Consider the following 138,177-nt stretch of genomic DNA (forward strand, 5'->3'; position numbering starts at 1 on the left):
TCGGATCCCCTGTACGCAGCTCCTACGGATGAGGAAGAGCGCCTCGCGAAGGAGGCTAAGCAGGCACGTCGAAACGCAAGTGCCAAAAAAAAAGAGAGACACTGCAGTTTCTGATGAGGCGAAGGTTGCCCCGGTTGAAAGTGAAGAAGGGAATGAAGGCCGTGCAAACGTGTTGAAAGCTACACCAGCGCAGCCCAAGACTGGAACCCGAAGCCGAAAGCGCGCAAAGAAAGATAATTAGGTCAATTCGTGAGTGGAATGTTAGCAATACATCAGAATGATCCTTCCATCCTATACCCAAATACCCCAAAAAATAAAAATGATGTACCCAAAAATTCAAAATATACCCTTCAAAATTGAGATCTCCAACTTCAAACACATATTTAAAAAGGAAGTAATGCAAACTAGATACTGGGACCAGGTGCAATCGATTCAGTAAGAAAAATTGATTCCAGGGGTCTACGAACAATTTTTCAAGGAGACATGTTTTTCTGAGGATCGTCGCTCAGTGAGTTTTGTACTTTTTGTAGATCTGAATGCACCAATCAAAAGAGGAGATCATCCTCTTTCCAATGATGTGCCTAAATCGCGATTCGTACTTAGGTTTGTAAGCACCTTTTCGTTTGACGCCGTCATTATTTCAATGTCAGCTTTCCCCATCTCCGTTTTAAATCTGATTTTAGCCAATCATGGCCGACCAGTGTCATAAACCAAAGCGCAATACATCGTATTTGATTTTAATTTCTAAAATATATTGTGGTCCGAAATCCATGTAAAGGGCCGGGGTTGGTGTTTTCCAACCCCCTTTTTTACATCTGCCTCCTTGTAGCTCCACAGTCCAACAGCATATGCCGAGTGGACAAAGTCCGACCGCTCACGTTGATCTCTCCTGTTACTGAGAACAACGGGTGTGACTTGTAAACTAAATGTTTTTTACGCAGAACGTTAAGGGTGATATTCTCGATTTCAGCTGCTCTGGTTACGCTCTTGGCCACGTCAGGATCCTCTTTTACTGATGTGGCTGCTCGTTTCCCTGTGTACCTTGCTTTTTCTTCCAGGCAAAAAAGCTGACCTTGACGTGGCCAGCCTTCTTACCAAAATTGCAGGTATGGCTATCGGGAGGTTTGGCGTCGGACTTTGTCTTAACCCCCCCCCCCGTTACTAAGGCTTGATAAGGAAGCTTGTCTCAAAAACCCACATGCTTGATATCAATCATGTGGGAAATGTGGGAAAAGGTCCATTTGTATTTTTTACGACATTGTTGCACAGGGTTTGGTTAGATTTCGTCAAATAGAAAGTTCTGTGGATACACTGCTTTGAGACATGCCTGGTCCAAACGACTTCGTGTTGTGGCTGCCATCCACTCATTCTCGGACTCGCCGCTGTCATACGCAAGCCACTAAGCCGCAACGAAAATGGCTTCACCGCGTCGCGTTACGCGCCGCGACGCAGAGGATTTCATGCACCGCCTGAGCGGCTACGACGGCGAGGAGAGGGATCGCCTAGTGCGTGAACACCGCGAGTACATCGCGGGAACACGAGACCGAGATGCAGACTTCGGGAACGTCGACGGAGCCACGTTACCAGCACCGCCGCCGCCCCCTACAGCCGGTAGACGCCTACGCATGACTGTCTCAATCAAGCCAAAGGTTCCGCCCGAGAAGCAGAAGAAAGGTGCGCTTGTTAATTTCTAACTTGCTTTAGCTAAATATCCGCGACTACAGGGGAAGGCACCTGCAGCTGCTTTCTATGCGGAGGAGCTGGCAGAGAAAGCCGCCGAAGCAGAAGAAGAGAGTGGCCAGGAAGATGACGAAGATTATGTAGCTGAAGAAGAGGTGATCGATGCAGAGGAGGTACTGCTGCCGCCAAACAAGTCGGCTCGAGGTTAACGGAAGACTGGTGTACGAAAACGTTCAGGGAAGCGTGCGCCAAAAAAGAAGAGAAGGTTACCAGTGCAGTCACCAGTGCAGTCACCAGTGTAGTCACCACTGCAGTCACCACTGCAGTCACCACTGCAGACACCACCGCCAACACCAGCGCAGACGCCGACACGAAACCAGAGCCCACATGTTGTTCTTTCACGTGCTGAAAGCAGGTAATGCTGGCATTTGTATTTTGTTTCATTTGTTTGTGGTTTGACTTGGTTTTGACTTATGTATGCAGCAGTGAAGAAGATTCCGGACACGATTTTGAACATGCTGGTTCATCTCCACCGTGTGCTCAGCCAGCGCCTACATGTACTCCACTTCGAAGCAATGCTTCCAGGTTGGTCGCTTTATTGATACTGCTGTATATCAAACATGTGATCTCTGCGTAATCTTCTGACATACTGTATATGCTTCGTGTGGTGTAGGAGCCTGAGTATGCTATCAAGTCCAGAATATACGTCGGTCAGAACCAACCCAGCCACCTGTGATGACGACGTATCTGACGACGATGACGATGAAGACGGTGGTCTAAATTCAGACTATGAAGGCTCGGATTGTGGATCTGCTGAGTGGTTTGAGGATGAGTGCGATGTGCCGGTAACGGAAACGTTCACCGACAGCGACAGCGAATCCAGTGAAGAAGTCGAGTGTACACCGGTGGCAAAAGGAAAGAGGAAAAGCAAAAACGGTGGTGATCGATCAGAGCAAGAGCGGTGGCGTGATATCATTGATAATTGGAGAGTCATTGAAGGCAGCGATTTGAACAAGCTTGCCCATGACGCGGACGCACTGAATCGTATGCGAACCGAAGGCTGGGAGACGGGTATGTTTTCGCTCATTTACTGTGTGGTCTCTATGCTGATTTCTCTATGCTATTTTCTGTATTTCATTTGTGTCTAGATCCTAATGCATTCCCAGATACTGAAGACTTTCCTGGATTGTATGATGGGGAGTATGGACCGTCAGCCGAAGCACTAGCTTGTGCTGAATCTCCACTCGAGTTATTTATGTTTTTTTTGCCTAGGGAATTTTGGGTGAGTGTGGCTAAGGCGACTAACCGCTACTACAAACAGAAGCAACCAGAACGAATTCAGAAAAAATTCGAGTCGCAGACTGGGCTGAACAAGATTACGCTGGAGCAAATTTACGCAAATGAGAGGAGCGTGCATTCCGAAATTAGCGCTCACGAGATCCTTCAGTGTATCGGATTGTTGTTGGGGCGAATGATGTGCACGCACAGGCGCAGAGTATCGGATCACTGGGCCACTACATCAGTTGGTGTTGTGCCAGCAGGAACATTTGGCAGATACATGAAGCGGGAGCGCTTCGAGCGCATTCTGAGGTTCCTCCACTTTTCAGATAACATGGCGGATGAAGCGGCGTCCGACCCCGGATGGAAGATTCGCCCCATATCGGACATGTTGCAGAGAACGTTCCTGGCCGGTTACATTCCGTCACCTTTTATCGCTTTCGACGATGCTATCCTGCCATCCCAGAGTCGATACAACCCCACACGTCAATTCATGAAGGACAAACCGCACAGGTGGGGGACCAAGTTGTTCATGACATGCTGTGGTGAATCCGCCTATTGTTTACGGTACGTTTATCCTAACACGCTCATGCTGCCTAACCGGCTACGTGTGTCGAGCGGCCACGTAGACCTTCTACTAGACCATGTCTGCCTACCGGCGGACATGGTTTTTTTTTGGTTTCACAAGTCTCACATACTTGATATCCAGCTTGATGGGTGATTTGACATACTTGATTTCTAACCTGTGGCGTATGTTGTGGACATTCAGACTCGAGCTGTACTGCAGAAAGAAAACGAAAGGCAAGAAGAACAACGGTGACGCACCTGCAGATTCCAGCTCTGGTCCTGCCGCAACACTGCGCAACCTGAATGCGGTTCTACCAGCCAAGCGCGATGGTGTTTTCTACGTGGTCGTAACCGACCGGTTCTACACTTCCATCCAGATTTCGCTGCAGCTTCTTGAGCGGAACGTCTAGTCTGTTGGCACCATACAGACTAACAAGAAGGGCTTCCCAGCAATGCTCAAGCAACCACAGAAGCATCGCCCCAAGTCAGTGCCTCGGGGCTCCACACAAATAATTGTCTTCAAGTCGGTCCCGCAGCTCAGCGCTTTGGTCTGGTTCGACAACACGATAGTCTACATGCTGGCTTGCGGGGCCAGCACCTCGATGCCAACTTGCGGTACGTATTGTATATTGTAATAGTGTGTGTATTTATCTAACCTTGTTTTGTGTCGTTTATGATAGAGCGTCGGATTTCTCGCAGCCAAGGTCAGAAAGAATCGGTCCCCTGCCCGTCCAGCATGAAGGTATATCATTGCTGGATGGGTGGGGTGGACGTGCACGACCAGTTGCGGCTGCAACGCTACTCACTGCAGCTCTCCTTGCGCTTCCGCAAGTACTACAAAAGTCTGGCATTTGGCCTATTTGATATCGCTATTGTGAATAGCTTTATCGTATTTCGTGAAGCAAGGAAAATGAGAGGTGAACCCGCCGTTGACCACGCAGGCTTCATATTCCAGCTCCACGCGCAGTTACTGGACATGGGCCCAACGGAATTTGCGAACACGGTACGGCTGCCAAAGCATTTATTTTTTGTTCATTCTAATTTCCTGCTGTTTGGTCTATTGAATGTACTCACCGGGGCCAGTGACTCCAAGTCGAGGTGACGCCACAAGCTTCGAAGGCCACAGCTTGGCCATGGACGAGGAGTGGGTGGAGGTGAACGGTATTCGGAAGCGCCGCCAACGACAGTGTAAGGTGTGTACAATTCGCAAGACAGTGAGCAGCAAGCGCCAGGTCACGCGGTTCTTTTGTCCAGGGTGCAGTAAGGGGAACAAGAGATAAGCCTAGAAATGCATTGATTCTTCATCACTTACTAATAGCTATTGCAGGTTGTACTTGTGCGATAAAGTGCGCCATGGTCATTACCCGGGCAACACGCGGACATGCTACGCGATCTGGCACTACCTCTGGTGGAATGGTCGCGACCGCCCTAAGCCTCGCTGCGGTCGCGGCATTCAAATGAGGCCACCGGGGAAGAAGGCAGGTAGCGCTGGTGATGAAGGTGGCGCTGCGAGTGAAGGTGAGATCGCTGGAGATGATGAAGGCAGTAGCGATGGTGGCACCACTGCTGAGTAGGCACATGATGTGCAATCAGCTGCTAGTGTTTGTTTTGCATTACTTTTGCACTTCAGTACAAGACGTTCGCAGTATTCTTTGCACTCGATTTAGCTAAAGAAAGACTCTCCTTGTAAAAAGGCCAAATCGTTTTGCTCTTTATCTAGCATGCAGCTATAGACCACGTCAGAACAAGCTCGATAGGAAGCGTGTGGTCACATGGACAGTGATAAAATGTGGCTTTGTACTGAGAGGCGGATATGGTTCATTTTTCACCACATACAAACTCCTTGTTATCACTAGTCTTTAACATGCTTGATATCAAGCATGAGGTTAGGGGGGGCACTTACGATTTGCTCTCGTAACGGGGGGGTTAAACCGGAATGACGTTTTTTTTGCAGGTCTGTCTTGACCGGACGGCTGGCTACCAGAATTGGTTTCTTGTCTTCGAGCGATGGACGCTCGCGCATATCGTCGACAAAGTGGGTGACCTCGTACTTGACCGCTAGGTCCAAGGCGTCCCTCAGTTTTTCCGGGTTCTTCAACTTGACGTAGCTGCGTGTACAAAGTTTGAGCCCGTTAGCGTAGCAAAGAACCTGGTCGAGCATGCTCATGCCTTCAAAGCAGAAGGTAAGAGCGGAATACTGGTCGTTGTAGAATTCGATGTCCGCTGTCTACTTGAGCCGTTGGAACTTCTCACGCAATACAGCTTGGTGATTCGATGCTTCGAAGCGTTGAAGCACCTACCCACGTCAAATCTCTCTCGTGTGCTCCTCGCTTCGAGTCGTCGATGTCCGATGTAGGAACCATCCCGAGGCCGGCTTCCCCACCGCCGATCTGGCGATTCCTCGATAGGGATATTGTTGATGCGATAGACGCTCTCGATCTGGAACAGCTATTCACGTACGTCCCCTCCCCTCTTGCCGAAAACTTGGGCAGATCGTTCGACACGCGCGTGCGGTCTGCTATCACATGATTGAGCCGGTCGATCTCGGCTTGCAGCTGAGCGTATATCGGCATGGGCGCTTTTGGTTGAGCTACTGGGACCAACAAGTGCCACCGGTATAATAAAAAGTAGCGTAGCTTGGTGGAGGGAGGGCGAAACACAAAGTGCTGACCCCACCGTTCAGGCAGATGGAAGCTTCTAAAAGGGTTCACAGCAGTCCGACATCTGTTGTGTCCTATATAATATAGACTTACTATATAGTACTATATCCGAGTCAATTCTCGACTACTTCCTACTACCTCCGTTCGAAAAAAGATAACCATTTCAAATTATATTACAGCCTACCCAACAAAATACCCCCTCTATGCCGATCACTTTTGGATTTCGAATTTCCCGCGCTTTCCCGACCAGACTGGCTCCCGCGCCCAGCTTTCATTTTGAAAGCTGGCACATGGGGGAGATCACAGACAGTGAGCGCCAGGCCGTCTGGGAGACCTTACCGTGGGAGGAGTGCTCAAACATGGGGAGATCGTTCGGATTGCAGCGTACTTCCGTGTGGGCCGCCAAGTTGTCAAATGAATTTGGAGGCGTGGAATCAATTCGATGGGAGATCGAGTAGCAGCCGTGGTCAAGTTAAGGAAGAGGCAGGGTCCTCGGATGGCTGGAACATCGCGCTGCGGAACCAGCCTACACAAAGTCCTGATTTCAACTGCCTGGACCTGGGCTTTTTTGCCAGCATTCAATCGCTGCAGTCGCAGACAATACCACGAACAACCCAAGACCTCATCAGGGAAGTGGAGAAAGCTTTTGGAGAAACTACAGCGGACACGCTTACCAAAACGTTCTTGACTCTGCAACACGTCATGGAGCAGGTTATGAACTGCAAAGGTGGTAATCATTACCGTCTCGGACACTTGCACAAGGACAAGCAAGTATGAGCTGGCACTCTCCCTACGTCACTGCCTTGTGACGCTATCTCACTCGCCAATGCTAACGCGTACATGCTGCTTCTTGCAGCGAGCAGCCCCCCCACCGCCTACCGCTGAAGTTCCAGAAGCCCCACTGAGCGCCTTTTCAGAATGTAACGATGTAGTTGCCGTCTTAGATCCGTTTTTGTATCTGTAGTTACACGGCGGAGCATGAACGCCTGTGCCCTGCTTAGTTTCTCACTGTCAGCTCTCGGTCATAAAGCTAGCTAGCCAGCCTCTCACAAATTAATAAACGCTTAAATGAACGAGGCGGAGCGCTGCACAAAAAAAAATGGTTATTATTTTCCGAGCGGAGGTAGTATTAGCTATAATATTAGCCACTCAGATTCTTGATACACCTCACCTTACTCATACTTCCTATTTCGGAGGCGTTCAGCACATCCAGACAACAAGTTCGACAACAAGAACATCCGCGTCAACCTCGGAGACAACCAGGTCATCGAGACGGAGCGGAAGGTCCTTCCTCCTGACGTCACGGTGTCTGGCATACATGAAGCATACAAGTGTGTCGCTGTCGTGTATGCGAACCCCGACGAATTCGACTGCATCCTTGGAATCGCGTTCTTCGAGGATATGCAGCCGCATACCAATATCGATTTGAGAGGTCGGCAAATCGAAGGAGTGGAATCAAGACCTTACGCCGGGAGCGAGCAGGTGAAGCCTACGGGTCGATTGGCGAAGGCGGCCGCGCTGGAAACGAATGGACGTCCGTGGTCGAGCCTGCTTATATGACCAAGCACAGGAAGCCCCCCCCCATGCGTTGTTTGCGAACGACGAAAACCCGTGCCAGCCTGCAAGGGTTTGGCAGCAAAAGATGGCGAGAAACCATCGGGTTCGAGGGTACAAGCAAAGAAACTAAGGAAAGCAAGAGTCTTCGTGGGAAGAACAGCGTCGTTGATACGATGTTTACGATGGTTGTCGTAGACGTAAGTTATTTGCAGACGACGTACATCACCCGCAAGAAACTTCGAAAGGTCCTCAGAATTAGGATCAAGCGGCAAAGAAACCAGACTTCGTGCTGGTGCCGACGAATGAGACCATCAAGCAAGTAGGGCCTTTTTGCAACGACATGACCACCCGACAACGTCGGCAGAGTGAAAGCACAGTGATATCTTGATATATACAGAGAAACGTTTCGGGACAACCCAGCTTTCAACCTCCTCCTGCACAGTGATATCTTGAGACAGCCTGAGAAACGTTTCGGGACAATCCAGCTTTTGATCGCCTCTCGTGGTAAAAGGATACCGTGTTCCGGCACGAACACCCGGAGGGACTATTAGAGAAACTTGATATCGAACGCAGAATCGATGTGAAGGACACACACATCACGATGTATCGACAGAAATGACGCCAGTCGTCAGAGCAGCAGCGTGAAATCGTGCGCTGGATTAAGGACATGGTGAAGAGGAAGCTGATTCGTCCCGCGGAAACTGGTTGGCTGGCAAATCATGCACGACTACCGGTATTTGAGCTCGAACGCAGTTCGCCAAAGTATCCAGATAAACCGAAAAGAGGACATCTTGGATGCTATGTCGGAAGCGTACTGGTTATTTCAAATCGTACAAAGAACGCCCACGTCTCGGGTGGCCGAATGATACTATTCTCGCGGATGCGACGGTGCGAATTCCTTGTGGAGTGGATGGGCGAAGAGAAGCCTACATGGGTGTCCATCGCGAATCTTGGGCAGGTACCAGCCTTGATCGCGCGTTTTAAAGCGCAGCGCCGATCCAAACGTCGACAAAGAAAACAGAACCAATGAAGAGGGATCCAGGTAAACATGTATTGACTACATGATCTAGCTAATTGCGGCTGCGCTTCGCCTTCTTGCTTGTCTGCTTCTTCGGCTTGTGTGAGCGCTTGGAAGGCAGCCGACGCAGTACATTGCGTACACCTTCGTGATCTAGCCCAGTATGGTCAGCGGCTCCAAGATAACTGGCGGGTCGTCCTCTTCACGATGTCTATCGTAAAATTTGGCTGTCTCACTTGGACCGCGGACAATCAAGGTGAAGCAGAGCTCTACAAGGTCATCAGCCGCGTAGACGATGATGTAACCAGGTGGAAGTTTTCAAACCGATTTTTTCATGAGATCAGCCGACGGCATCGATCTTTTTTAGTGCACCTTGTACAGCACCACGTAATCGAGAGGAATCTTTTCAGCACAAAAACAAAAGCGTCGATGGCTCGGACCAGGACATCGTCGTCAAAACGCCTGCCTTGCTGTTGGCAGAAGCGCTCCCATAGATCGATGCTGACCTATTCGGGAAGCCCAAGGCCGTAACAATCCCCTTGGAATGCGTGCAAGAATCGGCGATTGTCGTCCGACGCCCCTGCACCGCGGAAGTTGTTCCCGTAAGACATGGTTGAAGGAGAGGTCCGTATGAGCAGCCTTCCTCTCGTTCACTTGATTCATGCAATAGTACATGTGCTTCAAGTTCTCAGGCCGCTCCCCAGCTCAGCTGACAAGGCCTACGGCTCCACTCGACGTGATCGGCAACGTGTGGCGGCTCACATTGACGTTCGATTAGGTTTCGAACAGTGTACAATGCCTCCGTATCAACATGTGCCTCCGGGTCGCTGCGATTCCACAAGCGATCCGAAGGATGACGCTCCGGCGTCGTTGGTAAAGGAGAACGCTTGGAGAATGTCATCGAAACACATATTAAATCGCTGGAGATATACGGATCCGTATTGTCGTCCTTATCCCTGTGTCATCTGCGGCGACAGCGTCTAAGGGCTTCGCTGCGTGTGAAACTGTACGAGGAGACGTCACTGGACATGGGGAAGAAGGTGATGGCTACAAAGTCAGAAGCGGCATGGGTGGAGCTGGGGCAGCAGGCCAGCAGATCATCTAGCTTGCAGTACATCGGTGCACATTTGCTTTAGTGTGCAGGCCACTGGTCTGTTTGTCGTGCGATTTTGCTGTGTGAATGCACTCAGTGCAATTTATACAAATCTATCCAATCGTATTGCGCCCTTGAATCGTCGCAGAAAGGCTCTTAAGCTTTCTCAAGTCAAAATCCTTAAAAAAAATTGATTCTCAAATTTCAAAGCTGCTTGCAAAGCGCGACTTTGTTATAAACATGCATGGTTATTTTTAAAGACCGTTGTTGCAGGCACTGAATGGAGTGTACATAATCGGGGCGTCGTGTTACCCACTGAGCGGCACCATAGGCACCAGCGTGCCTTAAGGCACTTTATTTGGTGCAAGAGGTACCGATTTCAGAAAAGGGGAGTAATATAAAAGAATACATTTCAATAAATTTCTCAAATTTAGAGATTGCGATGAGTGGTGGTGGTGGATTGAAATAAAAGGTGTTACCCGAAGGTTGCACAGTTTATAAAACACATTGTGAATGTTGATCGAATGTACAGATAACTTAGTGATTTTTTTGACATTGGCTTCCAAACCATTTTACGGGGCGCCTATGAGGGAGATTTTAGGCCGCTTGTATAAGAGCTTCGAGCGTCACTTGTACTATGGATTTTCCAATTTGAAGAAATGCCACCGATGAATAACAGTGCTCCTACTTATCTCAAAGAGCAAACGGCTACCCTGATGAGCTGTCATTAACTCGTCTTACCAGTTTATTCCTGTAAATGATACTGGACACGTGAGATATCAACGAATTGTGTTTTGTACTGAAAGGTAAACATAGTGCTATCATCTGCAAGAGCGCTACGGTATACACTTCAGTAGATAGCGCAGCCGCATAAAGCGCAACATTGCGGGGCCTGGCTTGTTGGGCATAGAAATACCACGAATGTAGCACTCAAAGAAGAGGTGTACCATGACGCCGCAATTGGCTCCATCTGGCTGGCGTGGCTTAATTTCCTTCTTGAGCCTCATGTTGCCACGCAATTCTCCGAATAGATCCTTTAGTAAATCATCGCACATGCCGTAATAATTGGTCTTCGTAGCTTGCAATGGGACGAATATCGTGACTGATCTGGTTTCAGGGCGAAAATCAAACACAATCCCACACCAGTGATTGTTATCCACGTGTAACCCCATCAATACCAGCTGATTGGCGGAATCAAAAGGAGTACCACTGCGTATAACGCGTAGTTTATCTTCTCGGTCGTGAAACCGATGAAATATCGGATCGATAATTCCCACTTTGGTGTTTTCCTTTTGAAGTAGTACCAGCCCTTGAGCCATGCATGCATCATCTAACCATTTACTTCCACGTAACGTGAGTAGCGAGAGTGACGATAGAAAACCAAACGGTGTACGCGGTCCTCCGCGCAATAATAATGTCTTGATTTTCTGCTCACGCATACCGATGTCTTCACTCACGCCGTCCAAAAGTTCATCTGGCAATGACAACCGTTTGTTGCTGGTATTGACAGCCCAAATCACAGTATCTTCCACGTCCGTAATGCACTGGTGCCAGCGATCCATCGCGTTGATATCCCTTAGTTGATAGATACCAAAGCGAGGTACTCGTACTCCTACGCCATCTTCGCCACAGACCACAGGTACTGCTTTCCGAAACTGCTGAATAGCACTCTGTGCTTTCGTCACAAACCACTGCGGGAAAATGTAGCGAATGTCCTTTTCGCTCTCCTCGGATGTGAAAATTCCAGCAATAGCCTTCTTAGATTGTGGGACCGATCGTTCCGAGAGCGACTGCGTCGACGACTTGATATCAATGTAGCTGTAGTCTCTATCCAGAAGTTTGACGAGATTATTTAGGCTCGGCACAGGCACCAATGTTCCTTAAACTAATTTTGTCGCCTTTTCCTTTCCACGAGTCATGCGCTACTTCTTCCCGGACACTTTCTGCTGTTTTCGCACTTTAGGGCGCCCACGGCTCTTCGCACTTTTACTGATCTTGAATGTCGCCGATGTAGATGTGTCAGAGTTCTCGCTAGCCAAGCTTGTGGGTTGTCGCTTCGACAGGATGCTTGATGGCGCCGTTTCTACATCCTTTGCGCGATTGGTATCCTCAGTCACCGTAGGTACAGATGAACCCTTCTGAGAGCCTGTAGGCACTCCATCAGTACCTGTAGCCACTGCAGCTTCTCCTGTGGTACCTGCAGCCACTCCGCTGGTACCTGAAGCCACTGGAGGTGTTCCTGTGGTACTTGTAGCCACTCCAGTTATATTTGACGTCACGGTATTAATACTCCCTGGCACAGCATCTGTAGTTGTAGTCTCAGTATCCATAAAGGCGCACAGGTGTGGGTGTGTTTGCGGCACGTCATCAGAATAGTCACATTCAGGACTTTGTTCAAGAATTATGGGGGAAACAGGATCCAATTCTTGATCGGATGTTGCGGTGCCGCTTGCATCGACAGCAGAGGGTAGGTCGTACGAAGAAATCGATAACTGAGAAAGTGGGTCAATCCATTGACCTTCACGACCCACGAACGGTGCAACCCCGTCCTTGATGATCTCCTCAAACTTGTCCAACGCTGCCAGCATCTCATTGAAGACTGCTGTACCATTACGGCTCATAATGTCAGCGATCTGAGTACCGCGTCGACAAGCCGTACTGAATTTGGTGGTGCCATTGAGAACCTTGTGTTTGCTCGACACCATCATCGACTCACGGATTTGAAAGGACTTGCGTGCGATCTGATCTTGGGGGGCGTCTTCCTCTTCAGCAGGTTGATTCAGCTTACACGACAATCTCCATCGCTGGGCAATGTGCCGAATCGGAATTACATTCTTACCATTGCTCAGTCTCCAGTACATGACGTGACGACAAGAAAGAAGCGTGGTACGCATGAAAACGCAAGAGCAGCGATATACCTATCATTCGTACCAATACAAAGACAATTAGGCAATAATTAAGATAAATATTGCTAGCATCAACTATAAAACTTACCGACGTATCGACATGATAGGCGTTATTGTCGCTGCCGCACGATACGGTGAACATGTTGGGCGTCACTTCGGTGACCTCGTAGTGGGTAGCTCGGTCCTTTGCAATCCAGTACTGTTGCTCAATCTGACGGTAGGCGTGTGGGCTCACCTCCTGTGAAAGTCGCTCCAGCTCTTTATCCGCGCCCTGATATCGCATGTAACCCACCGCTGTCATATTTTTACTGTATATCATCTCTGCAACTGCCTGCAGAAATATCAGTGTATCCACACATTCGTCAAGAGGCATCTCAGGTTTCAGGATTCCCTTAAGATGCCCCCACGATGCCTCCAAGCTATCGCATAACACACAAACGTTAGCGTCAAATTAAATGCAGAAGCCTTAACTCCATAACTTCTTACCGGATATTTGTGTGATTTCTAAGATGCGGTACGTCTGAACGGGCGTAGAGAGCCCAACGCTCCTTCTGTTGGTCCCAATTCCTCATAAAATAACGGAGAAACGGGTGCTTTAGGTCTGGGATCGCGTCCGTAGAGCGTAACTGAACGTTATCCAAGAGGAAATACAGGTACTTGAGATACCTTGTGTAATCTTCACTTGTGGTTGCTGTTCTCATCATCTCCACTGCGTCTTCTACTTGATCCATGTCGAAGCTGCTTGGCCCTCCGTACTTCCTCTTTGACATCTCCGACCGGATGTATTTCTTGAGATGGAAGTGACAGAGAATCACTTTAACGTTTGGAAAGTGCGCCTCCAAAAGGCTCAGCTCACCCATATCTTTGTCGATCACGATGACACGAATCTCCTCCCACGACGGATTTGAAAACTTGAAAGATTCGATCGCATCGGTAAGACACTCCGCACTCTCATTTTCCATTAGGCTGTGCTGCACATACTGACCCTAGGCACGCAAACAGTAACATTAGTACCTTTCGGTACTTACAGGTACATCTGAGGGTAACTCTTGTACATTACGTGTCTATAGTCACCAACAGGTACCTCTAGACACGTAGACTTACATGGCCGTACACATCATGTATCATGAACGAGAATAGCTTGTACCTCGAGTCGTTCGTGCTGTGCGTCGCGTCGATCAACAGCACCTCCGGAAAAGCCTTGAACCAGCGACGCATCTGGCGCGTCTGCAGCGTATTTGTCTGCGCCAAAGATTCGTCATCAACAAACACAGAAGCTCGATTACCCCGCCGTCCACAAAATTCCCGCATTAGAGATTCAAGTCGCTGCTCTACGGTTCTGGAACCGCGCCGCTTCTCTCTCATTCTGGCAACCATGTTGTGGACGTCACGGAGCGTCACGTTCTGACCTATAAACGGATTCATCAGAAATAGAAGCTAAAGCAAGACGAAAGTCATGTATACGTACCCGTCTTCTCGCGCAGAAACTGCATGATCCGCTTGGGTTTCGAACCCGACGCTTGCAGCACGTCCACGAACGCAAGTAGCATTGGATCCTCGACACGCCGCACCGACGAATGGTTCTCGTACACAGGTTGCACCTTCTCCGACAGACGGAATATAAAAAACTTCAGAATCCAGGTGTGAGGAGCGTAGCCAAGGCGACGCAGGGCCGCTCGGTATTTACGTAGGCGGGCCCAGCGACGAGCTCACCTGGGAACGGACCCGTTGCACTCTACTATACATGATTTTCTAATGTGGGGGCCTGGGGTGCAACCCCCCGTATGCTTTTCTTCGAAGGTTGTCGATAAATACCGTGCTCTGTGGATTTTTTAAGCGCACTTCTTTTGTGCTAGTCGTTGCATCTCCACCGATTTGATTCTAAAACCAAATGCAATCGTACGACTTGACGGTTTAGTGTCGAGACTATGCGTCGGAATCAGATGGAGCGGCACGCCGGCGCTATTAATAAGCAAGAGGACTTTGGTTTGTATTGCCTCAAGAATTCGTGTGCTATCACTACGTATGGATATCTACTTTTATTTACGTCTACACGATTTGGCCACAGCAAAGCCGCTGCTGGTTGCGAAGAATTTGAAGCCCCCCCCCACCAGACCACTCTAGTACAGGGACTGTTGTTCCGGACAAGCAGTCAATCACTATACTTACAATGATAAGTTCATGCATACTTGGCACTACTATCCATATCACCTGGACATGAAATATTTTCATGCGGAATAGGAGTGGAATTTGAGACGCTGCAAGTACGAACAGTGAGCAGACACTTCAATATCCACTCCCTACGCTGTTACCTGCTTGTATTGTCAGCCTCACGGTGCGAGTAGCGTTAAAGAGAAAATAGCTAGAGTCTTAAAGTTTAAGGAATAAGCGTGAATGTTCTTTACGCTGGTGGGGTCATGGTAATTTCAAACAGGTAAGCTTTAGTATCCCAATCTACTTAAAACATTCAATCTCCTCTACACATGACGGAAATACACGCTGATATACCGCTTCATATGGAAGCCATTTGGCTAGCCGCATGACTTAATGTGGTGTTTTCGCTTCTTCGATTCTATAGGTTTCGCAACTGTTGGCAATTTGATCATGTATATTTATTAGTGATTGTTACGGTAAATATTAGGTTTGCTGCTAAGGCGACATTGGAATCGTGACAGTATCGTACTTTTCAAAGGCTATCATATACAAACTTTTTAATGAATCCTATTTTATGGTAGTGCAAAAAAAAATGAGGTGCATCGATGCGTGAGCTAAAGTCTTCACCCTTTTGAGGTTCCTCCAGCGTTGTGCACTTAGACCTCTGTGTGATGTACTGACGTACGCCCCCTTCGCCCCAACCATTTGGTTTTGCTCCTGGCGAGCTGATATCAGCTACCGGCTGCTGGCATGCTGGTCCAGCATGCCTCAATGATTTCAAAAGGTGATCCACCTGCGACCCCCACACAACGCAACGTCCAAAAGTAGCCCACCAACAGCAAGTATGCCAACTCCCCGTGACTCATCCGTGTCCTGACTCAAGCTGGCAGCAGACACCACCAGTAGGGTGCACCTCACACTCAAGGCCACTTCACTCGCTATTCATTGTCGATTTTGCCTCGCACAGCACAAGTCCCAACATCCTGTACAAAAGCATCATGCAGATCTTCCGCGTTGTCATTGTCGCTATCGCCGCGTTCGCCATGCAAGGCTCCCATGCTCTCTCCACCGGTATAGCCCCAGGTCTCGCTGCCGGTACCACAGGAGGAGGCAACGCCAATCCCGTGTACCCTACCTCGCTCGCCGAGCTTAAGAACTACCTCAAGGACTCGCAGCCGCGGGTCATCGTGCTCAGGACAACCTTCGATTTCCGCGGCACAGAGGGCACCACGACCGAAAACGGTTGTCGTCCCAAGAGCAACCGCGACTGCCTTGCCAAGAACAACGGCCACAAGGGCCAGGATGTCATTCTGCAGAGCGGTGGCATGGCCAACACCGGAGGTCATAGGTGACCTTTAACGGAGGTGCCCTCGCTGTGTCGAGGCACCTCCGTTAAGTCACTTATATGACCTCGCGCGCATACCAAGAACCCCGCTTGTGGTCACCGAGCAACAAGACCCCTCCGAGGCCTCGGCACCAGTGGTGTGATCAAAGGCAAGGGTATCTGGATCCAGGGCCGACAATGTCATCATCCAGAATGTTCACATCACACAGCTGAACCCGCACCTTATCTGGGGCGGTGACGCCATCTACATCCAGGGCCTCAACAGCGGCAAGACAGCCATGCAGCGCGTGTGGATCGACCACGTCAAGATCTCCAACATCGGTCGCCAGATGGTCGCCACCAACACGGCCAGCGTCAAGGGCCTGATCATCAGCAACTGCGAGTTCGATGGCCAGACTCAGTACTCGGCCACGTGCGATGGCAACCATTACTGGACCTTCCTCTTCCTTGGCACGCAGACGCAGGCCAGTCTTGTCAACAATTTCGTGCACCACACCTCGGGCCGCTCGCCCAAGGTCGGTGGCAGCTCCGTCGTCCACGCTGCTAACAACTACTGGTACAGCAACTCAGGCTTCTCGTACGACGTCGTCGAGAACGGCAATGTGTTGCTGGAGGGTAACTACTTCGAGTCCACCACGACGCTGAGACGGTCGGTGCTATCATCGTGCCGTCGTCGTCCACGCAGTCGACGTGCAAGTCCACACTGGGTCGCAACTGCGTTGAGAACAAGTTGGTGAAGTGCAGCACGCTGTCTGGTAGCCGCGACTCGGCGGCGTTGACCAACACGAAGAAGACAGCCAGCTACTACCACCCGACGTCGCCCCAGAAGCTCAGCACCAACAGCCAGAACTACGGAGTAGGCATTCTGTCCTCAAAGTAAATCGCCAATATGCGATTATTGTCGTGATGGTGGCTAACGCTCTTGATTGCCGATGGGATGGCAGCTAAGATGTCCATCCACCTGAATCAAAACGTGGCTGGACAGTCAAGTAGATAGCTGCCGATAGAACATATTTGATGTGAAGTAGTGTAGATATATGTGCAGATATTTGGCTTTGTTTTTAGAAAAGTTGATAGTAAAACACCGAGTTCAAAGATGATGCTGAGATTTCGGGGCCCAGGAAAAGTTATTAGAAATTACCAGTATAATCACCACTCTCCTTTTCAAATTTCCGGTTTTAGGCAAACTGTGGTTTTCATCAATTTTGCCGCCCGGGGCCCGATTTAAATAAATTGGGCAGAATGTAGGGTAATAGGGCTCGAATTAGCTATATGTGACCCTAACGTAATTTGCCAGTTGAGTGCGTGATGCCAATTGCGTGCACGATGCAGAATTTCTGCCAGTTGTTATGCTTAAAATCAAAAATGTGCAATTGGATTGGTTGATCTCATTTCAGTCACATCAGTGCACGCTTTTCCACAACCAACTGAATATAATCCACATTATTCCGACTCATCATTTTTAAAAGGGTATTCGATTCTGACCAACCGCAGCCCATTCATTCACAAGCCACGAAGCCATGGGAGCAGACGACGAAGACTTGGAGTCTACAACGCTGCGCAGAGGGGGAACCTACACGCTTGAAGACCTCCTCATAGCTCTCAAAAGAGTTACTAAAGGGGGGGAAATATGCTGTTGTGTCGCGCATGACCAACATCCCGTTGAGAACGTTGTTCAAGAAAGCGAAAGAGCAGAGAGAAGGGAAGGATCTGACGATACGTGTCATAGAAAACTGTATGGTCAGTAACTGGAAACGAAACGATAATATGCTTAAACGAAAGTTTATCAATATGATATTGCTAAGTATGGCAGGATTGTTATGAAATTCATAGTCAAGTTATAGAAGACAACCCGTTTGTCGTTCCTCGTGTGAAAACTTGTAGCGTTATCGCTTAAGCAAAATCAATCTCCTGGCGACAGGTACCAACGTATATTGCTGATTTGGGGATCTGGATGCGAGGGCACCACTTGTTTGTGTCGGATGAAGCAACCGGGCAAGAATCGCAGTAGCTACAAGTTATAGACTGGTAGTACTGCGAGAAATTTCCCCGTCAAATTGACGTGCAGGGCGTCTTGTATATTGACCGCACACCACGAGAAGAAGTGCACTCGCACGACGTGTACTGGCACAAATCTACTAGCGGCTGTAAGACGCTAAGAATCGTGCGTGGCGGCTGACACTGCAGCTGATTCTCTCGAAATGTCAACGTAGGGCTACACGTCCATCTGTGTGAAGTATCTTCACAATCCATACTTTATTATAAAACGGTCTATGCTTCCAATCCAGGGAAACGAACGAACGGCGTAACCGCAACCATCCAACGACAACACAACAAGAAATAGTGCAACCATATCTCCTAAAGCAACCTCAAAACATATGTTTGTCCTGGTATTTTATTATTTGTTGCACTACCACGTCGCCATCGTCATCAATTCAGCGGTAAATTACGAGGCATAACATGCTCTAAGTAGATATGTACACAACACTACATGCGAGTACACCACTCATTTCTCACACTTCGATATGCAGGCTTCACGACGATGGATAGAAGATCGCTTTTCAGCGAACTGATACGCGCACGGCGAGAAGAGCTCACGGACACAAAGCGCAAGCTGGAGGAGATCGGGGAGATACTGGAGCAAATACTGAGAGTACAGATGGAGTTAATGGCTCGAAATGAAGAGAACGAGGAAGGTCTATACGCTTTGCATTATGATTTGGACGGTGTGGGCATCGGTCAAGACGGAGTTATGTCTTTTGGAGTGCTGCTAGAGATGGCAAATAATCGGTTAAGAAATTAGTCAACGATATGTAGCTGTATTAATTGTGAATACAAATTCACATGGCTATTTTAGCTCATCCTGAAGTCTCTGATGAATTTTTGCTGCCGTGTCCGCATCTGCCTTCGACATTCGTCGCTTGCGGGATTGTACAAGCAGTAACCACAGCATCCTCAAGCGCATTACGTCGACATCTGACTTGCTAATCTTGTAGCAATGCAGGTCTGCATTCCCTGCAATAACGCTGTGTGCATGTGCAATTACCAAGGCACCACATCTGGCGTTATCAGGCTGTTGCGGGGCGTCCACCCACGAAGCTGGGTGGATCTTCATAACACAGCCAGGATTGGAGGACTCGTTCCAGCGCTCAATAAATCCTCGCAGCCCTTCCTTGTTGTTACTCTTACTTCTCTCCCAAACTGTCTGCATTTCACCGTGATAGCAATTATTAATGAGAGGTTCGTATATGTGAGGTCGTGCGTGGATCTGGCCGTCTGAAACCCCAAGGTTAACAATTATAATGCCCAATGGCTAGCGCTCAAATTGACGGGATGTACGACAAACTTTATGTCGCGAAGCTGAACCCGCGGTGTCGCGGGTTCCAACCACGTCTTCGAAGCAAATGGTGACCTTGCCACACTTGGTGGCATACTCGCTGCGAAGACGGCAGTCTGAAAACTTTGAAATTACTTCGTTGGCGAGGACTTGACGTCGATTTCGAACGGCCTCTCGTGCTACACCCCAAGTTTTTGTTTCCTTTGCGAAAAGGTCAACATCCGAGTCCACCTTAATCCAATTTCTCTCCAGCCACTTTCGATCTTCGACCCAAGACTTGACCTTGGCCTTCACTCTGTAGAAAACACTTTGTGCATTTACATATCGACTGTAATCGAAGTAGCAACTCTGTATCGCAGACATAAAGATAAAGCAACTCTGTATAGCAACCATAACGATAAAGCAACCGTACCTGCAGAACTTCTAGAGCTTTGGGTCGATTGTTGCAACAATATCGAGAACAACACCTTTCTGTGACACAGTTGAGTCGAGTTTGTCGGGTTCGCGCTGCTCCTTCCGTGCAGTACATATTGCAGCCTCCATTGACCGTGTAAGATCCACGGGAATTACAAAAGGGTGCATGTTGTCCTCAGACCTCATAGCTTTTCAATGGCACTCAATCACTCGCGATCGTAGATAGGCATCCGTCAGTTGCACTGGGTATTTTTGCATGATAGCCAGTATGTTCTTCATGTTTGGTGTATAGCGGGACCACGTCACAAATTCGTGCAGCTTCACTGTTAGCCCGCTGGGATAATTGTGTACAGCTAGCCGCGATACACCTGGGGAAATCTTTGTTTGGCGTAGCTGTGTCGGCGTGGTACGCGACAGATTTCGGCGCATCGGTTTTGGAACATTGATAACGTCTACTTGACGAGATATCTCTCCTTCGTCTCGAACATCACCCGTCTCGTTCTTTTTGGAGCCAGAAGTCGGCTCACTAAAGCTAGTGGCACGAGGTGGAGTTGGTGACTTCACCATTTGATCGTTTGCGAGTTGTGTTGGAGGGACGTCATCACCACTGTTGATACTATCCATGGCGCCATCCTGGTTGTCGAATTTGCAGATCTTCCATCAGTTTGACAGTTGCCATTGCGTCTGCTGGATCTAGAATAGAGCTCAAATCATCATCGAGATCTTCGACTTCTTAAACTTCTTAATTTTCGTGATCGACAAACACAGCACTTTTTTTCGTACGTGATTTGCCAAGGCGCAGTCCTTCTTCTAATGTGTTTTTTCACGCCTGTAATTCGTCATAAAAGTTTGCGCTGCTCAAGTCGGCTAGATGTTCCAGCAGACGCTCAGCCATTGCCTTAGCAAGCGAATACTTCTCGCCTGAAGAAAGAACAACCTTGTTGGCACGCTCCCGTCGTCGCAGGCGAACATACACAACTTGTTTCGGTGACGTGTTCGGCGCTGACGAGGTAGGAAGCTCAACACAAGGTTCATCCGGCAATCTTAACTTTGGCAACCTTAACTTCGACATCCGCACGATTGAACAGAGAGTATCAGCAGCAGCCGTAAATGCTTCTGTAGATTTCAACGCTGTCATTGTACTCCACCGTTCGCAAATTGTCATAACAGGAAGCATCTCGAATCCATGTCCTTTGTGCGCTACGTGCATGAGATGCCGACACGGCAAGTGGTGGGTAGTTGAAAACAGACAGGTGCACTTCCAGTCCACGTCATCGCACTCAAATCCTTGGTTGTGACAGTATACGTTCCATTTTGAAACCGATAATGTCTGTACACATGTTATTTCCTCCATCAGATTCACAAATTGCTCCCATTCCCGCCTAATTGTCTCCAAAACATACGCTGATATTCTGCTCCCAACTGCTCTCAAAAACGTCGGCACCGACTTAGGCCTCCGTGTACTCGAGTGCAGCTGCCCGATCTCCGAGACAATCTGCTGCGTGATAGTCATCTGGTGCTGCAGCAATCCAGCGATGGTCTGGTCAATTCTTGTTTTACGCCCGAGCAGCATCTTGAGCTGGATCCAATTAGATTCGATCCTGTTGGTAGTTGTATTGCCAGCAGTAAAATGTTTACCACGTGCAAAGCTGGACCACATGCCATTGCATGTGCTCCAGTTCTTGTCAAAATACGCAAAGAAAGCGAGTTTCTTGTTGCTTTGGCAGTACGATTGAAGGTTCTTGTAGTAAGTGTCGTATGCATCCTGCGTTGAGCTAAGATAACAATTAGTTAAGAAAGTAAGACAAGATATGTGCTTCGAAAGAACCGTGGCGACATATCTGAAAAGCAGTTTCACCATCAAGGCAAGTAGCTCTTCACTCTGCGCAATCTTAATTCCGTAGACAGACCTCTTCATCATCTTCTTCCAGTAAGAGATTGCGTGGAACTGGCAAAGGAGAATTTTCGCGTTGGAGAAGGACTCTTCAAGTACCTTTCATTCAGTGAAGTCTTTATCAATGACCACGCTCACGACTTTAATCCCAACGCGAATACTCCAAAATTGTGGAGATCGTCTTTGCTTGCTCATTGAGGCAAATGAAATCAACCACAGGGAAGCCACGACCCGTGCATGTGGTGACAACCAAACTCCCTACAAGCAAGGAAATACATGATGATCAGCAAGGTTGCGATAGCGGGTAAGGTTGCCACAACGGTTACTGTATCAATTAGGGTTGCTACAGGGGATTGCTACATCAAGTAAGGTTGCTGTGTCAAATGTACCCAGATGATAGCCCAGGTTATTCGTTTCATGCGTAAAGTCCATTGCCAGCGTTTCCCTCCACCGCTCAAACATCATCTTTTGATTTTTTGTCTGCATAACAACTCCGCACGTGACGTCAAACTGGTCTTGAATGACGAGCACATCGCTGCCATCAAGCTGCCGAAGAGCGTGAAGCATATTCTTAAGACGGTCTTCACCGGAATCCTTCCCCATGATGCTACGGATAAGATTACGCGTCTGCTGTGGCGTCAATTTACAGTCTAAGAAGAAGTTGACATAGTGTAAGCAAAAAAATAAAGAAGTTACATCACGTAAATAGCTACATCACGTGCCAAGGCGATCATTTAAAAAGAGGGTGATGTGGGAGGACGACACACGGGCGTCAGCCAAGGTCTGAACATCCCTGCGATCGCGGTCGTCGAGCGGTAGAGTCTTGGTCGTGAGGTAGGAAGAGACCTCCGTGCCTGTAGTTAGGTGTGAGTGCGTGTGGTTCTACAAAGTCAAACAAAAGTTAGAAAGTCAAACAGATAATGAGCACGCTTTCGTCACATACCTCGTTCCGAACAACAATCTTATAGGTATTGTCCACACAGCGAAAGACAACGGCCGTTAATCTTGCCTTGCAGCTACAGTAACGTGTCGACCGGTTGCGGTGGCCTTTAGATCTAGAGGCCTGAGATACTCCGTGCGTGCAGCGGTAAATCCTCTGGAACCACTCGAACTCGGTAGGTATATGATCTTCATGGGTGCTACAGATACAATAACCACCTTTTAGTCTGGATATACAGCCAAAGCTAACAGCAAAACTTACTTGTTGTAAAGAGCCGTCTTTTCTGAGCTCCGCACCCGAAACTTGAGCTTGTACTTCTTCTTGTATGCATCGAAGATCTTCTCAAATTCCTCCCAAGAATTAATCATCTTGGCCGGCCCAAACGCTGGAACTGTATTCACGATCTTATTTTCACCTGAGTTCATTGATTGTAGCTCTGTGAGGTGCTTGCTCACGCGTTTTCTTAACAAATATTCACCACTTGATTGCACTGATGTTTCCTGCCTTTTCTTCTTAGCCCGAGAAGACTGCATTGGCATATCAGGTGAAGTGCGCTTCAGCAATGTTTTAGTAGCCTTCGAATCTAGCAACAAGCAAAAATGTGAGCTTGTAAGATGCTAAATAAAGCAACCCTTACGCATATAGCAACCATACCTGGTTTCACGTTGCCCTGTATCGTTTTGCTCTTGTTACTCTGAGCGCTTGGCTTTCCTAGATGCATGTACACCCCACACAACAGCTCAGCAAAACACGTAGTAACGTAAAATGCAGCAAACAGCCTTACCGGCAGCTGTTGTGCTTCCCTCGTTTAATTTGCCAGAGGAAAGGTCCTCATCTTCTTCCTCATCCTCCGAAATGGCCTCCAACACGTAGTCTTCGTCGCTGGCGTCGTCATTCTCGATCCCGAGCGCATTATACGTGATTTTCTGTTGTCCGTTGACATTTCGCGTTCTTCGGGCTTCTGTTCGCACACAAACACATACAAGTGGTAAGAACTACAAATACAGCTCTAAAGCCCGACTCATGTAGTCTATTAGTCATCGTCCTATCCTTCGCACGCTGTTCTCGTACTCGCAACGCCAACTAGCGCGGCGAGAATTTACCGCGTGGCCGTCGCAGAGCTGCCCAGTTTCAAATACCGGTATGAGCTGAGCGGCTCAGAGCAATCGTACTTAATAATATGATCTTACTTAACCGAGTATATTCGTACTTACATGTAGGTGCTAATACGGTATTTTAAAGTGGGTGTAAATACTTTCTTAAAATATAATTTATCTTTCGCTAAGAGTTTTTTGAAATTCTGGTATAGCAACCATAACTGAGTTATAGCAACCATAAATGTCGCATATTATGGTTGCGGTAACGACTCCGGAAACGAACGAAATGCACTGTACATGTAATGTGCACCCAATAGCGCTTCCGCTTCTCGCTTGCGGGGTCAAACATAGATTCTGTTTTGTGTCGTGCTGTCAGAGGTCTAGTGCATGCTTACACTGTAGCAGGTATGAAGTCGTTTTGCGCCAGCAGGAATAACGGTTGAATTAAACTGTATATCTACACTTTTGTAGTATCGCGAAGCTTTCTCGATTGCCTCATGAGTTGCCAAAAACAAAAATTCGCCAGTGATTCCACCCCTGTGTCGCTTTGTAACAAGGCTCCGTGGCTCTTTGTAATAACTTTATCATCGGTCAAGAAAGTGCTAAATGGGACACATCTTCATCGACGCTTTCGTAGTACGAAATTCGTACTACGAATTGTAGCAACGAACAACGAACATGCAAATTCGCTAATGCCAGTGCAAGAATTCACAGCTGGGCTTCATAACGTGAGCTTGTGCAACCAAGCAAAAAAAAGTCATTACATAACAAGTCCTTCGAAGTACAGTTACCTTTGAAGTACCACACGAGCATGTAATGATCTGGATACAGCTGCAGGCTATTGCGTGGGGCACGCGAAGGAAAGGCATTTGCTAAAGCGAAACAAACGAAGCTGATTTCATCCTGCTTGAAAGTGAGCTGGACTGTGAGTTTCTGTAAAGAGCTATAACTTCGCACACATATATTTTAGCTTCAAATCTGATGAAATATGTCGACTACCGCATTTTGCGTTGGGGTAGCTTGCAAATCACTGACGTACATGTAATTACGTACTCCGACTAGAAAAATCTTGAACATCCATGCAGTTTACACTGAGTTGCTTTTATTGTTGCCCTTCAGAAAGCATCAAATACAAAATACCAGATACCGACACGTTGATGTAGCGAGTTCGTCCCCACAGAAGTTAACACTCGAGTCCAAACCACGAGCGTTCAAGTTTTAAAGGGGCGTAGTGCATGTGTTACATCATTAAATAGCGGCTAGCTATTTAATATTAATATCTTTGTTCTGTAATAGCAACGTTGCAACTTCGAAGTCTGGTGTTCTAGTATCCCCCAATTGAGTCAGTGACCTATTTTCAAATTTACCACGCTGCTACCCCTACTGGCGTGATAAAATTGAAGTAGCGTAATGGTTCCTAGCGACCATTTGGTTGGCTTCGCTGATCGTTTTTGGTCAACAGGGTTACCAGCAGCTCTCTCTAGCAGCTATCCCGTCGCATAACGTCAACGTATTCGTCCCTTGGCTGGCTCACCGCTGTCAATGACCTTGATGAAATGAGTCGGGGCACTGGCAGTGCCCCTGCTCATTGTTCATTGTCGATTTTTCTTCTCCCTGCACAAGTCCCCAGCTCAGCCATGCAGATTCTCCGTTTTGTCGTCGTTGCCATCGCTGCACTCGCCATGCAGGGCACACAGGCGCTTCCCATGGGCTCAGGCAACACCGTGCAGCAATCTCAAGTCGATCAGACTCAGCAACAATCGTCTACAAAGCAAGGCAAGACATCGTCGTCCTCCAAGATCTCCACAGGCAAAGCACCGGGTCTCGCAGCGGGCACCACAGGTGGTGGCAACGCTACCCCCGTGTATCCCAACTCGCTTGCCGATCTCAAAAACTACCTGCAGGACTCGCAGCCGCGCGTCATCGTACTCACTAAGACGTTCGATTTCCGCGGCACGGAAGGCACGAGAACTGAGACTGGTTGTCGCCCGAAGAGCAACCGTGACTGCCTTGCTAAGAACAACGGCTACAAGGGTCAAGATGTCATCCTACAGAGTGGTGGCATGCAAAATACCGGCGGCTGTGTGCAGGGCACCGCCATCAAGGTTACGTACGACCTTGCCGGTACCAAGAACCCTCTTTTGGTGACGGACAACAAGACTCTCCGTGGAGTGGGCGCCAGCGGGGTCATCAAGGGCAAAGGTCTCTGGATCCGTGGCAACAATGTTATTATCCAAAATATTCACATCACGGAGCTGAACCCGCACCTCATCTGGGGTGGTGATGTCATCTACATTCAAGGTCTCAACGGTGGCAAGACCCCAATGGAGCGCGTTTGGCTTGATCACGTCAAGATCTCTAACCTTGGCCGCCCGATGATTGCTACCGGTTCGGCCAGTGTCAAATCAGCAACTGTGAGTTCGACGGCCGCGCTCAATACTCGGCTACGTGCGATGGCAACCACTACTGGACCTTCCTTTTCCTTGGCACGCAGACGCAAGTTACTCTCGTTAACAATTACGTACACAACACTTCGGGCCGCTCCCCCAAGGTCGGTGGCAGCTCCGTTATCCACGCCGCCAACAACTACTGGTATAGTAACTCTGGCTTCTCATACGACGTCGTCGAGAACGGCAACGTGCTACTGGAAGGCAACTACTTCGAATCCACTGCCGTTCCCAGCAAGAATGACACTGAGACTGTCGGTGCTATCATTGTACCGTCCAGCTCAACCCAGACGAAGTGCAAGTCTACCCTGGGTCGCAACTGCGTTGAGAACACAGTGGTGAAGTGCGGCTCGCTGTCGGGCAGCCGTGAGTCAGCTGTCCTGACCAACTCGAAGAAGGTGGCTCCCTATTACCAGCCGATCGCTGCGAAGCGATTCTCCTCGACTAGCCAGAACTTTGGTGTGGGCCCGATCTAAATTGATAGAGGACGACAATTTTTCGAGCTACTGACGAGAAGGTAGAGAAAATGTCCTTACAAAGCGAACACAGTGCGGTGTTAGCTTGTATTGCGTGCAAGTTGTTGATAGAAAGGTGGCTGAGTAGAATAATACCGGCAAACCATAATTCATGTTGCGTTTCAATATAGACTTGTGTGGAAGCAGACCTAAATTCACTTTGTTACCTTTCTACTATGGTATTAGTATGTGTAGTTTTCTAACGAGTAGCAGTACTACTAAAAAGACATGATCTTCAATTTCTTTCAATATTTTCAAAACTTTTAAAGAATATACATGTAGTTTGACTCCTTAAACAGTATATCTAGTATAGTTTTTATTAAAGCCGATTAGCAGCAATGGTCTCGAAGCCAAGCCGGGATCAGGAAAATTTTTGAAACCAATTATTACAGTATTGGTTCTTTAAAATAACTAATTATTGCAATTTGCAATGATTATTATTGTCCGTCGATGACGTCTTGTTTTATAAAACTTAAAATTTTAGCTCAAATACAGGCAGTAATGCAGTTTGCCATTGACGGTCGGTTTTTATATTCTATACTCTTCGCAAAGCGATGGTATTGAGAATTCCGACCAAATTTGCCGTTTTGGTCCTGTAAAATGAATCAGTCGCTTTCAATTTTTTTGTTATTTTGAACCGTACGTACAGGTAAGCAACTATTCAACCCAAGTATAACAGATTTGTGCATTACAATGTTATGTACTTTTACTCGGAATCACTATACAGAGCTGTACGTGCATGCCATGTACCCTTGTATAAGTAAAGCTCTGGATAGTGATAGTGACACAAAGTGGCTACCCGATCGTATCACTACAAAGAGGATTGTTTGTACACGTAGTTACTACTTATATTGTAGTACTGTACCGCTCTTTAGCTAGGTATATCTCAGGCTCTTCAATACTGTATACTTTCATTCTCAGTTATTTATCTTACCGTTACCAATCCATTACTTATTTGATGTAAGGAAGATAAGTGCGATTATATTGCATTTACGGAACCCCTGGTGGTGAGCATTCTGTAAAAAGCTGCATGTACCGCTGGACACGAGTCCATTATGATGCTTGTTTTACGTTGCATCGGTCAGAGCACGCTGAAGAGGAAGAGGAAACGACTATAGATAGTTCTCCTCAACACCGACAGGAGTCTTTCGCAATTTATTTCTCAGACTCGACTATGTGTTACTGTTTCGATAATTACCGCTGTTATTGAACATAAACTATTAAAGTCGTAAGAGGATGATACTTGTGGCGAGGTTTTTACGGTGTATTTCTTAGCTGTTGGACGGTTTGGCATCTGGAGTTCGATTGTAGTTCATAGCGCAATCGCTTCGGCCTTTTACCGCCCTCCATCACCACCACAACTGTCGTCATTTTATTGCCCAGTGACACTTTGAATTTACGTTTAGACACATTGAACTACCCATTTGCCATTTTGAAGTTGAAAAGTATGTATTTTTACCCATATATAACATTTTTTCTAGCAATCTTAATTCACTGTCCGTTATTGATATCACTGATGCTGAAAAAAACAATTGCTTATGTTAATTGCTATGCTGTCAGGGTGACAGTGATGCATCAGTTGTGAGATGTGGCGTCGAGAAACAGCTTAGTGTAGGTCACCCGGTGTTCGCCACAACGAGCATCGCAAACAATGCGTGATGTGTGAATTTTGACACATTAAACTAGGTCGTCTCTTCGACTTACTGTATTCCTTATGTGATTGGCGACGCTCGGTCATCAGCGACAAATCCAGCAGCCAATCAAATTGATTTAAATTTCGTGTCGTCGCGCTTTATGTGCTTGGCGACCAATACTGTATCATTTTGAGCATGTATTTTAGTTTTTCGATGCAGGTATCTTTTATGCTGGCAGAAAGGCTGGACGAAACAAATTTGAAGTAAGCTGATTTTGTGGAAAAGTGGCTGGATGAAGTGGTCGCCGTGGAACGATGCCCCTTCGTACTTCTCGAAGATGTGCTTGAAGATCTCGTACGAAGTTGTGAGGCTCTTGACGAGTCCGAGGTGTTTTCCATAATCTTCATAAGAAACGCCTTCGTCTTCACTTCTTGTCGACGATTAGTAGGTATTGTGCCTTTCTGCCAAAAGCCCTCAGTTTTATGGTCCTACGTAGGAGGATGGCCCTTACGAAAGACCTCCTATCTGATCGGGTGCTTCCGACTAAAATTTACCCTATCCTTTTGACGAAAAAAAGACTATGCCAATCAAAGACATATTTCACCAGTTTTGACACAATTTCATTAAACTATTAGTATGCATTCCGGGCAACTGGTGTGTATGCGCCTGATTAGCCCGTCAGCTAGCAGGTGACATGGGTTAAATTCTCATGTCTGTAGGGAATTGCTTGAGCTAAGTGTCGTGTGCAAGTCCTTCTTCGGATCGGAGACATAACCAAGTGTCTGCTTCGGGTATGAGTCTCATATGGATCAGTCGGGATAGAATTTCCGAGAATAATTGCACCACGTGGAGATTCTGTCCAATCGGCGCTCAGCGGACGGCAGATGGGATAATTCCCTGGGCACAAACGTTTTCGATTGGCTAAAGACTCTACTTTATTGCAAATATACAGATCATGGTTTTAATACAAATTTAAAGATTGATTAACAAAACCGAAACAGATTGTATCCTTATCTTATGACATTTGGCAAAATTCCATCCCGTTTCGACATGATCTCCTAAATTTTGTCGATCTCTACCGTGCGTATTCTCCCACACCCTGATATCCTTTGGCTTAAAGGTTCACTTTTAGTTTACAATGTCGCTGCCACTATCAGCGAGCAAATTGCTGCACTTCAATCGGCCATTTAGATGACCGCTCATTCTTTGGGGTGTCGTCGACATTTCCTGCTCTCTTGAAGAGATGGTACCATCTCCGAAGGCTTTTGGCCGAGACGCCCAGTACACCGGCAGCCACGCTGACCTCAATATTGTAGACATACTGCAAGACAATGCCTCGCCAGCGAATGTCTGATGAGTTGCCCATATTTGATTTAAAATCAATCTGTTGTGGGTACCTTACGTTACGGTAAATGGCCGGCAAATACTGGCCATTCAGCCCTTAATTTGTTCAAAGGTACCCTTTAGACCAAATCGGAGCCCTTACGTAGGACCCCCACAATTAAGTATTATTCGATCATAGTCAGCAAAATCAAACAGTGTTATTGGTCATATATCATTTTATTTAGTGGCCTGGCTTAGCAATTTAACTCCAGTTCGTCCTCAAATCCCACCTTTAGCCCTACCCACCCTTGCTTAGGACCAGCCTTTAAAGATCAGATTGGCCAAAACTTTGGAAGGCACAATAGGTCCTTACGTTTGACTGAGGAGTCAGAGCTGGTGTCCGATCTTTCTTCAGAGTCGGATGGAGGCTTGTGTAATGGGTTCTCCCCAATTACATAAGTAGGTATGTTCTTTTACAAAAGTAGATAGAAGAAGCACGCGGTTAGCGTGTGCTGCATTGTCGCTCTCTGATTGGCTAATAAGGAAAACGCTATAGCCAGTTTAGGAGTCGACCTGCATTTGAGTGGTTCTCAGAGGTCTAGGGCTCCCGCCCTGTACTTAAATTAAATCAGAGTCTATTTTACTAAGAGGTAAGCCTATCTTACTTGTGATCTTCCTCATCGCTACGCGTAGCTAGTGACGGTAAAAACATAACCTGTTACACCTGGTAGTACCTCGAAGTCCTTCCAACGATCAAGACCTAGATGCAGCACGGCTTGACATCCGGTTCCACCGGAACAACTATGGAGCACGCCAACTTCCCCCACCTCACCCGCGCTGAATGGGAGGCTCTACACCGCCTTGCGGCGGTGTCTGGACAAGTGGTGGTGGTATCGCAGCTCAGCGCGGCGTCCCCCGAACAGCAACGTCAAGACTCTCAAGAATTCATGGAACGAGAGCTTGCTGAAGCCAAACAGCGAGGACAGACTTCCTCACGCTCCAGGAATGACGCCATTAAGATGGAAACGTCAACGTTCTCAGGCACCGGTCCAGACCGGCTGCCGCTGAATCGGTGGTTTTGGGAAAGAGACATCGCCATCGCCTCGAGATTGATCGAGGCGCCGTCGGCAAAGGTGAAGTTTCTCCTCTCCCGGTTATCCGAGAAAGCCAAGGAATGGGCCCTCGGCAAATTTGTCGTAGATGCGCAAGCGCTCCCCACTCTGGAAGCTCTCCATAGTGACCTACGTCTGGCCTTCGAACCCCCGCAAGATGAATCCCGTGCCCAGCCCAATTCTTCTCCCTCAATCAGGGTAAGTTGTCGATGCGGGACTATGCTCAGAAGACTCAACACCTCGCTTCGTGCATCACCACAAGCCCCATCGACATGGCTTCACAGATTCATGTCTTTGTGTTCGGGATGCGAGAATGTATGACGCGCTATAGCCTCACTCGTGCGGATCCCGATACCCTGAAGAAGGCATTCGCCCTCGCATTTTGCGTGGACTCCGTGGTGACGTCGTCATATGCCCGCACGACGACTATCGAGCATCGGTTCCCACCGCGCAAGGAAATGGTGGTCGATCATGGGGATCCCACCACAGTAAGTGTCTGCGGTCGAGCATGCGTCGCTCCCGCTTCCAGATGTCGTACACGTTCGCGCGGTTCGCCCGCGCGCTGTCAGTGCTGATGGGCATGGCCTCTTACACCTGGAGGTGGGTGATTCATCGTCTGAAGCATCGTCCAGCGATAGCTCCATACCCTCCGCGCCCACGCGCGGTGAGCGCAAGACGAAGAAGTCTAAATATCGCCGTCGTCTAAAAGCACGACGCCCGATTCTAGACGCACCATTCACCACGGAGTCATTATCCGTGGTGGAATACGTAGATGGTGCCCCTCATCGACACTCGAAGTCGCTAACCCACCGTGCGAAGCCTCTTCAATTACGCGTCTCCCAGGCCTCTCCTGGAGCTTCCTCCGCGACCTCAAACGTGGCGAGGTCGAGAAAGTTTGTCTCATCACCACACGTGACGAGGAGTTTCACTCAGTCAGCGACCACGAAGAGCTATCGCGTCCCAAACACGACGAACCGAAGTCGGCGCGCGAGGAACGCTTCACCGCGCATCTTGGGAGTCAGTGAAGGTTTTGTCGAATCCCATGTACAACTTCGCACGCAAACGCGAGGACGTATTCCCCCACAAGATCCCCGCAGAACTGCTTGCTGACCGCGGAGTACGACACGAGATTGACCTCACGCTGGGAACAAAGTACTGCGTGGCGCGGCAGTGGCAGCTACCGCGAGATCAGGTCAAGGCCATCGACGACTTCTTCGAGAGTCGTCGTCAAGCCGGACACGTGCGAGGAAGCATCTCTCCTCACTCAAGCCCACCTTCTGTGTCAAGAAGGCGGCCAACGGCTGACGCATCGTCCACGCCTTCAACAAGCTGAATGACGCCACCATCCCATCGCAGACTCCGATCCCGCGCAAGGATACTCCACGTCTGGAAGCGTTATCTACAGCGCTATTGATTTGACGGACGGCCTCTATCATATCTTGATGAGGCCGGATGATGTTCCCCTCACGGCTGTAAGTACTCCAAGCGGAATGCTCTAAGAATAACTGGTAATGCCACTTTCATTCGTATGGTTTCCCACGTGCTACGGCCTCTGCGCGACTTCGCGCCGAGCTACTTCGACGATATATTCGAGCACAGTTGCGCTAGGGCGACCTTAGCGCCGTGGAAGTCCACGGTCGACACCTGAAGCAAGTGTTTTAGGTGATGCGGGAGGCGAAGTTGTACGCAAACTTGAAGAAATGCGTCTTCTGCGCACCGGCGATACCGGTGCTTGGCTGTTTCAATGGCGTCCGGGCTGCCCCGGGGAAGATCTCGTCCATCTGCGCGTGGTCGATTCCTTCAAATCCCTCAAAGCTGCGGCAATGGCTGGGCCTTGCGAGCTATCTCCACAAGTACAGCAAGAACTAGGTCGGGCTGATCCAGCCGCTCTCGTCGCTACTGAAGAAAGACGCCGCGTGGTCGTGGCACCCGAGCACCAGGAAGATATCGACCTGGTGAAGAAGAGCTTGGCAGCCGCGCCAATTCTGATGCTGCCCAACGAGCCCAAGCCGTTCCATGTCGTATGCGATGCCAGTGACTTCGCGATTGGATGCGCTTTTATGCAGCTTGACGACAATGGTCGGGAGCGCGTTGTCAGCTATCAATCGCGACAGATGCAGTCCGCAGAACGGAGCTATCCCGTTCACGACACGGAACTTGTGGCAATATGATACGCCCTGATTAAGTTCATGGTGTACTTGTTGGGGGGAACAGATGTTCGTCGTTTACACGGACCACGCTACAAACAGCGATGAAGAGTCCGCAATTGTCTCAATGCATGGCGCGTTAACTGTCGTTCTTCTCGGAGTATCACTGCGTAGTCCACTACAAGCCCGGCAAAAACAATATCCTCGCCGACGCTCTGTCGCGTCGCCCCGATTGCAATCATCGGGGCGCGCTGCCGTCTAAAGATGCTGTCGACATTGAAGAGCCGTGTGCCACGTGCGTAACGTTGGGCCTGATCCTGACGAGCGTCGCTCCAGTGCTGTCGCTCTGGGACGAGGTCACCGCTGCCTATGAATATGATCCTATCTACTCGAAGATAAGCAGCACCTTCAATCTCCCAGCGATGTCACACGGCAAGCCTTGCCACATTCATCTCGCAATCAGATTCATCGATACCAACTCGATGACGAGCTGCTGACGTACAGCATCAACCAGTGTGATTTTCACCGAATAGTAACCCCCAATGACCCCGACTTGCGCTCACGGATCGTCCACGAGTTCTACGCCCCCATCAGCGGCCACCTCGGCCGTGTCCCGCGATTTCTACTGGCCCCACTTGTGCAAATGGGTACGCAAATGGGGACCCAGCGAGATTTGTCAGCGTGTCCAGCCTTTCCCGTCGTCGTAGGCGCCATTACGCCCGCTCCCAGTTGCCACGGAGCCGTTAACATCAGTCTCAATGGACTTTGTCCTCGCTCTGCCGCCTGACCCCGAAGGCCGGACGGGCGCCCTCAGCTTCGTCGATCGATTTAGCAAAATGGCTCACTTCGTGCCCGTTCATCTTGCGATCACCGCGGAGGAATTCGCGGCGCACTTCGTCGATCATGTATTCCGTCACCACGGACTTCCCGAATCCATCGTCTCCGTCCGTGATCCTCGCTTCACGGTCGCCTTCTGGGCCAAACTCTTCGCGCTACTAGGCACGAAGCTGATTATGTCTACTGCTGCGCACTCGGAGACAGACGAACAGGCTAAGCGGGTGAACCGGGGTTTCGAAGACGTAATTCGAAGCTACGCCACATAATTTGCCAACTGGAGCCATTTCCTCCCATTGGCTGAGTTTGCACTGAATAGTGCCGAACACGCGTCCACTGGACTAACTCCCTTCTTCGTCTACACCGCGCGGCACCCACGCGCTCTGGATCCTTTCGCCGTGGGTCATCCATCCCACGGCGCTGCGTAGCTTCACTCTGGTGGGGGAGGAAATCAAAAAGCCGAGTGCAGCTCCCAAGTCAACAGCGCTCAGCACGATCACACGCGCGCAAGCAAAGATGCCTCTTACGACGCCGCCCAACACGGCGTCGGATGAACTACACGCTCGCTGATTACCCCGGGAGCTAGTCTGACGCCCGCTGCTAGCAGCGAGCTACGCGCCGAAGCAGTCGGCGCGACCCATCGATGAGTCCAAGGTGTCCAAGTTCGTCCTACTTGCAAAGGCCTGGCGCGATTCGTTCGTGGCGCCCATCAGTCCGCCGTCGATCAGCAGAAAGAGAGCGCCGACAACCGCTGCAGGAGGAACACCGCCTCCTTCGCGACAGGAAAGCAAGTCCTCCTGTCGACAGACGGCGTAAGGAGCTCTGCGACTACTAACCTCGGCGCGAATAAACTCGCTCCGCGCCTTATTGGCCCATGCAAGATTTCGAAGGGCTGCGTGACGCCTATACGCTCGATATTTCAACGATACAGCTGACATTTTACGTCGGGCGGCTCAAGAAATACCATCCCGCTACGGCCCCTGAGACGGCTCAGCCGGTGCCGCTACGAACGTCAAACGTCCCTCCCGCCGCGCGCGGATGCGCTCCAACACCCGGACGCGCAGCAGCTCCCGATTCCACTACCGGCGAGCAGTCACAGTCTGTACAGCTTCCGTCGACTGCTGAATCGCAGCGTCCACCTCGCGCAGCGTTTCCTAATAGTGTTTCTCCCCCGCGTCGTCGCTCGGTCCAACCGGAACCCAAGCGCTATCGGCGCGACGGTCTGCCTCCCATTGCTGACGCTGCTGGGGATTGACGGTGGGTTGTGGATCGCATCGTGAGACACGAGGACCCTCCTCGCGCGCAGGGCCGCCTCATGCCAGTCAGACGATCCCGGCCGTTCGTCAATATCAGGTCCGCTGGTTTGGGTTGGGAGCACCGCGCCAGTCTCCTCCGCGACGTTCTAGACCTGGTCCACGAGAATGAGTCGCTTGTTGACTCCGAGGATCCGCTCAGGTCGTCCGTGACCCCGATCGTGAGCGGCGATCACGGGCCGGCGAAGCAGGACGGCGTCTCGAACGGCCGCGCGAGCGTGACCGAGAGCGAGATCTAGAGCGAGACCGAGCCGTGTGACCATCGCCCGCCCTGGCAGCTGTCAGCGGAGATCGGCTCCGCTGTGAATGCCGTCGGGTTGCCTCGGCGGTGCTAGTCGTTCGAGATGCCTCGGAGAGAGCTCGCCTGTAGCGCTGAATCCAATCATTCTCAGCAGACCCGAGTGGACGCTCGGCGACGTGCTGCTTCCAGTCCTCCTTTGTCGGGCGTGACCCGGTGCACGTTTCGCAGCCTTCGGCTACGCGCACGTAACACATGCGGTCACAGTCGAGAAAAGTGAGCCGCAGACCTTGCTTCGCAGCTCGCTGAGTGAGTGCTCAGCGACGATGCCTTCTCGGCGCTCCAGCTAAGAGACAAGGCTCTCACTCGTCTGGGTTATCAGGTTCCAGCGTTTGATGAAGGCACATCACGACTCCTGCTGCGCTCCGTACTCGACGCCCTCGATGCCCTCCCGCCGCAGTCCACGAAATCGACCAAAACGATTATTCATGGCGTCCAGGCTGTCCGGGTTGTTTGCCTCGAACAAGTCATACAAGTCCCACGCTCGGATCTCGCCATCCATGACGCGCGGACGGCGCAACAAGTCCCTCACCGGCGCCGGCGACGTCACCGTGAAGCGGTGAGGAAGCTCACAAATAAGATAGACTTAACTCTTAGTAAAACAGACTCTGATTTAATTTAGGAGCAGGACAAGAGCCCTAGACCTATGAGAACCACTCATAGGCAGGTCGACTTATGACTGGCTATATAATTTTCCGCTTTTAGCTAATCAGAGAGCGACAATGCAGCACACGCTAACCGTGTGCTTCTTCTACCTACTTTTGTAAAAGAATCTACCTACTTATGTAATTGGGGAGGGTCCATTACATCACCCGCCATTCTAAGTTACGCTTACGCAACGTAAGGTCGATAATCTTATTCTGCCAACCGTGGAGATGATCAATGGTGAGAGCGTCGAGGCCCCCTGATAAGCGCAGGGGGGAGGGGGGGGCACAGCTCAACAAGCGCCGAGCAGACCAGAGCACAACAACAGACAGCGACGATAGATTCGCAGGCACGCACGGACACTTCGCACACGGACTCTTTGGTGTGCGCTAGTAACGGTAAAAACATAGTCCGTTACTGCTTGAGTCCATCGTCGCTCTCCTCGTAGTCTACAGTATCCGAGTCGACTTCAGAACTCTACTCCGACTTGCTCTGAGAGTTGTCGTCCACATCAGACATGTCGCTTCCGACGTCATCCTCTTCATCAGAGATGCCGTCGTAGTCGGGCTTCATCACGAAGTCGAGACGATGCATCGAGCGATGCGCATATGCGGGCCTTCCACACGTCGAAGTTCTCGGCACCAACGAGGCGTGAAAAGTCGTCACTTGAGGCTTAGCTTTGGCTCATAACCTATGGCGAGGCTAGCGGGGAGCATCGTGAAGGAGGTAGACTTGAGTTGTAAGTGTCAAAGGACGAAGTGAGACTCATTAGAATTAATAAGTGCTTAAGAGCTACACACCATCCATTGAAGAGGATGAGGTCCATTATAAGCATAGTGAGAGATATCGGCTTAAGGAGGCCCTTCTACCTGTATATATTCTCTTAAAGAGTTTCTGCTGTGAGTAACCATAATGTTTAGAGGCTACTTCAACACCATCTCGATCGGTTTCGTGTCACAGTGAAATACTAGATCAAATACTCATCAGTTTTGAAGTCTGCCATCACTACTGCTGTTTTAGAACCTGACCGAAAGGGTTCTTTGGTGGGCCCTGTGCAGGTAAGGTGTCAGGAAACGTACTTAAGTGGGAAATATTTTAAAAAAAAAAACATCTAATATTTTCATCTCTGAGCTTATATTAGAAACCCATGTTAGCTTTTAATATTTTGAGCAACTTTTCATATTCAATTTTAAAAATAGTAAGATTGATATTAGATATTTTATTTGATATTTGTTTCATTCGTCTACAATCTCTTTATTAAAGAGATGATTGCATTACATGTATTTAGCTTTTGTGGTACCGGTAATACCGGCTGATAATTAGTCTGCAAGGGCCCCAGTATTTGGTCAGCACAAATTGCCTGTAATCTTTTGGTCACAAATCGGACCTCGAATTGTGCGGCTCCCAACGAAGCGCAACGACGACACCAAGACAGATATGAGCTGGCGCGCGCAGATCTCCCGCAGCATCCAGGAGCTTCGCTTCGTAGCATGTGACACCTCGCAGAGCAGCGCGGGATTGCGGTCCGTGTCGTACTCTCCAATTTGCCCACCTTGCTCTGTTACCTTCGCTTAAAATCTGACGTTCCGGTGGTTTTGTGTCACATGCAGCACCTTCTTCCGCAAAAACTACGCGGAGCTCAAGATGCTGAACCCGTGTACGCCCTTCGTGTACCGTGAGGCAGAAGAGATGGAGCCGTTTGTGTACGCACGGTTCGGTTGGGGCGTGGAGAAGAAGATACCGGTGCCTGGCAAGAGCGACAAGGAGATCCTGACTGTGCTCAAGGGCCTCGTAGACCACGGTCTTGCGCTTCCCAAGTCGCCTGAGAGCGACATTCTCGTGGCTGCTCCCATCATCGAGGCTTCCAAGGGCGAGAACGCCTATGAGCCTATCAACCTCACGTGGGACGGCAAAACGATCCGTCGCAACCCGGACTTTGACATCCCGCTGGAGGAGGCACTCAAGCCTTAAGAAGTGACTACAGAGAAGGACAGGGACGTCATCGCGTATAGTTTTCTGAATAATTGCAGATGCAGGTGACGCCCACCTTGATGTGGAAAATGAAAAACAACAGGATGAAACAGTAGGATGTATACTGTATACGCTTTCAGATGGGGGCACCCGTGGGTTCTTTTAGCGCATCACAAATTATCTACGATGGCATTAGTCCCGTGACCATACAGAACAGGCAGCTAAGACGATGGAGGCACAGAGCCCACCACTGCGGGGCCTGGGGCAGAGTGCAATTGCTGCTCAATCAACTGCGCTTCAAGCTGGGGAGGCAGCTCCTCGCCCTCCTGAATGTTTGTCCTTCGGTCTCCGCGAATGGCACGCATCACACGCTCTTGCTCGTCGTAGTGGTGCTCGAGATCATCAAGGTGGAGACTGTACGTCTCGATCAGACCCTGACGAATTCGAAAAGGCAGGAAACTTGCGATGGGCTCAGTCAACAGCATCGCATCCAGCTCGAGAGGCACACTCTCCTGTTGGCGATAGAACGATGCATACACACGAGTTAGTCAGGGTTGAATGCAGTGCAAACCTCAACACGTTTGTACCAGGAAGGAGGCAACAGCCGTCAGCCAAATGGCCAACCCCCACGCCGCATGGGAAATCGTTCCAAAGACGCTTGCCCAGGACAGCTCCATGACATGGCGGAAGCGGAAAATGTAATAAATATACTTTGCCGTGCCCACGCCAATGTATCCGAAGCCCAACAGCAGCAGACCTAAGCCCATCAAAGTAAGTATTTTGCCAATACGAAGGAATTATGGTGTCATTAACGCACCTGCCCCACTCAGCTGAGCTCCGCGGTGATGCTCCTGCGCGTACATTGCAACTCCGACGGCCGAGGACAGCACTCCATTTCTCGCCCAGTTCAGATATGAATTCTCGTTACTGAAGCGCAGCGTCTGTCACCGCAACACGCATAAGTCGCGCATGAAAACCATCACAGTACCGTCGTGAATACGATGCAGCACATCATTAAAGCCCACAGCATCCAGTCATTCAGGCCTCACCAGCGAGTTACGTAGTCGGTGAATGGCGTCCGCTTCTGCTGCTGCAGCGGCCTCCTTCACCGCTTCTTCCGCCGCTCTCTTTGCCGCCTTCACAGCTGCATTTAGGGGCTTTTATTTTTAGTCAATCATCGAATCGGCAATCCACCAGTTCGTCTATTCAAACATACATACCATTGTTTTGCTTGATTTTCAGCAACCTGTCTACCTGGTACCTTCCCAGCAGCAAATAGGCGCCAGATCGAGGCTTCGAAATACGGCCGCGCTTGCTCTTGAAAGCCGTCGTCGCTATCGTCGATCCAGATGTGGGCGCGTGGGTCGCGGGTGTCACCGCCGCGTTTTTGGCCACATTGACAGCACTTGGGGGTTGCACACCTGTCTTGTAGCGCAGCCCCATTGCACCACGAGGTACTGCGTTAATGGGGGTGCTCAATGTAGCACGCAACCCCCGCGAGGCGATGCGGCTCCAGCACATCATGCTTGATGTGCTGCCTAAGTCGAGTGAGCTCTGAAGTATCATTTGCAAAGCCTGATTTTCATTGGTCGAAACAGGTTCATTTTGATTTAAAATTTCAGTTAAATCCGATTAATCTAGTCCAGACCAAATTTCAAATTTCGTTTCGCAAGTCAAAGTGCAAGGGGAAAGATGGCGCCGCGGGCAAGCTTCGCTACCGAATTCCTGTTGCGTGAGCTGCTCTCTGCTCTCGGTGCACCCCTCACCGTCGACTCTGCACCCGCGGACAGCTTCTCTGAGAGTCTTAGTGAAGATACTGAGCCGCAATCCGCTGCCGATGGTGTCCAGTCTCGTGTCATGCTCGTACGCCGCACCAACAGCTCCCGACACACCGCAACGCTCGTAGACCGTGAGTATGACGTCGAGGCGTTCATTCCAAGTCACGTGACCGCTATATTGCAGAAAGAACGCGGCTATCAGACACTCGGACGGCTACGAGGCAGCGTCATACGCATCACCAAGTACCACTTCGCTACAATGACGCGCTGTCTGTCCGCAGACAAGCAGAACCGAGCGACGTCAGTATCTGCACCCAATGTAAGCACAGGAGACGCTCGCGTTTATCTGTGGGTGGACGCACTAGCTATCGTGGAGGACAATGAACTGGCCGTCCAGCCACACCCTGGCGTGTACAGTCATCCTTTAGTGGAAGAGCGACTAAAGTCATTAAGTGACTCGGAGTTGGAGAAACAGCTGATGATTAATCAAGGACTCTATCCTCTTAAAACCACTACAAGCGACAGATTCGATGACGACCGACCGCTTTTGGACGAGGATTGTGTCATCCCGGAGGACCAGGAGCAGGAACTGGAAGAGCAGGACGAATGGGGACCACCAACCGCTTTGGAACGACAGCCAACCGACTCGGAACTAATTGAGGAAAATGGTACTGTGCCGATACCCGAGTCGCAGGTTGTTCGTGGCCCTGTGTCGACGCAGGACTCGACGGTGTCGTCGAGGAATCTGTCAGTGACGCTGTCGGGGAACCCGTCGGTCTCGTTGAGTGGCGAGTCCTCACTAGACGGCCAGAGGTTCCACTTTCAGCAGGAGAATATCCTAGAGACATTTGTACCTGGCAGCGATGTGGAAAGCAGCGATACAAAAGATCTAGACGATGAATTGGAAGAAGCAGAGACTAGCACGCCGAAGTCTGGGAGAAAAGCTCGATCCAATACAAAACATTCGCCTGCGGATTTTAGCCCAGCGCCGACGCAAGCGATAGCTGACCTGACTGAGAACTCTACTCGAAAGCCTCCTCAATCGACAACTGCTACTAGAAGAAATGGGGTCAGAAACAAGAAGGAGGAAGCTACTACTGATGTCGATGGTTCAGAAGAAGCTGCTACTGATCCGCATAATTCTTCGCACACATTGTCGAAGACACATCACCCAACAAAGAAGCAACCAACACCCAAACGATGGCCTGAAATTTTTAAAGTGCTGAACCCGCTGAACATTTTTACCTCTAAATCCACCGAAGATGGCGGCGCCAGCCTCTCTGATGGAGAAGAAGGAGAATCGCTTGGAAATGACGAGCAAGTAACGCAAATTCTGGATCAACAGGACAAGGTGGAGGACGAGGAAGAGCTTAATGACACTGAGGGCAAGCTGGCTCCAGAGGAGTTCATGTCGTCTCAAGCGACTGTTGTGTTGCAGTATGCTGTGGATAATGACGAAGATGCCAACGCTTTCGAGTACGAGGGTATGACGTCTCCCAGGTCAGTGATTATCGAGCACGACGAGGAGGAAGCGCAATCAGCAGAGCGAGAGCAAACAGACTGGGCCGACGATCTGACGTTGACTGAAGAGGGAGCTGAAGTGGCAGTCACCCCGCAGAAAAAGTCCGAGTCGCAGAGCGATGCTGCCGACTTCAAAACCCCTTCGCCGTCCGGGCATGTCTCGACGCCAGGCACAGAAAAGAGAGCGGGGGGGACGTCAACGATATCGACAGCAGCTCTAAAGACTCCGACTGATAATAACGACCTTCCTACTTCCCCTCCAAGCTCCAAAGAGCCTGTTCTACCGACCGATCCGTCAGGACAACTATCTCCAGGTAAAAGCCCATCGACGCTCGTAATATCGGTTGGCTCTGCTGGGTGTAGCTCGAACCGGATTAACCGTACTGGTTTCTCCACTACCATGCCTCGAGGTTCTAAGCGTCGTCTTCAGCAAACTACCTCCGATGGCCCATCGCCTGTAACTACGTCTGAAAAAGACAATGCGTCAGAATCGAATGCACACAAGGAAGCTCATTCACGCACTAAACAGAAGCGTCGTCGACGCGATTTCCTCTCTGAAGGATCCCAATCTCCTCAATTCGAGCAACCAACAGCGCCTTTGCTTCCACAACGGAACCTTCCACCTGATCGCCGGACTGTCGTCACGGATAGTTATTCACTCGATGCGGTGTGTCGGTCACTGGGCTCTAATGCACGACATCAACATAATGAAGAGACTCACGCGCGTTCATCACAACCACGTCGTGCTTGGAAACGATACGAGAGTCTCTTCCCGCCACTGAATATGAATCGATTAAAGCAGATGATGGCGGAAGGCAAACGCAACAAATAGGGGGCTAGGAATCACACCACCAACGTATTTTCTTTTAAGTCAAGTTCCAATACACATAATACGAATGGCTACTACAGTAGCTACGGTATTTAGTCTCACTCATACTAATTTATGTGAGGTGCTGCAGACTCTGCTCACCTAAGTTAGTATGAGTGTGGTTAATTATGCACTCTGACTATTTAAGGTGTGGTAGAATTAGTCACACTTAGACTAATTAATGTCTCACCCTAATTAGTCACACTAGTTTACGATTGTTGAGAAGCTGGTCTGGTTATTCTTTTGTTTTTTTGTGTGTTTGTTTGCCATATCCAATGGAACCGCTTGTCCAGCAAATTGATCTGGGAACTTCTTGATGATTACTTGAAGGTGGCTGAATAGCTGTTCAGTTCTCCATACACCATCAACATCCAGCGAGAGTCCGCATCGAATCATGGCTTTCCGAGCGTAGTTCACATTATTCTTGTCCCTTTGAGAGTTGACTTGGCGTACTGCTTTAGCAGCCAGGGACAGAAAAAAATGCTTTCCTGGATTCTTAAGTTTTCCTGACCAGGTTCCATCGGACCTCTTTTTGTTTTGCCATGCCTCCTCCTCAATCAACTCGATCTTTTTCTCATTCCACATTCGACGCCACTCGTCCTTTATCTTTGCGATAACGAATGAGTCCGCCGGCTGACAGAGATCCGTTGCGTTTGCTGGAAAGAAGGCTAAAGAAGCGTTTAACCTCTGAAGCTCTTCAGTACACTCGTCTTCCTCGAGGTGACTTGAGCAGTTATCTAGGAATATAGTCTTCTTGCGACCTAAACGATCCGTTTTGAGCTCGAGGCTCTTTCAGATACTCGCGAAAGAGACGTTTGTCCATCCAGCCCTTCGGCCCCGTACGATAACACACTCCTTCCACGTCATCCTTAACTCCACGAATTGGATAACTACGGTCTGCGTTCGTAAAAATCATCATCGGGGGCAAGATACGTGCACTTGGCCCACGCTGATTCGCACGACCATTGTCATTCCATCCCCTCCGGATACAACATCCGCATATTTGACCTGGTTTTCGCCTCCAAAACCGAGAGTCTTGCCGTTGTCAAAATCTACAACGAAATGAGTTTCATCGATGTTTTCAATCGCATTCTCGTCATACAAACCGCTCTTAAACCCACGCTTCAACTTGCCAAGGTGATAGGCCACTTGCTTCTCAATATCTTCAACCTTCTGAGGGCTCACCAGTCGTTTACCTGTTGCAGCACGAAGTACTATGTTGTTGTTCTCCATAAAGGTTTGCACCCAGCGTGAAGTGATCTTTGTCAACAGCTCAGCCCCGTTCTCATCAGCCTTTGGAGCTTGAGGATCCTGGAGGATACGCTTAGCTACTTGACGTAGCAAGGATGCGTCGAACTTCAACCCCAATTTACGTAATCGATCAAACACGCTTAGCAACAAAGGATATATCCAGAGCACCCACTTGCTCCGAGGACGACCTCGGCCGGACAAAGCCTTAGAGTTCACTCGTTTTCTTCTATCTGATCGTAAACTCGACAGTGACACAGAACCCCGGAGTGGCGCTTGAAGTTGCTCTCGATTCTTCCACCAGGCCATCGCTTTGCTAAGGTTAGCATTGCGAGTAGACGAGTTAAAAATATCAGGAAATTGATCTACAGCTCTCGCGAACATGTTCTTCGCTCCCTTTGCTTTTTCATATTCTTCCATCCAGGAGATGACACGACGGCGATGCTGGATGGTGGTAACCTGTTGTGACGCTCGAGATGATGTTGACGTTGGCAACTCAGTCACGACCACATTGGAAATAGAGATTATGTCGTCTTCAGAGCTCTCTTCTGAGTCGTCATCGTTGGCATCATCCTTCGAAGAGATCGAATCTTTTGCTCCCTGTAGCGCGAAAGCTTTTATGATAGGAGGAGCTGATATAGCTTGAGGTTTGCCTGAATCACAGTCTGGACAGAGAACATGCTGTCCAAAGCCCTCTTGTCCGACAGGCTTCCCACAAAATGGGTGCATATGAACAGAGCAGATTGGGCAGACGTGAATAGGACCAACGAGGTCACCACAGCTACCACACGGGGAAAGTTGAGCTGAGTTGGAGCTCATTAAAAGACAGTTCTTAGAGGGAGAAGAGGCGTTGGTGTGTTGGAAGAATTTCTGGAATGAGAATAGACCACATTAGCCTCCAAAAGGCGTTGGTGTGTTGGAAGAATTTCTGGAATGAGAATAGACCACATTAGCCTCCAAGAGACGCTGTCACATAAAAATAACATTTCCAATTATAAAATATCAAATACTCTTCAAATAAGCTTAAGGAAACTGCATAGCTATTATTCTATTAAAAGTATAATTCATATCCTTAAAAACATACCCGCTGCTTCGTAGTGTGCCGCGTTGAGGGTAAGTGGGAAACCCACTTTTATTAAATGACCTGTTATTGTATCACCAGTAAAACGCGAGCACCGTCCGTTGCTGCGGAGGGACTCGAACTCACGCCAGGAGCGTAAACCGGGCCAGTCTTTTCCACTGCGCCAATTCGAATGCCCAAAATAAGGTGATACTAATTATGAACTCAAACTAATTTTGAACACGACATTTTCTTGCTCACTGACTAATTTCGAACTGTGACTATTTATTCACACAGACTAATTACCGTAGGCACTGTACCGGTAAACCAGGTTAACAGCTCCCACTTTAACCCCTTAGTTCCCGGCCTCAAATATGAGGGTATATTTTGACCTCGTCCCATATACAGATATAAAGGAATTTGTATGGGGTTTCGGATATCTTGGCGCGGGTTCGGGGTGGTAACAACGACTTGCCAGTGTGTATAGTACGGATTCTCCAACATAAAGGAGGGTTTATGTAGTACATTGAGACGATCATATACAACTATGCTGTATAAATAAACATAAGATATGTACTGTTTATTGATTAGCCTATCTTTGTGCTGTTGCATACGTCCAGCAGCGGTGAGTTCATTTATTATAGCCAATAACAAGAAATATCAAGTGCCGTATCAATTGATTGCTCCTTGCATAGACATGTACGACCAGACGGCGCAGCCACTACGCCTCCTCCTCCACCGCTTCATCATCTTCTTCGCTCGACTCCCCAGCACCAGCACCATCGCTTGCTCCGCTCTCGCCTACCTGCTGTCTGCGTCTCCGCTTCTTGCCTGGCCGCGACGCTGGCGGTCGTTCACGTGTCCTGTGCTCTTGCAGTAGGTCGCGCGGGATGTCGTTGCCGTTGTTCCAATCAGCATGCCAAATGCTGAAGCACGTACTGACCCTGCCTTCACGCGGAACGTTGCATAGGTATTTACCAAATCAAAACGAGTTAGCCAAAGCTTACGGTAAGGGTACCAAGCGAGCTACGCACCGTTTGTTCCCGTTCGAGCACTCCGGGCAGAAGTATTTCGTAAACTTGCGAGGCTTGACCTTGTAGATGGCATAGACTTTGCATGATCGGTGGCGTCGCTTCACACCCTGCTCGCAATCGACAGTATCTGGGTTTTCTTCTAAACAATGTCCGTCGATAGCTGACGATGCGCTTCCTTGTAGCTGTGTTGAATCTGCTCTTGCCGGCGAAGGGGCAGTTCTATCTTGCGCAGATGTCGCTTGCTGTTCCAATACAGTCAAGCCCACCATAAGTTAGTTGTTATGTTGGAAGGCTGCTGAAGCAGATGAGGTTATGTTGACTTGTCAACATTTGACTTACCTCAATCTCGTCAAACGCTTCGATTGAATCTACTGCCAGTAGCTGCTCCATCAGTTCCTCAAAAAACGAGAAGTGTTTTGGCGGGCGCCTGTTGTTTACCTTTCGATAGTGTCGATGAACGATAAACGCGTTCACGAGCGCCATATCCAGAAGCCCCAGAAACAGAGTCTTGTAGTACTTACGTGTTTTGTAGCAAAGTTGCACGCTGTAACGTTGCAACCGGAGTTGATCATGGACGTCGACTCCACCCATCCAGCGGTGGTAGTCGCGAACAAGCTCTGGAGCCGGCACTGGCGTCATTTCTCCGTGGATGCGTCTCACTAGAATACAAATACAATTAGTGCTAACACCCAAATGGGAACCCAATGCATGTAGTACGTACTCACGGTGCCGGTTTGGCGGCTGCCCCCACTTGAGAGCAGGTGCACCGGGCTACGGTCCATCCACATGGCAGCAGTTAGTTGCGGAAACATCTTGTTTTGAGCCAGCTTGATGATACCTTGCGGAGGCACCAGTACCTCGCGCCTGTTCACCTTTTTTTTCTTTTTCGTAGTGATCACTCCAGCAGCGTAACCTGATCTATCCGTCGGTATCGTCCCCGTTAGATACATCCGATAATGAAGCAGCTCCAGCGCCAGCTTGACCGACGTGTAGAAACGGTCGGTGACGACTAATCTCCATGGAGACGTCGGTGACGGAGATAAGAGAGCTTTCATGTTTCGAAGTACAGCCGCTTCTCCAGTGTTGTTATCCTTTGGAACAATACGTAGATGTGGCTTCGCCCCGCAATAAATCTCAATTCTAGCAGGCAAACACATCAACAGAGACGATTATGTTAATATTATGTTGTATCAATAGATGGCGCAGGATTCTTATGTTGGACAAGTCAACATAAGTACTTGGGCCAAAAAAAAAGGCAAGCCGAAGCTTGCCTCAAGTTACCTCATGCAGTACGCGGTCTTGGCACACGCAGCAACAAACACCTTCGTCCCCCACTTGTGGGGCTTGTCCTTGTTGAAGATCCTCATGGGATTGTATCGCGAGCGCGAAGGCAGTGCTGCTTCATCGAAGCTGATGACTGGGGGAGCTCTGTATCCACGAGCGAATGTTCGCTGTAGCACATCGAGCACCGGTCAAATCTTCCACGCTCGGTCCGTACGGGCTTGTGGCGACTTGTTGCTCGAAAAGTGTAGATATCCCATGATATGAAAAAAACGATTCTTTCCCATCACGAGACTGAAGCGGTTTGACGGTAGAACTCCAACTTTCTTCATTGACCAATGCGCTTCAATGCCTTTCCGGATGGGGACCAACATACGTGCAATCAGCAATGCCATAACTTGAAGGACCTCGTAAGTTTGTATTTCTTCAACTGCTGACAACCGCCGTCTGATCTCAGCAAGATCTTCTGCTTCGCCACCACTACGCTGTTGCTGTCTGCGAATTGAGCGGGCCCTCGTAGGGATTGACTGAGTATGATAGCGGTTGCTTTCGACAGCAATTTGGGACCAAATCTTCGGCGGCAGGAAAAAGAAGAGCAATGCCAGCGGATCGTCCCCAAGGCGTAGCACGCTGTCACTTGGTCCGTATGGCCCATCATACAACCCAGCATACGTTGGGTCAGGTCCAAATTTAGTCGCGTCTAGATACAACACACAAGGACAAAAACTATGTTAGCCTTTATGTTAACTCAGAAACAAAATGAAAGGATTATGTTGGATTCGGCCAACATAACGTACCATACTCCCAGCCATCGGTACGCATTGCAGTGATCAGTGGTGCGTTCTTCGCTGCGGATAACCACGCCGTGTTTGGAAGCTCCTCGATGTCGTGGTCCGAATCTTCATCTGTCAGCTCTCCAATGTCCCAGTCACCGTCCCAACTATCGTCATCAGCATCGTCTTCGTCTTCAGGTTCCTCACGAAGCTCTGGGTCCTCGTCGGAGTTGAGCCCGGTGCATTCGTCAGCTCCTTCGTCCATAAAGTTAGGGTCTGTGTCAATAACACACGCAGGTACACTGTGCACAACGTCTGCTTCGTTAACACTCTCGTCTTCGTCACCTTGCATTCTCTGTTCACCATACATCACGTACGTTGGATATTATGTTAGACATGTTGTCAGCCACAATCCTTCTAGGTTGGATAAACGAACAAAACGCACCGTGTCATCGTCGCCATCGCTGTCTTCTTGTAGGAGAGCGCGGCGATGCTCTCTTGTCGGCACTTGAGTACTACGCTTTCGTTTTTCAGCACTGGAATCAGTAGTAGCTAACGCGATACCAGACTGTTGGGCAGGCAGCGCAGTCTCAACGCTCAAAACCATGTCCGCGACGACTTCTGTCACCTCCGTCTCGTGGTCTGCTTCCACCTCCATCGCATCCGCTATCGCGGTTGTCTCTATCGTCTCCTTCGCTTCAGCAATCGTCTGGTTTCGCGACCCCTCTTTTTCGCCCGCCGTGTCTGCAACCTGAGCACTTGCTGAAGGAATATACAGACCTTTATACTGCGCCACCTCCATATCTGCCGTTTTGCGCTTGGCAGCCTTCTTCTTTGTCGCCTTCTTCGCCTTCGTCTGCCATGCTCCATCGCTGCCGCTCTTCTGCTCTGTCCGTCGAATGCGGCGCTCGTGACGCTCACTTAGCAGAGCCTCGCAACAGAGGCGCCTTTCTTGCTCGGTGAGGTGGTGACGCGGTGTCTTGGGTGTCGGCGCAACCATGTTGCTATCGGCCGTCGTTTTGAAGAGTGAGGAGGTTGGTGGCTGGTGGCCACTCGCTCGATAGTGGGTGTGTACCTCCCTTTTCTAACTCATTCAACCAAACTAAACCTAAGCCTGTGCATATGACCGTTTTACACTCATATCAATGACTTCATTTCACTATAGCGGGGAAAGGGGGGATATGGACCGTTGCCCCATACAAAATTCAGGTATAAGATTTGCTTATGTTGGACCTCCAACATAAAATAAAAGGTGCAACAGAAGTGAATTAGGGTATACACCCCTTATGTTGGAAGATCCAACATAAAGGAACTAAGGGGTTAAGGCTCATATCCAGTTGTCGGCTCGGCCATCGAGAGCAGCTCGGGTCGGTGAATCCGGTGGTATGAAAAGCGCGAAACGTTTCGTGGTGAGCACGTTGGAACTGCTCGTAGACGTCGTCATCGATGCACACAAAGACAATTTGGGCGTTCCAGTGTGGACGCAGTCGAATCAAATCTCGAATGGCACTGAGCGCAGTATCAGCAGCATGAGGCACAGGAAAGCGATAGAGACCCGTCGAGACGGAAGCCACAGCAGCACACTGGACGTCGTTGTTATCCAGTGCTAGAAACGCGCTCACATACGTCTTGTACAGCAGTTTTTCCGAGTTAGAAGTGCCTCCAGTTGGCCCCACGCAATGTACCAGCAGTCGCATCCCAGAGTCGCAACCCACAGTGCACATGACGTCGCCAACCTTCGGATGGTTTCGCATATTGAGATTCATTACAGCTTGATCGAGGGCGGGGCCTGCACGCTCGTGCACGCGACCATCAACACCTCTTCCTGGGTTTCGAAACGAAGACGACGAAGGGAACACCAGACAATCAATTTGCTGCTCTCCAACTGTAGTGATGGTCCCCAGATCACCCTTTACTACGCTGACGCATCGCTCAAAGCACTCGAGCTGGCTGCGCAGACTTAGGTAGTCGGTCAGTTCAACGCATCCCCTAACTTGAGTGACGCTGCGATGCACCTTGGCGACCTCCAGACCAACGTGGCAGTGAGCTTGCTGCAACTTGCGCCACCAGTTCATGTCCAGCAGGACGAAGTTAGTGCTACTCACTTTTTTGCATAGCTTTGCACAGAGACACTAGAGACCCGGCGTCCAAGCACAGCACGAAGTCATGGAGCAGCTCTATTAGAGCTACTTTGGCTGGAACGCTACTACTGCACAATGTTAGGAGCTGATGCAGTAGAAGCCGAGGCAAACCGGCCGGTCTTCGCTGAGCGATGTCGACTTGATACTCTGCGGCTTCGACGTGTTCCCGACATTCAAATTTCGATGACTATTGCCTAGTGGACCTAACGGTCTGATCGATCTCGATTATACAGAACAACGTCAACATGTTACCAAGTTTTTATTTTATTGGAAAGATTCGATGATGCAGTTATATGTTTTTGCGTTAACCTGCTCCTCTCATGATGGAGATTCAGAATGTTTCCCAGCTGCTGGTGGAGGCTGAGTTGGAGAACCCCAAGAGATTCGCGTCGCCGCTTGAAGCACTGCTGCTCGTCTTCTTGGGCGAGCTTGTAGACTCGAACGGGTCCATATCGTCGTCCTCCTCCCCTTTCGCTGCGTCTTTCTTCTTGGTGTTGAGCTTGATTCGAATCGTCTGACCTTCCTTTAGCGAGTAGTCAACAGGAGGAGCGGCCGTGGTGCTCTCTTGCTGCGTCTTTTCACGCTTCAATTCTCTGTAGAAAGAAAACACATTTCACATCTACGTTAGCCTGGAAGTGTTGTTTCTGATAAGCTCGAGTTGATAATAACGCACTTGTTGAAATCGTCGATTGCAACATTGAAGTCGAATGCATCGCTGCGATTATTAAAAGCGATTCCAATAAATGCGTGACGACCTGGCAAAGCGAGCTTGCAGTGTAAGGAACTTAAGGAGCGTCGATATGTGATGACTAAACGCACCAGATACGCGATCAACAGCACGCAGAACGAAGTACCGACTGCTGTCAACCACTGTAATACTTTATCAGTTATCGTCAAAAAGCAACTAGTCGTAACGTTAGCAGATTTACCTTTCTGAATGGCAGATGGTCCTCCAGCCTTAATCGGACACGCTGCGAACAAGGCACCCGTGTTGGGGTCCTTCAGCTCAATGACCGCATCTTCACCGACAGATGAAACCTGCAGACGACCAGTCCACGCGGGTGTACTAGGCCACGAATCCGCCCTAGACAATCACCGCAGCGTCATTGAGAGCCGAGTCGCAGGCAATACCATGTGTAAAGCTATCTACCTGTGGCCGGCAGCCGATGTCTGCGGTGGGATCTGGAACACGAAGACCCCGTTGATTGTCGCGAGGATGCGCTGCACTCCTATCTCGACGGATGAGAGCACCACCGAATCAATAAGAACAAGCACCGAAACCCACCATTACGGATACAACTGCGGCAACACACATACCAACTTCTGCCATGATGAGGGTGTTTCAAGAGAGCGATGCGTGGAAGGGTCCTGCCTTACAACGATCTCTGAGTGTAAATGATCTTAGGAAACAAGAGTTGAGGTCCGTTACGCGTCCCTTGACGCTAAATGTAGCACCGCAAGTGTACGGTTCCCTTTTCATACATTCCGATGACTGCTTCAGTGCAGCCAAGTGCTGGCATGCTGAATCCCAACGTCATTGCTTGCCAAGTTGAAGCTAAAGGTGACGCTAAGCAAAAGTATCTTTTCTACCAATCTCATCTTTTGCACAAGGTATCCGCCAATCAGCGGAGGGACTTAATATCTCATCTCGGATCATGGCGTTCCTCGTCGCGCTGGTGCTACTAGCGCTGTCTGTGTGCACCAAAGCCTCCACGTTCCCCTCGCACGCCAAACACGGTCGTCTGTGGCAGCTCGTGCAAGCAGAAAGTCAACTGTTGTTTAAAACAGAGGCACAACAACTTTGGTTCAACCAAACGGTAGACCACTTCGCTTCGGACAGCAACGCCACGTTCCAACAGCGTTATTACGAGGTCAATAAGTTCTGGAGCAAACCTGATGGCCCTGTAATTCTCTATATCGGAGGAGAAGGCGCAATGGAGAAAGCCCCGGCCGGGTTTGTGCACGTCATCGCTCAGAAGTTCGACGCCAAGGTAAGTTCCAAGAGAGGGAGGCTGGCCGCTCTCAATTTAAAGCGCTTAAACTATTTCTTGCTATTCTGCCATTAGATTCTCGCTCTAGAACACCGATTCTACGGCAGAAGTATCCCGAATGGAGATCTCTCGACCGAGAATTATCGCTATTTGACGGTGCAGCAGGCTCTGGCAGATCTCAAGCACTTCAAGGAGAGTTATCAAAGCCAGCTTGGAGCAAAGGACGCCAATCAGTGGATTGCAATCGGAGGGTCGTACCCTGGAGCTCTATCGGCGTGGTTCCGCATCGCTTACCCAGACGCGACAGTCGCGTCTTTGTCATCGTCGGGAGTGGTGCAACCAGTATACAAGTTCCACCAGTTCGATGAACAAGTGGCACTGGCAGCAGGTCCGTCGTGTGCAGACGTCCTGCGACTCACCACTGAAGTCTTTGAGAAAGAGGTAGCCAGTGCTAATGCCACCGCTGTGAAGAAACTATTCGGTGCCCAGGATCTGGCAGACGCAGACTTCTTCTACATGATCGCAGATGCTGCTGCGATGGCTGTCCAGTATGGTCACAAAGACATCGTGTGCAACAGTATGGTCGGCGCTTTCGAGCGCAACAACTCGCTCGTCGACTCCTTCGCCAGCTTCACGATAGATATGTATGGATCTTCCTTTGGCAGTGAATGTTTCTACGATACAAAGTGTCTAGCTGATGACCGTTCTCGATGGGGGGACGGACGCTCGTGGCGTTGGCAGAAATGCTCCCAACTCGCATACTTCCAAGTTGCTCCTAAAGAGAAAAGCCTGCGCTCAGCAATGTTGGATCTCGATTACCACTTAAAACAATGCCAAACAGTATTCGGTGACGTCGTGCACCCATCCGAGGGTGTAGACGAGATCACAAAGCTGTATGGAGGAGACCACCCGAATGGCCACAAGATTTTCTTCTCGAACGGTGGAGATGATCCGTGGCAACGCGCGTCGGTGCTTGATAAACTATCGGATGATCAGATCGCCAATCTGGCCAAGTGCCAGTTATGTGGCCACTGTGGTGACTTGAGCGCCAACCCAAATGTACCGGAACCACTGAAGAAACAACGCGAGCAAATCCTCGAGTATCTGACCAAGTGGCTTGGTGAGTCCGAAGTTGAAGTCGTCGAGAACACGGTACAGGAATCCGTCGCTCTTCCTCAAGAGGAGGACTATAACGAGCAGGAGATGGCAGGACTGCAACTTGCGGGACTGCATCGATCATCCCCATTGGTCCTTATCCCTATTGTCGTCGCGTTCCTTGCACTGGTGGGAGTCTTGCATGCTGACGTTGTCCGTGACGCCCCAGGAGGGATGGAGATGCTTCGATACAGACTCGCACACACGCACGAATTCTAAACATTGAGGCAGATAGAATACGAGACCTGGGAGGTAGTACGAGGACCAGATGATCGCAGCTTTTGTGTTTCTTGATCTTGTTTTTCATTTTGTTAAGAACGAACATCCAGAGTTCAATCCAAACCTGTTAGTCTATCATACGCGTCCATATTGAGGTGTCTCTTTCACTAATGCTGTTGATCTGGCAATGATTGAGACATAATCAAGCTTTCTGCGTTTGCACCTTCGTCTTCTTAGCTGGTGCGGGGAGTGTGGACTGGCCCATCGTTTCTTTTGTCGAGATGTAGGCGTACGTTGCGCCACCGATTGATACAACAACGATACCGATGGCCTTTTGTACTGTAATGACGTCGTGGTTGATGAGGATGGACATGACGATTACGACGACCTGCTTCATGTTGCCACAAACGCACAATGTTACGGGAGACGTAACTTTGTTGGCCATGAAACTCGTAACATTCAGCATGAAGCTGATAATACCGGTGAGAATGAACCAGAAACTGGCTGAAGGCACCACTTCCCAGTTGTCCATGATCGTGTCCACTTCACCAGTCAAAAACATGGTGATAAGACACCAGCACGCGGACAGAGGAGCCTGATGCATGATCAAGTCCACGGGGTGAAGCTTCAGGTCTCCGCTCAGGAACTTATTGGAGAGAACTGCCTTCAAACCAGCGAATATAATGGCCACGACTGTGATGATGAAGCCCAATACAGTACATGAATTGTCTCCAGTGCATGCCAAGTACACGCCGAAAGCAACAGGAACGAGCGAAAGTTTGCGTTTGAGCGAGTATGTTTTGCCCAGGATCAGCATACTGAGCACGACGACGACTGCTGGAACCAGCGCACGCATGACCTGGTTGAAGGAGATTGACACGAGTCCCAGACTCCAGTTGCCTGTGATGATATTGCTCACGAAGATGAGCGAGAAGTAGACCATGAGCTGCTTCTGTCCAGGCTTGAGCTGCTTTCGTTCGATGCCCTTGAACACGTGGATATACAGGAAGGCGCCCAGTGTGTTGCATGTCATGTGAACGAATGTCAGTGTCACGGGTAGACGCAGAGCACCCAGAGCTTTCTTGTTCCAGAAGGTCACGCCGATATTCTGCGTGAACCACATACTGAGCCAGAAGACCACGACGGACGGGGCCACGTACGACGTTTTGGCCGCTGCAGTCGCTGCCTTCTCTTTCTTCTTGAGCTCCTGGTCATCAGCCGTCTCCAAATCGAGTTGTGTCTGTTTAGTTTTGCTCTTCTTATTGTTATCGTTTTCGTCTTCCAGAAGCTGCGTCGTCTCGGTTGTGGTGTCGTCGTTGTCGCCTTCAGGACACACTTCCACGGACACGTGGCCGCCCTTACTGGACTGGATGAGACCGGCACCACCCGATTGGGTACGCGATCGCGCGCTGAGCGTCTCCAGAGCCATGAAGTCAGCTGCTACTTGCGTTCTACGAGGGGAATCTGGCTGTGAGGCAATGTGAGTACCGTGGTATGTTGGCGATTTTCGAGACGTCGTAAAAAAGGGATAGTGCAGGAGTAGGGTTTCAAACAACAAAACGTTGATTTGGCTATGTGATTTGAGAATATTCTACCTCTTTGAGTGTTCTTATAGTATTAATTTGTAAGTATTGACTAAATCGGGGTGTCAACATCAGCGACAGTTGTTTGCTTCAGATTTGGATCAGTGACGGCCGTTGAGTAACGACGACAATAAAGCATCGTCAATGCGATGCTGCGCCATCGAAACCGAGGAGGCGGGCGCTGCCGCTGCGAGGTTAAATTTTCAGCGTTGCTTTCCGAGCAGATTCTACTGGCATGGCTGAGTGCACATCGATGTAGTGGATCTTACAGGGGCGTACTCTCTCGGAGGCTGTCCAGAAAATGAGTAACCAGGTTCAGTGGCTTCAGTGCATCAGCTATGATTAGTTTCCGTCTTCATAAGTATGACGTGGATGCTTGTTGTCGCCCGCAGCCGCTTGATCGCGAGCTCCAACATGCGCTTGAGCCCAGCACCTGGCATTTGGTCATTTCTGAAATTAAACTATAAAATAATCAATGCTAGATCACATAGCGTAGCGTACCCGCGGTCGTGATCCCCGATGCTGTCTGGAAGCCTGAAAATAAGTCACAGAGCGGTCCCAACGCTACGAGCTGGAGCCCCGCTTCATTCTGTGCCTTGTCAGATCGGTCAGTGAAGCTGAGAACAGGCAACAACAACAAAATACACACCTCCCAGCTTTGCTGCACACTGTCCAGCTCACACAGCAGCTCGTACACATCGCGGCATTGGCGTAAACGCACGCAGTGGAGACATTCCGCAGCTAACTCCGGTGTCATCGCTGCATCGAGTCTCGACACCGCCGCTGCCAAATGTTTGGTAACGCTCTTCGGGGCGCGGACCAGGAGCAGCACTTGTTTTCCTACCCTGGCAAACTGCAGAGCCGTGTCCACACATTGCTGTCATAGACGAACAGAATTGCGCTCGGTCAGCAATACATCACGATTGAAAAGCTACAGCCTTGCTGACCTCAACGCTGCAGCTTTTGCGATCTTTCAGTGTAGTATCTAACGCAGAACTATCGAGATACATTGCGCTTCTCGTTAGTAGTATATTCCATTTGCAGCAGCTCTAGACCTGCTGCGGCATCGCGTCGAGTGACAACCTCGGAGCACTTTGTCGAGTTTCGAATGCTGACATGGAAACTAGCGGGGCGCAGCATAGCGCAGCTGCCTGTTGTCGCTGTGCACGCATCTGCAGATCGTAGATACTCGATGCAAAGAGCTGCTCAGCCGTCGTGTTCACTGGAGCATCGCTCAACTCCTCTGCACGGAGCAATTTCTTTAGCAGCATGTCAAGTGTCGGAATGATGGTTTAAGTCACTAAATCGGGTTTAGTTGCATAGTGACCTCGAAGCCGCACCCGTCACTTCCTCGGACTCGGCGATGTCTTCGACGCCTCCGCTGAGCTCACAGGGGCGTTTAGACGCGTCTGCCATCTCTGGAGCCTCGCCTGATGGTGTGGACACACTATTCTCCGTGTCTCGAAGCGCCAGAGCCGCCTCACCCGCCTCCTCCTCCTCAAGCCCTGAGCAGTTCCGCCCTCCCATGTCTTTTCTGCGCCGCCTAACGTCAGCTCCGGCTGCCAGTCGCGACGACCGAGCCAAACGCAAGGAAATGGAGCGTAAAGAGCTACTAGAGATGATCCTCGAGTCCATCGCCAGCGTACCAAAGGCTGTAGAGCGGATCCACACGAACGAAAAGCTCCGACAGGCGTTACACCAGGAAATGGGCGAGGAGAACTCGCTTTTGCATCGATTCTTCGACGCTAGACAGCAACAGAACAATGTGTCGCTAGGTGGCACTCTCTTGGGGGACAATTCGAGATGCTGGGACCTCAGTCGACGTCCTGTAAGTGAAGTTGAAGACGACGTAGACAGCAGTCCGCTGTCTGCACACCCGGCGACACCCCTTGGGGTCTACGACAACTATGAACAAAGTCAAGAGGGCGATAAGGACGATGAAAGTGACGAAAGTGACGAAAGTAGCAGTGACTATGGATCAGAATACGAGAACGACCTTGCTGAAGCTGTGAACCAGCTTTGCATGACGGACGAGACGTTGACAGCAATGGACGACATGGTATCCGACCCAATTGGCATTGTTCAGACGAATTTCACTAGTGAAGGCTCTGCACAGGTCTCGGGCTCACCGCAGTCGTCCTTCGGATTGGGAGCTTCACCTGGCAACACGTCGATGGACGGTGAACCCGTGTCTGCTCTTTGGCCACGTCAGCCAAACCAGTTCGCATTCACTCAAGAGGAAGACAACAACGTGCGAGCGGAAGACGAAGTGTACAGCGAAATGGTGAGCTCTGTCTGTGAGGACGAAACGTTCCTGGACGATGTGGATGAAGAAGGTGAAGGGCATAATCTGGACGACGAGACCGAGGAAAAACTATTTAGGATGGACGACGATGACGATGGAAACGTCGACGGTGACATTCAAGAGGCAGAAATGAGTAACGGGGCGACTCACTTCAATGCTGATGATACAGTGCCGGACCCGTTTGTGGTGGGCTCTCCGGTTCAGGGCCAGGTGACTACTTTCCAACACGATCTTGATGGCAAGTCGAAGCAGAAGGCTGACACAGTCCACACGGTGGATATTAAAGAAGACGAAAATGACGTGTGCGGTGCAGAGAGCGAAGGATCCGATGACGACGATGAGTCTAAAGAATATGAAGTGTTTCAGCTGCGTATTATACGCGAAAAAAATCGAACCGGATTCGAGCCAAACCAGGACTGGCGACCTCGTGGCGGAGCTTTGATTGGCGGTAGATACAAGGTTTGTAGTAGAAGTCCTAGCAGTTTGAATGGTGTATGGTACTTATTGTGTGTGGGTCTTTTTTGCAGGTGGAGATGGCTATTGGAGAAGCAGTGTTTAGTCGGACCTACAAGTGTGTGGATACAACTACTGAACACTCTGTATGCCTCAAGATCATCAAGAACAACAAGGAGTACTTCGACCAGGGTGTTGACGAGGTTCGTGTACTGGAATATATTGATCGCAACTGCAAGGTGGACGAAAGGCATCTCGTGCGCCTTCTGGATGCGTTTTACTTCCGCGAACACCTGATCATCGTGACTGAGGTGCGTAGGTCGACATTGGATTGACTTTTTTCAAAATTATTCCTCACTCACTTATTGTGCTTACAGCTACTTCGAGATAATCTGTACGAGTTCTCTCGTTTGCTGCTACAACGTGGTGTGATCAACTACTTCAGCATCCCTCGCCTGAAAAAGATTACCATTGAAGTGCTCGAGGCGTTGGATACTTTACACTCACTAGGACTCGTTCACTGCGACCTCAAACCAGAGAATATCCTGATCCAAAACTTTAGTGCATGCACCATTAAGGTGATCGACTTTGGGTCGGCGTGCTTCACTACAGACGAGCTCACGTCTTACGTACAGTCGCGTTCTTATCGGGCGCCTGAGGTAAGTTTGGCGTAAGCTCCAGGTGCATAGTATGGTACCATTTCTGAACTTTTTGCTGCATTCAGGTAATTCTCGGTCTCTTGTACGACACTAAGATCGATCTATGGTCCCTCGGGTGCGTCCTTGCCGAGATGTTCACAGGCGAGGTTCTCTTCCGTAATGACTCGGAACAGACGCTACTGGCACGAATCTTGGCAACTATCGGTACGTCCTTAGCTGTAGCACCATTTCAGCTACACATTCTAACCTTGTATGTTTCCAGGCCCCATTCCTGCGTCTCTGCTCGCCGGCCGCGAGATTCTACAGCGCCATCTCATCGACACGGGATTGTTCACTGTGGATCACTCGGGCAACGGCGTGTTGGCTGCGAGTCAGCACGTGCCTTCGCTAGAGCAAGCCGTGCCGACAAAGGATAACGAGTTTCTGGACTTCCTTCGCGCTCTGCTGCAGATCGATCCAGCGCATCGACTGTCGGCACGCGAGGCATTGACGCATCCCTGGCTTCAACATGGTGTCTTCGCTGAGAACCGCATGTGATTGGCTGATGTCTGCCACATGAGCTACCGATTATCCGGTGTTTATCCGGACGTTTCAAAAAGGCGTCACACAGATCGATAAACCGCGGGACGGGATGGCTTCTTTCGGTGACAACGGCGTCTCGGCGGTAGGTGGCGCTCTGTATGTTGCGTCGTGTGTTTGGATAGTGCCGACCTGTGTGTCGAGCCTTAGAATTAATAGATAAAAGCGGCTTGGGACGAGTCTCTGGGCCTCCCGCTGCTCTGTTTTATTAGCCACTGAATGTGCTGGTCGCTTTGTGCTTGTGGTGTCTGTGCTGTGGGCTTTATCAGAGCCAAGAGATGCAGAACCAGGTGGAGACATTGAGATTGCAGTCGCCGCAGAAGAAGGCGGACGAAGAGGTCAGAGAGATCACTGTCTCGTCGTCGGAAGGTCGAGAAGAAGACAACCAGGAGCACATTAGAGGCGTCACAAGCGACGGAGTGGGCTTCAACACGAGTGATAAGTGGGCCAAGTTCTACCCGAATCAAGAGGTGGCGGTGGTTACTAGCATCGGACAGCCACCGGTTCCACCTGAAGGTGAGGAGCGAGTTGTCTTTGAGGAAGTAAATACTGGGGAAGGATTTAGATTAATGGATGTGAATTTGTAGGGTATGTTCCACTACGTCATGGTCACAGCCGTGATGCGCAGATCCCTGAAGCTGCTTTAATCTTTGAAGAAGGCGTACCAAACGGGTTAGTTGATGGCGATTTCCAGTTGTTTACGTTAGGCTGGTTCCTGGCTGACATACGTTTGTTTGCTTGCAGCTTCTCGGTGGACACGCTGTTGTGGAACGAAAAGCTGCTGGAGCAACGTATCATGCAATTGACTGCGTGGACTAGACGGTCTCCGATGCCACGCCGCCAGAAGCTCGACCGCATCAACTGCATGGTCAACCAATGTAACACTACAAATACCAAGACTTTCTGAGGATCCTAATTCGATTAAGTTTTGCATGGTACTGATCATTTTTGCGAGTGTTCGATGCTTTTTAGACAAGTTCACTCGTGTAGCTCAGGTAAAAGATGCTGTAACATCCATGTGTCCCTGTGTATCTATAAAATTCTTACAATAGCCAGGCGACCGACTACATGTAGTTCAGAAAGATATTTCTGTCAAGTCGTCGGTTGAACTGGCCGAGTAAAGCGTGCAGTGCTTCACTTTCAGGTGGAGTCGTCATGAGTGCCTTGCTACTGCGTTGGCTGAATGACGATCTCAAATTACAACGCAAAGTGGAGGTGCTGGAGCGGGATGTCAGTAATGGCTACATCATCGCCGAGGTGCTGCATCTCCAAGGTCTGGAGCCCAAGTTGGAGCAGTATGATAACTCCTCGACCACAGCAGCCAAGATCCACAACATGGAACTTTTAGGAGAAAGATTCGAGGCTCTGGGCATTCCGTTCTCCGTGAACACGCGTCGTGCCATCATGATGGAGAACCGCTCTGCGGTGCTTCAGTTTCTGCTGCAACTCAAGGATTTCCTTGGTCGACGATCCAACAGAAGACCCGAGAGTGCACGAGCCAAAGTCATCCCATCCGACCAAGCGACAAAAACCGCAGCAGCTATTAAGTCGAATCTTCCTCCACATGATGTGGAAGAGCGCTTCTTAATGGATACAATGAAGAAATATCAACCGAAAGACATTCGCTTCTATAAGGACATCGACATGGCCGTACACCTGCGCAAGTTCCAACAAGCTCAATGGCAAGCAGAGAACGAGCACGACAGAGTAAGTGGACGCGTTGGGGGTCAATTTTCTGTAACGTAGCTCTCGATTAATCTTTTTTTTTGGTTTTCATAGCTTAACCAACAGATCAAAGTTGACAAGAACGCCAATGCAGCCACAGGATACGCCGCTACTCGAGCTCACTTGCAAGAAAAGGCGCAGTTTTTGCGTGAATGGGATCGTGAACATCTCGAGAAATGGAAGCACACACAAGTGAGTTGCAACTTTGGAGGCCACGAGTGTAGTGTTGTACTGATTTATTGTTTTAGCGACTCTTCTTGTCTACAGAGCGTGATGATTTGCGCCTTGAATTGACCTTGGAGGCTCGAAGACAAATCTATGCCGAGGAAAAACTGGCTGAGACTCAACAAGATGGCGTTGATGGTGTTGTGGATTTCAAGAAGAACATGAATAGACTGGGACTTGCATCCAGCGGCACAGATCTATCGCTCCGCGCGATTCCAGCAAATGATGAGGGTGCACGTGCTCACTTTCACGGGCTCGAGAAACGAGTCGAAGATCTCGATTTTCGGCCTTCCAACAACGTCAAAATGATGAAAGAGCTACGTAAGCGGCGAAAAGCGCAGTTAGCCGCGGAGAAAGACCGACGCATGAGGCGACAGAAGGCATTGGCAGATCAGAAAAAGGTAGGCGTTTCTACGTGAAGTAGTTCTGTTGGGGGTGTTTTAGGTTCTGATCACTACCGCTGTAGTCAATTGAAGCTCACGAAAGGGGACAACTAAATGATGATCAAGACGATTTCCAAGACCCTGAGGCCTCGAATTCGACTGCGCTACCAGAAAAAAACGGGGAAGTGGAGTCAATTGTGAATCCACGCGAGAAATATCTTGATGAGAAACGTGAAGAGCTGGAGGAAAATTACGCTCGGCTACGGGAGTCTGGAAGTATGAGAAGAGAAGAAGACATGAAAGTGCTGGACGGACTTCGCACCACGAAACGTGAAAAGGAATACCTACGCGCATGCGACGTGTGCTCTGATGCAGTTGATGACTTGATCTCATTAGCATTCGCTATTGTCTCGGTCAGGTGAGTATGGATTGTTGCCCTGTTTCAGCTTTAAAACTTGACAAATAATCGTGTTCTGGTGCTGGTTGCAGCGACAGAGATATGGTGGATATAGAACCACTGAAAAGGGAAACATTTTTTCCAGGCAAATCGTCACGACCCACTTGTTCTGATCAAGGCGGCGAAGAAATGCGTTATGAGCTTGATGTGTCCATCCAGAACTTCTTGTGTTGCTCAGAAGTGTGGGCCACGCTTCCGCTCCAGTCCAGATTCTCCACATACGACGTAAAATCTGACATCCAAGCTTTGGGTGAAGGCTGGGCCAATCCGACTGTAGCTTTGGACACGTCTTGGTGTCGCCCTCTCTCTTTCATTTTGCTGAGCGTCTTTACAGAGGATGAAAGCGGAAGTGAACTCGCGCAACGGGTTGCAACGGAGCACCATCTGACTTTCCTGCAGCTCGATGCTCTTGCGGACGAGTGTGTGAAAACGAGTTACGAACCTCAAAAGCTCGGAGATCAAGTAGCATCGCTCTGTGACCGCGAGGTAAGATGCTGCGTGCGAACGTGAGTACAATATTTGTTGCTGTAACAAGCCACTTTTGCGGATGGCAGAGAGAACTTGGCGTATTCGGTCCAAAGATCACAGCTCTTAGGCTGAAGAATGCGCCACTACCCGACAGTCTTGCTGTAGAAATCATTGCGAAAGCTGTATCACTGTGTCGAAGAGAAGCTTCGGAATCTCCACTAGATGATACACTAAGCAGTGCACTAAGTGGATGCATGCTACACAATTATCCAAGGTGAGGAGAATCCATGGCTGAACAGTTCTGGAAGCTCTGATATCGATTGCTTAACGCTCTATGTATCGCAGAACAGTGGACGAAGCCAAACTTTTGGAGAAGAGTATCCTAGCAGACCTTTTAAGCGAAGAAAGTGATTCAAATAATGCCACTAGCAGCACGGCTCTTCCAGAGGAGGAAAGTGTTCCTGCGATTGTTTCCGTGTGGGATTGTGTGCTGTCAATATCCCCCGACGAATCTTCAGTGACCGATCAAGCAGATGCAGACAAAACTCTGCTAGGTTCAGACTCTTCAACAGCTTTAGTCGACAAACCAACGTCGTCTGGCTCTAAGATTATATCGGCCGAAAGCCAACGAAAGCTTGCGCTTGAAGAGGAACAGCGTGTTCGTAGCGAAGAGCAGAGAGCGAATCTGGAGAATTTTTGGGGTCAAACTACGCGGCACATTCGAATTAAGCGACTTGGATTGCATCGCGATGTCTCGGCAGAGCTCACTCACTTGTGTATCGACGTGTATACCCAAACATCTTACAAAACAATCCCAATGGTGATCGAGTGTGGAGTCGAGGGGATACCAGAACAGGTGAGAGAGGAACGCGACAGGAGACACAGGAAAATGAACCTTGTAGACCGAGTCATGTGGCTGAGAGCCTCGAAAGAGATAGAGTTCGAAGACAACGTCTTTCAAGATCTTCTTGAAAGGCTGCAAAAGGCAAGTACTGAAATTAAAGGAGTATTCTTGAGTAAGTGCTGAGTGCCTTGTGCTGTTTCTTGCGCAGCTAGAGAAAAGTTTGCACCATAAAATTCAAGAGCCGATGGCAACAATTCAGTCGGTTATCCAAGCGATCTCAACACTGGCTGCCACTGCCCACGAAGAGTTAGAAAAGGATTTATTCAGTGGTGCTGAACCATTTCAAGATCTTCTGGACCAAGCAGCGACAAAGCTGAAGGCTACCAATGGTGCATCAAAGTTAGAGCGTCGTGAGGTGAGGATACTGCTTTACAGAGCGTTTTATCTGGATCTTTCTAACCTTGTTTCATTGTTCTGGATCAGCGCATTTTGACGGAGCTCGAGGTATCTCTCGGTGACATGGCGGACTCGCACCGCGTAGCTGGCAACGACTTCGTAGATGCCTTTACGCAAGATCCGTTTCCCGAAGTGATGGGGGCTGTGGACATCGTGTACAAGTGCTTGCCGTCGATCTGCTTCTTCCTCAAAGACTTCGCCTTGCAGAAACTGGAGCTACTACGCACACGTCTGTACGATCGAATCCCATTTCTCAGTGACAGCTCACAAGACTCGGTGTCTCTATCCAAGATTCTTCCACGTGAGGCAATGGATGCCGCCACTGACCTGGGTGGCGACAAAGCTGGAGGTGGAGAATCCGCACAAGCTGCTGGAGATGAAGTGCTGAGTATCCTCAGTCAGGTGGCAGCCGAGTATTCCTTCCACTTAACTGATGAACATCCTGCTTGCCAGTACGCACTAAGCGAGACGAGTGTTACCTCAGAGGAGATCACGCGTCTACTACAGCATGTAACATTGCTCTGTCGATTCGGTGATCGATTAAGACAATCGACTGGGCAACTCTACGCGGGAGATGTCCAGTATCTTATGCAAACCGTTCAAGAAGATATCCACATGAAAGACAAAGCCATCGCAGAGGTAATGGCGGATATTAGAGCGCACGGACATGCCACTTGGTCCATTCGAGGCCTGGAGATTAGCCCACAATCTGGTATTGCAACGCATCTAACTCGATCTCAAAAGCAAAACTTCCTGACGATACCACAGCTCAGTGCTCTAGCACACGCCTGTGAGAAGTGGGAGCTGTCGAACCCCATCACAGCGAAGGCTTTTGGAGGGGAGACTATTGCAAGTGACGTGTTTGTTGCGTTAGTACTTGAAGTTGCTGCGAAAGAGGATTTTCCTGTACGCTGGAGAGATGCTAGTGCTGTTGCCGCTGTCACACTCCAGCAGTGCTCAACTCGAGGAGCTGTGTCGTGGAGGAAGTTCATTTGGTCGCTAATGTGCGTCCAGTTTAAAGGGACCCCATCTCTTGAAGATATATTATGTTACCAGCGACGAGCAATGATACTTCCGGCGATCAAGCGTCAGCGGCAAGACGCTATCCTGGAAGAGAGTTGCAATTTTTTCCTCTCTCGCACCGACTTCTGGAATCTCTCGTTGTGGTTTGAAGAGCGCTGCAACATCAAAGCCAAACACGAAGCTGAGCAATGCAAAGAGCTCGTGTTCCAACTTTTCTCAAGAACAACAGATCAAGTAGATCTTATACCGATGTTGTTGTGCTGGTGTGTTCATCCTTCCTGCTCCTTCAGTGTCCGTCACGATCTCGAGGAGTTTGCTCCTCGATACTCACGAGGATTGTATCGCGTCTTTCGACTGCTGTGTCAATACTCGGCGGTTTACGACTCTACAGCTCAGTCTGTCTCGTCATTATGTGGCAGTGGAGGCTTAGACCACACACCGTCACTCGAGTCCTTCGACTCGTTCTACCACGGTTGTTCGTCCGACTTGCCTCGCTTCTACCTATTGCAGAATCCGCTTGAAGCTCTCGTGCAGCCCTAGATACGACACAACACCGAGTGCTCCAGTTGAAAGAATAATATTTGAGCAGATACAGCTCTCCTCTTAGCTGCTATCCGTGTCCACTTGTTCTTTATCGTCCTGCCGCTTGCTGCGTCGTCTCCGCTTCTTGCGTAAAACGTCTGCATATAGCGAGTGTGCGAATAGTCCTGACAGCAGTCCCATTACACAGGCGGAACGTAGACTACCGGCATAGCGCAACGCCAGCAGCGCTGCCACAGCTCCACCTGAGAGCTTGACGCCGTCTTCCATACTTGGTGCACGCGCCAGTACCCTAAGCTTACTAGACACGGACGCTGCGAGCGTTGTAAATGTTGAGGGGAGCGCCAACTCGCGCCCGCTGGGCGTCGCAGCCGCAGCCTTTGGCTGCTGCGTGTCTTGCTCCATTTTGAATCGGAGACTTTGGAGAATATGTGAAGCATAATTCGCTCGAGTTGAATTTGAGCTGTTTGATTTGGTCTTTGTGCTTCTGATGCGGTTTTTTGTGTCAATTTGGTCATTCTCCTCATTGACAAGGTAGGATGGAGGTGGCAACTTCGACGAGTGGGGACAAGTGTCCTCACTACGGACGACGCTGCCACGTGCTGGCCGAGTGCTGCAAGAAATGGGTTGGCTGTCGTCTGTGCCACGATTCGCGGTTCGGCGAGGAGCATGTGATAGACCGCTTCGCCATCAAGCAGATGCGCTGCGACTTGTGCCAGACGGAGCAGCCCGTACGGTCACCAAAGCTTGTGTGTCTCGTCCTATAGCCTATATATATTGACTGTTATGTCAATTGCTAGTGTGCACAAGAGTGCGCTAAGTGCCAAGCAAATATGGCCGCGTACTTCTGCTCCGTTTGCAACTTATTCGACGATAAGGGACTGGAGAAACAGGTTTTCCACTGCGCCCAGTGCGGCATCTGCCGGTGCGTTGCGACGTGCCTTAGGAGACGTTTACTGCCACTAATGGTGGACTTTTGTACAGCGTTGGTGGTCGAGAGAACTATTATCACTGCATCAAGTGCTGCGGGTGCTACCCTCACTCACTCGAGGCCAAACACAAGTGTCTGGAAGGCTCTATGCATCGTGAATGCCCCATTTGTCTTGATGTGAGTGGCAATTGCGTAGATTTTCAGAGGAGGATGCTCAGTTTCTATTGATGCAGGTGACGTTCGATTCGCTGGAGAGTGTGAACGTGCTGCCGTGTGGCCACGTCATGCACTCAAGCTGCTTCAAAGCCTACGTCAAGCACCAGTACGACTATAAAGCTGTTGCCGATAAGATATCTGGATCTAATGTAATGTTTGGTAATGCCGTCTGCTACAGTAACATTGTGTGTCCAACATGTCGGACGTTGATGTTCACCGAGGACGAAGTAAACGGCGAGGGTCAGGACAACGACGAGGCAGACTCTGAAGGCGAAGAAGATGGCGAAGAAGACAGCGGAGAGAGTGATGGAGACGATGGAGATGACTCGGACAGCTCTAGCAGTAGTGAGAGCGAGGACGAAGACGGGGTTGTAGTCCACGTTGTAGTAGAAGACGAAGACTCAGACAGTGAAATGGAAATGGACGCAGCACACGACGCAGAACGCAATGTGTGGCCCAGTGCCCACCGACCGTAATGTTAGCTAGGAAATACGGGGAAACGTGCAGCGGCGGCTTCATGTTGTCTCGAGTTTTGTGGTTTAAAAAGACGCAGACGAGCAAGAGCTCCACTCGACTACAAGAACTACAATACATTCTGCTCTTGTTTCGTCCACGACGTCTCTTCCACCTTCCAGCATTTGTTTACATCGTGCCAACAGGCCCTCAAGTTCATAAGTGTCCGCTCTTAATGCTCTGACTGCTTATGCATTGCGATAACGTCCTCGGTAGACACGGGCTGATTGACTGTAGAGCGCCGCGGACTTGCAATCGAGCGAGCAGAAGCCGGCGTAGCGACTAGTGCCGGCCACGAAACTTCGCGTGCACATCCCACATTGTTCCCAATCGGCACTACCTTCGCTCATGGCTTTCCGTCGCCCTTCGAGCTCTTCGCGGCTTACGGCAGTGGCGGCGAATGTGCTGCACAGTTCCGAGCGGTGTGTGGAGCGTTTACTGGCTCCAGCGAGTGCCACAGGCTGCAACTGGTTGACTTCTTCCTGTTTCTTGTCGCGTGAGCTGAGCTTGCGCAGGAGTTTGCGGGTTGAGTCGCGTAGTCCCATTGAAAGCTGAGACTTTGGGGTCAAATTCGGATGTGACACTTGCACTTGAACTGGACTTGCAGTCGGTGGGGAAAAGTCGGGGCAAGTCTTTTTGACGGATAAAAATACTTTTTTACAGATGGAAATCGTCAAATCACAGAGAGGACGTTGTTTTCACAGAGCGCATGGAAAGGTACCCTGTGTTCTCAAATCACATATGGAAATGCTGAGATATCAATGATGAATTAGAATTTGGAGAAAGAGGACATTAACAAACTTCCCATTTTAATTATTTATATACTATTAATATTACACATTTTGTCAACTTCGTAAATTCCAGGCAGAACTATTAATTCCAGCATCTCTAATCCACACGGGCAACTACAAATACAGAAAATGTATTAGATTAAAAGATTTGTACTGGGTCTCACTATGCTAGCTGTAACGCGCGTATATCTGCCGGCAGAATTGTACTTGCTGCCACTATACTACTGACTACAGGCAGATTGCTACTTGGTGTCAGTATACTAGTCAAAGTGTCCGTCAAAGGTGCCGGCAGATTTGTACTGGGTCTCACTATGCTAGCTGATACGCGCGTATATCTGCCGGCAGAATTGTACTTGCTGCCACTATACTACTGACTACAGGCAGATTGCTACTTGGTGTCAGTATACTAGTCAAAGTGTCCGTCAAAGGTGCCGGCAGATTTGTACTGGGTGTCACTATGCTAGCTGTAACGCGCGTATATCTGCCGGCAGAATTGTACTTGCTGCCACTATACTACTGACTACAGGCAGATTGCTACTTGGTGTCAGTATACTAGTCAAAGTGTCCGTCAAAGGTGCCGGCAGATTTGTACTGGGTCTCACTATGCTAGCTGTAACGCGCGTATATCTGCCGGCAGAATTGTACTTGCTGCCACTATACTACTGACTACAGGCAGATTGCTACTTGGTGTCAGTATACTAGTCAAAGTGTCCGTCAAAGGTGCCGGCAGATTTGTACTGGGTCTCACTATGCTAGCTGTAACGCGCGTATATCTGCCGGCAGAATTGTACTTGCTGCCACTATACTACTGACTACAGGCAGATTGCTACTTGGTGTCAGTATACTAGTCAAAGTGTCCGTCAAAGGTGCCGGCAGATTTGTACTGGGTCTCACTATGCTAGCTGATACGCGCGTATATCTGCCGGCAGAATTGTACTTGCTGCCACTATACTACTGACTACAGGCAGATTGCTACTTGGTGTCAGTATACTAGTCAAAGTGTCCGTCAAAGGTGCCGGCAGATTTGTACTGGGTCTCACTATTCTAGCTACAGTGCGCGTATATCTGCCGGCAGAATTGTACTTGCTGCCACTATACTACTGACTACAGGCAGATTGCTACTTGGTGTCAGTATACTAGTCAAAGTGTCCGTCAAAGGTGCCGGCAGATTTGTACTGGGTCTCACTATGCTAGCTGTAACGCGCGTATATCTGCCGGCAGAATTGTACTTGCTGCCACTATACTACTGACTACAGGCAGATTGCTACTTGGTGTCAGTATACTAGTCAAAGTGTCCGTCAAAGGTGCCGGCAGATTTGTACTGGGTCTCACTATGCTAGCTGATACGCGCGTATATCTGCCGGCAGAATTGTACTTGCTGCCACTATACTACTGACTACAGGCAGATTGCTACTTGGTGTCAGTATACTAGTCAAAGTGTCCGTCAAAGGTGCCGGCAGATTTGTACTGGGTCTCACTATTCTAGCTACAGTGCGCGTATATCTGCCGGCAGAATTGTACAACCTATAAGTACACTAATAGATGTTCCATGTACTCATGCTATCTTGAATGCACTATCAATAGCAATCTATGAGGATGAATGATCTTCCTTTAGATTTTACCACATTATCGAATTTACCTCAGAGATCTCAATACAAAGACCGGAATTATGTTTGTTCATGAAGCAGTTTGGAAGTTCGCAGAGACGGATGGCAATCGTTACGCTAAACTGCAAGCCTCATCGCGGAAACTGTTAACAGGCGCACCTCTTAAAATCGCCGATTCGAAATGGCTAGTAGGACGAGGGGGTACCCGCTTACGTGAGGCCTGGCTATCACTCCCTGTCGAGACTCGAAGAGATATGATGGCTGCTACTGATGATCCTGATTTTCCTCCATGTGACTCCGGCATTGTGGATGAAAGACACATAAATTCATCACGAAAAACACAAATAACGACCACGACACATGAATCCCGAAAACGAGCTTCACAGTCACCAAAGATCAATTCAGATGGAACTTCATCGTATATGCATAAGAAATATCGATTTCTAAAAGCTCGGGCTCGTTATTTTGAAGTGGCATCCAAGGAAGAGATCGTCCGCCTCAGTATTGCGTACGACTCTGGTAGTTTGAAGGGTGTGTTAGACGCTGCAATAAAAAGCGCTGAATATGCGGTGATGCTTTCCAAGTACAAGGACAGGGCAACGACCGCGGATGAGGCCTACGTCGCCGTTGCTGAAAGCTTAAGTGATGTTTTTTCGTCTATAAGCGAAATAACCTGTTTTGATCCCGAGCCTAATACGGATGGACCTTCCGATAATTTTGCAGTGTCGCGGATTAGCGCGGCATACGTGAAATATCAGGAGGCCGCTCAAGACGCACAAGATGAAATGACAAAAACTTCCACAACAGAGGACCTCGATAAACCTATTTTAACAGGTACCGTTCGATTTTTTGGGAAAGCGCATGGAATGGAGATTTCATAGCTCACTTCTTTTAAAAGCTTGGCAACATCTTAAATTTCAAAAGATTCAAAGACGTATGGTGTTTTACTGTTTTTTTTAAGAAAGACTTAAAGCGTGACCAACGTCTTTTGAGCGTCCTCGTTTTTTGTGGGGTCTCTTATCCGGAAAGGTTTCTCTACGGGCGGATCTTTCTTCGAGCGAAATACCTAGTGTGTCTTTAACAGCCATGAGATGAACACATGAGCCCAGTTTGAACATAGTTCTACAATCGCAAAGTCCGTTCTCAGCTGTCACAATCCATCCCAAAGTACACTGTTCTTCAGCTTCAAGCTCCTGGTCAGTTGTGGTTTCAATCTCTTCTTCAGTTGTTTTCTTTTTTCGAGTATCGGTAGGAGCTCCTTTTAGTTGTTGAACACGAAATTCTCCCATACGGTGCCCCGATTCCAGAAGAAAAGCAATTTTCATGCGAGCTGAACTAGTAATGGTTAAAAGGCGCTCTCTCTTTAATTTTCTGAAGTCTCTAATAATGGGGGGTGCTGCCCGTGTCGATGTCGCAAAAGTAGCTGTCAAAATTGATCTTGCCTGGCTCACTTTAAGTAACTCCATGAAAAGAGGGTTTAAATGAAGCAATCTGCGCATAGAATGAGTGTTTTTCAATTGGCGATTGAAGTTTTCACACGGGTTGTTAGTTTTTGCCATTCCAGTCGGAGTTTCCACACACTGCCATTTACTGTAGCGCCCCTCCAGCCACTGAGCCGAAAAATACTCGGAGAATGACTGCAAGTCGGTGTTAACCTTCCATGATTCCAGAGCATCGTCGATTCGACTCTGTTTATCCACCAAGGTTCGCGCGTAGTGAATTTTGTATACAGGTCTGTATACAATTCTCTTGTTTGCCTCCGAGAACCCCACGGTATGTTTTCTAACATTTGACATCACGTGAAAGAAACACATCAAGTACGTTGGCTGCTTATCTGAAGCGAGAATAGCACCAGCCACACTTTCAAATGCATTTCGTTGAGCATTATCTGCATCCATCATCACGAATCCAAACGATACACTCTGTGATGAAATGTCGTAATACAAATCCAGCAATACCCGAATTGCTCGAGTCCATTGGGGACTCTTTAGATCGGAGACTAAAAAGAAAGCCACAGGGTGAAATTGTCTCCACATATCTGATAGACACATAACTATAACCGGAAAACCTCTAGTATTAAGTTTGAAAGTGGCATCCAAGTGAAAAATAAATTCAGATGCTCGACCGAGTCTCTTGACCAGTGATTTGGTCGAAAACCCAATAACTAGAGGGCTATCTTCAGTTCCTTTACCAATTAGAGCTTCTCCAATGCTATCAAGTGAAAATCCAAATGTAAATGGTGTGGTTTCGCTGCAGCCATCTCGAAAACGATGTTTAACAGCGTTTGCAACCATCACATCGACGAAATCATTGTCCACTTTACTTTTGTTTCTGTACGTGCGTACAAAACACTGTACTTTTGGTAAAAGTGTTTTTGGATTGGTCTGCGGCAGCCCCAAATCAACAGCCATTTTGTGCATTATTGCGGCCGGCTTCAATCCGACCTCGGCCTGGCTTCTTATGTATCTCTTCATTGCGCAATTCAGATCCCCGGGCTTACGATATGCAGGTGAGACTGACAAGTGGTGTGAATTTTGAAAAACACTGATTTTATCGGTGATATGACACTGCAGAGCTTTCAAGACCCACTTGCACGACCCTAACAGCTTGCAAGTTTCGTCGGAGCAAATGAAAAGCCGATAGCGCATAAAGTGAATGTCGAGATTGTATTCACAAACACTGCATATCTCCAGCTGACTCTTGTTCTTACACCATGTCTTCTGCGCGTCGAGATAATCTTCTAGCTGCACTTCGTTTTCATAGGAGCTTACAAAGTTCCACTCGTACTTCATTTGTTTCTTTAGCTAATGGAGAATACAAGGACTTTGTAAATAATCGTTTCGTAACGACACACAAAACATCTTTATTTATAAATAGTCGTTATACGCATTTATTAATTACTTCGTAATACCCAAGGATCTAAATCGGCCTCATATTTGAATACTGATGTATCTAGGTAGTATAGCGTTTTCTTGCTCTCAGTAGGTTCCGATTCGATTGTATTGCAAACTTGGAACACTTCGGAGCATGTATCTCAGATTGGTTAGTGATAACACGCGGTTGCAAATCGGATATGGCGGCGGAAGACAACGAACATTCTGCAAAACTACACCGTCTGGTCTTCGCATGCGACGTCCTAGAGGTCGAAAGTCTTCTACTGGTTGGCGAAGACTTAGCGGTGCCCTTGCTGACAGTCCCGCACCTTCGGCAAGGCGCAGAAGGCAACCGCAGGTGAGAGCAGCACAAACCACGATCTCGATTATCGGTATGTATAACACTGCGGTGAATGTTGGATTGTGACTTCCTTTTTATTACTGTTTAGGTTTGTTTTTTTTTTAATGAAGTTAGGTAACATATTCCCTTGAGGCAGATGGGATCCTCGGTCTGTGAAAAGGAGGCATGTCCTGTGAAGGTTACATACGATCTGTGAAATTGACGCACCCTCTGTGAAATGACCATTTTTATCTGTGATTATCACGCCCTCTCTTTTTGACGGGCTTCTTGATGGCCTGAACTTCAGGCTGAAGAGAAGGAAAGGTGCGGTTGAGGCTTTCCAGCTGGGCGATGGCTCGCGCAGTCTGTTGGGATCAGTCAAGGTTTGATCGGTGGCGTCGATTGGGCCTACCGGTAGAGCTTTCGATATTGGAAGGAACTCAAGTTCATCCATGATATCTAGACTGCTGAGCAACAGCCTTGGAATTGTAGTATCACTCCAGTGCGTTGTGCCACGGGGTCAGCTAAATTACTTCGTAGTACGTTTCTTGGATCAGTGGTCGGCTGGAATCCAGCCTCGATACTTTACAGCAAGCTCCTCGCCACACGCGCACCACTCGTAGGCAACGTGGGCTGGTTTCGAAATTATTAAAAATATATTTATACTTTTGATAGTAGTTTTAATATTTCAAATATAATAGTAAATAACCGTTTTCATTAATTCGTTGTCAAATAACTGGAGATCATTGGAGACACTTCAACTTGAAGTGTTTAACACTGATATACGAGTATTATAAAGAGATTTTCTATAGGTCGCAAGGTAAATGCCCAACTCAACTTGTTGTCTTCCCCTTTGATCCAGCAAACCTATGCAGCAAATTGTAGGAGGCCAGGTGTGTCACCCTCAGTGTTCGGATTTTGGATGTCAGTTTTTATAGGTCCTGTGTAGTGTATTATTGTATTATAATAAGTGTGTACTTCCTCATTTACAGTGAGTGAGCGCTTCTATTCAATAGGCAGCGTATTTTTATTCGAGAGGAGAATTCGCAAAAGTCGCAGCTTTACCAGAGAATTTAACTCTGGATTTTGGATCATGCCCCCCCCCCCCGATTCTGTATTACCCCATGCGCTTCCGTTTCGTGGCTCACACTTGGACGGTGGTCAATGATCACTGGAGTCGCAAGTCACGATCAGATGACTGGCTGCCACTATTTGGAGATTGTTCTGTCACAAAGCTGCATCTTGTTGAGGTGCACAGTGAGCTTCAGCTAGAATCGGGGGTCGCCGTGAATGAGGGGTGTGCTTTATTGTAAAGTGTCGCTTTCTGTTTAAGAGATAATTTATCTTGGAGTCTCGATGATAGAGATCAACTACTGTAGTATGCAGAAGTACTTAAGTGCTACGTAGTATACGATTCTTGTGGTATTCAACGATTCCAGGTACGAGCTTTTCTCTATTTCTCGTCGCTGAAAGTCATCTTCATTAAAACATTTTATCACACTTCCAACTTATGTGTTGCGTTGGAGCCTTATTACAGTAATTAGCAGAATCCGGAAGCCATTCCGAAAGGCCCACATACCAAATCACAGATGCATGCCGGAAAAACAGGCCCTCCTCGTCAACATCATTATTTATTCCGGACGAGAGTGTATAGGGTGGATTAGACTTGATTTTTGTATGCAAATAGAATGTCTTACAATTTGTATGCTAAGAGGCACGTGCCATTCATTTCCCCCCATTCAGCATTCGAGACCCCAAGCAAGAGTTTAAGCGTCCACGGGTAGGTTCCGCTGCCTGTCGTCGTTGTTTCGCGCCCGCGTAGCTCAGGGGTAGAGCGGGAGGCACCTTCTCCAGGCCGCTGGCTCGAGTCCAGCCGTGGGCAAGCTGATCAACCTTGATCTGTGCTGTGTCGTGTGTTGTGGTGTGTTTGAATACGCAGGCTAGCTACGCAAGGTCAGAAGCGGTCCATTGGTGCGATACAGGCGTGCAGGAGTCGACGATGATGCCATTAGTGACCAGCCCCAGGTACTGCGCTGCAAGCGCTTGGTACGCAGCCGGATGTGACGACTGCAGCGCGTGCCATCGCTTTCGGAGAGTCGATACTTTGGATGTCGGCTTTTTGCCGTCGAATTTGTGGAGACGCTCATTTGCTGTACGATCCATCGACCCGGCCAAGGCCCAGACTGCGTGCTTCCAGACGTCATGCGCGGCTTTATCGGAGTGTGTCGGCTGTGCTGGGATCTGGCATGGCGCTTGGTAAAGCACCTTCATGATATTCACTGCGGCTTTAAATTCGGCACGTTTATTCTGCTCTTTTTTGCCTTTGACTGTTTCCCAGATGCGATGAAGATACCAATTCAAAAGCTGCCAGTCAGTGTTGAAGCCGTCGCAGGAGCCGCTACCACAGGCACAGCTTGCCCAGGTCCATCAGCCGAGGAACCAGGACCCAATTCAGCCTCTATTGTCCGGACGGTGACAGCAGCGACAGCGTCTTCAATGCGGGCAATGCGATCGTTGATTGATGTCAGCTGAGCAAGCACATTCTCCAACGTAGACGACAGCAGTGACTCGCTACCAGCGACGGTGCGGCTAAGCTGCGAGTGATTCGTGGTGCGCCAGCGAGTCGCCAAGTGCAAGCCACATTCACAGCACGTGCTTGTTGAGACATGGCAGCCAAGCGCTGCATTGGTGGAAGCAATACCTCGCTCCAGCTCGCATAGGTAACGTGATACGTGCGATGGCGACGACGCTGTGTTTTTTATGGTGGCTAACACCGTCTCCATGTGCATGAGCAGCACTGCAAAGGTTACGTTGGCCACTTCAACAGATACATTTAGGCGAGGATCCGGTGAGCCGAGGGCATGCTGCTAGAGCTGATTTCGCAGCGTAATAACTTGCCCAAACTCCGCGACTGTGAGACGCTCTTGCAGGTCTTCATTGCTTGGAGTTGCTAAAGGTAAGTCGGGCGACTCATATCCCACAAGAACTTTTGCTACACTTTGATCCTCACGAGTCGTTGCTCCTATGTATGCAAACGCTTTAGTCAACGAGTCCAACAGCCACGCGCCTCGTGTTGATATCCACTGGATCGCAAGCTTCGGAGACGCGTTAGCATATGCAGCAGCCCCACGACGCAAGGAATGGCTGGTCATGTTGGGCGTCACTTCCTGCCGCGTTTCCTGCGGCATCTCCCTCAAGCAATCACGCATAACTTCGGTAACGTAACCTGCAATATTCGGACGTTTGCGTTCACGTTTTAACGGATGTTCACTTTCTTTTTCTACATCGTGTTGCAGGCTCTCCCAGAATATTACAGCTTCTTCCTGTGTGTACGTCTGGCTGCCAGGAAGTTTGGACACCGCGTACCGAGGAACAAGCGGAAATAGGTACTCGAACGGCTCATCGTAGCAGACAAAAAGCATGCCAAATGCATGGAGCATGCATTGCTCCCAGCGTTCTGCAGACTTGTAAATAGAGACACCTTGTACGACTGAGGTTTTAATTCTCGCAATATGAACAAATAGTTCACCAGAAGCTGCCACCGATAGTTGTTGCTTTCTAGCAAAGCACGTGTCAATCGCTCTACCAAATGTGTGCCACATCATCGTAAGCAGAGCTCCGTCATGAATGTTCTTGAGCCCAGTGGCAACATCAGCATGGACAACTAAATGATCCACTAGCAAGGATAGGTCGTTTAAAGTACAGCCTGGGGCATCATTTGTCTGCACATTCGCACGCAAATTTCGTTCATCAATCGCACTCGTCATCTTGTCACGAATTTTAGCGATACGCTTCGAATCTTGAAGCGAATCACTGTAGCGCTCTCTTAGCAAATTTACCACCTAAGAGAAGTACCCCAGAGCAGTTGCCTTGGCTAGATAACCATCAGCAGCACGAGACTTGCTACTTTTTTTGGTCTGTAGGAAAATTAAGAAAGCTGTTAAAAGTGAGTAAAAGTTCTGCATTGGTAGACTAGTAGTTGCTACAAGAGATGCATGCATTTTATCGAGCGCAACACTGTTTAGGTCTGCTGAGCACAAAAACTCGCTGAACACCTTCACAGCAGCCACTTCTTGCCCGACGGTGCCAGCGGCCGTGTCGAGGCCACGAGGCGCCCTCTTCATAGTAAATTCAGAAGTTAAGATGTCTTATCGATGTTGGTTTCCGGCAATAGTTATACTTATCCGATAAATCCAAAAGCATCTTTGTTTAAGTATAAGAACTTATTTTGGCGCTCTTAAAAATGACGGACACTTCCGGAAATAAGTCGGAATAAATTACCCCTATGCACAACGGACTCTGATTGGTGTAAATATTAGTTTTTCGCTTCTAATTGGTTGCAAAGCGCATATATTACTACAAAGGGCTGGGGTCTCCGTCACAAAAAGACTTATCCTACAATAAATCGGAAATTTCATCTTCGTTTGCCAACGAGGTCGGTGAGAGTGTTTCCAGTGTTTTGACATTGATACACTTCTAAATCTTCTCTTCTCCTTATTAATAGCCTCTTCGTTGCCACTTTCTACAGCCGAAGCTCGCTACATCGAAAATGCCGTTTCACGTCGGGCTCTCTAATTTGGCACGAATTGCGTCAATCCACGTTGGCACTTCGCCTGCGTCACCTCCGCAGTTCATAGCGGAAACCGCCCTCACGCCAGGCGGCAATCTGCACCTGACGATATCGCGGACGAGAGTCCGCCAATGTAACAGTCTGCTAAAAGTCATTGTTTAAAACGCTAGTTCGATAATTTCGGTGTGCGCCTCGATTCGACCTTGACCGCTTACCGTGCATGTACCTGTCTTGCGTTGGTGGATGAACCGAGTCGAGCACCCGACTGCACTTCAGTCACACGGTACAGTAGCGGGCGGAGGAACGACACATCCTCGACGGGGATGAGGCTCGCCCAACCAGGTTGGCAACCTGGCATCCACTCACTGAGTGAGTGGCAGTCACTGCCAGTCAGTGGATGCTTGACGTGGTTGCTTGGATGGCTGCACGCGCCAGGACCACTTCGCAGTGTCTTTGCCAACATTGCGCTGCCTGCGCTTACCCCCTCGAATCGCAGCGAAATCGGAAAAATATCCTGCTTGCGGTTTATTGCTTGGCTTTCCTTCTCGTCGTAACGAAGGCTTTAATTGCTGTACTTGTTCGCTGGCAACGGCTCATTACCAATTGCCTCTGGCAGACTTGCTTGTTCGAACACGCCAGCTCCTTAACGAAGCAGCACAAAGCTCACTATAAACAGCCGGAACAGCCGGGAATCGATTTTTGCAGCAAACCTTGCAAATGCAAGTTGCATTTCGTCTCGTGGCTTTACCCCTTTTCTTTCATTCCACGCATCGACTCGTCGACTCTCGACTGCCGGGCGGTACCATTTTCGACGGCAAGGATCTCTTCAGCTCTTGAGCCAGGAAAGGGTGCAGAGCGCCGGTCGGTATCCGTGCCGACGATCGCAATGCCAAGCGATTCGCATGGCCACTGGCCAGCAAAGAACCTCATGCAAATCGCGTCATTTTCATTTGGAATTAGCTTATTTACGACCTTTTAGGGGATAAAAGATGTTTAACATTTTTATGCGTGTCTCATAAATTAGGCAGCTAACTTAATTCAGTAAAAAATACTTAAAGAAAACATCTCACCGTTTGTGCCTTTGCTACAGTTAATTATGTATTAGAGGTACGAGAAAACAAATTTGAATCGAATTTCCTTAAAGGAGTCTCTTTAAATATGGAAGGCTAAAATATTTGTGGTGTTCGTTTTTGTGCAGTTTGAAGTAGCTTTTTACTGAATTATGTAAATGACGTCGCCGCGCAGGCTCATGACGCTCCGGAACCAGGAGATGGGGTGCACGCCACCTCGCGAGCCGCGATTCAGAGGACGCGCGTCACTCTGCAATTGGCATCCTCGCGCGCAAAGCAACGCCCGGACACCCGCCTCATTTACGCCCTCGCCAACTTCAATGGAGTCCTCGTCCAATCTGGCCCAGCTGCGTCCGCACAAGACGCGTGAGCTGCTCGCGGCTGCTCCCAAGGTGGCGCGCGCGCACCAGCAGAGCATCTTCCAGAGCATGTGGATTGGCGCTACCGCCGGCATGGGCGGCATCATCGCCGTGTACCCCGTGGACGTGGTCAAGACGCGCATGCAGAACAGCCGGGTAGCCACTAGCGCCGTGCAGACGCTCACCACCATCTTCCGAAAGGAGGGTGTTGGCTCCTTCTACAAGGGCCTGGGCCCGCAGCTTTGCGGCACCATTCCGGACAAGGCTGTGTCCCTCGCTACGCGTGAGTTTGTCAAGAGCTTCTTCGACAAGCCCAACGAGTTCAAGGCCTCGTTCACGTCTGCGGCTGTCTCGGGTGTCATGCAGTCCATTGTCATGAACCCTGTCGAAGTCGTTAAGGTGCGCATGCAACTGGACAGCACGTTGAAGCCGCTCGGAGTCATCCGCGAGCTGGGAATGCAGGGTCTTTACCGAGGATACACAGCCTGCCTCTCTCGAGACGTTATGTTCGCCTCCACGTACTTCACGCTGTACGATATGGCCAAGACGCAGCTGGGAGTGCAGGACGGCACGTCGCTCGGCTGGTCGATGGTCGCAGCCTCGACGGCTGGAATTCCCGCTGCCTTCCTGTCGACGCCTCTGGATCTACTGAAGACACGCATGCAGTCGCGTGACGCCACGGTCCACGGCCTCATGAACACGTACAGACAGGTGACTGCTCAAGGCGGCGTCGGCGCGCTCTTCTCCGGCTGGGGGCCTCGAGTGACCCGCATTGCGCCACAGTTTGGTATCGTACTGGTGTCCTTCGACTGGCTGTCGCACCGCTTTAGCCCCGCTGTTGAGCACCTTCCTGAGCCTGCAGACACAGACGCGTACGCCGACTACTAAGAAGCCACGAACGCCAGTCAGACCAGCATATCATACGAACATTAGTCCTTGTTAAACTTATGAGAAAAAATAATACACCAAACGCGTGTGCAAACACTAGCTCAACATGCTCAACATCCCCATCATCACCATTGACCGTCATCACCTTGGAAGTATCCATTTTGACACAATGAAAGATAGCTACATTATGACAAGATCAATGTGTTTTCCTTACACGCAGTTATCTAAGAGCGAGACCAAGTCTCTCTTATGGCTTCCTTACGCCTCCTTGGCGAGCCACGCCAGCTCTGTCTTGCCAGATGCCTTGGCGAATGCCTTCGCGTCCAAGAAAACCTCCACGTCGGCCTTGAGCGCCACCTGCGCACTTGCCGTGCGCACAGTGACCGCAGCGTCCGCAGACTCGAGCGCAGCCTTCACATCCGCGTACTTCATCGACGCAACGTACGCCGTCAGCTGCTCCACCGGCACAGTCGCCTCGTGCTTCTTCAGCACGTCATGAGACGCAAACAGCACGGCAGGACGAGCCACCACGAGCTTCACACTCGAGTCGGCGAACTGCGCGTCCTCCGCCACAATCGGCACACTGTGCGGAGGCTGCAGAGACAGCGGGGCAGGCGACGTGCCCAACGTGGACGAGATCATCGACAGGAACGTCTGGACGGCCGTAGAGATGGGGCCCTTGTCGCCTCCCTTCTCCTCAAAGTACACGTGGATCTTGTCCTGCACCACCAGTCCCGCCTTCTTCCGCAGCTTCTGCACTCGCGTGATGACTTCACGTGCACATCCCTGCATCTTCAGCTCCTCGTCCTCACGCGTGTCAATGATGACCATGAGGTTTCCTTGGGGCGACACATCCGCCTCAAAGATCTTCGCGTCGCCCTTGAACTCCCGCTTGACCAACAGGTCGTCGCCGGTCAGTTCGTGGCCGTCAACCGTCACACGGCCACTCGCAACAAACGCAGCCACGTCGTCGTGCGTCATCTGCGCGATCTGCTTCTTCACGGCCGACAGCGCCTTGCCCAGACGACGTCCCAGCGCTCGACTGTTCGCCTCGGCCTTGAGCACGCACCACTCCTTCTCGTCCGTCGAGAACTCGAGGTCGCGCATGTTCAGCTCGTCGTGTAGGTACGTCTCCAGCCGACGCAGACCGTCCAGCGTCTTCTGGTCGCTGGACACCACAATGACCTTCTTCACGGGGTTCTTCAGCGAGATGGTGCGACGCTCACGTACGACGCGCCCCATCTCGACCACCGACTGCAGGTTCTTCATGAGCACTTCCACTTGCTCGTCCACGCGACTGGCGTCAAAGTCCGGCAGCATGAGGAAGTGGACGCTGGGGGACACACCGTCCGCGTCTTCAGCCAGGTCTTTGCCGTCGCCGTTCACTACGTTCGGGTGGAACTGACGCAGGAATTGGTACATGTACTCGGTGAAGAAGGGCGTGAAGGGAGCCATGAGTTTGGCCAGGTTGTACTCTACTTCGTACAGCGCCGAGAGCGCCACTGCAGCCTCCGCACTGCCAGCACTGCCCTTGAGGCGAGGACGGTTGAGACGCACGTACCAGTTGGTCAACTGGCCGATGAAGCTAACGAGACGCGGCACCACAGTGTACAGACGATAGGCCTTCATCTCCTCGTGCACAAACTTGATGAGGTTCTGCAGCGCAGCGATGATCCACGAGTCCATGACGTTCGTGGAGGCCAAGGCGGCAAGACGGTCGGGAACAAAGGCCGCTCCAGTCTCCAGTTGCAAGCGCGTGGCCTGTTGCGCGAAGAAACGAGCCGAGTTGAACCACGGCAAGAAGATCTCGCGGATGACTCCAAGCACGCCGGGCGCCTGGAACTTCAGAGGCTCAGCACGCACCACCGGCGAGTTGATGAGGTACAGACGCAGGGCATCAGCGCCATACTTTTGCAGGATCTCCTCTGGGTCGGTGAAGTTCTTGAGGCTCTTACTCATCTTGCGACCGTCTTCAGCCAGCACGAGGCCATTCACAATGAGGTTCTTGAACGCTGGCGTGTCGAACAGCGCCGTGGACAGCACCATCAGAGTGTAGAACCATCCACGGGTCTGATCCAGACCTTCCGCCACGAAATCCGCCGGGAAATTGGCCTCAAACTTGCTCTTGTTCTCGAACGGATAGTGCTGCTGAGCGTACGGCATGGAGCCGCTCTCGAACCAGCAGTCAAACACCTCGGGGACACGACGCAGCACGCCCTTGCCTTGCTTGGACGGGATTGTCAAGTGGTCGATGAACTCGCGATGCAGATCCGTCACCTTCTCGCCCGTCAGCGCCTCCAGCTCTGCGATGGAGCCCACACACACCACCTCTTCATAGTCGTCACTCACCCACAACGGCAGTGGTGTTCCCCAGAAGCGACCACGTGAAATGTTCCAGTCTTTACCGTCCACCAGCCAGTTGTGGAAGCGTTTCTCCTGCACGAAGCTCGGCACCCAGTACGTGAGCTTGTTGTTGGCTACAATGCGGTCGCGGATACGCTCCACGTTGACGAACCAGCCAGGGATTGCGCGGTAGATCAGCGGCGTGCCCGAGCGGTAGCAGAACGGGTAGCTATGCACCTCTGTGCCCTTGGAGACGAGACGACCGCGAGTCTTGAGCTCCTGACAGATAACGTCGTCCGCCTTCTTCACGTGCAGTCCCTTAACTAGCGGCACCTCGTCCGTAAACACGCCGTTGTCGTCCAGAGGGTCCGGGAGCGTGAACTTGTCGGCCACACCTTCACGCACACAGACGCGGTAATCGTCCTCACCGAACGTAGGAGCTTGGTGGACAATACCGGTACCACCAGAGTCGGACACGTAGTTATCCGAGAGCACACGGAAGGCGTTGGGCCAGTCCTTGAAGCAGTCGAACAGAGGCTCGTACTTCTTGCCTACTAGCGTCGCTCCCTTGAACTTCTCAAGGACCTCGAACTCTCCTCCCTTGTAGCCCTTCTTGCTCATCTTTGGGTACACTTGGCACAGCCGCGCTTCGCCCAGAATGTACATTTTCTCGCTCTTCACGTCCTTGATCTTGACATAGTCGAATGATTCGTTGACACACAGCGCCAAGTTGGACGGTAGAGTCCATGGGGTGGTAGTCCAGGCCAGAAACGCGACGTCCGGCTCGTCGACGAGAGGAAAGTTGACGACTACCGAAGGATCGGGGGTGTCACGGTAGTCCAAGTTGGCCTCGAAGTTGGAGAGCGACGTAGTACAGGCGGTAGAGTACGGTAGAATCTTGTACCCACGGTACACCAGGTCCTTGTCGAAGATGGTTCGGAAGACGTTCCAGACCGACTCCATGTACCACGGCTCCATCGTCTTGTAGTCGTTCTCGCAGTCGATCCAGCGACCAATACGCTTGACGACACGCTCCCATTCGCTCGTGTAGCGCTGCACAATGCTGCGACACTCGGCGTTGTACTTGTCGATGCCCATTTCAAGCACCTGCTCCTTGGTGGTGACGCCCAACTTCTTGTTGATCTCATTCTCGACGGGGAGGCCGTGGCAATCCCAACCAAAGCGACGTTCAACGTAGTGGCCTGTCTGGTGGGCGTAGCGCGTGACCGTGTCCTTGATGGTGCCGGCTAGAATGTGGCCGTGGTGTGGCAGACCCGTGGCGAAAGGCGGACCGTCGTAGAAAGTGAAAGGCTTACGGTCTTTGGACAGCTCCAGAGACTTGTGGAAAGCGTCCAGCTGTTCCCAGAGCGCCAAGATCTTCACCTCCTCATCGGGGAACGAGATGCGCTCGGGTAGCGAGCGTGATGCAGCCGAGTCTTGCGCCATCGTACAGGGCGGACGGCGACGTGAGTCTGGTTTGAACAGATGCGATATGAGGGGTGTCAACGATGGCTGGCCGAGCAGTGGCATAAATGTACCGATGTTTTGGTACATATTTGGAAAGATCTCCTGGTTGTTTGCGTGAACAGTTGGCTACACTTTGCAGTGCTTGTTTGTCATGTACGTCTCACCGTTTGCCAACGAGGCTCACAGTATGAGCTTTGCCTGTACCGGTACATTAGTATGAACGGATCATTTTTCTTCTTTGCCCCCCCCTCCCCCCTGTGTTCATCGAAATATCTCTTGACGAAGAGCTCCGTGACTCACGGGTCCAGGACCGTGACGAATCCAGAAAAACCGTGAGTGATAATCCTCATTTGGTATGATAACGGTACCTCGAGATTGATGCTCTGCCTCATTGCCTTTCGGAACTCTTCATGCTGAGAATAAACGTACTGTAGTTGATGCGAAACAAAGCCGAATGTTGGGAGAGCTTTTGTGGATGCAATACATGTATTAATTCTTCAACGTGTTCTTCTCGTACTCCCAAACGCAAATGTGCTACTACTGTATTAAACAAATGGTCAAGGTAGAATATTTCAAGCCTTCGGTGGGGTTGGCTGGCGAACGTGGCAAAGAATAGATGAATGTGTCTACGTAGTAGTCTCTAGCACCCCCGATTGTAATCAAAGAATAGATGTACAAGTACGTGTCTTAATAATGGCTCAATCCAATGCATTTGTGCCACAAATGCTTACCACAAAAATTGTCGGGTAAAACCGAGGTTGCAGCAACAGGTTCTCAGCTATTGGACAGCTGCTATTTAAAACTGTGAGTCAAGGGTTGAAGTTTCACATTTTGGGCTCAGTAAAATATGCAAAGGACACGTGAACCTATATATCGGTAATACTGGATCATACGCGCGGGTCCCTAATATTTGCTGTCACTCGATCGAGGAACAGCAAATTATGACTGAATCGATATTCATTGGTGTAAAACAGACCACTCTTAAAAGCTTGTTTTGACCAATCCGCATGTAGTTGTTGCTCATCACGACGACGCTGTCCGTAGTTAAGAGCTCACCAAGGTCCACGAACGCGCTACCTCGACCGCCACCAAAGAATCTTCATCAGCCATGGGCAAGGTCGACTCGTCCCAGGGCATCCTGGTGCAGATGTTCATCATCTCGCCCTCCATTTCTTGGATCCTCAAGCCTGGACGCTTCTCCAAACGCCGAGGCTTCATCTACGCCGTCGCCTTCCTCGTGGCCATCGCCGCCGTCACCATCGTACGTCCCAACCACTCAGCAATACACTGCAAATTACTATGCCGTCTTACCGTCTACCACTACGTTATCACAGGGTATGGACTTATACGCACAAGAGGAGAACTTCTACCACCTCGTGGGTGTGGGCCGTGATGCCTCCTATACCGACATCAAGCGTGCCTTCCGTCAGCGCTCAGTGGAGCTTCATCCGGATAAAAACCCATCGCCCACCGCCTCCGAAGATTTTAACCGTCTCCGATTGGCCTTTGACGTACGATTTAGACCAGTTGTAGACGCTGGTTGATGGTTCTGACGTTCGTATATTGCTACAGGTTCTTGGAGACGCCAATAAACGTCCACTGTACGATTTGTTCGGCGAAAGTGCGGTGGATAAGGACCTGTGGTCATTGCAGATCGAGACGCTCGTGGGCTCCCTGACGTTCTACGCCATCTGGGCTGTACTCACGTTCATCCTGACGCTGAGTGAGAAGGCCAAGGAGGCGCGAGCGTGGTCGCTGGCTGCCGGTGTCTTGTGCTTCGTACTGGAGCTCAACTTTATCTACGGCGGCGGACGCTTGCCTCCGTATTTCTTCCCTACGATGACAGTGTGCGACTTCGTGGAGATCATGCACTCGGTGTTCCCACCGTTCCTCAACGGATGTCGTGCCATTGGAGAATATTTCCACCACGACTTGGCCCGCGAGAACTTCGCACTGAGCGTGGAGTTGCTCAAGAGCAACCAAGCGATTCTGCTGAACATGCGTCAACTGCAAGGCGAGGTGGCGTCGTCCTCGCGTCGTCGTCCGGAGGTCGTCAAGAGCGACCCGATCCCTGCTGCAGCCAGGAAGCGCTTGAAGATGGAGAAACACAATACTGTGTCGCAGGCTGGCGACTCGGCGACGGACGACAAGGCAGCGGCTGAAGAACTGCGTAACGTCGCAACTCCAGAGCCAGAAGTGCAGAAGAGTGGCAATGGTCTCGGTATTCCCCGATGGGTCTGGGGTGTTGGCATCTTCGTTGCGCTCAATTACTTCTTCGATTAGAGAACTCCCCCACATTACAAGGAGGTTTGTGTGTCAGCAAAACAAGACACACTTTGGTATAGACATCTTGTAACACCTTGGTATTGGTTAAGGTCGAAGTGGAGCTGTAGACTTCAACTTGGTCAAAAGTTCTGCTGAACAACGTCCCATTTAGGTTGACGTCCACGGCAGCTTCTCCAGGTCCACGTTTCCACCCGAGAACACGATACCAACGTTGGTGATTCCCGCTGGTAGCTTGTGTGCGAGGACGGCCGCCGCCGCTACTGCTCCACTGGGCTCGACAACCTGTAGCGCACAGGTCAATACTGTCCTGTGTGTCTGCATAACAACGAGCGATCCTTACCGACTTCATGCGTTCCCAGATCAGCTTCATGGCTGACACGATGTCGTCGTCGGAGACGAGTATGATCTCGTCCACGAAGTCGCGCACAACCGGCCAGTTGTTGTCGCCTGGCACAACCATAACCGCGTCAGTTGGCGAGATTTTCCGCAGGGTCTCAGCGCTCTCTTACCCAGAGTCGTCCGAAGGCCGTCAGCCACGGTATTCACAGGACCAGTATGGCCTGTCAGCTGGCGTTTTTGGAAGGAATTGTAGGCGTCAGCAGCCCCCGTGGGTTCCACGGCGAAGACCTTGATACCGGGCTGGATAGACTGTCAATTCCAGCGTCAGCTTCCTTCTAGTACGTCACACACAAGCACGAGTTACCTTTGCAGCCATGGCTACACCAGAGCAGAGTCCTGCACCTCCAATTGGCACAACGATAGCGTCCAGCTCGACGCCATACTCCTGTTTAGCCTGCTCCAGCAGCTCCAGTGCGACTGTACCCTGTCCACTCATGACGTCAGGGTCATTCGACGGGTGCACAAAGCGAGCTCCGGTCGCCTCCACCACGTCATTTGCAGCTTTCTCGCGTGCCTCATTGGTCGATTCACACAGCAGCACTTCAGCGCCGTAGCCACGAACGGCGTTCTGCTTGACACTCGGCGAGTTGTTGGGCTGCGATGTGCGTGCCGGTTAGAAACGTACTTTGCATATTGTCCACAATTGATAGCGCTCACCATGACAATCACAGCCTTGCAGTTGGCATCCCTGGCCGCAAGACTCAAAGCCTGCGCGTGGTTCCCACTCGAGTGCGTGACGAACGTCGTGTCTGTCTTGTCACTCTCCCCTTTCTCCTGCAGATACTTCTTGACGGCGTTTAATGCACCGCGGTACTTGAACGCCCCCACCCTCTGAAGGTTCTCACACTGCGACACAGCTCAATACTCTGCCAACAACAATTCGACGGATATTGGATACCTTGAAGAACAGACGCTGGGGAGATCCATTTCCCGCAGCGATAGACTCAAGCGCATGACACGTGAGCACAGGTGTGCGGTGCGCAAAGCCATTGATTCGCTTTGCAGCGGCCTGTACACTGGTCAGCGAAATAGCGTAGTCGGTCGAAGACATAATGTCTGAAGACTACCTAGTGGTACTCCAAAATGCCAGCCTCATTTACCTCGTGTTGGTGCCTCATTTAAGACGGAATGCCTCGTTTAGCTGGCTTGTAATTTTTTATTGAGGTGGTATAGAATGACCTGTCAACTGTAATACCGAGCTCATGGTGTGAAATAAGATAGGTCTCTTTTTAAGAAATCTAATGGGGAAATGGTATTGTATTGCTCCTGTCCTATGCAAACACTATATTCGCATTGCACAGGACAGCTGTAAGGCGATAACTAAGGCCGTGTTCGGTTTGTCGGATAATTCCTCTAAGTCTTATGCTCACGTCCTTAGATAAGATCAGGTTCTCTAGTTAGAATGCTATATATAATGTATGTAGGATCAGTGAGGACACGAGGCTTGTGAGGAGAGTCTTTTTCATTCGTGAAAGCTCCACCTCCCCACCAAGCGTCGTGTCCAAGATCCCGGAGGCTTTGCCCCTCCATCCAGCGTTCAAATCTTTCTTCTACGCTATAGCAGCTATTCAAGAGGTTATGAGCCCAAACAGGCCGATACGCCACGTCCAAAAATCGACTAGCTCCTCTCAAGGCTCAGACGACTCTCGTGAAAGTAGTGACGATGAGTCATCGTCCTCCGACTCGTCCGATGCTTCAGCATCGCCATCATCAAGATCGAGCTCAAGTGACGTTTCTGTGCAGTCAGAGGCTGATAACTCAGACTCTGCGTCTTCTGATAGCTCTCGTGAGAAACGAGAGCGCTCAAAGAAGCGTAAGAGCTCCAATCACACCGACGGTTACTTGTTGATTGCGATCCTGTCATGCTCTTCCAAGAGATTGAAAAGGAGTACAACGCTGGAAGTGCAGCAAAGAACGATATTTCGAACAAGTCGGCCATGTTTGTGCGGAAGCTGGTTAAGGAGGAACGTGTGGATACTAACATCGACTCGATTATGAAGCTACAAGAAGATTAAGTGACGCTGGGTCACCCGCTCGACGAAGCTGAACTGGCTCGTCTTCTTCCTATAAATGCCCTTGATGTGTTTCCCGATCTAAGTAGCGAGCTGGTAGCTGCCAGGATAAAGGGCGATGTATTGGAAGTCGGCAAGGTGCGAGGTCGGCTATTGGCTCGAGAACAAGAAGAGCTGATGCGTGGTCCGTGCAGACTCCACACGAACTGGTCCACGAGACGCGAATATGACAGCTTCACAGCAAAACCAGGCACCAATATTTCAGTTATCGAGTGATCAAAACTATCGAGGTAGAGGCCCCCGCTGGCATCATAGGAGACATCCATTGAGTCGGAATCGGAATCATCACAGCCAGAGAAATTCGATTTAAGAAGCAATGCAACGGCGACCCTCTTCTAATTGTGGTGAATTTGGCCACTAGCACAAGGACTGTAGGAAATGCAGCAAGCCACACGGAGCGAAGTCACACTCACGGCGCAGCAACCACAGTAATCCACGTACTTCCTCAGGCAGGAGCGATGATCAACGACAAAGAGGTGTGGGTCCGACAGCATTGATGGCATCTCTGGTTGGGTCACATGGAAAGCCACAATCAGACGTGGTCGAGTGGTGTCTCGATAATGCTGCAACAATCAACGTCTGCAACGGTCTCTCCTGTTTCACTGAAATCGCTACAATTAAAGATGGTCCAGTAATGACTTGCACCAGTGGAACCTTGGTGAGGCTAAACCAAATTGGATCAGTGGAATTGAGTGTCAATAACGAAATGACACGTCGCCGCGAGAAGCGAATACTGTCTGATGTGTATTACGTGCCCGATGCTCCGGTCAATTGGGTGTCTCAGTACTACATGCAGACGCGTTTGAAGTACTTTGTAAAGATGCCTGGTGACCAGTCAACCTGCTTTCTGACCAAGTCAGGATCACGTATCAAGTTTGTGAAGGTGAGTGGACTGTATCGCTTGTGGTCTCTACGTGAGCAGCAGAAGGAACAAACCGTGGTGTACAGTGCAATTGTCAAACCCAAGAAGTCTATTTCCTTGTCCGTCTGGCACAAACGCTTTGTACATGCAAGTGAGGCAACTATCTTGGATATGATGAAGAAAAATGTTGTACGTGGGCTAACGATTCACACCGATGTGTCTTCCGTGCCTACATGGCAAGAAGGTGCGAATGTCGTACAGTGAGCGTTTACAACGTGCTGAAAAGCCACTGCAGAAACTTCAGGTTGACGTTTGCACAGTTAACGAGCTTAGTATTGACGGCAGCATCTCATTTCTACTAGTGGTCGATGAATTCTCTCGATACAAGTGAATTTTCCTTTCACGACAGAAGCGTGAAGCAGCACAGCACCTTGTCGCACTCGTAAATCGGTTACATACGCAGTTTCGCGATAGAAATTTAAAGGTGGAGGCGATTCACTCGGATCAAGGTGGTGAATTTGACAACAGCAGCATCAGAAGCTTCAGTGACACACAGGCGATTGGGCTTACGCTCACCAACGGATACAGTCCCCAGGAAAATGGTATAGTTGAACGTGCGAACGGAATCGTGCTACCCAAGGTTCGAGCACTAACCTGCCAGATTTGTTGGGGGAGGGGGAAGCTGCGCTACACGTGGTGTACACCCTCAATATTACGACAACAAGAGCTCTCAACGGTCTAACTCCACATGAAAAGCTGTCTGGTGAAAAGCCCGACGTATCGTTTCTCAGGACTTGGGGTTGTTTGAGCTACTACCCTATTGCGGGTGCGTCTTGTTCGAAGAAGCAGAAATTATCTTCCAGAATGGGCACCTGTATTCTCGTCGGACACTCTCCAGCAACGCATGGCTACAAAGTTTTGGATTTATCTAGTGGCGCAATCTCAACACATCGTGGATGTAATTTGGTATTTGTTGAAGACTATACGGTGAGTCGTTCGTACATGGAAATGCTGTTGGCAAAATGCATACCAGCATGGAGATCACGTGCTTCCCCCTCGTGCACAACTGGCTCCGATGTTAATGGTGGTTGATGACGTTGTCAAGTTGGATGCTGTGAATGAGAGTGTACTAGTCTCACCAAACGGAACGGAAAATCACTCACAGGCATCAGATACTTTCAGACCACCTAAGAACAGTAACATCGAGCGCCATTCAGAACCTAAGATGGTTTCCTCGCAATCTGCCTTTGAAACGATAGCTCAAGAGAGTACAATAGCAGAAAGTGATATAGTTAGACGGCATCAAGTTTCTCGTTTTGGACGAAAGCGGAAGCGGAATTCAAAACTAGAACATTTACGGTACATTTTGCATCACACAAGTTAGTGAAGGCATTTTTGACAGCTTTACAAGGTCCTGGTGGTAGTAGATTACACTCACGCGAAGTGCCAATTCCTGCGACGTACAAGCAGGCCATTCGGTCGGCATTAGCGGAGTCCTGGCAAGTGGCAATGGAAGATGAGTTAAATTATCTGCGCCGACATGGGGTTTGGTAGGTGGTGAATCGAACAAAAGCTGGAAAGGAGATTGTTATCACAAACAAGTGGGTATATATTGTGAAGAAAGATGAAAACGGGTTTGTGGTGAGGTTTAAAGCACGTCTTGTCGTTCATGGCTTTAAGCAAAGATTTGGAGTCAATTACAATGAAACTTTTGCCCCGGTCATTCGCTTTGATACAATCCGACAACGGCGGTTATCAGTTTTGCAGTATGATGCTAAAACGGCTTTTCTGCATGATAAATTGTCAGAGGTGGTGCTCATGGAGTTACCTCAAGGCTGCGGTTCGCCAGGAAATCAGCAGATCTGTCAATTGATTAAATCTCTGTACGATTTGAAACAAGCACCGCATGTGTCTAACAAGATGCTTCATATTGATTTGGTTGCGCTTGGATTTGCTCGCATGGAAAGTGATCACGGGCTTTATTCTCTCCTCGAGAAGGGGAAGATTGTTATGCTCCTAACCGTCTACTAGAAGACCTACTAGGAGAATTATCTCTGCGAAGATATTGCACGAAAACTAGCGTCAAGCTTTGAACTTGTGGCTCTTGGTCCAGCTAAGTATCTTCTTGGAGTTGAAGTCACTGTTGATCGGGAGAAGAGCCAGGTATTTTTCAGTCAAGCTAGCTACATTGATGAAGTTCTCCGAAGATTTCATTTGCCCGAGTGCCACGGAATTGCTACACCAGAGCCAACATCCACTGAAGAAGAATCTACTGTTGAGAATGCTAGTGATACAAGCAGTTTGCCGTTCCGTGAAGTAGTAGGAGCACTGCAATATCTCGTATCGGGATCAAGGCCGGATATCGCTCACGCCGTGCGTCGACTAAAACAGTTCTTGTCTTTCTTCACAGCAGCTCACTACGCACGGGCAAAGCGGGTCATTCGTTACTTAAAGGCGACTAAGGAGTATGGACTGAACATGGAAGTGACAGGAGTGGACAAGCTGGAGTTGCAGTGGCTGGAAGCTTTTAGTGATGCGGACTACGCAAACGACAAAATTGATCGGCAGTCTGTAAGTAAATATGTTACTATGATCAATGGTAGTGTCATCTCGTATGGGTCTCGCAAGCAAGGTCTTAACGCTCAAAGTACCATGGAAGCCGAATATATCGCAATGAATGAAGGTGCACGCGATATTATGTGGCTGAGAGGTCTGTGTGATGAATTGTTGTGGGGATACAACACGCCAACACTTTGGTGCGATAACACGGCTGCAATAGCATTTGTGGTGTAGTAGAACACACAAATACCGTCAGATGTGGATTCCTTACACAAACCACAACGAATCGCCGAGTTAGGTCGGCGGTTGTATGGCCTGCGCAGAGAGTGGGTCCCCTCGCGGGCCCGGGCCCTTCCGGGACAGACGAGTGGCTCGCTTCACTCGGTTCCGACTAACCAAGTCAGATCACTTCCGAGGCTCCGCCGAGTTTGGTTCGGCTGAGCTCGTTCACAACCCTGTGCCCTCCACCAAAGGATGGACGACGGCGCGCGAGCGCTTTTACAGGTCACCGAGCGCAGAGGCTGCTCAGCTAGAAGTGTTACGGCACCCGGGCTACCCGACGTACCGGCCCGCTGAGTATGCGGGGCTTTCTTTCGCGCGTAGCGAGACTTTGTCCTACCCGGACCGACCTAATCTCTTGGCGCTACCAGTCAATACCCTACAAGCTATGCCTCTCGAGTATTGACGGCAGGCATAATCCATCCCTATGCAGGGACTTACCGGAAAAGTGTACACGTGTCTTGGACTAAGAAAATTCTGCTCTGTTATCTTCTGGGAGCCCTTTCGCCCCCCCCTATTTAATCCTATGCTTTTCATACAAATATCTAGTGAAATGTAGTCGTTTCGGATCTCTACCGACCCTTCAGCTGAGTTCCGGCGACCGTTGAGCTCAGCGGCTATCCGGATAGCATATCCGGACAGATCGCCGAGTACTTACCGTGATCCTTTGCTCCTAAGCTCTAGGTTATTATACCGAGCCGATTCTTGACCTAAAGTAGCTCGGCGTATGGTCGAATCTGGAAATCCCTACACCACAACTGTGATACGAGCCGAGCTGGTGAGTGTCTTAATCCTTCATTTGGTTCTGCCACCGTTGGTCCATACTCGGCTGATGACGTCTCGCGGCTCTCCACCACCTTCTTCGGTACGTTTGTTGCTTCCGCTGTCACTCCCTTGGCAGCTCCTTACACCTCGCATGTTACTCCAGCACAACTCGCGGCGTCATCCTTCTTCTCCAACTCCTCGTCGAGGTGAAGGCGTGCCAGCTGAGTCGATTCCTCGACCCGTCGGTACTCGTGGGGTCAGCAACCGGCATGAAGCTGGGTTGGTCGACCTGACAACTTCTCATGAGTATGACGCGGAGTCGGCGGGGTCTTCTCGCGTACGCCTTCCTGGTCCACCGAGCTTGCCGGGCGACACCACTTCGGGCGCCACCAGTCAGCCAAGCTCGGCTGCTCCAGTGAGTCTTGACTCCCTCATGGCCAGAGTTAACGAGCAAGGGTATGAGCGCCGAGAAGAATTGACCTTCTTGGCGAGGCTCATGGCTTACGGATTCACTCGTTCCGTGGAGCCCTCCGATCCCGTGCAGCGGCGAGCGATCTTGCATGCTGCTTCCGCGGGGGAACTGTTGGATATCTTGAAAGGTAACTACGCCGCTCTTGATTATCCACAGATCATTGGTGATCTCCAAGCTGACAATCAAGCTGTTCAGGAGGAGAACCGCGCACTGACTCGGCGACTGAACTCGCTTGCTCTCAGCAACGTCGACTTGTCAACTCAGCTCTCGTCGGCTCAACAGCAAGTGTCTCGATTGGAGGCTGCTGCCACGCAGTCGGCTAATCTCCTCGCGTCACTGCGAAAGGCTGTAGCTCTGAGTGAGGCAAAACTTGCTCGGGCCATCGCAGCTGAGCAGAGCAAGGTTGACGCTGCGTTGGGTCAGGCCCAGCTCCATCATCAGCAAGTCTTGGATCGAGACGCCGAGATCGACGTCCTTCTCCGATCCATTTCTGAGAGGGATGCGGCGTTCGTCACCCTTCAGGGCATTGCTTCCAAGCACTTCGAACAGCTGCAGGAGTCGGTGCGGTTGTACAGCTCCACCAGCACTCAGCCTTTGCGGCACGCTCAGTCGGTGATCGCTGAGCAGCGGGCGGTGATCTTGCGACAGAAGCGGCTCATCCGTCGGAATGGCATTATTTCGATGCACGACCCTCACATGGCTGCTGCTGCTGGCGATGGATTGCAGGTTCCTGGACTTGATCCGTCCGACCTTCTCCTTAACGCTCGGCTGTGTCGTGTCTTGGAGTCTCGCTTCCCTGAGGTTCTCAACATCCCAGCTGGTGAAACTCGGCGGTTAAGGCTGATTGTCCATCCTCGCCGAGATGCTCCAGTAGCGAGTTCCGTTATCGGTCCTAGTGTGGCTCCCTCAGCTAGTCAAGCGTCTTCGGTGACTTCATTGGCAGACTCGGCGGAGGCTCTAGTCAGCTCAGCAGCGGCTACGAGCCAGGCTGAGCCGACGCTTTCCCAGCTTCACCGTACGCCTTTGGCGAAGTTGACTTCAACTCAGCGGCTTCGACGTTATGCCAACCCCAAGTCTTCCACAGCTGCAGGTCCTCGTCATCGTCCACCGGCGCCGCATCCGCCTCACCCGTACGCTAGTCCACTTCCCGGGGAGGATGGACACGAGGCTATCAGTGCCCTTTTGCACTTAAGTTCTCCTCAAGCTACCGAATCCGATGGAGGAAGGCCTCGCTCTGGAAAGTCCCGTCGTCGGACTCGGCGGAAGAAGGTTCGTCACCTTCAGCTGAGTTCTGCTACTCAGCCCGCTGTCTCTGCTCGCTCTGAAGACGACGATGACGCTTCGAGCGAGGCTGAATTCGAGTTGCCTGAGCCGCCCGCCGACACCGTTCCTGCGGTTGCTTCGACGACTTCGGCGGGTTCTTCGTCTTCTGATCCTCCGGTGACTTCGTCAGTCGCGGCTACTTGTCCACCGCCGATATCTTCATCCAATGTCGTGGCTTCGCTGCCTGTCCCGGCTACGAGCGTTTGTGCCCCAGGCTCGACTTCGCCCATCTCCGCTGGGTTGCCCCAGTCGAGTGTACCACTCAGCGTCGTGCCAACGGTGGTTGGGCGCTCCCAGTCGCCTTCTCGGGGTCTGAGCGTATCCACCACGCCGACTGACCTAGTGACTCCGGCCGTGAGTGTCCTCAGACCGTCTCTCCCTGTGACCACGGCCGTGTTGACGTCCCCATCTGGGCGCCCTATCCGGAGATCTGCTGCGACCGCCCGCACTGTGACTGCTCAGCTGCTTGAGGACCTCGACGCATCTGACGACGAGGTGTTAGGGCCTGGTGATGGTTCTGCACCGTCCACCGGCTCGACGAACCCTGCCGCTGGGTCGTTCTCGGATCCCATTTCTTTATCCGAGAACTCGGCTGGCAGTCCCTCAGTTTCTGAATCAGCGGCCGAAGATGCTCGTCGTTCTGCTAACGCAAGGAGCCTTCATCAGGCAATCTTCGGCTCTGACGACGAGATGAGTGATGAGTCCTTGCCGCCGAGTGATCGCCACTCCTCGCGGCCTTCATCGAAGGATTCTGGTGACGGGACGAGTTCTGCCTCTGCGCCGGCTTCGAGGAAGCTGCAGCATCGCAAACGTCGTGCCTCGTCGAGTCCTACTGGTCATCGGTCGAAGCGATCCAAGAAGCACAAGAAACACAAGAAGCATCACAAGACGCACCGACACCACAAGCATCGACAGCTTCCGTTGACTCCTGATCCAGCTCCGGCTCAGTCCATTCCGGCTGCTCCTTCGCCGAGTAGGCTCCCGGTTGTGTCGATTCTCTCTCAGCCGAGTTCGACTGCCTCACGTCCGGCTTTGGTCGCACTACCCAGCGCTCTTACACTCCCGCTGGCGACGTTACGGACTCGAGCCTCGCAAGCGGTGTCCAAGAATTGCCGCTTGACTCTTCACATGGCTCAACTCCGCGAGGTACCATTCATGCATTTCGGCTCAGCCCGTTGTTGGAATGCATTATTGGATACACTGAGCGGAGGGGTGCAGATGGAGCTCGTAGGAGGCAAGAGTCGTGTGCCGCCTACGCCGTGTTCTCTTGATGGCATTCGAGCTTTCATGGCCGTTTTCGATCCGAGCCATCCTTGTCAGCGTCTTCGGCGGATGCTCCCTGAGCTTCCTTTCTTCTTTTCTCCGTCGATACTGGAGGAAGCTCGGCGGTGTTTGGCTTCTCAGACCCGACCTCGAACTTTGATGCAAGTTCTTGGAGATATGTGGGTGAAGCTTCGTGGCGACAGTCCTTTGGACTCGGCGGGGAGGCCCATCCAGACAGATGGCCAAATGACCCGTTACTTCGTAGCTCTCTATGAGCGTCGTCATTGGATCGTCGAGTCGAGTGTGTTGATGGGACTCCATCCTGACGTCAACCCGGCTGCCACGCCCGCTCAGCTTGCTGAGGTGTATGAGCTGTGGCTGGTGTACAAGCGTGAACGCAAACGTCTTAGTGACACTCTGCGATCTTTGGTTGTCGCTGTCTACGATCAGCTTTACTCGGCGGTCACTCAGAGACTCGGCGATGAACCTACTCCTCTGGTGGACGCAGAGGTTTATTTCGACCCGTCCGTCCCCCATTATTCTCCCGTTAACCTTTCGTGGGTTCCCTCCGGGAGAGACTGGGTCCAATGTGCTCATGATGTGGATCTAGCCGAGCCCTGGCGAGCTTGGTGGCTAACTGACCCGGCGGTCCACCCGTATAACACCTGCTTCCGCGCTCGAAACGTGGACTTCCTGGTTTTCGCTCCGCGCGGTATGGATCCTCAGGTTGTTGACGACGCGATTGAAGAAGACTTCGATCTTGCCAAACAAGCGCCTCCTGCCTATGCCCCGGGTGCTCCAACTCGGTTGAATCGTCAAGGGTCCTGAGGCATCTGGTTCGGCTTCAGCTCCGTTGGCTAGCTCGGCGATGATACTTCTTGCCACGGCTGCGGATGTTGCGTCGCCTTCCGCAGTTTCCCAAAGGATGACATCTGCCACGACGCCACGCCTCCGTCGAGTCCGCTGAGCCCTTCCCAGCTGTCTCCGTCGGGTTCAACTCACTTGGAGTCCGGATCGCCAACTTTTTAGTTTTCTTCTTTTGACTGGGCGTCCCGTAGGTATCGTTCAGGACTTCATTTCGTAATTATTCAGTATATGTAGTTTCGACACAGTATCATTCCATCTCAACTCAGCCTGTGTCGTCCGCTGAGTTGGAGTAACTTTTGGTGCAATAGCGGTTAATCCTCATCTGCAACTTGCATCATTTGCAGACGGTTTTCACGCTTCTTCTGTCGTAGATAGTCAAACAGGAGACCTCCACATGACAAATTCGACAGTGGTTCCCAAGTAGGCTCATCGTAGCCGACCCACTTAACTTTAAACTTCCGTTGTGATCGTGACGTACTCGTGGATAATGGTAGCTCATCGTCAAGAATTGCTTCGACTGCATACTGGTTCGTACTTGTGTCTGGCTCCCAGCTGTCTTCAGGCAGTAATTCTTCGTCAAAGTCAAATCGCTGAGTCTCTTCGAGGTCGGCGATTAGTCTCGTCTTTGGTCTTCCGCCGAGTTCGGTGACTGTCTTCAGACGTGATACATGGACCACTGGGTAGAACCTATATCCACTCTTGTCGGGCAACTCCAATTTATAGGCGAATTATTCCACCTTCTTCTTCACCCTGAATGGTCCATGACATCGGTGGGCTAACTTCTTGGTCAGGCCCGACTTGACTCGCTCCATAAACAACCAGACTTGATCTCCTTCTTTGAACAAGGATTTGGTGGATTCGTCGCCTGGTTCTGCAACTTCGTCTTCGTCATCTGCTGTGTTGGGAATGGATCTTTTCTCCTTCTTGCTCAACGCTTCGTTGTGCTCTCGAGCTCGTCGTGCTTTCTCTCGCACTTGGAACTCAGCTGCTAATCGAAGTGCCACTTCTCGTTGTCTGTTCGCTTCTCGGCGCCACTCGACTGCGTCCGCCGAGTTGACTGGGCGTCCCTGTCCACGTCGTATTGAACTCGTCATAGCCTTGAGTGTAGACTTGGCGTCCCAACCATGTACCAGATAAAAAGGGGTCTCTCGCCGAGTCGAATCTCTTGAGTTGTTGATAGCATGTACCATCTTCTCGGCGATGTCATCCCAGTCGGCTTGAAGTGGGTCTTCCACGTAGACCTGTATAGTCTGAACCATTGTCTTGACTGACCTCTCTTGTTGACCGTTGGCTTGTGATCGATAACTCAGCGTAGCTCTTGATCTCGACTGCATCATCTCGGAGAACGTTTGGAATACTTCACTCATAAACCTTGGATCTCGGTCGTGCCGTATCAGAGACGGAGCCCCGAACTGCCTGAAGACGCATTTCTCAAATACCTTGGCCACTTCGAGTGCCCCGGTGTCATTTATAGCCTTAGCGATAACGAATCCCGTGAAGTGGTCCTGGAACAGCAGCAGTGCAGTATTGCCCCGCTGAGTTCGAGGAAGGGGAATCACGAAATCCATTGACACGACTTGGAATGGATGGTCTGACACCACATTTCCCGGCGAGTAACCTCTCAACTGTGGCTTGCTCTTACTGGTATTGCAGTCCTCGCAGGCTCTAACATGTTTCACCACGTCAGCGTACAGATTAATCCAGTAGTAGTCGGCTTTGACTCGGTGATACTTTCTGACAATGCCTTGATGCCCTCCTTCGATCGAGTTGTGACAGTTATGAAGTATTTCGTCGACCATAGTTGACGGAATCACCAATCTCAATGAGAGGTTCGGTTCGCCGAGTTCGCCCAGTCGGCGAGCTTCATCTCGGCGGTATAACAGGCCGTCTTCGCTGAGTACAAAGACTTCTGCGACTTTGCCGGCATTCTGAGCTCGACGGTGTGTAAGGTCCTCAAATTCGCCTCTCAGGTACGCTTTCAGATCGGCCCACCTGAGTTCTTCATCTTGTGCCTTCGCGATTCATCGTCTCCGCTCAGTCTGTACTGTCACTGGATCAATGTCGTTGCCATTCTGAGCTGTTTGGGCTGACTCCATCTGCGACCCTGTTTCGACATTCGGGGTCGTGTGGTTAGTCCGCCGAGCTGATGCCCTGCTGACTTGTTCGAATTCATCTCCACTGCTTCCAAACGCCGATTCTCCAGGATTTGTTGATATGGCTTCGTGATCCTGACTTCCTCCTCTTGCTCTAGCCGAGTCTTCATCCAGCTCGTCCTCAAAGTGAACTCGGCGTACTCGGCTACGAGTGACTGCTGTGACAATCGGGGTTTTCGCTGGGTTGTCTGTGGCGTACAGTTCTTCAGCTACTCGGTTAATCATTCTCAGTTTTGCTTTCCTATCCGTCCCGAGAATTACTCGTCCATCTTTAGCTTTAAGTGCTTCTGTAGCGAGAGAATCAGCCGCTGCGTTATAGTGTCGCGCTATGTGTCGATACCGGACCGAGTTAAGTTGTTTCGTGAGATCCTTGTGTCGAGCTAGCTCCACTTGCAACGTTTCCTTCTTGCATGCTATCACCCCCATGGATTGCTGGATTGCAAGCCAGGAGTCACCCACGATAATCAGATCGGTTATCCTTCGGTCAATCGCCGCCAAGACGCCATTGTTCATGCCAGTGTACTCGGCGATGTTGACTGTGGTGGACGACAGGTACGCACTCGCAGCGATCTCTATGTCCCAATTCGGAAGGCGCCACAGTTTCCACGAACAACTTCCATACCCACCGTATTTAGCAGTCTTCGCTGAGCCATCAAATGACAGCACGCATCCCGCAAAGTCAGCTGGTATGCGGGCGTATAGTAGTTTTGGGTCCATTCGAACTGTCGCCGAGTTCTTGGAGGGAGGCGCAAAGTGCTTCAAGGAATCGTCGAGTCCGATAAACGAGGTTATCGACGCCTGGAGCAACTGGGCGAAGTCTACATCTCGTTCACGTACTCGCTTCACCTTCAAATCGTAGGGCGACAACATAACTGCGAAACTGACTGCGCGGCCGTACAGCGACTTTGACTTAAAACCCACTCCAACGTGGAGAAACGGGTGTAGACGTGTAGCGTCTTTCCCGCCATGAGAGTGTAGCACACTTTCAGCAATTGTAACAGCGCGACTACTTCTTTCTCAGCGGGATGATAGCCGAGTTCATTTTCTTTGAGTACGCGTCCGCAGAAGCGAACTGGGTGCAGCTTGTCGTCGTGCGGTTGCATCAAAGTACTGCTCAGTGCCCACTCATTTGCGTACAACATTATATGGACTTCTTTCGCCGAGTCGAAATGACGCAGAATTGGAGCTTCTGCTACCCGTCTTTTGAGCTCGGCGAATGACGCTTTTGCTGACGCCAAGTCACCCCCAGGGCCAAAGTCCGTATCCTTGAGCTGATAGAGTACTGCTCCGTAAACAGCCAAGTTCTGGATGAATCGGCCGTAATAGTTCAGAGCACCGAGGAAAGCTTGCATCCCTTTCTTTGATTTCGGGAAGGCGAGCTCAGCGATCGCGGTTATCTTCTTCGCATCAGCGCGTATGCCACTCGGCGCAATCTCGTGCGATAGGAAATCAACCTTGGGTTGGACAAAGATACTCTTGGTAAAGCTGATGCTAATTCGACATTCTGTGAACCGGGCTAGTAATCGGTCGAGTGTCTCCAAGCAGGCGTCAAACGTCTCCCCTCCAAAACAGATATCATCAACAAACGACCTCCGCTTGAACACCGGAATTAACGAAGACTGGTCTGGTTCTCCATTAGCAAACATGTCGCCGTCCGGTCCGTTGACCAGGTCTTGAACCGGATCGCAGTCCGCTTGTGATTGGTGGTCCGCTTCGAACTTCGTCAGCAGACCTGGCGTTGAATCGCTGACTCCGCCGAGCTCGACTCGCCGAGTTCCCGACTCGGCTTCAGCAATAGCTATTCGTTCAGCAAACCACTGCCATCCTCCCTTTGGTTGAGCATATCCCCATAGAGCGTTGTCAATCAGTCGTTGGTAGATCATAGGCGCATTCTTCAATCCAAACGGCATTCGTAACCATTCAAAGTGTCCAAGCGCACAGACGAACGCTGAGATCTGCCGAGCTCGGCGTGTCATCAAGACTGCCCAGAACCCACTCGCAGCATCGAGCGAGCAAAACCACAAGTAGCTCTTTAATTCGGTAAGCAGGTCATCAACCAGTGGCATAGCGTATTCCATCGGTGTCGTAGCCGCATTAACCAGTTTATAGTCAATGCATAGCCGAATATCCACACCATTTTTCTTGAGCACTATCACCACTGGCGAGGCCCAAGGGCTGCCCGAGAATGATATCAACCCAGCTCGAAGCAGCCCCTTCAACAACTCGTAAAGTTTGCTCAAGTGGCGGAGAGGTATCCGCCGAGCTCTCTGCTTAATGGGTGCGTGTCCTTGAACGTCGATGTCGCACAATGCTCCGTACGCTGGAGGCGGCAGGGCATTACCACTTGAAATCATTATTCCTTCGTGCTTTTGTAGCTCTGCCACCAATTTAGCCGACTGTGCCGGCGTATGACTACTCGACTTGACGTTTGCAGCGCCATAGTCGAGTTCGGTAGGCTCAACTTCAGTGAGGTCGGGAAGGAAGGCTAGTTCGTGGGCGTAGTCCGTCAATTCCAGATCTGTCCCACTACGCTCAAAGGCGTTGGTCGTACCATCGTCAACATCATCCTCTTGCTCGTCTTCAGTCGCGGCGATAGCCAAGTAGTGTTGTCTTAGAGTCTCAGTCGGGTCTCTCGTCGAGTTGCATTCATCATCTTCAGCTTGTCCTAAACCGTAGTCAATTCCGCCGGGGTCGAACACCGTCACCGCTGAGTTCGTTACTCCGACCTCAGCTATAGTACCTTCCAACAGTGATACCTCTGGTAATTCAGAGCTGTCGGCTGCGTCAGGGCCCGTATTCGCTGAGTTCACTGCGATGGTCGATCTGACTCCTGCGTTTTCAAACTTGGCTCCGAGGTAGATGATATCATCGTCACGCTGTCTAACCACTTCCGGACCGGTCGTAGTCTCCATAGTCTCCAACGCTGAGTCCGCCGTAGCTGGGTCGTCGTTCGGCTTTATTCCTTCAGGTAGTAATACCTCCCGACTATCATAGTCCTTGGTCGCGTCGGAGTGATCATCCGCTGAGTTGGTTGTGACGGCAGAACTAACTTCCGTGCATGCAACCGCGTCTTCGGCATAGCTGACATCCTGACAACATGCTATGGCCACGTCCGAGGCACTCTCAGTGTTTAGATCTGCTGACGCCGAGTCCACTGCCCCCGACTGGATAATGCAGGCTTCCGGTGTACCCATCGCTGAGCTCACCACGGCTGCAGAACTTGGTCTAATGACTCCAAACTTGGCTCGGTTGTCAACAGCGGGTGGGGCGTCACGTAGGGCGTGTTCCAAGCGTTTTTCAAGGTCTCCTTCGTTTATAGCTGAGTCTTCAGTCGCCGACACGTCTGCCTTGGCCCTAACTTCACTTGTTCCTTCAACCGCTGAGGTCGTGTTGACGTCAGAAATGGCGCCATCGTCTTCAAACTTGGACAGCTGATAGATGAAATCTTTGCCATCGTGTTGCACCGGCGTACGATCTGCTCGGACGTCTTCCAGCTTGAACGCTGAGTTTATAGCCGGGTCACCCCTTGTCACCCCTGAAGTCGATATGACGTCTACGTTACCGCGACGCCTCTCGTCGTCGCCGGCTTCAGTATCAGCTTCAATCCTTCTCCAGCGCTCGGCGCATGTTAATTCTGGTCCACTTTCCACTGGAGGAGGTCGTCTATCCACCGCCGTCGGAGTTGGGTATTTTCGTCTTTCCACAGCTGGCGGCTGGTGTGACAACCAGTCTTCATACAGTCGTTGTTCTTTTTGCAGCAAATCTTTATCCATCGCCGACTCAAATGCCAATATCTGCCAATCTCGGTATTTCGCCGAGTTCACGCGGACATATCCCTCATTGGCCAGTACTCCGTGTGGTTGTCATTTTATCACATAAAAGTGAGGTGGGCACCAGACTGACGTCGGTCGTACGTTCGTAATCAGGACATGGGTTGGTCCTCCTCGGCGATTAAAAACAACCGTTGGAATTCAACCCTTCGTCCGTCGCACCCACAAGTCATGCGTCGACTCACTGGGTTGTCGCCTGGACAATTTGAACTCAGCGGTCATTCGACTTTCGATTGTTAACCCGTCTGGTGGTCCGCATGGGACATTTGGTCCGAGCTCGGTCTTGGTCGGCGCATTACTTGATCGGATAAGTGGGATCACCATCTCATCGGGTAGCTTGCCAGCTGAGTTGTACAGATCCAGGCGGATCCCAGCTGGGATCATGAAGTCGGTGCCGAGAATCAAATCGACTCCGGCATGATGAGGCATTATCCATACTTCAAACTCGTATGCCACTTCCCAGCCGAGTGTCACCTTCACAACTGCTCTTGACGTTGTCACCATTCTGTCTTTACTTATTCCTTGTATGTCGATTCGCTTATCTCGGCTGGCCACTCTCTTGAGACGCAGTTTCCTCGCGAAGTATTCACTAATCGCCGAGACATTTGCTCCGGTATCCAATAATATCTTGGTCCTTCGGTCGTTCACTGCACCCAATACGAGAGCTCTCATTCTAACTCGGCGATCAAACGTCTGTGCTGACCACCATCCCAGCCGCTCTCCCGGAAGCACCCTATGATTCTGGTACGATGCACAGCCTGGTCTGACTGCCGAGTTACACTTGCAATCGCCCGGTGGTTATCATCTAACTCACCGAGCTCACGTTCAATTCCGTCGATTTCACACATCCAATTGCCATCCCCGCTTCTTCCCTCGGGCCGTCCTGCTTCGCCTACGAAGGCAAACAAGAAGTTCGCCTCAACTGCAGGTTCAGCTGACTGTGGCAGCCCGGCATATTCCAACCCAGTCAGTGTTGGCGGGCCGCCGAGTTTAAATCACTCGGCGCGCAAAGGTTTTGCCGATCTTCTGGCACTAGCGACTTGTCGACGGAGTTTTTCACAAAAGCAGCCAGCTTCTCAAATTGACGAAACAGCTCGCACTGGCCGCCTTCATGGACTTGTCTGCAGAATTTGCAGCGTCGTCGACTGTAGTGAGCCGAGTGTCCCGTTCTTCCACAAGCTGCACAAGGTCCGTGCTGAGAGCTGTCGCGTGATCCATCTCCACGGTTCGACTGTTCTCGTTGGTTGTACGGTCGCGGAGGTCGGTTCGCTGAGTTTCCCCAGCTTCGATTTGAGCCATTCTGGTCTCCCGCCGAGTTCTCTCGGCGGTCCGGTGTATTTCCTTTATCATTGGAAACACCGGCGTCAATGTAGTCGTCGTCTTCCGCTGAGTCGTGTCCTCCGGACTGGTCCTCATCATCCCATTCGTCTTCGGAGTTGTACGGACTCGGCGGGTTCTGATCGATGAGTTCCTCCCCGTCAGAGTCAGCGTCTACGACAGTGACTCGGCGGTCGCGGTTTTCTTCCTTGCGACTGCGCTTCTCATCTCGACGTCCATCTCGGCGTTCATCTCGGCGGCCCTGATCCTTCCGCTTATCGTCTCGGCCTCGTGCGATCACGAGTCGGTCGCGTTGCTTCTTGCGCTTTTCACCGAGGATCCGACGATTGATTATCTGTTCCACCTTACTGATGTCTTCCAACTGCAAGGGGTACATCAAATCCATCACATCGTCATCACCACAATGAAGCAAAAAGTGTTCGACATGGTCAGCCGGGTCGGCGCCACCCTTCTCGTACTGGATCTTGGCTGTCCGAGCATACCCGTTGAGTCGGATCAGGAAGTCGCAGATCGGTTCGTTGACTTTACGTCTCGCCGAGTAGTAACGAGTGCGGGCGGATTGGTCGAACTGTGAGCAATAATAATCCAGGAACGCCTCGCTGAGTAATTTCCAACGTCGCTGAGTCTTCTTTGGCAGCTGCCTGTACCAACTCTTCGCCGCGCGTCCCAAGCATAGCGAGAAGGGTTCGCACCAGGCGCTTTGGGGCATCCTGGTGCTCTTCATCTCGTAGATGAAACGCTTGATCCACTGGAGCGACGCATCAGAGCGGTAGCGTTTTCCTTCGAACTCGGCGATTTTGTCGAGCGAGGCGTGGGTTCGGACTTCTAGGTACTGCGTCGAGTCTTCTTCAGCCGCGTCAAAGCTCAAGTTTCGGATGTAGTCCTTCACGGTTTCTTCACGGTTACCTCTCATGTCGAAGGCGTCGTCGTCTTCTTCATCCTCCTCGTAAGCCTCAGCCTCATCAGCAGCGTCATACAATTCACGATAGCGACCAACATTCCGCTGTCCACGACTCGGCGCTCGCTGAGTCGGGTTTAGCTTCATTGGAGTCAGCATGTGGGAGTCTTCGAAGTACGGAGTCCCTTGCGTAGCGCGGAACACTTCACGTCTCTTCGTCTCCGGGGTCTTCGGCAAAGGAATTTTGCTTGGGTCTTCGCCGAGTGGTTTGAACTCGGCTACTCGGGAGTACACCTTCTTCGTTCTACCAGAGGCCTTCTCCAATCCAAACGCCACTCTCAACTTCTTCTTCCATTGCCAGAGCTCAGCTCCGCCACGGGTCAGACTCCAGTCGGACAGGATGAGGCTGTTTAGTCGGCTGTTGCACCGATAGCTCATCGCCTTCAACAGCAACACAGTTTCTTCCACCAACTGATTGATGTTGGCTGCACGCACCGGCTGAGTTAACTCGAGACCCAACACCGGCCACTTCGCCTGCGCCATCGCCACAGGCGCGAACATCATCATCCATTCCGATCTCGTTCTCATCTCCTCGCCGAGTCGAGCCAGCACTTTATTGGCGCTCGGCGTATCGGCGTTCCTCGTCGCTTTCGGAATAAGGGGCGGACGGTCCCCTTGAGCAACGCCATGTTCTTCTTCATCTTCTTCATCGTCCGCACCTTCGTCGAGCTCGGCGGATAAGTTGCGCTCGACAGGACGTGGATCTCCCATGCGTCCCACCTGCAGCGTCAACTCTTCCACCTCGCCAAGTAGCTCGGCGGTAGTCTTCGTTTCTCCGAGCTCAGCGGTCTCGGCCTTCTCTTCATACTCTCCTTCACTTGCATCTCCGTTCTCGCTCTCCTGGTCTTGGCCATCCTCGTCGAAGTGGACGGTTCGTCCCACCTCCATCGTCATGGCGATGAGTCGTTGATCCGCCGGGTCCGACCCCGCGAGAGGCGATCCTCCAGCCGTCGCTGGGCTTCCGTCGCTCGGAGTTGCTGATCCCTTGACCATCTTCACTCTTCTCTTTCTCTTCTCTTCCTCTTAACTTGGTTAGCTGGCACCTATAAAAACAAGCACACACTCCTGTTCCCGGGTCGCGGCACCAGTTGTGGTGTAGTAGAACACACAAATACCGTCAGATGTGGATTCCTTACACAAACCACAACGAATCGCCGAGTTAGGTCGGCGATTGTATGGCCTGCGCAGAGGGTGGTCCCCTCGCGGTCCGGCCCTTCCGGGACAGACGAGTGGCTCGCTTCACTCGGTTCCGACTAACCAAGTCAGATCACTTCCGAGGCTCCGCCGAGTTTGGTTCGGCTGAGCTCGTTCACAACCCTGTGCCCTCCACCAAAGGATGGACGACGGCGCGCGAGCGCTTTTACAGGGCACCGAGCGCAGAGGCTGCTCAGCTAGAAGTGTTACGGCACCCGGGCTACCCGACGTACCGGCCCGCTGAGTATGCGGGGCTTTCTTTCGCGCGTAGCGAGACTTTGTCCTACCCGGACCGACCTAATCTCTTGGCGCTACCAGTCAATACCCTACAAGCTATGCCTCTCGAGTATTGACGGCAGGCATAATCCAGCCCTATGCAGGGACTTACCGGAAAAGTGTACACGTGTCTTGGACTAGGGAAATTCTGCTCTGTTATCTTCTGGGAGCCCTTTCGGCCCCCCCCCTGTTTAATCCTATGCTTTTCATACAAATATCTAGTGAAATGTAGTCGTTTCAGATCTCTACCGACCTTTCAGCTGAGTTCCGGCGACCGTTGAGCTCAGCGGCTATCCGGATAGCATATCCGGACAGATCGCCGAGTACTTACCGTGATCCTTTGCTCCTAAGCTCTGGGTTATTAGACCGAGCCGATTCTTGACCTAAAGTAGGTCGGCGTATGGTCGAATCTGGAAATCCCTACACCACACATTGTCGAAGAAGCAAGGAAAGCACAATGGCAGTAAGCATATTGAAAACAGGTTTCATTACGTGCGGAACCTTGAAGATCGTGAGCGACTGCAAGTGCAGCACTGCGGTACCAACGAGATGATCGCAGATATTTTAACCAAGCCACTCACACGAGTAAAATGCCAGTATGTTCGATCACTTCTTGGTGTTGGTTGCCGAGGAGAATCAGGGGGATAGTATGCAGACTTCACAAGACAATGAAGCTACTGTATAAGTGCCGATCTCGGCGAAGTCTCAAGAGAGAGGCAATCGATCGGAGTAGTCAATCCTCGTGGATGCGACTATTGCAAGGCTGACAACGATGTGCTCGTTGAAACCAATCTTTTTCGCGACGTTCGCGTGTCTACGATGTTCGTAGTGCGGAGCTAAGCGTCACCAAAGTTCGTAATGTGCGCCCGAGTCAACGATGCTCGTGTTCAGCTCCAAAATTCACGAGGTTCGTGGGTCAATGGTGGCGTTCACCTGGTTAAGCGAAGGTCGCATATTTACTCGAGTTCTAAAGGCTACGAAGTTCGTAGAGGTAGCGTGACGCGAGCAAGGGGGAGTGTCGGATAATTCGTCTGAGTCTTATGCTCACGTCCTTAGATAAGATCAGGTTCTTTAGTTAAAATGCTAGATATAATGTATGTAGGATCAGTGAGGACACGAGGCTTGTGAGGAGAGTCTTTTTCATTCGTGAAAGCTCCACCTCCCCACCAAGCGTCGTGTCCAAGATCCCGGAGGCTTTGCCCCTCCATCCAGCGTTCAAATCTTTCATCTGCGCTATGACAACTATTCACGACGGTTTACAGGGGCAAATCCAGCCTGGTTGAAAATAAGCTAGATATGTAAAACAGTCGTTTTGTTAAGTAAAAAAAAGTAAAAAGAAGTTATCGTGTATCATCAGAAGAAAGCTGGATTTGAAGGCGTCTGCGACCACCAACCATTATACCCAGGTAGGCAAAAAAAAAAAGATCAATCACCAGGGGAAAATGGTAGGCAGCGATGACGACGACGACGACGAGCTGTGGCTCCTCCAAGAGCTTGCTAAAATGCTAGAGGCGACAACTCAAGAGCACATAACACCCAAGGAGCCTCTACCACAGATATTGAGCACAGTATCCTGCCCAGCCACGTTTTTTTCAGTCAATCTACACCAGTCCTAATCCATTTCCGTTGCGATACCACTTCAGAATGGATAAAAGCTCCTACGACGCACGTTTTGTCCAGCCCTTTGACTCGACACCTCTGTCACTTTTTAAGGATGCATCGCTACGCGCTGCAAGGTAGCACTTAAGCAGTGCCTAAGCTTCCAGGTCACCCTTTGCGTTTTTGTCTGCTGCTCCATCCGTTGGTTTTAGAGCTACTGTCAGTGTTATAGGGAGCAACGGAGGACAAATCAAAATTCATCCCAGAGCTGAATTTTGAAACCCGTCGTTTAAAGCTATCCTTCCTGATGTCATTTTCTGAGTTTCTTAGCGGAATAAAGCTATTTGAGACATTATTTCCCTTTAATTATAGTTACAGCTGGTTTTAGCTTAGATCGAACACGGCCTAATTTTCAGTAGGTGATATTGCAAAATTAAATAAATCAAAGCATTGGGTTTTAACCAATAAAAATCAATTGACACGACGAGCGCTCACAAGTGCGGAGCTCTAACCACTTGAGCTACGTGTTCAAGCTTACTGGCTACCTTCGAAATTAATACAGGCTAAAACAAATAGTATGAATTATTCTTAGTCAGAATTCTCACTGCTAAAAAAACTCGTCATCTGAGTCGACTAGGCTGGATGGCCGGGACAATATCCAGCGCATTCTATCTTATATGACTGGTCTCGGGTTTGCAGCAGTTGATTGAGTCCATCGTATGTTTTATATACTGCTTTTGTATTATGAAAGTATCAACATTTGGGTGTAGGACATTTTGTAGAATATATTAAGGGTTCGCAGGGCATTTTGTAGGACGTAGTTGCTGATATATTTCGGATACAGGACGATTTTTCTACTCCATTCAATGGAAGTTTTTGATGTGATTGAGATCGGGTCGTCGAGCGACTTGGATGGTGACATTCCGTCCAACCCGCTTCATCGCCTACGGCCACATCGCTACAACGCCGTCACCGTCAAAATGAATGATGGCGAGGGCATCGAGATGTCAGACAACAAGCCTAGAACGCCGTTACCAGCATTGCCGCCGTGCAATCCAGTCACGAAGACTCCAAACATCGCGCTTCCAGGTGAGGGCTACGATACAAGGTTTGTTTGGGAGGTGTGGGCTATACTCGATCGAGCAAATACGGCAAGTCATACGAGGCATCCCTGGTGCAGTAGTGTGATTAAGAGCACATGTTCTGCGCAGCGTGGGTTTTGGAGAGCATACGGCTTTGCTCGGCAGGTGATACGGATCGACAAGTAGCCAGTACGCACAGCTTACGTGCGCTCAGCTCAACATGAAGATCCCGTCAGTATACAAGGTCTAAGCAGATAAAAAAATGCTCGTTTGGCTCGTCGCGCTGCCTGTCATGTTGCTAAGGATCCCAGTATTGTCCCCCTTGCATTGTTCGAAGAATTCGAGCTGATGCTAACGCGTGAGGCTGCGAAGAAGGACGACGCGTTAACCAAAAGGTTGTCCATGGGAGTTATCAAGACGTTCTTGACCTTCCTACGATCACGCCGCGCACCGCTAGCCTGCAGCGTATTTGCTAAGAATCAGCTGGATAGCTTCATTACAAGCTTTGAAAGGCTTCGTGACCTGAAGTTGGCTCCAAGTGCTTACGTGGCGGGCGCTTCATTCGCACGGTAACTCAAGCACCGCTTCGCTCTCCGCGTTTACGCTGACACGCGTCCTTGCCGCGTGTTCGACAGGGGGTACGACGGTGGAGAGGACCATGACTTTTATGACGAGCCGTAGGAGAACTTGCTGTTCATCGTCCGCTTTGAGCGCGTGGGCAAAGTTGCGAGTAAAAGAGCAGCGCAAAAAAAAGAAGCTAATATAGAAGCAGCTTCCCAAAACAGGCTATTTTAGTGTGATGCAACATGGAGCGTCGCCTCGACTATCCATTTGTGTAGCTGTTTGTTTTTGTGTGAAGCCTGGTGATTTGGTCGGTCTTTATGCATCGGGCTAATTATTTGCTGTTATGGATCTAGCGTGCGGCTTGATACTTATTAGCTATTTCCATCGAAAGATGAAGCTAACTACCGTATTGCTCCTGTCCTAAGCGAACGCGTTTCATCAGCGAATTTTCATTATAGCCAATAACAACAAAGTATTTGTATCATATGCTTGCTAGCTAACTTGCTGCAATGGGGAAGCTAAAAATAGACCAACTGGTGGCTGGTGTGGGAAGAATGCCGTCTTCACTATTTAAAGAGTCAGGCAATGACGCGACCTCGAATCACTGGAATAGACAGGAAAAGAGAATATATACACGCATTTCAGTCGACTACAAGCACAAACTTGAAGTCCTCAAACGTCTTGCACTGCAACCCAAGGTCGACCAGGTTATCCAAGCTCTCTATTCGAATACCACCGACGCCGGTTGGTAAAGAAAGCAGAAGCAGCTATCAAAATGGAAGAAGCAGGCAAGTTTCATTAAGGCGGTCTGCGAGGAAGGCAAATGGCACTTCGAGAACTACCGTAAGGTTGGCGCAGCAACCGTCCTCAACCGAGACAGAAGAGGACATCGTGCTGTGGGTGAGCTCTATGAGAAAGGAAGGAAGGAAGGCTTTCCGATATCAGCAAAAATGCTGGAGCTAAAGCACTCGAGGTAGCAGCAGACGAAGGTATCTCGCCTGACGTCATTAGCACGTCATACTCTTGGGGACGGCGCTTTATGCGCCGACACAAGTTTTCGATGCGTGTACGGACTCGCCAAGGGCAAACCCCACCGGAAGACGCAGCCTCAGCAAAGGCCAAGTTCCGAGGTGATATCAGAGGGGCTATTGGCGAGAGCGATATCTGGAGCGTCTTTAACGCGGACTAGACACACCGAGCATTAAGATGGTATTACTAACTGCTCTACGCTGACGTGACTGTGTCCATAGCCGTCTTCTTCGAGTATTTACCGCGGAAGACCATCACAACGAGAGGTGAGAAGACAGAAGGGTGAGGAGCAGTAAATATAAATAGCGAGTGAAGACAATGCTTCTAGCAGACTGGCATGACAACGAGATGGCACCTTTTCCTGTCTTAAAAGCTGGTGTCCCTCGTCTTCAACATATACAGGACGAGAACGACGCGATGAGAAATGGATTTGGCGTGCGATTATGAAAGGATATTTCCCGCTTCACAACGAGCACATTTGGCGTACAATTTTAAAAGGATATCTCCCGCTTCAAAACGAGCAAATTTGCCGGATATATGGCAAGCAAACCGCGCGGTGGAGCGCTGATATCCTTCTCAAGTTTCGGGATTGTCACTGTGGTCACAGAGACTACATGAATGATAAGGTTCTTTCTTGTGAAGCGATTTTTCAGATTATTGGACTCAAGAAGTCATCGATTACGCAGCATCAATTAACATTGTCCTACTCAAAGTACCATCCCAATTTTACCTACGTGTGGCAACCCGCCGACGTGGCTCGGAATCGCCCGTTCAAGCCTCGCTTGCGTAGACACTGAGTGGAGCGTCTTTGGTCCCAAATTGCTAACCATCACGTAGTGCCAATGCACGCAGGAAAAACAAGAAAATTGCAGATGTGGCTAGGACAGAGATGCAGGACGTGGCTCGAATAAAAACTCGCAAGAGAAGATTGAGAGCACGGCATTTCAGTTGGCAGCACCTAAACGCCAAGATATTACATCCTGGATCGCAGAATCGTGGAGAGAACTTAGTGCAGAGACTATAGTTAGCGGATTTGCTAAATCCGACCTTTTACCGCAGCGCTGGAATTACCGAAGAGCAGGACGAAGTTTAATATAATACATTGATACGGTACTCGACGGACTAGCAGGTCTTAGGGTTGCGGGCGGATGGACTTTGCACCCAAGAAAAGCTTATTGCCTTTTACAAAACCAATATCAGCAATTAGATATATAGGGTAAAAATGGGTTCTGGGTCCGAATCTGAAGTCCGTTTTTGCCATTTCAAAACCCTTTCCCTTCATTCTGACGTTTGAAAAGCCTCATTATTTGTTGCAGAATTATTTGCAGTTGAAAGCCTGCCATGTACAATGATTTGAGCTTCTTTATTGGCTTATCTGTGATGGAAGATGGAGATTCGCGATCATTTTGAATATATTACGATAATCTGGTCATTTATCACGATTGTTAAAAAAACTGTATATTCGTTAGAAAACATTTAAATGGCATGTTTTTGGGGTATAGACCAGCCAACGGGTCAGTCGCTGACATCGGAGTCCTTACAACTGTCATGCCCATTTTCTTCGGAATCGGATACGAGTTCGCACTCGTCCGCCAGCTGCAGGTACTTTTGCTCGAAGTATTGAGTGTGCTGATAGGCATCTGTCCAGGTATCTGAGACTACAGATGCAAATCCAGCGTCGATCTTCGAACGAAGCTCCGCCATATCGGAAGCAGGGTCGTCCGCGATGCCAACCTTTATGTTAGCCCAAATAAGCTCAATTGGCTGTAGTTCGGGGTGGTATGGCGGAGTATAATATACCAAATGGGTATGTGAAGCAGCAATTTCTGTAGCCCTGTAGATTGGTTTAGACTTGTTGGCACGAACAAGCATCATCAGCTCAGCTTTAGTGTAGCTGATGTCGTATCAAAGCTCTAATTTGATTTAAAAAAAAGCTTAACCTTTTAAACATATCAGCATAAAAGATAAAAGCGCACCCTTTTCTTCAAGTCATGCTTGAATATCGTTTTTGATAGCTCTCGAGCTAAGGGCCGAGTTTGTTTGGTTCTTGTGATAGCTCGCGCCATCCATGTGTATGCTGCAAGGACCGTATTTGTTAGCTAAATGTGCACATAGGTCCTCAAATCATCTTTCAAATTGCTCTGTATTAAAATTTCCGTGGTAGTCGTCATCGTGTTTTCGTTTTAGGTTGGATTGCCACACTTCTCTCGATTATTCTATCAGTTCTCCAACTCAGATCTCGCTGAATAGGTCTACACCCTCGCTCACCATCTTGAGCGCGGAGTTGACCTTGCTCGGGAGCTTGCGTTAGCCCGCCATGGTGCGTTACAGCTCTGTAGTGGCTTGGTTATGTAAGGGGCGACTTTGGAGACTTTCGTGATTGAATGAAATAAGTACTTTTTACCCAATAACGGAAGCGTGTGTTCATTTCTCAATTTGAGCACTGAGCAACCATGGCGAAACGTGACGCTGACAAGCAAGGCGGCGAAATGTCCCAAAGGTCTTTTGCGCTGCGCGTGGAGTACGTTTGTGTCAAATTTGACGTGTATTGTAGACTTAAAAGATTTTGGGCACGAGATATGGCTGTCGTGGATATTTGGCTCCGCCTGAGTCAGAAGCAACATAACCGTAATCCTCTCTTTGTGTTTTGCCAGCCCCAAGCACCCAAATCGTGTTTTTACCTGTTTTATTTATTGGAGTTTTGGGTATATACGAAAGAAAAACACACCTGAGTCACATTTACAGATAAGAAAAAAAACAAAAGAGAGAAAAAAGTATGTACCTGTTTGGTCGGCGCTGAATACTTTCGTAACTGGGAGCTCGCGCATCTTCTGTTGGGCGTCAGTACTGAAGTTAAGGGCGATAGTTTCAGCGTCGTCCAGTGAGACCTGTCCTTGCCGAGTGCGTGCACGAATGTTCAAGCGGTGACGCATTATAAACCCCTTTCTCCAGTGCCACAACGCCATAAATGATGAAAATATTATAGTCAGTGGAGTCTGTTTGATTTGCAGCTCAAGCACTTTGGCGCTCACGGGGACTCCATCTTTCCGCAGTGCAGTTATCTAATACGCAATTTCTTGTTTAGCGTATGAAGATAAATAGTTGCCCTTCCTTTCGACTGCACGTGCTTCAAACGAGCTTGGTTAGGTGTAGCACACTCTTTTCCAGCGACGCTCGCTCTTTGCGCCACTGATAGAGTAATTTAGCTTCAGCTATTGCGCGTGGTCATCTAGTTCACGGAAATATTTAGCTAAAGTAGCATTACCATCGTGTATCGCGAAAAAGAAAGAACCTTGAGCTTTGTCTCGTTTGTGTAGCAAGTACGGGGGTACTTTTGGGTCTTGCAAACGCAACCGCTAACAGGAGGGCAGTCTGGTGGTGGGTTTTCACGCTTCGCTGTCGTTGGTGTGCTGCTCCAACTGCGATTTTGCTACTGACAATTTTGTGGTTGTGCTAATCTGTCAGTAAGAACGAAAATATATGAGCTTTGATTGGCTACTTGGTTTTGTCAGTAAAACTATTCCGTTGGTGAAGTGTGAGTACACCTGGGACGTGCTCTCGCGTATCTTTAAGGTAACCTCCCCCCCCCCCCCGCTTTCATTTGAATCATTACGGGTTTTATTGGCATAGTAGCTCCAAATCTCTACAAAGAGCTGGTGTCTTCTGCGGCCGATGAGAGTGGCATGCGTGCATTGGTGACCTCTGACAGAGCAATACACAATGGTACAATTCGAGCTGTTGTGTATAGCACGTTTGCGAACAACATTGCAGAAGGATCCACCGCCCGTTTACACCTGACGTCCTGTCGGTTAAGCTTAACCAGTCACTAATCCCACCTGCACAACATGTTCAAGAACTTTCCATGCGCTTTGTATGCCACCGACGTCACATTTCAGCAATTCAACCGCCCCAGTGGCTCGATGGCCGAAGCGATGTCATTTTATAGCGCGAAGCGAAGATAAGCTATGCGGCTTCAAGGTAGAAGTCTCAGTTAGCCCAAAAGGTGTGGCTATAAAACTTAGCGCTCACTTGCGCGGGAACACGTCGCACATCGCGTTGCTCCGGAGCAATTAGTCCTTCCATCAGACTATTTGCCGGAAGGCTAAAGGTGACCACCGACTCGTAGACGTTGGTCCGCTTGCCGCTGACTACCCGGACGAGTGGGCGGTACTTGCGGACATAGGGTACCAAGGCCTTGCGGATCACGTCAGGTGTATTCACCTTAAGAAAGGCACAAACCTCACTCCCGACGAAAAGCGGCAGAATGAGCGTATTTCGAGCGACAGAGTACTTGTAAAAGCTAATTGGGGCGTTTGACAACACTTTGGCGTGTTTGCGCACGAAAGTTTCGCTGGAACGAGTCGATTTACGACGACATCTTTCAGATATGTGCCAGTCTAACTAGATACCAACCTCTCAGAGAGAACCATGAATCTGGGTATCGTCAATACCACAATCGACTCCTTGCTATCGGCGCAGAAATCCGCAAAAGTCGTCGCCAAACTCAAGAGCACTACCACCGCAATAAGCAGCCCCGTCATCAGATTTATTTAGACGAGCACCCAGTCCACGGCAGTCATGACTACAACGACCTCAGTGATGCGGACTCGGAGGTCGCACAGATGTCGTTGTAGGTGAGTGTGCCACTTCATAGGGAAAACTTGATATACAATGCACCTTAATGAGCGCTTTGACAAATTGTATTTAGCGAACCAGAATATTATGTTAGGATCAGGAGGTCGTCTGCTCACAGAAGATTTCAAATACGAAAATTGACATGGCTACGTTTAAAGCTCGGTCTGTTACTTTAAGTATAATGTCAGTCCTTTTTTTTATGCATTTGATGCAATTAAGATAGATGCATCTTAGCAGCAGTATTATGTACGAAGATAGCACAGCTGTACATCCTTAACCACAAGACGATCGCGCTTCTTGAAGTTCAGATTGGCGATATTTTCTCTGGCCGGGAAGAAATACTACTCTTTAACCACGCGGGATAAGCAGCACTTTTGCGTCGTCGGCAGGGATTAAAAATAATTTAGTTTGCCAGTAATAGACAAATCTACAGTACTATTCCTTTTTCTATAGTAGCCAGTATTTTTGTCAAATCTGATTCTACTGCTACTATAGTAGCCAGTAACTCAGGTTACAGCCCCGCCAGTATCGTCGAGTTACTGGAGAGGTTAATACTGAGATAGGAAGTACGAAGCTTCTGTATAGCACAGCCCAACAAGGATTAATTTGAACGGATGGGCAGTACCGGTATACCGATGCACGCACAGGTGGCGAATGGCCTCTCCAAAATGCTTATTCGTGTCGGACGGGCAGGACCGGTTTACAGATGCACGCACCGGTGGCGACTGGTCTCAGCTTCCTTCGCTACTATAGCAGTTTGTGACTGAAAAAGACACTTCCTTCGCTACTATAACTACGAAGCCAAGGTCTACGAGGTCTCCATAGTCCAGTAAATACTAACGGCTTGCATGAAATGTGCTCACGGTGCTAAGTATTGGTGTTGCAACAGCGCGAGTTGCGGCACACATGAAGGCCATAGCGTTGCTCTCAAAGGTCTGCTTTATTATTTTTAATCTTTTGGGAAACTCAATTATTTAATTGGTGTTTGTATCAAACAGTTCTGGCCTTGGCTTGGCTTAGTGCGAATACTTGAGAACGAAAATGATGAGATCGAAGTACAGTACCATGATAGTGATCGACCTGGTCAACATCTGCTCCATCGTTCAACAGAATAGAGCAAACGCAATTCTATTTGCCGATTGACGGAGTCAGACGCTGGTGTGTAGATTGTGTATTGACAATGTGAGACCCTGATAGACGTTTGTTAATGTGACCTGGGAAAATGACAGGAACTGGGGGAGCTATGTTGGCGGCGCAAGTGCAAAGCTAGTATTTACTGGACAATGGAGGACGAAGGAACGAATGCGCGGGCTGATGAGTCGTTCGCGACCAATCTGTTTGCGTGTCGTGCATCGCCTTCGTTTTTTCCGTCCGGGCAGCGTTGGGCGAAAGCGGAATCAAAGGCGTTTCGTCCGATGACATCTGACATGGTTGCAAGTTTGACCAACGAACTTACCGTTGGCGACGTTGAGAGGGATCCAGCCTGGATTGACGATTCAACGATTCTCGTAACAAGTAATGTAGGCAAAGCGATCATGACGGCGAGCACGGCTAGGCGTTTTGCGATGCGTTATAATCGATTTCGTTTCCGCTGGAAGCGCCCACTACGTCGCGAACCGCTGTCCAAAGTACTACGGCTTGTGTACGACGAAGACGCCAATCCAGAGCTGTTTGGATACTTTGTCGCTGGAGCGCCAGCTCGAGTCCTCGATAATATGAATGGAAACGTCGGATGGGGTGTGGCAAACGGTTCGTCTTGTAAATATCTCTCATTAGCTTGGGGCGACGAAGACATGCGGCGGCAGGTTGAAGCGCTGATTCAGTGTGCACGTCAAATTAAAGAAGATGTGGTAGACCTCCCGTGACTTTATCATCGTTGAACTCTTGGATTCATCTGGGGTAGCTCTCTCGGCTGATAAGTGGCCTCCTACGAGCAATTTGGAAGAAACACGGGGACTTCCCCGAATGGAGCGCGGATTCGCAAGACAAAAGTGTTGATTCCGATTAGAATTATGACGCCTCGAAATGGGAACCGTGGTGTGAGTCTAGGCAATGGGGTTTTGGGTACACCGACGAGCGTAACGTATATACAACACTCGGTCGACTTAGCCTTCGTCGTGACCGTATGGAAGGCGCAAGGTTGTACCCTTAACAGGGTGCTGCTTTTTTCTCGAGCCTTCGCGACCGCATGCCCGAAATGGAGCTTCGAGCACTTGTACGTTGGGCTATCGCGAGTCACGTCGGTAGCTCATCTGCACTGTTTCCCCTTGTCTGGTGCGAATCGAAGGTCCAGCCTTTTCAAACTGAGTCCGAACATACACACGACTAAGTGGAGACTTGAAAACCAGAACGCCACAGTAAAATAAATGCGCGGTATCTGACTTCGTTAAATTACAATAGCTCTAGGCTAGTGACGTTTATGGCCTAGATCATGATCGCCAGTGGCCCTCTTCACCTAAGCTTGGAATCTGGAACCTTAAAAAAAGTCCGAAGGGCCGCTTTTTCGCGATGACTTTTCACAATCATTATCTGGAACCTCGAATATGTGTTGTGACGGCTCGTGTATAAATAAATAAAGGTGCGACTCTTAAAAAACGTTGGATACAAATCGAGGCTATCATGCACGAGCAAGCTCTGGTAGCACTCCTGCTTCTGGAATCGATGACACCCGTCGTAGTAGGAGGGGGTCAATCTATTATGCTTCTCCAAGATTCATTTAATATGGAAATGGAGGTGATAGACACATACGCTAAGCCTGAAGATCGGGAAATCCTTGCAAAAGAGATAAGTTTACGTTGGGCAAAAATGTTGTTTTCTTCCCAAACGTTTTTCAACAGCTGGCGGCGTTTCTCCTCTAGCTCCGCAGCATGCAATTCCTTGGCCTGCGTAAGCGAAGCTTGTGAGCGCTCTTCAAGAATTTCCCGTAGTATGGCGTATTTGTTGGGCCCAGGGGTGGATAAAAATAATATCAATCCGTAATTACTGTATTATCCGGCTACAATTATTATTATTGGATCTGTCCAAAGTCAATATAATATGATATTGATCCAATAATATCAGTACAATACCGGTTTATACCAATATGTTAGAGGCAACTAGCTCTTCGCGCCAATCGTTCAAGTGATTGGCTGGCAGGCACAGACACGAGCACGAGCCGAAGCCTCACAGCACTCCCTCACTTTTCATTTGACCACGATGGCTCCGAACCGTGATATCTGCGCATTCTTCTACGAAGACAAGGGCCAAGGCGACTTCCGCTGTCAGTTTTGCGGTTCTTACCGCAAGCAGCAAACCGGTACCGGGTACTCGAACCTGATGTCCCACCTCAACCTGACGCACCCCGACTTCAACGAGACCTACAGCGCATCTGCGGCTACGGACGCCCCTCTGTCCAACTTTGGGTTCGTGTCCGAGGCGACTCAGCATCGCTATCAGTGGCTTCAGTGGGTCGTAGAGAGGCACATGCCCGTCTCCGAGGTCGACAACCACATGGACCTCACAAGGTCCATGTCGTCCTGGAAGCCCGTTTCGGCCAAGACGTTGAAGGAAGACATGAAGAAGTGCTCCGAGAGCGTTGGTGTGCTGATCGAAAGCGAGTTGGGCAAGCTGTTTGGTGTCATGTGGGATGGATGGACGCACGGTACCACGCACTACGTCGGTATCTACGGTGTTTGCTACGCAGACGGCAAGCGCCGTGAGCGACTGCTGTCGCTGTCACCGCTGGAGGACGGCAGCCAAGATGCTGAAGTGCACATCGAGATGTTCAAGCGCGTGCTGGCGCTGTATAACAAGGACATCTCTATGGTGGCTTTTCTGGTAGCCGACAGTTGCGCGACCAATCAGCGGATCGCTACGTTGTTGGAGTTGCCACTGGTTGGCTGTGCAAGTCACCGGTACAACCTTGCGGTGAATCGCTACTTAGCTGCTTATGAGCCGGAGCTCGCTGTAGTTAACAGTCTGATGGTGCAGCTACGACACATGAACAATGCTGCGGAACTATCAAAATTCACGGACCTGAAACCTGTCAAACGGAATGTTACCCGTTGGTCTTCGACATTCGCAATGGTGGACCGCTATAAGAAAATTCGAGATTCTATTCGGCAGGTTGATGCTGTTGACGAGTTCATCCCAAAAGGTGCGGCCCACAAGAAGCTTCTCGGCCTGCTAGAGCACCTCAAGAAACTCGATAGTGTCTGCAAGACACTCCAGCGCGAGGACACCAGCATGGCGGACGTGCGTGTTTTGTTTGACCAGGTTGTTGACGACTACCCAGTTATGGCGAGCCATCTGCGTCCGGCGGCGAAGATCGTCCATGCGCCGGCCTTTGAGGCAGCTTTGGTCAAGATTTGCAACAATGCGAAGCTCACTGCGTCTGAGTCGCGCGCAGTCCAGCGATTGGTGGTGAAGCCAGATGCTGCAACTGGTAAGAGGAAGGAGCGCTCGACGAGCGATTACGCCAGCGCAATTCTACGAGGGGGGAAGCAGATGCGAGCGGCTGGTGCTGCGGGTGTGAGCTTTCATGAGCTGGCAAAGGTGGTGCCGCCCACCTCGAACACAGTTGAAAGACTGTTTTCGCAGTGCAAGCTCATTCTGACGCCTCAGCGGTCATGCATGCTTTCTGCAAACTTTGAGATGTTAGCATTTCTTCGCGTGAACCGCGACATGTGGAACGCGACTTCGCTCGTCGCCAATGAGTAGGAAGACTTGGTAGTTAGAGGCCACAATATACTTATATTGGCCCCGTTATTATTATTGTACTTCATCATATTCCCGTTATTATTATGGGACTCGATGTCTTGCAGTACAATTTCGTATTGTATTGTCCGAGGCCTGGTTGGGCCCAGGGAGCCCGAAAATATAATTTATATCAATTTCAAAGGACATCGAGAAATACATAACGCGCGGCAACTTTTGAGCTCAGCAAATAAATAATTGGAGCGGGGACATTGCAAACGTAAATTATTAGTGAAATAAACTACCAAGCCTGGGTGAAGCCGCCTAAATGCAAGCATCCACGGTGGTGAAAGAAGAGAGTAGGTTTTGTTGGGGTGTTCCTGAAGTTGCAGAATGAGCTAGAATATGCGATTCGGAGAAGTCGAGGGGCTCCAAACCAACCACAAACTGTAGGTAGTTGTTGTCCGGGAAAATAAAAGCTGGGTCGTCGTACACCAACTTCGTAAATACATATTTTTCTGAAGCATTTTTTGTAAATAAATTATTGATAGAAACAATAAACAGTAATTGGCAATAAATATATTTATCGGGTTCCCTGGTTGGGCCCCTTGCGCTGATTACCTTTCCGGCCGGTGCTGTGGGGATCCTTCGCGGCGTCCGGCTCCTCTTCGCCAATCACAGTACCGCTTGATCAGTCTTGCACGTCTTGACCACGGGTTGACGATCTACATATAGAAATCCATTTGGTTTATCATAGATTCGCTGGGTACATTTGGACTACCGATACGACGGGTAGCTCTGTTAATAATAAATATAATAAAAATAATAAGTCGGTTAATCAAGTACTACTATACTGTAGTAAACAGCAAGTCATACCTGAGATCCTTCATTTCTTTACGAGGGAGATTAAACCAATTTGGCCTTCCCGTGCTTCCTCTAATTCTGTTTGCGTAGAAATCGCTAATAAAGCGGTATATCTCCAACAATTCCGCCATTTTGTCCTCGATGGCCTTCTTAGATCGCTTCGTTGTTGGTACTGCTTCCTTGTACGCATGGTAGATGCGCTCGTTGTATATTCCTGTCTTCTCATTTTTATAATTGACGTCCTTAACCACGCGTTTACTAGGGCCAGCGTTGTCTCGTCCGTCCAATTGCGCTTGTGGTCCTCGATTGCGAGAGGCAGAGCAGATCCCCTGTCATCCTGTTCTCCGTCGAGCTGTGACTCGCCGTCAGAACGTATGCTCATCCGACAAATAGGGGGGGTGAAAGTGTGGATGCCTTCGTGGATCTATTCGAAATAAAAGTTCCAAGCTCCAGGGACCAAAATAGCTCCCTCTAGCTCAGTCACTAAAGTGAGGTTATCTTCGAACTTTTACTGTCGTTTTTAGCGCAAAATCAGCTTACCGGTACGTGAAGGCGAATTTCCCTCGAACCTCGAAAATGTCACAATTTTTTCCTGATTCGAAGTTCCAAGTGGGTGGTGAAGTAAAATCACTTGTTGTATTTCAAAATTAAAACTGATTTGCTGTTTACTACGTAATAGCTATGATTTAGTGAATTTTAGGCGCGACTACCGTCTTACCCCGCATATAAGGCATATGTGCTGTAAACGAATACAACACTGCTTGTGTGTTAAATTCGTTTAGAGAGCCTATGTGTTGTACAACGAACAAATTGTTTGACTTTGAAGAATGGGTCCTGGAATCTGGCTTGTTACGCGATTGTAGCTGCGTTGTATACGGAGGTTTTGCTTGTTAATATTATGAATTCTATTATTGTTTTTTTTAAATGAGAATCGTTTGCACAAATGCATTACATGTAATCACGTGTATTATATTATGTATCCATCTACTTTCACTGCGAAATATGATCCGGAGCGAACCAAGCACAGCGTTTTCAGAGGATTATCAACCGAGTACGAGAATTTGGACACCAGCTTATTGTCCTTGTTAACAGTACTCACCTATAGCTACGTCGCTCAGCACTCATGGCTGTGTAAATTATAAAATAAGAGAATTAAAGCCAAGTAACAGCAGCAGGCAATGACTTTGGGGTTTGCTTTCCTCGCTATTCTGCACGTCATTGTCCAATATGGTTCACACTACAAGACAACATGGAGAGCGTTCAAGCCGTTATAAAGCGATCCCCAGCCGCAGGAAATGGTGATATTGCAGTTGCGCTGATTAAATCGTATTGGAAATGGTGATATTGCAGCTGCGCTGATTAAATATTATTAGTTCTGCAAGCCTATCGAGTGACTGAATATCAGGGTAAGAAACTGTCGTAGAACGTCGCTGACACTGGAGCCGGAGTGTCCACGTGGGTAAAATTTTCGCCTGTCAGTACGCTGTCTTGAAAAGGCTAGTGCATCATGAAACGTTTTTCTGCATAAGCCAACGTTAATCAAAAAGTTGTCCGCTCGCCGCTGGTTCGCTAAATTTCCTATCTCAGCCTTCGCGTAGCCCTTGTACCGAGATCCAGACGGGCACCTGACAATCCTCCATTTTGGCCACCGCTATAGATCGCGAGTAGGATGCAAGACGGCTTGCTCAGTGAGCAATGCTCACTGCTCGACACGCTATTAATCTAACTTCTCGCCCTCTTCGTCGCACGATTGCGCGATTGGTTGCTAGATGCAGCACATGAGGTCAGTTCAAGGCCGTGGGCAAGCTCCTCATCTGCGTATTTAGGCTACGCTTGTTCCTTAAAGGTTGTCTGCCTCCATTCTTGAAATGCACGCTGCTAAACCACTTTGCAATTTTCTTTGCAGGCCCAACACTCGACAACATCGACGACTGCCACCTCAACTACGGCGAAGTGTGCTTTCACTAACTGCATCAGCCCTGAGTTGACTCAAACGGACCCGAGCTCTGTATGCGACAGAAAGGCCCATCACCTGTCCTCTAATGGCTCTACCTGTACAGCCCAGGCAACATCTCCTCGCGGTGAGCTACATTGAAAGTTATATTGTTAATTGGTTACTAATTTGCTATGTGCTACTATAGTTTCTGCAGTGACGCGTGCGCTGCTGCGTGGAAGACCAAGAACCGGTCATGTATGGCGCCCCCTGGTAGCGAACAGCTTGCCGGTGCTCACCCTTCACGAACAAGTCGATGAAGTTCTAAACAAGTGGCTGAAGCTCATTGTGCAGTGGGTCCGCGTTGCCGTCGACCAGGACTTCACCCGACTGCTCCTCGTACGACGTCAGAATAGAGTGCACTGGTTTCTACAAGGTCTCTGCAAGCATGGGGGCGTCTGCAAGTGGTTTCGTGAAACGGGCTCACCGCTGTTTCTGTCCGTCGTTGCACTTGCTCGGGTTTGGCTCGGACGGAGTCAGTCAAACGCGTACTAGGAGCGCGTAGTTCGACTGGGGCCTTCGTTATGAACTCCCTTCGCCCCTGAATGGGCAACCGCCGTGCTGAGATGCAGTGCTCATGAAGCAGAACAGGAGTAAGATCCGTCGGACGGAAGTGGCGATGCAAGGGTCTGATAGTGTGGACCACACACTATCTGCTCACTAGCCAGTAATAGTACTTTTAGTACAATCACTATTAATAAGAAGGATTGAGCTGATTAACTGTTACTTCCAGTAATTTGCATTGTTTTACTGGAAAGTTACTGGCATTAACTTGGAGGAAAATATCGTCGGACTTTAAAAGTCTATGATTCTCAGTCTCGCCTTAAAAATTGCTCTCTAAATACACATCGGTTGCCATGTGAGGTCGCTCGCCCTTCCTACGACCCCGTTGTCTACACGCAATTTGGTGGATCGGTTGAATTGCATAGGTCAACGCTCAGCAGATTCAAGTAGAGGCAGCTCACGGAGGGAGTGACAAGTGAAGGATTTTACTCACAGAGCTCTTTGTTTACTGTAGCTCGTCTTCGAGGTAGCTGTACTCAAAGGTGAACTCCGTCTTAATCCGTTGGCACCAGCCAGTCTCGTAGTCGAAGTAGACGAAGGTGCCTTGTTCGTAGTCCTCGCCTGTGGCCTGTGGCTCTTCATGTCGCTTAAACCACGTCTTGTACTTCTTGTGGTAGCCCCACGTCCGTCGCTTCAGTTCGCGTGCTGCCAGATACTGCTGATACGAGCCTTGCTGGTAGTAGAAGATGAAGAACAACGTATCTACGTCCAGTTTCTCAAAGATCGGAGCACTCGAGAACAACGTGGACGGCGTGGCCGGGAACGACGCCGGCGTCGGGTACAGATTGCGAGGAACGTAGCGGTTGGCCTTCTCCGAGTCGCGGCTCTCAGGGACGAAGTGAAAGCTCTCGTCGATCATTCGCAGCACCTGTTTCTGCTCTTCCGTGAGCTGTGGCGACTCCTCCAACGGTCGAAGTTTCGCTGCTGGTGTAGGTGTCGGCGCTGTAGATACTGCAGGTACCGGGGCAGATACAGAGACAGGGACTGAGGTATTGGCAGTGGGAGACGGGGCAGGCACTGGCGGTGGCAACGACGCGTTAGATGGCGCCGGTGACGGAGCTGGAACTGGCGGTTTAGCTGCTGCAGGCGACGCAGACGACGACGACGAGCTGGTGCCTACTGCTTGTCCCTTACTGACAGTCGGAGACGGCGTACGTTGAGGTGTGGGTGGTGATACCTTACGTGCTGGTGTGCCGACTGCAGGAGAGGAAGGAACCGGCGTTGGCGTCTTGCTGGAGCTCTTCTCTGAGGACGATGAGCCGCTCTTTGCACGCTGTGGAGTCGTACGTCCCTTGCCGATCTTAAGGTCGTCTGTCTTGATGCCGTTAGACGGTGACGTATCACTCTTGGTTGTGCTGCTAGAGCGACTAGGAGTCGACGACTTGAGATCGATAGGCTTGACAGCACCCGCACGGCCGATTCCTGTAATCACAGACGACGTGACACTCTTGCGAGGCGTCTTCCCACGTCCACTGGAGGTTGTAGCAGCAGCAGACGTCGTAGCGGCTGAACTGGTGTCGTCAATACCCACGTCTTGCTCCGTAGGGAGAGCCACTTGTGCTGCAGCTCCGAGCGTGTCGAGGTCCAGCGTCTCGTAGATGTCGTCGTCTCCGTACGTGTCCATAAAGTCTGGCTCCTGATTGGCTTCGAGATAGTAGTCGACGTCCTCCTTTAGCTCATCTACCTGTTCAGGCTCAAGTGCCGCATTATCCAACAGCCGATTGATCTGTTCGAGCTTGAGAATGTGCCACTTGTGCCTGGACAGAAGCTTCTCCTTCTCCTCGATCTCAGCCTTGTTGCGATTCCGGCCTTTGGCTGAGTGGAGACGCTCCACGTCGCTCTCGAGCGCCTCGATCTGCACGTTGAACTGGTTAAGGCAGTCCTGGATCCACGCGTGGGACTGCTGTCGCGCCTGCTGCTCCGGGTCCAAGCGTTCGACTTGTGCCAAGCCTTCCTTACTGTACGCCTTGGTCTTGGTCTCTTTCTCGCATACTTTAAACTCCTCCATCTTCTGCTCAATGAGCTTTCGTGTATCCACTAACGGCCGCTTGTCCTTGATGTCCGAGTTGTTAATCCACGTCTTGATCTGGTCTCGGAAGCGCTGCAGCTTCTTAATCTCCTTCTTCAGATCCGCCTCATGCTTCTCCTTCTGGTTCTGCGCAGTGGCTGCATACACCTTGTCCCAGATCTCGTTGAACACGTCCACGCCCTCGCTCACCTTCTTGAGCGTGCGGTCGATCTCGCTCAGGAGCTTGCGTTGGCCCGCCATAGTGCGTTACAGTCCTGGGCTTTGGTCGTAAAGGGGGCGACTCTGGAGACTTTTCGTGATTGGATGAAATTAGTACTTTTTACCCAATAATGGAACAGTGAGTCCATTTCTCAATTTGAGCACAGAGCAGCCATGGCGAACGTAATGCTGACGAGCGAGGCGGCGAAGGACCCCAACAAGCCTTTTGCGCTGCGCGTGGAGGACGTTTGTGCCAAGTTTGACGTGCGCTCTAGACTCTAGACGATTTCGGGCGCGAGATATGGCCGACTGACGACGCGATTGCCCTTACAGGAACTCGTTTCGGAATGCCTGACGCTCGTGCAGTCCGAGGAGCAGTTCCCGTATGTTGGCTGGCACAAGAAGCTCACTGATGTTGCTATCGAGTGCTAATAGCTACTTCTTCATGCTACTACAGTGAAGGCGAGGGCCAAGCGGGTGTGGAGGACGAGGTGGTCAAGAAGCTCGAGCAGTTCAACTCGGTGTGCGACGAGCTGTACAAGGAGATAGTACGACGCCTGCTGCAATTGTGAGACGTGCGATGGAAAGACTAATGCTGTTTATATTCGTCAGCTCCGACGAAAGGAAAAGCTGCTGTATCTAATGGAGAAGAGCCCAAAGAACGTGGATCTGCATCGACAGATCCAGACAGCAGGCAATTTAGCTCAAGTAGTGGGCGACTTTCGCCACTTCCTAGAGACTGGCAAAGACGCGACGCAACAGCAACCCAATGAGTAATTTTACACAATGAAAAGAGGCCGTCGAAAGCGGGTCTCAAACTGTATTTTCGAGCTAGCCGAGTAGAGTCGATCGGAAGCGAAAATGGAAGCTATACCTATCTCGGATGCAGCCTCAGATGTCTCCGAATGGTAGTGAAGGTGTCGTGGTCGTCTCACTGGTTCGCGTGTCTGCTGGAGTTGTATCTGTAGTCGACGCAGGAACAAGCGCCGGAGTGAGATCGGCATCGACGCCATGATATGACTCGTCCGCGACTTCAAAGTAGGGCATGGCTGCGCCAGAAAGCATATGCGGCTCCAGCACTGTCTTGGGCCATGGTCCATCCTCGACAGTATTAGACCGAAGCAGCAGTTCAAGTATCGAACTATCGCTTGGAGGGCAATGCACTATCGGCGGAGGAATATGCGGCATGTGCTGCTGCTTGACGATGAGTTCGTTCTGTAACATGTTTATAACAGTTAAATGTTAATTCATGTCAAGAAGATAGGACTCATCATAACCAACCTGCTTTTTGACGAGTTGGCTCAAGTGATGAAGCTGAGTCGCCAGTCCATCAATCTTCCGACTCAATCTCTCTTCCAGCACGGCCAAATCTGCAGTAGGACAAGTTCGTCACATAACGCAGTTATCTAACGGATGCTTAACTAACCTCGTTTCAGCAATTTGGGAGGAGGCTCTTTCGTACGCGTAGACGAGTCCGAGTTGTACGAACTCGGATGTTTCCGCTTGGACAGGACGCAAATCGCATTCGTAAAGACTGGCGTGAGGTCTGCAACGTTGGCGGTACATTGCTCTTGGTCCACCTCGATCCGCAGCTTGAATCTTTGACCATCTTTTCGACGACTCACTTTCTCGAGCCGAAACTGCACCAATGCCTTGCGTGTTGTCTTTCGAATCACTACCGAGTCGTAGTCGTTGCCCACGAAGCGGAAGATTTCTTGATCCGTGTCATCTACACGCTTTCCAGACTCGAAAAAGAGCAAGATACGTAATGGGATGTCGATGAAGTCATTATCAGGGGTGCGAGCAGGGTCCCCGTGCTCGTTAAACTCCACCAGTGTCACCTCCACTTCAAGTGCATTGGCCTTCCCGCCTTCGTCTTTGTAGAACTCGGACGCAGGCTGCTTGGTGATGACCAATCGACGTGTCCACTTCTGCCGCTTGGACTGGAAACCAGACACACGTAGAGCTACCGTCTCTGGCGTTGACGTCGTGCAGTTCGTCACGGTTGTTGACGATGGAGTTGACATTCGACCCTGAGTAGAAGGCGTTGGGCCTAGAAGATTCGGAGGTGGAGCCAATGGCCAGCCGACGATCGCCGCTGCATCCGCTGGATGGCTGTTCACTGCCAGGAGATCCGGTAGCTGAAAGGACGGCTCTGGTGGCGGCTCGTTCTTCAGCACTGTGGTCCTCGGAGCGGCGGCAGTGATGTGCATCTCCATGCAGAGCAGGTTGCAAAGTGAAGTGAAGCAAGTAAGACATCGGCCGCTTTTCCCCATCAAAAAGAGATGTCGTCACTGGTTGGGACGAGCGGCGACGAGGCAACTGAGACCTCGCGGCTAGACGGGAAGCGACTGCCAACGCTCGCACGTCAAAAGCCCATCAAACCTCACTGACGATGGAGAACAACCTGCCACTCGAGCTTCAACTGGCAGGAGGCAACAACAATAATGCAATCAAAAACAAAATCACAAGTGTAGCCATTTCTAAAAGAAAGTAAATTTTGGAAGATCCTGTTTGAGATTTCAACCAATCATATGCGTTGATTGCTCTGCCAATGAAAAGCACCTGCTTTTTGTATGAGGGAAGACTTACAACACTGATGGAGGTGCATGAGGCCGCGAGCCGCCTCCTGGCGTGTCCGCGTCTGAGTCGCGAGCGTGAAGCTGAGCGCCAACGCGCCATCCAACAGCCTCTAGCCGTCAACTGGCGTGAGAAAATTGAGGCGAACGGACAGGTCTACATCAGCATCAGCAGCGAAGACGAAGAAGAGGAGGAAGATGCTCGAGAATTTGCGCACATTCCGCCGGTTTCCGACGTGAAAGCGGAGTTTGAGCCTGAAATCGTGACGATTGACAGCAGCAGCGACGAGGATCTGGAGCCTGTGCGGGTGAAGAGGAAGTTGGAGGCGTTAGAAGAGCTTAGCGAGCTGGAAATAGAAGAAGACGACGACGAAGAGAAGGAGGAGGAGAAACAAGAGGAACCGGTGGTTGTAGTCCCGGAAAAGAAGAAGAAACATCAGCGACAAGTTGCGACCAAGGAGAACGTCGTCTGGCAGCAGCATCACGTGGCCGGAGTGAGAAAACGTCGACTAGGAGAGGAAGACGCTGCATTTCTACTGTTTTACGGAGATCGAGAGACGCCCAGCGCCAATATTCTGCGACTAATCATTGGTACGTACAGCGTAGTACTGGAATTGAAGTAAAACGGATTACTCAAAGTGCTATTTTTCCTGATAACAGAGCTGATATCCACCGACACGGGCGAATCGGACGAATTCCTGTCCAGATGTGTCAAATATTTGCTCTGGCGAAAGCTTAGCACTGCGGTGGAGGCAGGACTGGCCAATGAGCGCCTTGTACAGTCGGAGTGGACCAAAATCGTCTTCAGCTGCCCTGTGCCAGCACATCGTCGGAGGTCCGGGCCCATGCCTCGCCCCGATCTGTTGCCGCGCCCCATCACGATCACAGTGCGGCCATTGCAGCTCGCTCGGAGACGACCGCAACGTCGCAATCTGTGTGTGGCGTCAGCTAGTACCGCTGAGGTCGCAACGAAGCAGGAGCCCGCGTCTCCACGTGTGACGCCAGAGGAACGAGCTGTGGCTCTAGCCAACCGATTGGCGGGCAAAGGAGCGCGATCCAAAGCGAAGAGTCCGAAGAAGAGCACAAAGACGACGCAGACCAAGTCTCCGCGAGGGGAAGTACGCAAACGTCCATCGGCTGCAACTTACAGCGATACGAGCAATGGATACGCTCAACTGGCCGGTTTCTCGCCTCGGAAGCATCGACGACGCAATGGCGAAGTGGGTTTACCGACGGTGACGCCCCGTCAAGTTGTACGGGCCAAGAGTCCGAGCGGCCAGAGTATCAGTCAGAAGCTCATGGAGCCTCTGCCGTACGATTGCCGGACATTGGGGGACAATCGGAGTCTGCCGCTTGGCTGGCGACCACCTGGCCAAGGATCACGAACAATGGACCCCGTAGAAGTGAACCCGATGCTGCAGATGACTGCTGACGAGATCGTGCAGCATATCGCGTCAGTACGTCGAGAAGGCCGCTTCACGAGCTTCGAGAAGGTGACGGATATCCTATTGAAGCTCATGGCGGATCCAAGAAACCGTCACGGAGTGTTCAACACGCCAGTGGACCCGATCGCGCTGGAATTGCCGGCATACACTACGATCGTGCAGCACCCCATGGATCTGGGCACTGTCAAGCGCAATCTGGCTGCTGGAGAGTATCTGGAACTGGAAGATTTCGTCTCGGACGTGCGTTTGGTGTTCGAGAACGCCATGGTTTTCAATCCAGAGTCGCATTACATCCACGTGGACGCTGGCATCTTGCTGAATCGCTTCAACGAGGCGGTAAAAGCGGAGCAGAATCGACAAGCCAAGCGACAACGCGTGCAGCACGTATGTCTGGTATGTCGAGGCAACACGTGCATTGTGTGTAACCAGCAATGTCTGGACGTTACGCCGCCTCACTTGCAGTGCTCTGCTGGCTGCTCCACGGAGATCCGCAAAGGCTCCATCTATTTTATTTCCGAGGACGGTACACGTGTGTGGTGTCAGAAGTGTAAGACTCGCTTGGCGAGGGACCGCAACGCCGCAGATCGAGCACCGGACGTCGACACGGACGCGATGCTGGACGCTCTCATTAAGAAGAAGTGCGAGGCTGGTGTAGAGCCCTGGGTCAAGTGTGGCGAGTGCGATCGATGGCTTCACCAGGTGTGTGGACTCTACAATCCCGTAATCGGTGCCTACGAGGTGCAGAAAGCCCCCAACACAGGACCTGACGGCTTGTCCATTGAAACCAATCCCTACGTGTGTCCCTTGTGTCGTTGTCGACGTAAACGAGCGACGCCCCCGCCCGAGTCGCCCATGCGCAAGATCCTGAACGTTGATCCCGATGAACACGCGCAGAACTCTTCGTGTCTTAATATCCCGAGCTGTGAACTAAGCATATTTATCCAGAACTTTCTGCGGCGTGGACTCAATGAAATCGGCGAGCTCGAGGCGGCCCAGACGTTGTATGTACGAGCGCTGTCGTTCCCAGGCGAGCATCTGACGGTCCCAGAGGGCGTGGTGCGAGTTTTTGACGAGAACGCGCAGCTGCTAGCTCAGATGCGGCCGGGCACGAATACCAACTCGCAGCGTCTCCCTGCTCGCATCAGTTATCTATCACGTGGACTGTATCTGTTCCAGAAACACGAAGGCATGGAAGTTTGTCTCTTCACGATTTATGCGCAAGAGTTTGGAGACGATTGCGAGCTGGAAGCGAATCGACGAGCCGTGTACATCGCGTACCTGGACAGTGTGCGTTATCTCAAGCCTACGAGTGCGCGGACAGCAGCGTATCATCTCATCCTGCTGGCGTATTTCGACTACGTGCGACGTCATGGCTTCTCTCGCGTCCATATCTGGTCTTGTCCGCCGCAGAAACGCATCAGCTATGTGTTCTGGTGTCGTCCTGCCTTCCAGAAGACGCCAAGTGCGGAGCATTTGCGTCGATGGTACAGTAATTTACTCACCAAAGCCAAGGAGTACGGTATCGTCAAGGACTGGACTACACTGTACGATCGGTACTTCAGCGACAGCGTGTGTGGCTCCCAGTCTAATGGCGAGTCCACGCCGTCGTCCTCGTTCGTGTCTGTGAAGGAGGAGAGCGGAGTGGGCGTCTCGACACGCGGCACTACCGTGTTGTCTGTGAATCCGGATGAGCTTGTGTGGCCAGCGAACCACCTTCCTCCTATCTTTGACGGCGACATTGTTCCTTCTGAACTGGAGCGGATCCTTGGACGTATTATATCGAGAAACGAGAAGCAAAAACGCGCCAGTGAGAACAAGAAACTGGCCACGCGCGGCAAGAACAGCTCCATGGCTCGAGCAGGTGGCAAACTCTCGTTTGGTGGAGTTATTACGCGGATTAAAGAGGAAGTGACGACGGATTCGCCTCCGCCCGCGCCGCAATCGCTGCAAGTGGACGTCAAAGTGCGCGAGGTGTTTACCAAGTGTCAGTTCGCAGTCCAACGACTCAAGAACGACTTGTTAGTGGTGGATCTGGAGGTCCTGGACGACGATAACAACGAAGTGGAAGGTGCTGGGTTCGCTGGCGAGAGGAGACTCAGAGGATGCCACCCAGAGACGCTAGTGCCGTCGTGGTTCGAGCAGGTTCCTCGCTTCTTCAGCAGCCGCTTCATGTTCCATCAACTCTGTTCTCTTGCCGGCTACCAGTTCGACTCGCTGCGACGTGCCAAGCACTCGACGATGATGATGGTGCATCATTATTTCAACGAGCAAGTGGGGCAGCTCAACGTTTTCTGTCGCGAGTGCAGCCTCCTGATCACTCGCGCAGACGTTTGGTCTTGTCGGACGTGCGTACGCTTCGCTCTGTGCGATACCTGCTTTCGACGTCAGGGCAGTGAACACCCACATCAGCTTTTCTTTGGATCCGCCGCACTGACGGTGCCGCCTCGAGTGCAGCGGATGTCGGAGCCACAGCAGCATGTTGAGCCTCAGACGTCGGTGCAACTGCCGCCCACCGTCAACGTTTGTGAACGTGTTGAGCGTACTAATCCTATACCTTGAATGTAAGCACAGATAATAAAGATATTGCACTAGTATCGACGAAATATAGTACTTTAACCAAAAACAAACTTCAACTTGTCGAATGATGTCGATTGTCATTTATTCGGAGCTAGCTATTATACTAATTGATTGGAAATGGAGCTGACACTTGAGGCCGTGGCCAAGGACGCTTTCCGTCGTGACTTTTTCCTGCGCTGCTTCACGGAGCGAGAGGCACAAGCGCTGGAGTTGCGCTTCGCCTTCCTGCTCCGCGTCCGCCAGTACAAGCGGCTCGTGGGACGTCGGGATCTACTTCCGCGTGCCGTAAGCTAAAATAGTACTACATTAATAATATTGGTATAGTAAATTGATAAGAAATTATTCATTATGTTACTATATATTTTAGGCGAAGGACATCGTGACCGCATATCTGCAGCAAGTGCAGTCGACGGACCAACTCTTGCTTCCTCCATCGGCTGAGCCTCTTCGGACTCGTGTATTAAATGCAGCGGCTGCAGGTCATTGTCCACTGGATTTATTTAACGGACTGGAGACGCTCGTGCGGGACCACATGACTCGCACGGCCTTCCCTCAATTCCTCTCAAGTCCAGATTACACGGCACTATGTGGCGCTTTGAGATCGAGACGAGAACTGCCACTTGCTGAGGTTCTCGTGGACTCAAGACGCACTCAATTTCTAATGAAATATATAACCGATAAATTCCCGGGAGATGAAGGAAATTTGCACTTCTGGGTGCACGTGCAGACGCGGTTTCTCCCTCTGATCCAGACGACCTTATTCTCGGTGGCTCTATTCGAAGAGGTGCAGCGTCATGTGCGTCATGTGTTCAATCGATTCCTGGTGGGGGAGACAGAGACCGGAGAAGGAGCTGGCCATGCAGCGACTCGAGTTCCAGAAACTGTACGACGAGCCACACTGCAACAAATTATGAAACTGCAAAGTGAGCCATTCTCTCCTCCTCGTTACGCGAATTTATTCCGTACAGCTCAGGACTGTGTCTGGGAATGGCTACAGACTGAAGTGCACCCAAAGTTTCGAGCGTCGAGTTTGTATGTCATGTTGGTAGTGGAGACGGAGGATCTGGAGACCGATCAGCAGCTACGACGTCTGAGTGAACATGTGCAAGCGACTGCGAAGAGAAGTGCAACAATGCGGCAGAGCGAGACGGTGCTCAGAGTATCGTCGAGGAAGAGTGAGACGCAAGCGAAAGCCAACGCGGTGCTCGTCCCGATCAAGCAGTCATCACCGCAGAACTTGTGGGGACAGGGCGATGGAGGCAATCGACGCAGCTTTGATCGGGTGTTGGTGGTGCAAGAGCTAGCGCAGTTTGGAATTTACAGTATTTCTGTTGCCTCGATGGTAACGTTGAGGACGAATGCAGACGACTGCGATGTCGTCTTCGAGTTGTTTTGTACTGGAGACCAGCAAGAAGCTGCGTTAGAAACGCATCCGGCACACGTGGTAAGGACTACGGTACTGTGTAAAAGGCGAGGGATAATTTATGCTGTATTGATGGCAGAATTTCTGGCGGAAGAACGTGGCGATAGCTTCAAGCGGGAGCGCTCTGTCTCCGTCTGGGTGTCCTCTTTCACCCACTGGTACGTCTGTATCGAGTACTAATTCTCATGGTACTCTGTCTTTAATGACTGTGGGGCAGTCCCCAAGCCTTCGTTTCACGACTTTGTGCTGCCAAAGGATGAAATACGTGGCTGCGGTGAACCAGTATCTGCTCGATATTTGTTTGGTGTTTGCCTGACTTTGTGGCGACAGAGAGAGAAGCCGATAACAGGCGCTACCAGTCCGTTAGATGCCAAGCTTTCCGCAACTGCTCAGCCTTGTCCGCAGGTCCTTATTGTCTTGACCACTGAACCAATGCACAAGAACAGTCGTAGACTGCTGTTGAAGCTTGCATCGAGTGATTTGGTAAGATTTAGAAAGTTAGAACTAACAGATTTGGAAAGCTCATTAACTGCTCTCTCCTTTTCTCTGATTTCTAAATGTAGAATGACATGACAGTTGACGATATCTCGCGATTAGTGAAATCGATTTACGAGTCTTCAAGCGGCGACCAACCACTTCTGAGTGCAAGATACGGCGGCTTTAACTTACAGCCAAATTTACGCAAAATCGACATGTCCCTGAGCGCTGTATTTAAGGAGATCTGCTCTCAGGTACGCCCTGTCGTTTGAAAAACTCGAGTGAGATATTGTTGACGTGCTTCTGCGCTCCTTGTTAGACGTTTATCAGTATTCTGTCATCGATTCTGGTCGGCAAGTCCATTATTCTGGTGTCCGAACGCGCTTCAGCTCTCATTTCGGTCGCAGAGGCTGCTCGAGAACTACTCAAGCCATTCGAGTGGATGGTCAGTCCAAAGTGTCGATAAACATGTTGTTTAACTCTCTCACGTTTGAATATCGTAAAGCATTTCTACTTGCCATTTTGTCCCGTAGCAACGTGTTCCGAGTTGCGAGACGCTGGTCTTTTCTCCGAAGTGAACACGTCTCCGTTTCGTATTGGCTGTGAAGGCATGCTTACCTACCAGAAGAAAGATTCTGGCTCGGAGCAGCGGTTCCGAATTCGTGAGTCAATGTTGTTTTTCTCACGAATGACAAGAACTGTAACATTTTTTTTTAATATTTTTCAGGCGACAGTATTTATACCACACATAGAGTTTCTCTTCACCTTCAAGCTCTAGGGCCAATTGAATATCCGCCGGAGCTTCTGCAGACAACAGCGATCATCGTCGACATCGACTCGGACGATATTTACGTTCCAGAAAAAGTGGAAATCCTCGAGCTTCCACGTAAGTTTTATCGAATTGTATCTAAGAACAAAATTGTTAATATTCCCGTGTGCTGTGTGCTTAGAATCGACCCTTCGCTCGCTTGAAAGTATGCTGAACACAGCACTCCACAGCTCTCGCATCACTCAAGCAGACTCGCACCTCTTCGGCCCGAGCAAAACTCCCAGCTTTACCCAAGAAATGCTTGGTCAGTCCATAAAAAACAGTCAGTCGGAAGAACCAAGTGCAGAGATTACATCAGCTGAACTCGAGTCGGTCGATCTCTCTCTGGACGATAGAGCGCGTCTAGCGCTGTTGTGGTTCCTTGAGGCTTTATTCGGAGACGTGGTGTATTACTTCTGCTCTCTGCACCAGAACTTCGCGGTCGAAACTCAATCAACTTCAGCGGATACAGACGAATTCCTCCTCTTTGAGGTCGACTCGTATCTGGACGCCCACATTGAGCTCGGATGCCGCGACTTCTTCCGTCAATGTTTCCACTCCGAGGTAAAGTATTATATTCATTTACTAAGTACTATTTCTAAAATTACTACTCGTAATATTTATGGTGTTTTGTGATAGCTCTTCCGTAACTTCATGCTAGCTCAACACATGCAGTTCGCCTTGACAGCTGTGGATGAATCTCTTGAGTCCAGCGAGTCACCAGTACAGCTAGAAACACATCTAGAGGCTCTGTCGGATGGGTTTATCTAAGCTACAGTTGCTGCGCAATTTACAGCGTCGTACATGCTACTGTGGTTTTATAATACTATCGTCACTTGTTTCTACGTTGGGTTTGTTATACGACACGAGTTCATCGAGACCCACGAACGTGAACTTGCGTATAAGCACAGGAAGCGCCGTCTTCAGGACGCCGATCGTCCACGAGCGGTCGTGCACGATAATAACCGATCCACAGCTCGTGCGTGCTCGCAAGTACATGGAGTTCATCGTCTCTGATCGGATCTGAGCGTCGTGTGGGTACACGCTGCCCAGACAGATGCGATAGCCATGACGTGCTGTGATTTCTCTCATGGGAGTCGTGAACCAGCCAGACGCCGGACGCATCCACTTGTTTCTTGGTTCTACTTTAGCTGTCTCTTTTATAGTCGCAACTGGAGGAGCAGTGTCGGGCTCTTTCTCCTCAAGTAGAAGCTGTTGAGTCTCCAGTGGCTCACTCGGCGTCTCCTCAGTCATTGGTTGATACTCGCTGATGGCTCGATCGCACTCTTGAAGCTTCTGCTCGAACACATGCAGCTCGTCCAAGATGCTGGCTCGGTCCTCTGTGAGGTGATTGGCGAGCGTGTGACCCTCGCGTACGATACGGCGTAGAACCTCCTCGTTGCCCGGTATGTGACCGGAGATTATGAAGAACGTGGCTTTGATGTTGTGTTCGCGCAGGATATCGAGGATCGCAGGTGTGGACGGTGATGGAGCGTCGTCGATAGTTAAAGAGCACACGCGTAACGACGTCCGTACACTCCAGAGAACGGAAGGATGCGAGTTCCACTCGACAAGACGCAGCAGCCAACGTGGTAGCAAATACACGGACGCGAGGAGCACGCTGAGCGTCACAAGCAGGCAAACGCCTGCTATCTGTAAGGCCGGTGAGACGGCGACGTTTCCACGGACGTCCATGGGCAGTCAACTAGCGTGACCCCACTTTTAGCTAGTTGAAGCGGTTTTTGTGTGCGATTTGAGGGATATTTATGTTCATGTGATGTGGTTCATGTGTACGCTTTGAGTGGTGGATGTAAAGCCACGCGGTAGACACGATGTCGCGATAGCCTCAGCTGTCGGTACAATCTGCCAGCTGGTTGCCGTCGTTGTACCTTTGTGAAGGGGGAAACTTGCTGTTGTTGTATCTTGGAATGGCTACGTGTTGTCTACGTGTTGTCGTAGCACCTGTGGCAATGGAGCCCAACACGGGATGGAAACTAGAAATGCAAATGCTGGGATTACTTGAGCATCACTTTGCGCAACTGAGCGCAGGGCGAATCCAATCTACCAAAACGCATCCCCACTCTACAGGAACTTGGAAACGCCGTCCTCAATAGACTCGAGCGAGAGCTCCGAAGCGTCAGTGGCCGTAAGGTGAATGCCCACGCCCATGAGGACGCGCTTGATGGCTTCCTTCGACGACGCGTACAGCATCTTCGACTTAATGCGGGCCGTGTCGGGCGACCTAGCAGGCAAATAAATAAGCACAATAACATTAGACTTCAATCCTTAAAAATTATAAGGAAAAAAAGGGTTATATCGTTCGTACCAAGACAGGAAGACAATCTTGCTGGTAGGGCGGCCATCCTTCGTGGTCAGGTCCAGGTCCACTAGGGCGTATCGGCAGTCGTTCGTAATCTGAGCGAGCTTATCGGCCATGTCCTGGTACGACTCGGAGCTGGGGCCCGTGGACTCAATCACAATCTGCGAGTCACCCTCAATCTTGTAGATGAAGTAACGGAAGTCATGCGGGGCGCGCTTGAGCTTGAAGTCGTTGAACTGCGTAATGACCTCGTCATCGACACCGACACCGGACGACTGCAATAAAGCACGGAAAAAGAAGAGGAAGGGGGCTACGTCAGCGGCTTCTACGGGGCAAATTTGGGACGAGAAGGCAGCCACGCACCATGATAGACTAATGCACTGGGAGGAACTGCTGCTGAGCCTTAAGCTGAGTTTTTGTGAGTGGAAAGAGGTGGGAGAAACTCGATCTCCCCCCTTTGCGGTGCAGTATTAACGCTTTTCACTGGGTTAAAATAAGTGAATCAGATGTCAACTGTATTAAAGGGGGGTCATCTCTCCTAATTTAAGTGTAAAACACGAAAGTACCCATCTCACTTTGTTGAGCTCTGACGTCAGCAGATCCACTTGTCTTCATCATTGGCCAAGCTAACAGTCTCCGCTATCTACGCCCGCCACTGCACGGCAGCCAGCGCCACCTTGGCGCTCCTGGCTAGCAGCGCGTTCTCGTCTTGCGTGAGTGTCTTGAGTCTCAGTATCGTGGCTGGCACGTCCAGCAATCGCCTAGCCTCTGGCAGCGCCGTCACCACAGACACCAACTTGGTCGTGTGCAGCTGAAGCGGCAGTTTGTTGGTTTGCAGCAATTGATTCACAGGCGCCAGTCCCTCGTTAGCCACAATCTGCCGCTTGACCTCGTCATGCGCTGCAAGACTCATGAGTGCTCCGGCGCTAGCTGACGCCACGTGCCACTGTGGATCCGTCAGTAAGGCACACAGTCGAGGAACCACTGCACCATGTTCGACCACCGCCTTGCGTGCCTTGTCCGTGAAGCCCAGGGCCGCTACAGCATTGCAAGCTACCGCTCGCACCTCAAAGTTGGGCGAGTGAAGCCTCTTCACACATTGAGCCACGACTTCTAACTCCAGCGCGCGAAACGTTGTACCGGCCACGCCATCGTTCAGTAGGTTTTTCAGCAGCTTTAGCGCTCGGATGCGAAGTGCATCATTCAGGCGGCAGCCTTTAAGATGGTCAAGTACTATCGGAAGATATCCGGCGCTAGTCAGCTGACGAGCACCAGCAAAGGACCCAGTCAAGTGCAGTAGCGCGTCGTAAAGATGTTCGCACGTGCGCTTGTTAGACATCGCAGCGAAGACAGGTTTGATGTGTGTGACTGTTTCACCCTTAAGAATCTCCGCTTGGCCGCATGGAGACTCGGCTATGACACTGAAAACCCTTGCAGAGAGTTGTTGCAGTTCGATCTCGTGTTCAGATAACTCATGGGAGTCTGAGGTCTCATCTTCTCCAATA

At 50.2% G+C, this 138,177-nt stretch overlaps 29 protein-coding genes and 1 non-coding gene across 30 annotated transcripts; 18 read left to right on the top strand and 12 right to left on the bottom strand.

Annotated features, from left to right (window-relative positions):
* Nucleotides 1–15,911: 15,911 nt before the first annotated feature.
* PITG_08563 (pectin lyase, putative) lies at nt 15,912–17,138 on the top strand (the record flags this gene model as incomplete). The annotated part of the gene is made up of 3 exons (XM_002903880.1): nt 15,912–16,261; nt 16,428–16,907; nt 17,018–17,138. 3 exons carry the CDS (start codon nt 15,912–15,914, stop codon nt 17,136–17,138), a joined length of 951 nt encoding a protein of 316 aa, XP_002903926.1.
* Nucleotides 17,139–25,577: 8,439 nt separating this feature from the next.
* On the top strand, nt 25,578–26,863 carry PITG_08564 (pectin lyase, putative; the record flags this gene model as incomplete). Its single annotated transcript, XM_002903881.1, has 2 exons — nt 25,578–26,354; nt 26,492–26,863. The coding sequence occupies 2 exons, from the start codon at nt 25,578–25,580 to the stop codon at nt 26,861–26,863; spliced, it is 1,149 nt and encodes a 382-aa protein (XP_002903927.1).
* A 10,746-nt stretch (nt 26,864–37,609) lies between these two features.
* PITG_08565 (uncharacterized protein) lies at nt 37,610–38,233 on the top strand (the record flags this gene model as incomplete). The annotated part of the gene is made up of 2 exons (XM_002903882.1): nt 37,610–37,731; nt 37,819–38,233. The coding sequence occupies 2 exons, from the start codon at nt 37,646–37,648 to the stop codon at nt 38,177–38,179; spliced, it is 447 nt and encodes a 148-aa protein (XP_002903928.1).
* Nucleotides 38,234–38,751: 518 nt separating this feature from the next.
* Nucleotides 38,752–39,715, bottom strand: PITG_08566 (uncharacterized protein; the record flags this gene model as incomplete). The annotated part of the gene is made up of 4 exons (XM_002903883.1): nt 38,752–38,936; nt 38,997–39,120; nt 39,229–39,323; nt 39,400–39,715. 4 exons carry the CDS (start codon nt 39,620–39,622, stop codon nt 38,752–38,754), a joined length of 627 nt encoding a protein of 208 aa, XP_002903929.1.
* Nucleotides 39,716–39,871: 156 nt separating this feature from the next.
* Nucleotides 39,872–42,398, top strand: PITG_08567 (uncharacterized protein; the record flags this gene model as incomplete). The annotated part of the gene is made up of 1 exon (XM_002903884.1): nt 39,872–42,398. One exon carries the CDS (start codon nt 39,872–39,874, stop codon nt 42,308–42,310), a length of 2,439 nt encoding a protein of 812 aa, XP_002903930.1.
* A 7,731-nt stretch (nt 42,399–50,129) lies between these two features.
* Nucleotides 50,130–51,256, bottom strand: PITG_08569 (uncharacterized protein; the record flags this gene model as incomplete). Its single annotated transcript, XM_002903885.1, has 6 exons — nt 50,130–50,476; nt 50,557–50,638; nt 50,703–50,753; nt 50,813–50,967; nt 51,034–51,112; nt 51,201–51,256. 6 exons carry the CDS (start codon nt 51,211–51,213, stop codon nt 50,215–50,217), a joined length of 642 nt encoding a protein of 213 aa, XP_002903931.1.
* A 282-nt stretch (nt 51,257–51,538) lies between these two features.
* Nucleotides 51,539–53,248, top strand: PITG_08570 (serine protease family S28, putative; the record flags this gene model as incomplete). The annotated part of the gene is made up of 3 exons (XM_002903886.1): nt 51,539–51,874; nt 51,950–53,026; nt 53,075–53,248. 3 exons carry the CDS (start codon nt 51,539–51,541, stop codon nt 53,246–53,248), a joined length of 1,587 nt encoding a protein of 528 aa, XP_002903932.1.
* Nucleotides 53,249–53,450: 202 nt separating this feature from the next.
* On the bottom strand, nt 53,451–54,677 carry PITG_08571 (Drug/Metabolite Transporter (DMT) Superfamily; the record flags this gene model as incomplete). The annotated part of the gene is made up of 1 exon (XM_002903887.1): nt 53,451–54,677. One exon carries the CDS (start codon nt 54,675–54,677, stop codon nt 53,451–53,453), a length of 1,227 nt encoding a protein of 408 aa, XP_002903933.1.
* A 1,679-nt stretch (nt 54,678–56,356) lies between these two features.
* Nucleotides 56,357–59,048, top strand: PITG_08572 (dual specificity tyrosine-phosphorylation-regulated kinase, putative; the record flags this gene model as incomplete). Its single annotated transcript, XM_002903888.1, has 6 exons — nt 56,357–56,598; nt 56,692–57,595; nt 57,664–57,900; nt 57,967–58,248; nt 58,314–58,452; nt 58,511–59,048. The coding sequence occupies 6 exons, from the start codon at nt 56,357–56,359 to the stop codon at nt 58,783–58,785; spliced, it is 2,079 nt and encodes a 692-aa protein (XP_002903934.1).
* Nucleotides 59,049–59,105: 57 nt separating this feature from the next.
* On the top strand, nt 59,106–59,734 carry PITG_08573 (uncharacterized protein; the record flags this gene model as incomplete). The annotated part of the gene is made up of 4 exons (XM_002903889.1): nt 59,106–59,117; nt 59,217–59,343; nt 59,415–59,499; nt 59,572–59,734. 4 exons carry the CDS (start codon nt 59,106–59,108, stop codon nt 59,732–59,734), a joined length of 387 nt encoding a protein of 128 aa, XP_002903935.1.
* A 248-nt stretch (nt 59,735–59,982) lies between these two features.
* On the top strand, nt 59,983–62,363 carry PITG_08574 (uncharacterized protein; the record flags this gene model as incomplete). Its single annotated transcript, XM_002903890.1, has 6 exons — nt 59,983–60,534; nt 60,607–60,744; nt 60,801–61,178; nt 61,244–61,578; nt 61,650–62,103; nt 62,172–62,363. 6 exons carry the CDS (start codon nt 59,983–59,985, stop codon nt 62,361–62,363), a joined length of 2,049 nt encoding a protein of 682 aa, XP_002903936.1.
* Nucleotides 62,364–63,173: 810 nt separating this feature from the next.
* PITG_08575 (uncharacterized protein) lies at nt 63,174–64,948 on the top strand (the record flags this gene model as incomplete). The annotated part of the gene is made up of 3 exons (XM_002903891.1): nt 63,174–63,344; nt 63,413–64,783; nt 64,859–64,948. The coding sequence occupies 3 exons, from the start codon at nt 63,174–63,176 to the stop codon at nt 64,946–64,948; spliced, it is 1,632 nt and encodes a 543-aa protein (XP_002903937.1).
* A 698-nt stretch (nt 64,949–65,646) lies between these two features.
* PITG_08576 (uncharacterized protein) lies at nt 65,647–66,571 on the top strand (the record flags this gene model as incomplete). Its single annotated transcript, XM_002903892.1, has 5 exons — nt 65,647–65,679; nt 65,761–65,873; nt 65,933–66,056; nt 66,113–66,201; nt 66,274–66,571. The coding sequence occupies 5 exons, from the start codon at nt 65,647–65,649 to the stop codon at nt 66,569–66,571; spliced, it is 657 nt and encodes a 218-aa protein (XP_002903938.1).
* A 225-nt stretch (nt 66,572–66,796) lies between these two features.
* PITG_08577 (uncharacterized protein) lies at nt 66,797–67,153 on the bottom strand (the record flags this gene model as incomplete). Its single annotated transcript, XM_002903893.1, has 1 exon — nt 66,797–67,153. One exon carries the CDS (start codon nt 67,151–67,153, stop codon nt 66,797–66,799), a length of 357 nt encoding a protein of 118 aa, XP_002903939.1.
* A 6,878-nt stretch (nt 67,154–74,031) lies between these two features.
* On the top strand, nt 74,032–74,101 carry PITG_27188. The gene has a single exon. It is a non-coding gene; the product is annotated as a tRNA-Val (tRNA).
* A 3,937-nt stretch (nt 74,102–78,038) lies between these two features.
* PITG_08578 (Mitochondrial Carrier (MC) Family) lies at nt 78,039–79,106 on the top strand (the record flags this gene model as incomplete). Its single annotated transcript, XM_002903894.1, has 1 exon — nt 78,039–79,106. The coding sequence occupies one exon, from the start codon at nt 78,039–78,041 to the stop codon at nt 79,104–79,106; it is 1,068 nt and encodes a 355-aa protein (XP_002903940.1).
* A 258-nt stretch (nt 79,107–79,364) lies between these two features.
* On the bottom strand, nt 79,365–82,895 carry PITG_08579 (isoleucyl-tRNA synthetase; the record flags this gene model as incomplete). Its single annotated transcript, XM_002903895.1, has 1 exon — nt 79,365–82,895. One exon carries the CDS (start codon nt 82,893–82,895, stop codon nt 79,365–79,367), a length of 3,531 nt encoding a protein of 1,176 aa, XP_002903941.1.
* A 1,129-nt stretch (nt 82,896–84,024) lies between these two features.
* On the top strand, nt 84,025–85,260 carry PITG_08580 (uncharacterized protein; the record flags this gene model as incomplete). Its single annotated transcript, XM_002903896.1, has 3 exons — nt 84,025–84,177; nt 84,251–84,427; nt 84,489–85,260. 3 exons carry the CDS (start codon nt 84,025–84,027, stop codon nt 85,197–85,199), a joined length of 1,041 nt encoding a protein of 346 aa, XP_002903942.1.
* Nucleotides 85,261–85,349: 89 nt separating this feature from the next.
* On the bottom strand, nt 85,350–86,805 carry PITG_08581 (serine racemase, putative; the record flags this gene model as incomplete). The annotated part of the gene is made up of 7 exons (XM_002903897.1): nt 85,350–85,484; nt 85,543–85,649; nt 85,712–85,850; nt 85,906–86,196; nt 86,259–86,447; nt 86,500–86,610; nt 86,797–86,805. 7 exons carry the CDS (start codon nt 86,803–86,805, stop codon nt 85,350–85,352), a joined length of 981 nt encoding a protein of 326 aa, XP_002903943.1.
* Nucleotides 86,806–111,601: 24,796 nt separating this feature from the next.
* On the bottom strand, nt 111,602–111,958 carry PITG_08583 (uncharacterized protein; the record flags this gene model as incomplete). The annotated part of the gene is made up of 1 exon (XM_002903898.1): nt 111,602–111,958. The coding sequence occupies one exon, from the start codon at nt 111,956–111,958 to the stop codon at nt 111,602–111,604; it is 357 nt and encodes a 118-aa protein (XP_002903944.1).
* Nucleotides 111,959–117,340: 5,382 nt separating this feature from the next.
* On the top strand, nt 117,341–117,700 carry PITG_22855 (uncharacterized protein; the record flags this gene model as incomplete). Its single annotated transcript, XM_002903899.1, has 1 exon — nt 117,341–117,700. One exon carries the CDS (start codon nt 117,341–117,343, stop codon nt 117,698–117,700), a length of 360 nt encoding a protein of 119 aa, XP_002903945.1.
* Nucleotides 117,701–123,244: 5,544 nt separating this feature from the next.
* PITG_08584 (uncharacterized protein) lies at nt 123,245–125,109 on the bottom strand (the record flags this gene model as incomplete). The annotated part of the gene is made up of 1 exon (XM_002903900.1): nt 123,245–125,109. The coding sequence occupies one exon, from the start codon at nt 125,083–125,085 to the stop codon at nt 123,262–123,264; it is 1,824 nt and encodes a 607-aa protein (XP_002903946.1).
* A 100-nt stretch (nt 125,110–125,209) lies between these two features.
* On the top strand, nt 125,210–126,016 carry PITG_08585 (uncharacterized protein; the record flags this gene model as incomplete). The annotated part of the gene is made up of 4 exons (XM_002903901.1): nt 125,210–125,307; nt 125,377–125,426; nt 125,501–125,591; nt 125,656–126,016. The coding sequence occupies 4 exons, from the start codon at nt 125,218–125,220 to the stop codon at nt 125,818–125,820; spliced, it is 396 nt and encodes a 131-aa protein (XP_002903947.1).
* On the bottom strand, nt 125,935–127,256 carry PITG_08586 (uncharacterized protein; the record flags this gene model as incomplete). The annotated part of the gene is made up of 3 exons (XM_002903902.1): nt 125,935–126,234; nt 126,325–126,413; nt 126,470–127,256. The coding sequence occupies 3 exons, from the start codon at nt 127,254–127,256 to the stop codon at nt 125,935–125,937; spliced, it is 1,176 nt and encodes a 391-aa protein (XP_002903948.1).
* A 386-nt stretch (nt 127,257–127,642) lies between these two features.
* Nucleotides 127,643–131,626, top strand: PITG_08587 (histone acetyltransferase, putative; the record flags this gene model as incomplete). Its single annotated transcript, XM_002903903.1, has 4 exons — nt 127,643–127,777; nt 128,054–128,213; nt 128,283–131,104; nt 131,183–131,626. The coding sequence occupies 4 exons, from the start codon at nt 127,643–127,645 to the stop codon at nt 131,624–131,626; spliced, it is 3,561 nt and encodes a 1,186-aa protein (XP_002903949.1).
* A 111-nt stretch (nt 131,627–131,737) lies between these two features.
* Nucleotides 131,738–132,948, top strand: PITG_08588 (uncharacterized protein; the record flags this gene model as incomplete). Its single annotated transcript, XM_002903904.1, has 3 exons — nt 131,738–131,929; nt 132,012–132,851; nt 132,943–132,948. 3 exons carry the CDS (start codon nt 131,762–131,764, stop codon nt 132,946–132,948), a joined length of 1,014 nt encoding a protein of 337 aa, XP_002903950.1.
* Nucleotides 132,949–133,499: 551 nt separating this feature from the next.
* On the top strand, nt 133,500–135,123 carry PITG_08589 (uncharacterized protein; the record flags this gene model as incomplete). Its single annotated transcript, XM_002903905.1, has 7 exons — nt 133,500–133,550; nt 133,682–133,810; nt 133,864–133,989; nt 134,050–134,206; nt 134,272–134,430; nt 134,495–134,916; nt 134,992–135,123. 7 exons carry the CDS (start codon nt 133,500–133,502, stop codon nt 135,121–135,123), a joined length of 1,176 nt encoding a protein of 391 aa, XP_002903951.1.
* Nucleotides 135,124–135,159: 36 nt separating this feature from the next.
* PITG_08590 (carbohydrate esterase, putative) lies at nt 135,160–136,047 on the bottom strand (the record flags this gene model as incomplete). Its single annotated transcript, XM_002903906.1, has 2 exons — nt 135,160–135,480; nt 135,526–136,047. 2 exons carry the CDS (start codon nt 136,045–136,047, stop codon nt 135,160–135,162), a joined length of 843 nt encoding a protein of 280 aa, XP_002903952.1.
* A 293-nt stretch (nt 136,048–136,340) lies between these two features.
* Nucleotides 136,341–137,084, bottom strand: PITG_08591 (actin-depolymerizing factor, putative; the record flags this gene model as incomplete). Its single annotated transcript, XM_002903907.1, has 3 exons — nt 136,341–136,594; nt 136,679–136,947; nt 137,036–137,084. The coding sequence occupies 3 exons, from the start codon at nt 137,036–137,038 to the stop codon at nt 136,435–136,437; spliced, it is 432 nt and encodes a 143-aa protein (XP_002903953.1).
* Nucleotides 137,085–137,315: 231 nt separating this feature from the next.
* Nucleotides 137,316–138,148, bottom strand: PITG_08592 (uncharacterized protein; the record flags this gene model as incomplete). The annotated part of the gene is made up of 2 exons (XM_002903908.1): nt 137,316–138,085; nt 138,145–138,148. 2 exons carry the CDS (start codon nt 138,146–138,148, stop codon nt 137,316–137,318), a joined length of 774 nt encoding a protein of 257 aa, XP_002903954.1.
* Between the last annotated feature and the right edge of the window lie 29 nt (nt 138,149–138,177).

This window comes from Phytophthora infestans, genomic scaffold (genome assembly GCF_000142945.1).
Source record: "Phytophthora infestans T30-4 supercont1.13 genomic scaffold, whole genome shotgun sequence".
In the NCBI taxonomy this organism is placed as follows: domain Eukaryota; phylum Oomycota; class Peronosporomycetes; order Peronosporales; family Peronosporaceae; genus Phytophthora; species Phytophthora infestans.